Source organism: Trichosurus vulpecula, chromosome 5 (assembly GCF_011100635.1).
Source record: "Trichosurus vulpecula isolate mTriVul1 chromosome 5, mTriVul1.pri, whole genome shotgun sequence".
Lineage (NCBI taxonomy): Eukaryota > Metazoa > Chordata > Mammalia > Diprotodontia > Phalangeridae > Trichosurus > Trichosurus vulpecula.
The window spans coordinates 103,916,383-104,060,125 of NC_050577.1; the positions used below are offsets into that span (position 1 = coordinate 103,916,383).

Here is a 143,743-nt window from a genome sequence, read left to right on the forward strand (position 1 = left end):
GAATCTGGACTCTTTAGGGAGTCAGCCCAAAGGATCCCGAATTCAGAAACATAAAGGTAACTAGGGCTTCTTTCTGAGGTGCTGAAATTTAGAGGGTGGAGAATGCCTTTAACAGTGCAAAAACAACGGAACTCAGCATCTAGTTACCAAGTGTAATTACTTAAAATAAGAAGTTACAGGATTCTTTCTTCTTTTAGGTTACACACATATATACATACAACTTCTTTTATTTGTAATAGTTGATTTGATGAAGTGGTTTATGATACTTGCCACAGGTGCTTTGTGTGCCTGGATCCAGGTGTTCAAATTCCTAAGAATAGCTCTACCAGGACTATACAAAGGAATGGAGAACTAGAGATATGTATTCTAATAAAGGAAGAAAAACGTCAGAGGCTATCTCTCAGGCAAGGGTTATTATCTACTTTATGGACCTGTGATTGCCTAATTTATACTCATAACATCATCACTGCCTCTAGGAATGAATTATCATTCCACTCTAGAAGAGGCCGGAGTATAATGTTGCTACTGTAATGACTCACCACAATGTAAGCAAAGTAAAGGAGATAAGGAGAGACCTAAGTTCCTAAGGCAGTTGCCACAAGAGAGAGTACTGCTAAGACCTCAGGGGGTGAAATCTCTGGGCTAGTGGAAGTAGCTAGGCTATAGTAGCAAGAGCCCTGAATCTAGAATTGGTACCCCTGAGTTTGAGCTCTAGTTCAGGCACTCACCAGCTTTGTGACATTAGAAAAGTCATTTAAACTCTCTTAGTCCAGTTTCTCCATCTGTAAGATAAAGATAATAGTACCTTCACAACCTCACAAGGTTAATGAGGATGAAATGATATCATAGAATCTTAGGTGTTGCAAGGGAGATTAAAAAAAAATCCAGTCTATCCCTGAACAAGAATTCCTTCTACAATGGACCCCCAAAGTGGTCATCCTCTCTTTGCTTGAAACTCCTGATGTAACCCATTCTATTTGTTGGTAGCACTCACTTTATGATTTTTTTTAACTTATATTGAGCCAAAGCCTATTTTCTGCCTCTTCCACCTGTTGTCCAAAATTGAAGACAATACTCCAGCTAAGGTCTTCTGAGAATTGAGTGCTATGAACTTTCACTTTCCTATTCCTGAAAGCTCTGTCCTGATTAAGCAGCACAAGATTGCATTAGGATAACATTACATTGATGATTCACATTGAGTTTCCAGTTCACTAAAATTCCCAAATCTTTTTTTTCCAAGACAACTCCTGTCTAACTATACTTCCCTCATCTTATATTTGTGAAATTTTTTTTTGTACTCAAGTGTAAAACTACATTTTTTCCTTATAGAATGTGTTATCTTACCAGATTCAGGACAGTTACTCTAATCTAGGGGTTATCAAAATACATGCTGGGAGTCAAATTCTACTACAGCCTGTTTTTGTACCACCCAAGAGTTAAGAATGGTTCTTACATTTTTAAACACATAAAACCTAAACTTAAAAATGCAAAAACCATTCTTAACTCTTGGATCATACAAAAAGAGGCAATGGGCCAGATCTGGCTCAATGACCATAGTTGAAACCTTTTTAGATCCTAACTCTGTCATCCAGTATGTCAGCTATTCCTCCCAGCTTTCTGTCATCTACAAATTGGACAAGAATATCACCTATGGATTTCTCCAAACAATTGGTAAAAAATATTAAACAGTGAGTTCCTGACAAGATGGCTACCTGAATGGAAGTCAGGATTCCTAATTCCCACATACTTGTATCAGCAAAATTCTGAAATTCTTATTAGATCAAAGATTCAGCAACCCAAAGGAGAAACTGAAATAAGTGACTTTTTCCAAACCAGAATTGCATAAAAAGTCAACTAGAAGCCCAAGGTCCCTTCAGGTGTGGCCAAAATAACAGAGGTAGTCAGAGACATGTATAGCCTGACTGTGTCCTAAGTCAGCAAGAGCAGAGGGCTTTCTTGAAAAAATCCCCAGTGTCAGAAACAACTAGGATAGGGACTCTGGAAGTCCCAGGGATTGGGCAGCTGCCAATGTGGTACTACAGTGATTAGTTAAGGACAAGCCAGGCCTAGGGGCTCTGAGGTCCTTCATGTTAGTTTTATCAGATTTGTTTTTGCAAACTCTAATTTTATGTAATCAAAACTATCCATTTTATCTCCTGCGATTTTCTCTATTCCTTATAGGGCCCCTTTCATTCCCATTTCTTTTCATGATTTCTCTTGAGATTCCTGACTTTTTTTTCTTCCATATAAATTTCATTATCATATTTCCTATTTCTCTAAAGTGATGCTTTTGAAGTTTGATTAGTATGGCATTGAATAAATAAAATACTTTGGGTAGTATTGTCATTTTTATTAAATTGGATCTCTGAAAAGTTAATATTTTCCCAATTAGGGTTATCTTTATTTCTATAAATAGTTGTTTATAGTTGTATTTAAATAGTTATTATGCCTATCTTGGAAAGCAGACTTCAAATATTATGTATGTTTTGTGGTTATATTAAATGTTACTTCTCTTTCTATATTTTCCTGCTGGGTTGTATTGGTATTAGATAGAAATGCTAATGATTTGTGTGGATTTATTTTATATCCTGCATATTTGTTAAAGTTATTATTTCAATTAATTAAAAATTAATAAATATTTTAGTTAAACTCTTCAGGGTTTTTTAAAGTACACTATCATATGTAAAATTACTCATTTTGTTTCTTCTTTCCTTATGTCTATTCCTTCAATTTCTTTTTCTTGTCTTATTGCCATAGCCAGTAGTTCAGTGCTATGTTAAATGGAAGTGGTGATGTTGGACATCCTTGTTTCACCCCCAAATTTATTAGAAATCTCTGTTAGAAATAATGGTAGCTCTTGGTTTTAGACATATACTGTTTATTGTTATAAGGAAAGGTACATTTATTTCTGTTTTCAAGTATTTTTAAAGAGAAGTGGGTATTATGTTTTCTCAAAAGCCTTTTCCTACATCTGTTGATTTTTGTTGATTCTGTTATATAGTTAATTAAGTTTATAGTTTTCCTAATATTAAATTAACTCAAAAACTCAACCTGGTCATAATGTATAATCTTTGTGATATGTTGTTTTAGCCTCTTTTTGCTGATATTTTATTGAAAATTTTTGCATTTTTGTTCATTAGGGATGTTGGTCTATAGTTCAGTTTTTCTGTTTTGATTCCCCATGAATAAATAAATTGAGTAAATAGACCATATTTGTGTCTAAGAAAAAATCTGGTGAAACTGTTTCTTTTGCTATTTTTGCAAACAATTTATGTAAATTTGAAATTAATTATTCTGTAAATATTTTTTAGAATTCACTCATGAATCCATCTTCTCCTGAAGTTTTTTTTCCCCCATTTGGAAGTTAATTCATGACTTATTCAGTTTCTTCTTCTGAAATTAGGTTGTTTAAATTATCTATTTCTTGTTCTGTTAATTTGAGTACTTTATATTTTGAAAATATTAATTTATTTCATTTAAGTTGTTGGTTTTGTTGGCATAAAGTTTGTTATAATATCCTTTATGTCTTTATTTGTCATGAATTCTTTTTCGTTTTTGATACTGATAATTTTTTATGCTGGTAACTTGATTTTTCTCTTTTTTCTTCTTTTTAATAAAATTAACTAATAGATTATTTCCTTTATTATTTTAAAGCCCTAATTTTATTTATTATTTCATTGGGGGTTGGTTTTTAATTTTATTAATTTTTTCTTTTATTTTTCATAATTTCTATATTGGTGTGTAAATGAAGCTTTTAACTGGTTGTTTTTCTACTATTTTTAGTTGCATTCTCAATTAGTGATCTGTTCTTCATCTTTTTTTGTTAATAAAAAAATTTTAAGATATAAATTTCCTCCTAAGAACTACTTTGATTGAATCTCCAAACTTAATGTAATGTGGTCTCATTGTTGTCATTGTATCTAATGAAGTTGTTGATTATTTTTATCATTTGTCCTTTGACCCAGCAATTTTTTGGATTAAGTTATTTAGTCTCTAGTAGATTTTAAAAACTTTTACACATACCTTTTAATGTGATTTTAATTGCCTTATGATCAGTAATATGTAATCAGTATATGATCAGTAATATGTAATAATAAAGGTATACTATTTCTGCTTTTCAGCATTTGTTTGTGAGGTTTTTAAGCCCTAAGCTATGATTGATTTTTGTAGATGCCATACACAGCTGAAAAATATGTATGTGCCTTTCTGTTTCCATTCGGTCATCACCAGAGAGCTATCATATCCAATTTTTCTAAAATTCAATTTAAGTCCTTAACTTCTTTCATATATATTTTTAGTTAAATCTATGTAGGACTAATGGGGGTAAATTGAGCCCCACCATTATTATAATTTTATTGTCTATTTTGCCTTGTAATTTAGTTTTTACTTTAAGTATTTAGAAGCTAAGTCACTGGTTGCATAAGTGTTGAGCATTGAAAGCAATTCATTTTCTGTTACCTTTCAGCAAAATGTAATTCCTTATCTCTTTTAATTAAGTCTATTTTTTGCTGTTGCTTTATCTGAAATCATAATTGCTACCTCTGCTTTGTTCATGTTCAGCTGAGGCATAATAGACTGCACCAACCTGCTCCCACCTTTTTTTTTTTAAAAAAACTATGTGAGTCTTTATGTTTCAAGTATATTTCTGGTAAATAATGTGTTGTTGGATTTTGCTTTCTAATCCATTCTGCTAACCTCTTCTGTCTCATAGATGAGTTCATCCCATTCGTACTAATAGGTATGATATTCAACTTTTTTATTTCTCTCCATTCTATTCTTTTATACTTTTCCTTCTCCATAATTCTCCATTCCTATTGATTCTAAATTATTACTTTTTTGCCTCTTTTAACCTTCTTTTCACTATCCCCTCTATAAGCCTAACTTTTATTTTACTTATGATTATTCTCTCCCTGAATCTCCTCTTATTTTTATTTATTTTTTTATTCCATTTCCTATGACCTATTTGTAAATATATATGTATACACACATATTCATAGCAGCTCTTTTTGTGTTGGCAAAGAATTGAAAATTAAATGGATGCCCATCAATTGTGCAATGGCTGAACAAGTTGTACTATAATGATTGTGAGGGGATCATTGTGATTTAAGAAATGGATTTAAGAGCAGGATGCTGTCAGAAAAGCCTGGGAAGTCATATATGAGCTGATGTGAAGTGAAGTGAGCAGAAACAGGAGAACATGGTACACTGTAATAGTCGTATTACAGTGATGATCAACTGTGAAAGACTTAGCTACTCTGATCAAGACAATGATCCGGAACAATTTCAAAGGGCCCAGGATAAAAAAATGCCATCCACTTCCAGAGAGAGAACTGATGAACATTGAACATAGATTGAAGCATACTTTTAAAACTTTATTTTTCTTTTATTTCTGGGCCTGTTTTGCAACATGGCTAACATAGAAATAAGTTTTTCATGACTTCATATATATAATTTATATTATTTTTCTTGCCTTCTCAAAGGATAGGAAAGGAGCTGAAGGAAAGGAGAAAATTTAAAACTCAAAAATTTTTTTATTAATTTTTTGGAAATGTGACTTGGAAATATTTAATGAAATAAATAAAAATACATTTAAAAATAAAAATACATTCAATTTTCCTCTCTACCTATTTCTGCCTATTGAAATCTATAAATTTCTATACCACATTCTGAGTACATTCTGTACTTTTTTGACCAGTTTAAATGAAAACAAAGGTGAAGAGATCCCCAGGCCTCCCAACACAGGATGGCAGTATGTGGAAGTGACGAGAGGCAGCACAACGCCACCGACTGTGAGATACTAACTCTTGAGGTTTGCAGCCCAAACGTATGAAACTCTGATTCTTGAACTTCCAGGAGACATAATGGCCAGGTAAATGGTTTTAATCCCTCCCCTCCCCACCCAGAGAAGTCCTCGGGGAAAAAAAAAACAAAAAACAAAAAATGCTGGAAGAGAGGAGACAGAAGTGGGGCTTCAGTGGCTGAGTAGTGGGAGTACCTGAGTCCCAGAGGCGGAGCCAGCAGGGGTCAACACCAGGAACCCAGAAGTACTCTTGCTCCCCCAGGGAAAGTGCCAGACACCCAGCTCAAACAACAAAGAGCTAAGACCATTGCTGAAGAGCAACAGTGCTGGAGAGCAATCCCAGGGGAAGAGGAGATTTCAGGCAGCCAGACCCCCTCCCCCACACCTCAGGAAACTGAAGGCTATAATTCACAAAGCCAACAACTAGACTCACAATCCCCAGAATAAGAAAGCTGGGACAGAGAGCCCCGTGCCCCAAAAGCAGAAATTTATTGCAAAGCCAGGAAAAGGCTAACCAACATGAAGAACACAAAATAACCGAGGACCATTGATTCTTTTTATGGAGACAGGCAAGATCGAAATACCAATTTGGAAGAGGATAACAATGACACTATACCCACAGCTGGCACGTCAAAATGTAGTGTGAACTGGTCTCTAGTCCAAAAAGCATTACTGGAAGAGCTAAAGGAGGATTTTAAAAACCAAATTAGGGAGGTAAAAGAAAAAATGGAAAAAATGGGAAAAAAATGGAAAAAATGGAAAAAAAAATCCACTGATGAAATCAATTCCCTAAAGAATAAGATTGGCAAAATGGCTACAGAGATTCATAATCTAAATAGAGAAAATGATACCCTGAGAGGTAAAATCAACCAATTGGAAAAGGAGACTCAAAAGCAAAATGAAGACAGTAACTCATTAAAAATTAGAGTTGAGCAAGTGGAAGCTAATGACTATGAAGCAACAAGAAGTAGTAAAACAAAATGTAAAGAATGAAAAAATAGAAAAAAATGTGAAATATCTGATTGGGAAAACAACTGACCTGGAAAACAGATCCAGGAGAGACAATTTAAGAGTTATTGGTCTACCGGAAATCCGCGATGAAAAAAAAGAGCCTTGACAGTATCTTCAAAGAAATTATCAAAGACCACTGCCCAGAGGTCCTAGAACCAGAGGGCAAAATAGTCATTGAAAGAATTCACCAATCACCCCCTGAAAGAGATCCCAAACTGGAAACTTCAAGAAATATTATAGCCAAATTTCAGAATTACAAAATCAAGGAGAAAATACTGCAAGCAGCCAAAAAGAAACAATTCAAATATCATGGAACAACAGTCAGGATCACGCAGGATCTTTCAGCTTCCACTTTAAAAGACAGGAGAAATATGATATTCCAAAGGGCAAAGGAGCTGGGACTACAACCAAGGATCAACTATCCAGTAAAATTAAGCATACTTTTTCAGGGAAGGAGATGGACATTCAACAAAATAAGGGAATTCCAGACCTTCCTGATGAAAAGGCCAGAACTCAATGGAAAATTTGATCTCCAAATACAAAACTCAAGGGAGACATAAAAAGGTAAACATGGGGAAAACCCCCACAAACTTTATTAATCAATAAGGGCAAATTATTTGCATCTTTATGTAGAATTATATCGTCTTATGCATGTTTTATATGTATACATATATATGTCAATCTTGAGAATAGTACAGCTATTATGACAATTGAAAGGGATACACAAGACTGTGAATGTCTGTATAAAATAACTAATATAAGGATAAAAAACGTAATTAAGAGATGTAAAGGGAGGGCTTTGAGAGAAGAGGTAAGGAGGTAGTAGAAAAGGGTAAATTACACCAAATGAAAAGGCGCAAAACCACATTTTACTAGAGGGAAAGAAGGGAGGGAGAAGAGCAGTATTTGATCTTTACTGTCATCTGATCTGGTTCAAGAAGGGAATAACATATCCTGATAAGTATAGACATCTAACTTGTCCTATAGGAAGTAGGAGGGGAAAGGGGGAAAAAGGGAGGGGGGTGGTCAGAAGGGAGGGGAGAAGTAGGAAGTGGGAAATGGTAAGACAAGGGAGGGTAATAAAGAGGGAGGGTAAACTGAGGAACTTGGCAGTCAAAAGCAAAACTTTATTGAGGAGTGGAAGGGGAAAGGGAGAAATAAAAGCATAAACAGGGGGAAATAGGATGGGGAAAAAGACACAGCTAGAAATCATAATTGTGAATGTGAATGGGATGAACTCTCCCATAAAATGGAAACAGATAGCAGAATGGATTAAAAACCATAATCCTACAATATGCTGTTTACAAGAAACACATGTGAAACAGGGGGATACACACAGGGTAAAGGTAAAAGGCTGGAGGAAAATATATTGCACCTCAGCTAAAGTAAACAAAAAGCAGGTGTAGCTATCCTAATCTCAGACAAAGCAAAAGTAAAGATAGATTTAATTAAAAGAGATAAGGAAGGACACTACATCCTGCTAAAAGACACCATAAACAATGAAGCAATATCATTGTTTAACATTTATGCACCAAGTGGTATGGCATGCAAATTCTTAGAGGATAGGTTAAGGGAGTTACAGGAAGAAACAGAGAGCAAAACTATAATATTGGGAGACCTCAACCTTCCCCTTTCTGAACTTGATAAATCTAACCTCAAAATAAATAAGAAAGAAGTTAAGGAAGTGAACAGAATTTTAGAAAAGGCAGATATGATAGACCTCTGGAGAAAATTAAATGGGGATAAAAAGAAATATACTTTCTTCTCAGTGGTACATGGCACATACTCAAAAATTGACCATGTACTAGGGCATAAAAACTTCACAATCCGGTTCAGAAAGGCAGAAGTAGTCAAAGCATACTTTTCAGATCATGACGCCATAAAAATTATTTGTAGCAAAGAACCATGGAAAAATAAGCTAAAAATTAATTGGAAACTAAACAATCTAATTCTAAAGAATGAGTGGGCCAAAGAACAAATCAAAGAAACAATTAATAACTTCATTCAAGAGAATGACAATAATGAGACAACATACCGGATGCAGCCAAAGCAGTTCTTAGGGGACGTTTTATATCTCTAAATGCCTACATGAATAAAATAGGGAAAAAGGAGATCAATGATTTGGGCACACAACTGAAAAAGCTAGAAAAAGAACAAATTGAAAATCCCCAATTAAATACCAAATTAGAAATACTGAAAATCAAAGGAGAGATTAATGAAACTGAAACCAAGAAAACTATTGAATTAATAAATAAAACAAAGAGCTGGTTTTATGAAAAAAACCAATAAAATTGATAAACCTTTGGTCAATTTGATTAAAAAAAAAGAAGAAAATCAAATTACCTGTATCAAAAATGAAAAGGGTGAGTTACCTCTAATGAAGAGGAAATCAAAACAATAATTAGGAATTATTTTGCCCAATTGTATGCCCATAAATTTGACAACCTTAGAGATATGGATGAATATCTACAAAAACATAAATTGCCCAGGTTAACAGAAAAGGAAGTAAAATTTCTAAATAACCCCATCTCAGAAAAAGAAATTGAGCAAGACATCAATGAATTCCCTAGGAAAAAGTTTCCAGGGCCAGATGGTTTTACATGTGAGTTCTATCAAACATTTAAAGAACAATTAATTCCTATACTTTGTAGACTATTTGGGAAAATAGGTGAAGAAGGAGTCCTACCAAATTCATTTTATGACACAAATATGGTACTAATACCCAAACCAGGTAGAGTCAAAACAGAGAAAGAAAATTATAGACCAATTTCCCTAATGAATATTGATGCAAAAATTTTAAATAAAATATTAGGAAAAAGATTGTAGCAACTTATCACCAGAATAATACACTATGACCAGGTAGGATTTATTCCAGGAGTGCAAGGCTTGTTCAATATTAGGAAAAAAATTAGCATAATTGACCATATCAACAACAAAACTAGAAGAAACCACATGATCATCTCAATAGATGCAGAAAAAGCCTTTGACAAAATACAACACCCATTCCTATTAAAAACACTAGAAAGCATAGGAATAAATGAAGCCTTCCTTAAAATTATAAATAGCATCTATTTAAAACCATCAACAAGCATTATTTGTAATGGGGATAAGCTAGATGCATTCCTAATAAGATCAGGGGTGAAACAAGGATGTCCATTATCACCCCTACTATTCAATTTGATACTAGAAACATTAGCTGTAGCAATAAGAGGAGAAAAAGAAATTGAAGGAAATAGAACAGGAAAAGAAGAAGCTAAATTATCACTTTTTGTGGATGCTATGATGATTTACTTAGAGAATCCTAGAGAATCAAGTAAAAAACTACTTGAAATAATAAACAACTTTAGCAAAGTTGCAGGATATAAAATAAACCCACATAAATCCTCAGCATTCCTCTACATTACTAACAAAGCCCAACAGCAAGAGGTAGAAAGAGAAATTCCATTCAAAGTTACTGTAGACACTATAAAATATTTGGGAGTTTATCTGCCAAGACAAACCCAGCACCTATATGAACATAATTATGAAACACTTTCCACGCGAATAAAGTCAGATCTAAATAAATGGAATAATATCAGTTGCTCATGGTTAGGCTGAGCTAATATAATAAAAATGACAATTTTACCTAAATTAATCTATCTATTCAGTGCCATACCAATTGAACTACCAAAAAGTTATTTTACAGAGCTGGATAAAATAATAACAAAATTCACCTGGAAGAACAAGAGGTCTAGAACATCTAGGGTATTAATGAAAAGAAATGCTAGAGAAGGTGGCCTAGCCATACCAGATATTAAACTGTACTATAGAGCAGCAGTCATCAAAACTACCTGGTACTGGATAAGAAACAGAGTTGTGGATCAGTGGAATAGGATAGATACACAAGATGGAGAAGTCAACGACTATAGCAATCTCCTCTTTGATAAACCCAAAGAGGCCAGCTTTTGGGCTAAGCAGTCACTCTTTCACAAAAACTACTGGGAAAATTGGAAAATGGTAGGGCAGAAACTGGACATAGAGAAATATCTTACACCATATACCAAAATAAAGTCAAAATGGGTTCATGATTTAGGAATAAAGGCTGAAACTATAAGCAATTTGGGAGAGCAAGGAATAGTTTACCTATCAGATTTATGGAAAAGAAAAGAATTCATGACCCAACAAGAGATAGAGAGCATTACAAAATGCAAAATGGATAATTTTGATTATGTTAAATTGAAATGTTTTTTGTGCAAAAAAAAGCCAATTCAACAAAGATTAGGAGGGAGGCAGAAAATTGGGAGAAAATCTTTACAACTAGTGTCACTGATAAAGGCCTCATTTCCAAAATATACAGGGTACTGAACCAAATATATAGGAATACAAGTCATTCCCCAATTGAGAAATGGTCAAAGGATATGAACAGACAGTTTTCAGAGGAAGAAATTAAAGATATCTATAGGCATATGAAAAAATGCTCGAAATCACTACTGATTAGAGAAATGCAAATTAAAACAACTCTTAGATACCATCTCTCTCCTGTCAGATTGGCTAAAATAACAAAACAGGAAAATGATAAATGTTGGAGAGGATGTGGGAAAATTGGAACATTGTTACATTGCTGGTGGAGTTGTGAACTGATCCAGCCATTTTGGAGAGCAGTTTGGAACTACGCCCAAAGGGCTATAAAAATGTTCATACCCTTTGACCCAGCAATACCACTTCTAGGGTTGTATCCCAAAGAGATCACACAAGTGGGAAAAGGATCCATATGCACAAAAATATTTATAGCAGCTCTTTTTGTGATAGCTAAGAATTGGAAATCAAAGGGATGCCCATCAATTGGGGGAATGGCTGAACAAGCTGTGGTATATGAAGGTAATGGAATACTATTGTGCTGTAAGAAATGGGGATTATATGGACTTCATGACAACCTGGAAAAACCTACACGACATAATGCTGAGTGAGTGGAGCAGAGCCAGGAGAACATTATACACAACCACAGATATATGGATTCTGTGAAGACTAACCCTAACAGACTTTGCTCTTCTCAGCAACACAATGTGCAGAGACAGCTCCAAAGGACTCATGATGGGGAGTGCTATCTACATCCAGAGAAAGAACTATGAAGTATGAATGCAGATCGAGACCCACTTTATGCTCACCTTTTTCTTCCCCCCCCCCCTTTTTTCTCTCTTTTGTATTTGTTTTTGGGTTTTTTTTTTTTCTGTTTCTTCTTTCTCATGATTCGCTCCATTGGTCATGGTTCTTCTCCACAACTTGACTAGTGTGTAAATTAATTCAATGCGAAGTTATACATGGAAGTTATATGGGATTCCATGCCATCTTGGGGAGGGAGGGGGCAAGGGAGGGAAGAAAATCTGGAACTCAAAATTATGCAGAACTGAGTGTTGCAAACTAAAAATAAAAAGAAAAAAATTAAAAAAAAAAAGAAAACAAAGGTGAAGTGATGCCTACTCCTCTGTTCCTTTCATGTTTGCTTATAATCCTACTTGCATAAGTCAATTATGTGTCTTAATAAGTTCCCTTGTGTTTTTTCCCATTTGTCCTTAATGTTCCTTCCCCCTTATCTTTCTTTTTCCTTAATACATCTTCAAAATAAAACTAGTTGACAAAATATAGGTGATTTGTCTCTAGTAGATATCCCTATGACTCTATGATCTATTGCACATAATTCCAACTTTGGAGAGGCTTGAGAAGTCATGTGGAACAGAGAAAATGTCTAGTCCTCCATTTTGTTGGTTGTGTGACCTGGAAGTACTGTCTACATTTCTTTTTCAAATCTAAAATCTAATTTATCCACATGAGTATCTTCAGATAAATACCATTCCCCCTCCCCCCTTACTGGAATTATGTCCATTTTGGTCATCAGAATTTCTTTCTTTTAGTATCTCCCATCCTTCCTGGATTGACTTCTGTTGAAGCATTTTACTCTATAGAATCTACCTAAACGTTTAACTTTCCTCTGACCTCTTTGAAATCTGCTTTGCTAAGATCTAGGCATAGTAGACTACTGTCAGATTTCCTCACCTTTATCAAGACCTTTAGGATAAAGTGATCACTTCCCTCTAAGGTTCTCATGATTGCCCCAGCAACCAGTTCCTCGCTGTTAGTGAGAATCTCCTTTAAAACAGAACCTCTCTTTATGGGTTCTTTCACACCTAAAGAATGAAATTATCACTAATGCAAGTCCAGAAGTTATTAGTTGTTCTGTTTTTGGTGGAGAGAGAGCTCCAGTGTATGTGTAGATAACTGAAGTCCCCTATCATGCTCTATGCCAGGCTTGCGATCTGCTTCCCAAACTCTTCATCTGTTTCTTCTTTCTGTTTAGGTCATCTGTAGCATACTCCAATCACAAATTATTTTTGTTTCTCCCTCCTTCAAATTTCACCTAATTTCTCTCCACTCTACTTTCCCTCTCTGGCTCCTGGGTTTCTTCATATGAATACAACTTCTTAACACACAGTGATATCCTCCCCTGCTTTACTTGTTTCTTTTGAATAAGGTATACCTAGTCACAGCTCAGTCATTGATTTCACACTACCAAGTCTTGGAGATATCTATGAGATTAAATTTGCCTCCTTATATTAATTCTAGTTCCTCTTATTTATTGCCTAAATTTTGAGAATTTTTGTACTGACATCTAAAGTCTTAGGTTTTACTACTGACTTTTCTTGAATTTTGTTCTCTGTGAATTTCTGGGTGTCCTACCCGCTATTCTTCATTTTTATTCTTTGTAGCTGTTCTTCATAGTATCTGACTTTGGGTATAGACAGAGACAATCTTTCCTCCATCATATTGTTTTTAAATTTAAGCCTTTTTTATTAGATTTGCAAGACACTTGGCAAATATATTCATTCCAGCCTTTGTTAGGCATACTCCATCTCTGGCCAGGAATCTGTCATCTATATATTGCAATCTGTGATCCTGAAATCCAAATCTCATTCTCAGACATCACACTCTTAGCCAGCTGTTCACATCCCAAATTAATTTTTTTCTCTTCTACATCTCATGCTTTCAATGGGCAATAGATATGAAAACACAGCCTGTTCCCCCATAGTATTGAATTTCTTGCTTAAGGCATTGTAATCATTGGCAATACTTTGCTAGTTACTTCTGAAAGTATCATTTATGCCCACACGAATCACCAGAAGTGGCCACCTGTCATGCATTTTGATAAGTATTGAGAAGTTCTCTGATATATTTTGCATACATGCCCTTTGGAGGCAACAGACCGTTCTCTTTTCATTACCAAGTCAACAAATAGCTTCCTAAGTAAACCTGAGCAAAGAATCACCAACAGCCATTACCCTTTACTTCTTCCTCAGCCTCTTATTGGATGATGTCTTTCCTATGATAGCTTCGGCAGCTCTACCATGTCATTCTTAGAAAACAATCAGCTCCTTCCTCCTTAGAACCTCCAGCTCTTCTCCAGGAGAAGCTGCAATTCTGTTTCTGATCTCTAACTGTACAGTGATCCTTTTTCTTTCCTTTATCTATTTTCAGTCATGCTGAAAAATATTGAGTCTCCTCTCCTCTCTTTCAGATTCCATGCTCTGCCTCCCCCTGCCACCAATGAAAGCCTTGTTTCTCTTTTCTTCATCACTCTTTCTTCTTCCTAACCTAGAATGTAGAGATGTATTCTTCAAATTCCTTAACCCCTTCCAAGAGGGAGATCACTCTGTGCATGGAATACAGATAAGTTACCCAGAAAGGGCAGAACTGCAGACATCATTCAACAGTGTAACTCATGGCACAATTTCCCTTACTATCCACCATTATTGTGATTTTAGGCCTTATTCCTTGACACTGATTGTGGGTATTTACATCTCCACCATAAGTACCTGGTTAAAATGCTTTGTTTTAACCAATTATCACTTTTAAAAATATCTTGACAACCACTGTTAAATTCTCTTCCTTTTTCTTAACATCTCCTTAGCCACAACTACATCCACCCCCTCTTCAAGCTTATACCAATCTCCTGTCTTTTTCATGATTTTGCACCACTGACCATTTAACTTGATTTCCTTATCCTTCCAATTGTCCACTTGTTCTTACCCAAACTGGCTTGTCTTGCTGATACCTTCTCCTATCCTTCTTAAGTCTGTTCAGGTTCTACTGCCTAGAACTTCTGGGTCCTCATCTCAATCTTTTTATATCCTCATTAATTGTACTTTATCTAGATTCCCTTAAAACCTGGAAGTAGTATCTGGATCAATATCTTGAAGATTCCTCTTCAAATATTTCTTAGTTTCTCCCAATTTTTTTCCTTCCCAATTTTAACCTCTAACCTAATTTACTAATTCAACCCCCTCCAAATCACCTTCATGATTTTTTTATCCCTATTTGGCTCAAGAATATCTTTTTTTCCCTCTTCCTTCTCCAGTCCCCTCCCATGGACATAGGAAATCTAACTGACCCTTATTGAAGTTATCTTACTGGATCTGGCTCCTCCTTCTAGCCTATGAAGATTTTTTTAAATTGTAACTGTCATTCAGTGTTTTAGCTTTCCCTCTTAGCTCCATGTATTCTTTTGTCTTCAATTTCACTTCTCTTTCCTCTGTACCATTCTGAGAACTCCTTCTAAGTTGTCATAGGCCCATTAATAACTACATTAGGGTGTGATCACTCAATCCTGAATCTACCCAATTTCATTGTCATCTAGTCATCATCCATCCAGGTTGTCCACATATTAGACTTCATCAAATGCTTTGCTAAAAATGGAGAGACTATATGGTATAACAGAGAGAGTAATGCCCTCAGACAATTATGAGCTTTGTGATCATGATTGTTCTGTCCTTTGTTCTCTAAGAGGAACATGACATCAGGGAGATGATGACATGGCTTGCAGCTGACTTTGATTTAAGTGAAGGAGGGCTGTGCAAGGTCACTAGCCTCACTTTCTCTTCTGGAGCCATCTGGGTCCAGTGGCCAGATATTCATCAGAATCAGGATCAACTTAACCTCTCAAATCTTTGATTTCCTCATTTATGAAAAGGAGATAATGATACTTGTACTCACTGAGTTGTGATTCCCTATGTGCTACACAGATGTGAATTATTATTAAATGTTAAATATTAATAAATATTATTATTTTAAAACATCTTAGCTATGTTCCCCAGCTTTGCATCATTTCATCTTTTTTAAATACTGGTTTTGGTAGGTAGAGTGCTTTCTAAATTGTAAATTCCTAATGAATGCCAGCTATTAGCTCTAAATAAACAGGAAATTGGCTGATGTGTCTTCATCTCTGTTCTCTTCCCAGAGTCCCCCTCCAGGGATTCAGCCTTAGAATCATAGGTTTATAGAGTTGAAAAAGGACTTTAGACATCATTAATCCAGCTTCCTATCCAATATGGAAATCCTTTCTAATGTCACTCTTTCTGCAAATTGAAATTCAACTTCTGCTTGGACATTTCCAGTGACAGGGAGCTCTTGCCTCACAAAGGAAGCCATTTCAACAATGGACAGGAAAACTCTTTCAGCTTAATTTAAAAAAAATGTTTAAACAACTATCATGTGCAAGTCCCTAGGGATGGGCACTGGGGATAAAACAGTGCAAAGCAACAAGTCCCATCAAGAAGCCTGCAATTAACTAGGAGTCAGAAGACCTCGGTTTGAGTATTATGACTTTGGATAAACCAATTAACCTCATTGGGCCTTGGTTTCCTCAGTTGTAAAATTAGGGGGTTAGATTTGATGACCTCTAACATCCCTTCCACACACACTCACAACCTAGGTGTTATCCTAGACTTACCACTTGCTCTCAGCCCCTATAATCAATCACTTATGAAGTCCTGTTGTTTCTACTGTTATAGAAACAATATCTCTGCTATATGCTCCCTTTTCTCCTCTGACACTGCCATCACCCTGGTGCAGTCCTTATTACTTCACACTGGACCCTTGTAATAGTATACTGGTTGGTCTCCCAGCCCACTCCAGTCCATCTTCCACCCAGCTGTCAACTTGATCTTCCTAAAACCCAGGTCTAGTCGTATCACTCCCCTACCCCACTGCCCCAATTCAGTAAGCTCCAATGTCCTCCTAATATCTCCTGGATCAAATGTAAAATCCACCTTTTGGTTTGTAAAGCCCTTCATAACCTAGACCTTCCTACCTTTCCAGCCTTCTTACATATGATTCCCTACATGTACTCTGAGATCCAGGGGCATTGGCCTCCTTACTGTTCCTTGATAGTCATACTAGACCATTCATCTCCTGACTTAAGTGTTTTAACTGACTTCTCATCTTCCCCTCCTACTTTCCCTGACTTCTTTCAATTCTCAGCTAAAGCCCTACCTTCCGCAAGAAACTTTCCTGGGCCTTCTTAAGCTTAGGGCCTTTGCTCAGAGATGACCTTCAGTTTATCATATATATATATATATATTTTTTTTTTTATATATAATTTTATATATAATTGTTTTCATATTGTCTACCTATCGGATTCTGAGCTCCTTGAAATCCGGAACTTTTTTCCTTTCTAACTTTCTTTGTATCCTCCATGTGTAACCCAATTCCTGGCACATAGTAGGTGCTTAATAAATACTGGTTGATTGATCTATATCAGGGGTGGGGAACCTGCGGCCTCAAGGCCACATATGGCTCTCTAGGTCCTCTAGTGCTACCCTTTGACTGAATCCAAGTTCTGCTATACAATTCATATGGACCAACTTTGAGTCCTAACATTTGCACTGCCTACCTCACTGTTGTTGTGATGACTAATAGATAATACGTTTAAAACACTTTCTCCAATTTCTGAGCTCTTTTTTGCTGTTTCTTTTTTTCCCACCAATCTGTCTTCTAGTGAAAATAAATTCTGTTTTTTAAAGACAATTTCTGTTATTTGTTTCTATTTCCCATGGATATTTTAGACTGTTGAGTTTTATTATAAGCTTGAGATTGCTTAGACTATTTTTAATCTCATTGCATTTTTTTGCTAATTTAATTCTTTATGTTTGTTATCTTATTTTTTGCCTCAGAAAAGTCTTATTTCTCTGCTGGTACTTTTGCTGGTTTTGTATGTAATAATTTCTTAAGGTATTTTGCTTTTTTTATTTCGGCACCTGATATTTTTGTGTCTGAATTCTTCTTTTTGTTTCTTAATTCTCATTCCAATCTTCTTGCTTCTGCACTGGCTGAACCCCATGCCTAGAGAATACCCTCCATCCTCACTTCTGCTTCTTACCTCCCTATTTTTCCTTCAGAGCTCAGCTTGTGCTATCTCCCTGTATGAGATGGTATTTTTTTCTAATTCTCCAAAATACTGGTGACTCTTTCTGGTAACTTTATACTTCACTTGTTTGGTAGGCAGCCAGATGGTGCAGGAACCTACATTCAAATCATGGTTCTGCACATGGTCCAAGCATGGCAATCCCTTAAGCTCACTAAATCTTAGTTTTCTCATCTATAAACAGGCATACCAACATATTTACTGCCTACCTTACAGAGTAGTTGAGAGGATGACACTTTAGGAACCTTAAAATACTGCATAAATCTGAAATCTCATCAGAGATGACATGCATATAGTGCTTTACAATGACAAAGGGCTTTAAATAGGCTACTAGGTGGTATGGTAGAAGGAGTCCCAGACCTAGATCCAGGAAGATCTGAGTTCAGATGTCACCACTTTATTTGTTGTTTGGTGACTATAGAAAGCATTTGACGCAGAGTTTTGTTCTTGCCGTTGTGTGCAGTTGTTTAGTTGTGTCTAATTCTTTGTGATCCCATGGACCATAGACCAGGCCCTTCCATCTTCCACCATCTCTTGGAGTCTGTTCATGTTCACGTTTGTTGTTTCCATGATACTCTCTACCCATCTCATCCCCTGCCATCCCCTTTTCCTTTTCCCTTCAATCTTTCCCAATATCAGTGTCTTTTCCAATGAGTCTTATCGTGTCATTAGGAGGCCAAAGTAGTTTAAGTTTCAGCCTCATTATTTGACCTTCCACTAAATAGCCTGAATTAATTTCTTTTAGTATTGATTGATTGATTTGACCCCGCGCCCCTTGCTATCCAAGGGACTCTCAAATAAACATTGACTGATATATACATGTTATGGGAGAACAGCCAATGAACTCAGTCCTTATGAGCATGTGCAGCATGCTTGACTGTATAATCCCCTAAGTGGACATTGGAGCATGCATATTCTTAACATATTCTGGCCTATTAACAGTATAGTAAAGACTAGTCTCTTTGACTGGCTGTAGAGTCCGAACCAAGGGGAATTCAAAAGGCACTGACTGACCAAGAGGAGTTTCTGACTCTGGTTCTTGCTTTCCTGGTTCTGTGTTCAAGTAAGGAAGCATTGGTGGAGAGAAATGCCTCCAACCTTTATCTTTTCTTACCATGGGATGACTTTCCAGAGTTTGGAGGACATCTCTGGAGAATCCAGGATTACCTCCATGCCGTGATGCAATTGGACTTTGGGTAGTATGGAATGGGTGTTCAGTGAGTATTTGATGATTTATTATTATGTGACTTACAGATAGCTACATCAGATCCATAAAACAAAACAAAACAAAATATCTAATTCAATTATCTTAATTTCAAGTTGAAAAAATTGAGGCCCAGAAAGGAGAAGTGACTTGTGCAAGGTGACACCAGCAGAAAACAGATAAGCTAGGCTTTGAGTTTGAGCCCTCTGAATCTAAATTCAATAGTCTTTCTAGTCACGGTCCTACTTCTCTCTCATCTTAAATAGGCTTTTTTTTTCAGACGGGGCAGGAGAGCAGGGGGCAGAGCCTGAAACTCAAGCAAACTTTTTGAAGAACTTCACAGGTTGAACGGAATGGAGAAAGGAGAAGGGCTGGTGGGAGGGAGGAAAGAAAGACAGTCTAAATGACAAGAGTTTCGGGGGGAACTTTTCTTCACTTCTCCCTGGGAACCTGAGATAAGGAAGGAGGAGGCCCACAGATAAACAGACCTCTAGGGAGCCTAGGAGTGGAGGTGGGGGAAGGGCAGGGGTGTCCCTTTCTTGAAACAAAACTTACAGGGGAAAGAGACAGTGCAAGGGGTTGTTTCCTCAATATCAGATCACAAACTCAGCAAAATGGAGAAAGAGAGACAAGAATAGGAGACAAAGACCCAGTCCGAGGGACTATGAAATGGAAAAAAAAAACATGTGGGGAAAGGGAAAAGGCCAGCCATTCAATTCAGGACTTCAGTATCATGGGACAGAGACACTTGGCCCAGAGGTGAAGGAATTTAAAGCATTGAAAAATGAAAGAAGGATCCTTGAACTAGGAGACTGGTGTGATCAGGAGATGGTTGGTCATGAGAGAGGGAAAAAGGACTTAATTATTCTAAGTGTAGGGAGAGTACACAAGAATGTTTAGTGAAAGAAACACTGGAACAGTGTGTGAAGGCACTGTCAGAGGGCTCAGAGTAGCTCAGGTGTGGTGAGGAGAAGAGGATTTGTGTCCTAAGGGAAGCCTTGTTTTTCTCCCCCATTTCCTAAGCCAGCTCCTCCCTCCTCCCACACCCAGTCAGGGAGGGTGGAGACCAGAAGAAGTAGAGGGTAACACTACTGGGACAAACTAGAAGCAGAATGGGGACTGTCTGGACCCAGCAGGTAAGGAACTGCCCCTCTACCTTCTCTTTAGTTTCCCATTCTGGGTTTTTCCCCTTTTGCATCTTCTCCTCTTCCCTTTTCCTTTCTTTCATCTTGCACTCTCCCTCAATCCAGAGGCCCTTCTGTTTCCATATTTCACAGTCCTCCAGTCCCTCCACAATTTCCCAAGACAAGAGAAACAAATTGGTCTCTTTGAACCGCCCTTTGAGTTCGTCTAGGCTTGGGCCTAAGATGACTCTGAATCCTAACCAAATCCTGTCTATCCCGTGGGGTTGTTGGGGAGAAGAAATAAAAAATAGCTTGGTTTAGTGAAGAGAATATTGGACCAGGAGTCAGGACATTCAGGCTAATAACCTCATCTCTCTTAACGTCAATTGCTTCACCTATAATGAAAGGACTGGATTAGATGATCTCATATTCACCACCTTCCTTTCTCTTCTCTTTGCATTCTGGGATTCTCTCTCCCAGAACAAGTGAATCTTCCATCCTCTTTAGCATTAAGTCACATTTCCCGACTTAAGTTTCAAGCAGTATAGATTTTGGTGAGGAGGAAGGTAGGGAAAGTTAGCCCACCCATGTGAAGTTGTCCTGACACTAATGCTTCCTGACCTTTTTTCTGTCTCCCTGATGAGTAATTCTATTCAAACAGCCATTTCCTGAGTGCCTACAACATACAAAGGCTTTCACTATAGCTTCTTCTCTGTCTCTTCCCTCCCTCCTGGCCCCATCCCTTTGTTTTTGGAAATTTCTCATCTGGTCTTAGTGTCTCTTAATTTTGGGTTTTTTCCACAGGGATCCAGAGAAGAATGGAGTTATCGCAGGACCTTGCTGAGACGGGGACTGATGAGTATCCTGCTACTCAGTCTGATACTGATCTTTTCTGTGATCCTGTTCTATGTCTTCCGTAGCTGTGGACCCCGTATGCAAGATACTGAACCCTTTAGCCTTCCACCCACCTCCCACTCCCAGCCCTCTAAAGTTTTCCTTCCTATCCTGAAGACTCTGCTCCCAGTTCCTCTGACTTCCATTGCAATGTCTTGATGCATCTCTCATCCATTCTCCTTACCAAGGATTCCTAACCCCTTTCACTCTATTAGTCCCCTAAGCTTCTCCTAGCCTTCAAACCCCAGCCATTAGTCATCTGCTTCTAGTCCATCCAGTGCCCTGTGTAATCTTACTCATAGCCTTGGATTTTGTACCTGCTCCTTCAGGTGATCCTGGGGAGGGTATCCCTTTCTCTCTATCTCTTCTCCATAGTTGTCCTGCACCCACAGGTCCCTGTGAGGAGCCTGTGTGTCTGGAGCTTGTGGGCGAGTTATCTGACACACTGGAAAATGCCAGTGCCCTGCCCTGCACGGACTTCTTCAGCTTTGCTTGTGGGAACTTGACATCTGGGTGGGCCAAGGAGTCCAGAAACATACTTCAAGTTCTAAAAGAGAAGAACCAGAACCGACTCCGGAGAATATTGGGTAAGTGGAGTGAGAGACAGGATATACTTGTGCCAGTTTTGTGATAGGTCTGTGTGATTGTGTGATCATAGGATAATTGCCTCAGACTATGCATGTGTAAGACCATAAACGTGAGAGACCATGTGAATGCCTGGTACACATCTTTATTGCTCTTGCCCTACTTTTCTACCATTCAAGTCTCAAATCTCCCAGTTACTCTCTTTCTCTTCTTGCCTTCTCTTGGTCCTCTCTACCAGATCTCTACCAGATCCCCAGCTCAACCAATTTCTACCTATCACCATTGGCCTGCATATTTCTAATCTCTTCATGTCTTTGATTTCCGGCTCCCTTCTATTACTTTGGTTCCCTCTCCACTCTTCCAACTATATTAGCTTTCCTAACTCATCCACTCTTTCCCAATTCCTCCTATCCCTACTTATTCCTTCCTAAAACTCCCTTTTATCTCTCAATATTCCCCTCTTCCAACTTTTTCTTTTCTGCCAAGTGAAGTAGCTGAACACATTTTTATGCTGGGCAGGGAGGGGTTTAGAGAATTGATTGATGGATTCAATTAGGAATGAGAATTGGTAACCAAAAACAATTCTTTTTCCATAAATGAGATAACACAGGCAAAGTGCTTTGCAAACAAATGCTACCTTCTATTACACCATGGTAACTAGAAGAATCCAGCTAAAGATAGTGGTAAGGAATGGTTTTGACTTTCTTCCTCTTCTGTCTTGTGTCTCATCACCTACCTCTTTTCAGTATTCTCCTCAATCCCTCTAATGTCTTCTTCATTCCATTTCCATCTTTTCTCACCTTTTCCATCCCCTCCTACTTCCCATCTTCTCTCCTCTTGAGCTTTCTCCTAATCTCACTACTTTTCTCCATGCCCCATTTTCCAGACTGCCAGTCCCCCTCATCTCCCTCTCCCATGGTACCTCTTTTCTAACCTTCTCCAGTCCTATTGCTCACACCAGTTGTACCAGTGCTTCATTTTCTCCCTTCTCTGCCCCTTTGTTTTTTTTTTCTTTATATTATCTCTGTTTCCATCCACATCCTCTGTACTCACTTGTCTCTTCCATTTTGTTTCATCTCTTTACTTCTTCATGTCTCCTTCTCCTTAGAAGCCTCAGTCCTCTGGCCTCCTGACTCTGCAGAAGAAAAGACTGTGAGGTTCTATAAAGCCTGCATGGATATAGAAGCCATTGATGCTTCAGGGGCAGAGCCCCTCACACAGGTCATTGAGGAGGTAAGACCTCAAGGCAGCAGGTGCTTGTACAAGATCCAGGACACAAAGGACATAAGGGCATAAATAGTTGTGTGTGTGTGTGTGTGTGTGTGTGTGTGTGTGTTTGGACACCTTGAGGCCCCAAGACGGAGATGAAGGTGGCAGGGGCTTATGAAGTAATCAGAACTTTAGAAGAGCAATGAGAAGAAAAGTCCAGGGGTTGAACATTGAAGGAGTTAGAGAGAGTTTGGACAATGGATGTGGATCACACTGAGTTCTGTCTCCCTTTGCCACAGCTGGGGGGCTGGCCTATCTCAGGTAACTGGACACTTCCTGATTTTAACCACACTTTGAAGCTGTTAATGAGTGAGTATGGCAGTTCCCCATTCTTCAAAGCTTACCTGAGGCCTCAGCCAAGTCCTCCACACATGCCTGTCATTCAGGTGAGTCTCACACAGGCAGATGATGTCTACACAGTCACCTTAGGTTTGCCTGTGTTCACTTCCTATCCATCATCTAGGAGGAAGGGGAAAGGGATACTCATGGAGGGGGAGCACAGAATAAATGAGCAATGGGAGGAGCCCCATCTGAAGGATTCTGGAATCCAGAGAATCCTAAGACTAGGAAGTGGGAAAGGCAATATAACGTAAAGGATTATTCTCATGGTATAAGACTCTCTGCCTTCCTCCCCAGAACCCAGAGTGACCTTAGTTTTTAATCAGTCAATGAGTATTTATGAACACTGTGTTTTAGCACTTTGATGAAACACAAAATATTCATGAAATATAAAAGAAAAATAATGCTTTGTCAGGAGCCTCAAGAATTTTCCAGAGCAATGAGCATTACAAGATGAATGTGAAAAAAAATCGTAAACAATATGAAATGTTGCATAGTTGGTAAATTGTGTTGAATAGGCAGGAGAGTACCAAGACATAGTAGATGGAACATCAGATTGGAAATTAGAAGACCTGAGTTTAAATCCCCCTTCTTCTATGCACTGTTTGTGTGACCTTGAACAAGTCTATAACCCTTGGTTTCCCCATTAATAAAATTCAGTTGTTAGGCTAAATCATAAATTTAGGGCTAGAAGGTGCTTTAGAGGCTATCTATTCCAATTCCCTCATTTTATAGTTGAGGAAACTGAGGCCTGGGAATGTTAAGTGACTAGCACAAGGTCACCAGTAGTAACTGATAAGAAAATGGAGGCAACAGAGGTTATCAAAAAGTTTGAAAGCAAAAGGAATAGGATGGTAGGTAGCAGGAGGGTGGGTTTTTCTTTGCATTTTTCTTCAAGATATGGGAAGACTTCTGTATGTTTCAAGCTAAGGAAGGAGCCAGTGGAGAAGGCTGAAGATGTTGGAGACAGAGCACAAATGTGGAAACAAGGTCCCTTAGAATGGAATCCAGGGCATGGGGGTGGGATAAATAGAAAGTGTTATAAAGAGTGTTGAACTTGGAGTCAGGAAGCTTGGGCTCAGGAATCTCAGCTCCAAGAGTAACTCCTTATACAACCTTGGGCTAGTCACAACCTCTGTGAGCCTCAGGGGGCTCATCCATAAAGTGAGGATAGCAATACTTGTGTCACCATACTTCATAGTGTTGTTCTGAGGAAGCACTCTGTGAATCTTATAGTTTTATATAAATGTGAGTTGCTATTACTATCTTTTGAGAGGGATTAGAACATATTTCCCATTATAGTTGCTTCTTCAAATTCCCCGGTGTTAGAGACTAGATCCCAAGCCTCATTGCCTCTATTACTGTCTTGCCGTTTTCTCTACTTCTGTATTCCCTTCTCTCTCACATATCTCCCACATACCTTTAATCCAAAATATAGGCTCTTCCCTGCACCTACTTTCTTTCCCTGGTACCCTACTGTCTCCTCCATATGTATCCCCTCTTTCCTTTCCTTGCTCCCCAAACACCCCATTTCTCTCTAGTGTTTCTTGTGTCCAGATTGACCAACCGGAGTTTCAGATACCTTTTCGACCTAATCAGAAGAACTACCCTGAGGTATGGAATTATCTTGGGGGCAGATGTGGGGGAAGAGGGGATACTGCCTTATGCACATGGGATTCCATGCCTAAAAAAGAGATAGAGGGATGACTGGAATCATATCTAAAGCTGTTTCTCATCCCCAGATATTAAGGGCATACCTGTCATACCTGCAGCAACTGGGAACCTTGCTGGGGGGAGACAAAAATGTTGTGTTGGAGCATGCCTCTGTATCCATAAGCATAACTTCAAATCTCCTTCTGGCTGCAAAGCCCCTGGATCAGAGGAAGACAGAGGGCAAACTCTTCCAAGAGACCACCATTACCCAGCTGCAGGTGCCTGGGTCCTGGGACAGGGATATGAGAAACAGAGTGCACCCCCATTTGGGCTCTCCCTTTCATCAAGATCTTCTGAACTTCATTTATAATTTCTTTAATAACCCTCTGTTTTCTTAGTCTTTTCCCCTAACCTAGCCCATCCCATAACAACCCATTCATTGCCCTTGTTTATTCTGTCTCTATTCCTTCCCTAGTTCCCCAAGAGTCTCTTATACTGCCCTGGATATAATACCTTTCCCCCATTATACCAGTTCTAAATAGAAACCTCCTCCATGACCAGTCCTTCTCTTCTTATACCTAATGCCTTCTGTGTGTCCCTCAAGGAAATGGCTCCTTCAATTGACTGGCTGTCTTGTTTGCGGGCAATCTTCCCCTCAATAACCCTCAGTCCCTCTCAGCCCATCATGGTTCATGATTTGGAATACATAAGAGGCATGTCCCAGGTGATAGGACAGACACCAAAGGATAAATACAGGTATGTACTAGGTGGGTTTGAGCAAAAATATCTGATGTAGGGAGAAAGGAGAACTTGAGGAGGCACAGGAGAGAATTTGGAATACAGGGAAGGATGGGAAGCACAGGGAAGGATGAATGAAGATGCTGGAGGCTGTGAAGAATCTCAGGGAGCAATGGGAGACACAGAAGCCCATGGGAGGTAGGAGTGAGTAGAGTCAGTGAGGCATAAGAGAACTTGGAGAATACAAGTGGTATGGGCATTCAGGTGTTAGGTATAAAAATAATGGCTAGCATCAGTAGAAGGCTTTGAGGCTTGAAAAGTACCTTACATAGATTATCTGATTTGATCTTCATGCAACCCTTTTAGATGGGGATGGGGTAGATTGTCTAGTGAAAAGGTTGGGTAGGAGGACCCAGGGGTAAATAGCTTCAGGAAGCCCAACTTTTTTCAGCCCAGAGCTAATGGAGAATTTATGGGCAGCTAGGTGGTAAAGTAGATTGAGCTCTGGGTCTGGAGTCAGGAAGATCTGAGTTCAAATCTGGTCTCAGACACTAGCTGTGTGACTCTGGGCAGGTTACTTAAATCTTTTTGCTTCAGTTTCCTCATCTGTAAAATGAGTTGGAGAAGGAAATGGTAAACCACTCCAGAATATTTGTCAAGAAAACCCCAAATGGAGTCACAAACCGTCCGTCATGACTGAAACAACTGAACAACAGGCGAATATGCTGGGGAGAGTGATGATGTGGGGGAAGATTGAAGAATTCGATTGGAATTCGAACTCAGGTCTTGTGATGAAATCCAGCACTATTTCTACTGTACTGTGTTCACCCTTGTCTTTGGCTACATCTGTTACCTGATTCTAGCATCAAATCACCAGTAACCTTGCTGATTCTATTTATATATTTTATATATATATTTTTTCCTTCATTACCCCCTACCCCCATCTCCCATTCTGGAATATGATGAAATAAATTCTGTCATTGTTCCTGTAAAGAATATACCAAACTATTCCCCAGTGGTCCCTCAACTTGGAACCAAAACATCCCTCCAGTCACCATTCTTCTAAGAGTGTTGTCTCCTTTATCAGAATGCAAGTCCCTTGAGGGAAGAGACTGGTTTTGCTTTCATCTTTGTATCTCCTGCCTTTAGTACAGTCCTTGGCACATGGTGCATTCTCAAAACATGCTTTCTCATTCCTTCCTTCCTTCCTTCCTTCCTTCCTTCCTTCCTTCCTTCATTCCAGCCCATTTCTTACCTGCCTAGACCCTTTTCTCCCTGGCTATCTAAGAATTTGTCTTCTCTATTCAACCCTAGTCCTGCTTTTTTTTTTCTTTACCACTTTCCCAGAATGAATTCCTTGCCCCCCCCCTCCCAACACCACTTCTCTGACCACCCAGGAAACAGCAGATTACCATAGTATTCCTTATGCTGATGATGGTTCTAGCTGAGTTGCAGACATAGTTAGACCTAATTTTGCTGAGTGTCGGAGGGACAGTCCAACCTGATTCTCACCATGATATAGTGGGAAAAATATGGACTTATCTGACAGACTTTGTTTCAAGTCTTATCCCTGATATTTACTACCCGTGGGCCCTAAGGCAAGCCTCTTAACTCCACTGAGTCTCACCTGCCTCACCTGTAAAATGAAGGAGTCTGACTAGATGACCTCTGAAGTCCCTTGGGTTCCAACATTCTATAAATCTTTTGAAGGCATCCCTCTTTTTCTTCTTTTCCTTTCTGGTCTTTCTTTCCTACCTGGATATCTGTGTTTCTCCTTGTTTCTGATTTGTTTTTGCACCCGCTATCTGCTGCAGTCCATCATTCTAATGTTTGCCCCGCTCTTGTTTTCCATATTTAAACAGTCATTTATACAGAATCATCCTGGCCACAGAGCTTCATAAGAAAACATATAACTAGTTTGCTCCTACCCACCCACCTGTGTTTTTCCTTCCTTGTACTGGATTTGAATTCAAAATCCTGACTCTAAGTTCAGTTTCAGGGTCAACGCTGACACTCATTCTTATCTATGTCACCTTGGTCTAGTCTTCTTTCTATGGACCTCGGTTTCCTCATCTGAAATTGAGGGGTGTGATTATCCTTTATGCCACCTTCATTCTGTATTTTTCTTGTATATTGTGTTGTTTGCTCAGTTGTTTCAGTCGTATCTGACTCTTCATGACCCCTAATATGGTTTTCTTGGCAAAGACATTGAAGCAGTTTGCCATTTTCTTCTCCAGCTCATTCCACAGATGAGGAATTGAGACACACAAGGTTAAGTGACTTACCCAGGGTCACACAGCTAGTAAGTTTCTGATGTCAGATTTGAACTCAGGAAGATGAGTCTCCTTGACCCCAGGCCTGGTACTCTGTGCACTATGGCACCACCTAGCTGCTTCATATATTCCTCGTGTACATTTTTTCTTTTTCCAGAGACTACCTTCAAAGCCATATGATCCTACGGCTGGTATCAATGCTCATCCCTGCTTTAGACAGTGACTTCCAGAATGCACAGAGGAATCTGAGCCAGAAGCTTCAGGAACTGGCAGGACGGTCTCCCATTGTGAGGAAACATTAGATATAACCTCCTCTGTCTGGGTTGATGAGGGTGGGATTTGCAAATTACTTTACCAGGAGTAATTTGGTAAATTTGAAGGGAAGACTAATGCCTTGTGGAAAAAAGCAAATGTCATCTGTGGGGGGGCGGTCCTCCAATCATGGCATGTGATCCTATCAATAATCCTACAGTGATTATAAAAGTCTTCATTTTCTTGCTACTAAATGTTAGAGATTGAACCCCTAACAGAGCTAGGTACCCCCTGAGTCCCTTGTTCCAGCACCAGGCTCACTGCTTCATAGCACATCAGTAGTGGAGGATCCTGGAAGAAAGCAGTCAGGACTGTATTCCTCATCACCACCACCATCTTCAATGGAAACAAACAAGTCAGGAAATAATAATAGCATGTACATTTCCATAGGACTTGCTACTTTAAAAAGTTCCTGACTTGCCACAACCTTGTGAGGTAGGGAGCGCAGGTATCATTATACGTATTTTGTGGATCAGGAAATTGATGTTCAAAAGGCACATGATTTCCCTATCCTTAAATAGCTGGCAAACAGAGGACCCTGAGACTCAAACCTAGTCCTGTGCTCTTCTCTTTATCTTGAACTGCCTTCAAACAGGTGTTTACAAGGCATGATGGCATTCCCCTGAGAGCTGAGGGCCACATGGAGGAGGAGACACCACCAGGTGTGGACTCCAATTAACAGTAACCAGACACTCTCTCCCCACCCTTGTGTTGAGTTGTGCTTCTCCCTTCCCCAGTTGATTATCTAGGTTTAAAATACTATAACCAATGAGATCAGGTAGCCCTTCTCTACGACAGAATTTTATGCTGAGTGCACAAGAGGGCTTACTTGGTTATTTGGAATGTGATCTGTGCTGTAAATTGGAAGGGGGTGGCTCTTCTCTGAGATCACTGAATTTCCAAGGTTTTATGGTCATCAAGGTCACCACCATGTCACTGTGGCCAACTTTAACTCAATGAAGACTCTACAATTTGTCTGAAAGCATTTCCTTTGGAATATCATGGATTAGTTCTCTTTTGTAGAAGCTCCGTACATCTGCTACTGAAGAACAGATTTTTGTGTGGGGTGAGGAGCAGTTGTAGAGTCTGTCTAACTATACTCTTACTCTGAAATTCCTGGCTCAGGGTGCAATTCATCTTAGAAACAAGTGCCTCATCATCATAAAACCCAAACGATTTTGATTATATGAAGTCTAAAAGCTTTTGCATGAAGAAAATCAGTACAACTAGGAAAAAGGGAGGCTTATCCAATGGGGGGGGGGGGAATCTTTGCATCAACAGTCTCAATAAAGGTCTAAAACATAAGCTAAATGAAACTAACATGGATATGGAAGACTAAGAACCATTCCAGCAATGGACAAGAAATCAAGGGAGATAAACAGATCTCAAAAGAAAGCAGTAGCCTAGATATGGCTCCACTGCCACAGAGAGGAACTAGATTCCTATGCAAGTCGAGTCATGAAATGCATTCATTGGAAATTACTCCTTCAAAAGGAGCACCACTTTGGAAAGCATTTTATTTTTTGTTCTTGTTTTTATTGAAATGAGAATCAGTATCAATGTTCACTGACTCTAAGGCCACATATGGCCTTGAGGACACAGGTTCCCCACCCCATGCAAGCACTTAATTAATATACCTACTGTTGCTATCACCTATTGAAAAGAATCATCTCATAGAGTTACTGTAGTATATGCTGGACCTAGAGTTCTGGGTTCAAATTCTAACTCTGACATTTGTTAGTTATATGAGTCTGGGCAAGCCTTTTGACTTCTCTGGGTCTTAGTCTGTTTATCTGTAAAACTTAAGTGATAATACTTGAATCAATTACCTCACAGGGTTATTATAAGGAAAGAAATTTATAGATCATAGAAGGCTATATAAATGTAAGTTTACCATGTTTTCTGGGATTTGGATGGGAAGGTAATATCCAAAAGGAGTCACTGATCTCACTCTTTCCTTCACAGACATTCAGTATCCCTAGATGGAAGAGATGCATTGAGGAGACAGGGACCTTCTTTGAGCCCACACTGGGAGCAATGTTTGTACAGGAAACCTTCAACCATGGCAGCCAAGATGCTGTATGACAGGATTCTTCCCCAGTCCTCTTGATTCAATCCTTTTGCTTCTTTCCCTAGCCCACACTCTCCCAGAATCTTTTTCATAGAATCCCTCAGCACATATTTGAATCAATAAGATGGTCATTAAAAGGAGCAGCAAAGGAAAAATAAAGAGTTCATTGTTGTTTTAAGATAGGGGAGACTTCAAAGTATCTGAAGGTAAAAAGGAAAGGGATAATACACTTGGAGAAATTGAAAATTGAAAATACTGCCTAAAGAGAGGATGAGTATGGCAGCAATGTCCATTGAGTGGTGAAGAAGTAGGGGGAAAAAAGAATTGGTCAAAGAATTCACATTAGAAAGGGGGAATGACTTCTTGGAAATGCCACAATTTTATTGGCATTTTCCCCTTGTTTCTTTGTGTTATGTCTATCTCCTTTTGTGTGCTCAGTCTTATTGGACTTCCTCATTAATAGCAAGGACCCTATCTCCTATATCAGATAACACAATCCCTGAAGGTAGTCATGATATCTATTGTATACTTCACTTTCTCCTTTTCACTGTCTTAGAAAGTAGAGAAGACACTCAAGGGGGACCTTGGGCTAAACACCATTAGGAGACTGATACATGTCCTTTTCTTCCTACCTTCTTCCCCAAGGCCCCTCTCCTTGCCTGATAACTCCAAGCATCACAGGCTCCATTACCATTCAACACCCCCCCAGGAGGTCTCTCCCCATTTAAAGACCCCAGAAATAGGAATTAGGGGTTGATACTTATCTCATCTCCTTCAATGCCTTTCCACCATTAACAGGCCACTCAACTTTTCTCTGAGATCAAAAATGCCTTGAGCAGTCACCTGAAGAAGCTTCACTGGATGGATGAAGGAAGCCGGGGAGAAGTCCAAGCCAAGGTATGTCATAGAGAAAGATAATGCAAGGTGTTGGAGAGAAGATTGAGGAATGTGGGACAGGATACCACTGAGTATGGGGATATTGCACTGGTGCAAAAAGGACAAAGTGACTAGAGGACAAGTTGTACAGATATGATTCCCAGACACACAAGTAGATACATATAGTCAACAAACATTAAGTGCTTACTATGTACCAAGCACTTGCTAAGTTCTGGGGATACAAAGAAAGGCAAAAGACTTTCCCTTACCTTAGAGAGCTCATAATTTAATGGGGGATCAATATACAATCATCAAAGAGACATACACACAAGACTTGGGAAATCCTTCTGCCTCATAGCATTGAATCCCCCAGGCACTTATTATCCAATACTTGACACCCTACCATGTTTTCCCAGTTATCTCAACTGAAGGTAGAAATGGGGGCCCCAGAGGAGGTATTGAAGCCTGATCCAGCCAAACAAGACTATCAGGATGTGAGTAATTCTGACCCCTACCCTTATTCCCAATTCTTCCTGGTTCCCTGTCTTTCCCCCATCCCCACTCCCAAACCCCTGGGAGCCTTCCCATTAACCCTCAGTCCCTTCCTGCCCCCTCCCTTCTGTTTTCTTCCTTTTCCTAGCTTTTTCTTCATCCTGAATCTCTCTGGTTTCCCTGAGAATGTCTTCCCTTCTCCTATCACCCACCCTCACACATCCCTTCTACCACTCCCTATTGTTGAAGCACTTTAAAGGAAGCCTAACCTAGGTATAGATATGTGTATATACATGCATACATATATATACACACAAATATACATATATATACCTATATATACATACACACATACATATACACATATTTGTAATATATTATTTCTATAAATATAGTATATATATTATATATTTATATAAATATATTATATGTATATACACATATGTATGTATGCATTTAAAGTATATGCATGTATGTATTTAAATATAAATGGCTTCAATTTCAATTCTATGTATTTTATGCATTTAAAAAACCATCTTCTGAAAAAAGGTCCATGGGTTTCTCCAGACTGTCAAAGGGGACCATGACATGGGGTGGGGGGCGGGGAAGATTAAGAACCCTGTTCTGTACCATGGAATACTATGGCAAAATGAGGTAACAAAGGAACTAGAAACCCCATTTGGATTTTATATCTAGTTGTGAGTGCACTTTTTTTTTTTGAACTGGACCTATTATGTGTTCGGTTTCTGTATCATTGCATCTATGTCTGTCTGAAACTTTGTCTCTAGGGAAGAGACTGCCATGTCTCTGGAAGGCCATCAGTTGTATATCTGTTACATTCTGGATGTTTCTGTGGGCTGCTGTGGTGCATCAGTGTGTGTATCTCTATTTTGTCCCACCCTCCCAGATCAATTTTGGCCACAATTTCCTTCAAACGTTCCTGAGTTGTTCCCGAGCACTCCAAGAGAGGACCATTAGAGGCTCTCTGGGGCCTCCCTTCAGTCACAGGTATAAGCAAGAGATAGTAAGCCAGAGAAACCTTCATTCTGGATCGTGGGGAGGGAAACTGGGGATTTATGGCAACAAGAACAAGATGGGATGGCCAGGAATGGTTTGAGGCTGGCTCCCTGAACCTTGGGTATTAAGGGTGGCATGTGACAAATGGTAGGGCTTGGGGTTTCATCTCTGCTCCTCTTCTTCTAGTTGGAAGGTGTCCCCTTGGGAGGTTCATGCCTATTACTCCATGTCTGATAATGTGGTTGTTTTCCCTGCCGGCCTCCTACAGCCTCCGTTCTTTTGTTCTGATTACCCAAGGTATGGAGACAGTTGGCTGGGACAGAGAGGTAAAGGGAAGGTTGTTGGGAAGGATAGAAGTCATTGAGGAAGAGAAGGGAATGGGGGAAGGAAGTTCTTGAGAGAAGAGGGAAGGAGGGTTGTAGAAAAGAGGCACAGGACTCATGGTGGGATACGGAGCCAATGGGAAGATAAAAATTAAAACATTTGGAGGGGGTCAGTAGGTGAGCTTTCTTTCTCTCTGACCACATCCCCTCTCTCTTAGTGCTGTGAACTTTGGAGCTGCAGGCAGTGTGATGGCCCATGAATTAATGCACATCTTCAACCAGTACTGTGGGTAACAGATGGGTACAAGAGGGAGGATGGAAGCTTTGGGTATGAGTTTGGAAGTTTGGTATGCATCTGAAGAAGCAGGGAACTTTGATAAGTCCAACATGTTGAATCAGAGACTTATGGCAGGAGGTTGGGGGTGGGTGGGAGAGTTTGTCACAGTTCCCCTCCCCCCCAATATCCTGAGTAGGGCAATATCTATTTTAACCAGAGGGGGAAAATGTGCATCGTTGTGGGGATGTCAGTCAAAAAACATATATTAAGTGCCTACTATATGCTAGGCACCATGCTAAAATACTGGGGATACAAAAAAAAGTAGAAGATTGTCCCTGCTCTCAGGGAACTTACAGTCTATTGAAGAGGGGCTGTGGTGTCATAGAAAACAATTTATCATTAGAGAAGCAGCACTGGAGGGCAGAAGAAGACACTTCAGCCTTGAATGGAAAAGAAAAGAATCTAGCCCTCTTATGCATGGAGTTTGGGGACAAGACAGGACAGGGGTACCACATGGTAGTTAGGGCTAGAGTAGGCCCATGAGCTGAGGCATAGTCACAAAGTCACAATGGAGAGAAAGCCTGGCAAATCTCAGGGCAAAAGTTAATCTCCCAAGGCAATCTGTCCCTTGGTTGTCAACACTTTCTGGCAAATCCCCATTCTCCCAATGCTTGTTAGATCTCTGGTCCCAAGTGTTGTCCAGATTGGGATATCCTCTACCTGCTCCCTTCCTTTTCAGACACACTTATCAAGATTTTCCTATACTTACCACAGTGGTCCCAGGGGGCTGCCCAGCCTGTGACATCCCCACCCTGCATGGGGAGCTGCTCTGCTTACAGCAATACTATGAATCCTTCTCACTGCCAGCAGGGAGTACATTCAATAGCTCCCACACCCTTTTGGAGAATGCTGCTGATATTGGTGCACTGGTTATTGCAATGCAGGTAATTGTGCTCTGGGCCTGGGAAGGGAGCTCCAGCAGAATTCCAGAGATGTTGATCTCTAGAGCTAGAAGGGATTTCGGAAGCTATCTAGTCTAAACCCACCCCCACCCCCCACCCCCATTTTGCAGAAGAGGAAACTGAGACCCAGGAAGTTTGAGTGACTTACTCAATGTTGCACAGCTTCAGAGATGGAGTTGAACCTAGGTGCTCTGACTATGCTTATTCTCTTTCCAGTACACTACATTGCCCTCAGATTTTTTAACCACCCCCCCAAAAAAGAAAATACCTTGGACCTCTCAAGGGATATTGCCCACTGTCTATAAAACCCTTCCTTTAGTACAACCTTCCCACCCCCATTGAGCTCAATGCCATCTTGGGCCATCTTATTTCCCACTAAACATCTAGGTTCACCCAAGCCTCCAGTGACACCACCCCACCCTCATCCTCCCTTTCCAAGCTAGCTGTAAGTCCTATCTTTATTGGCCACAATTTCTACTATCTCTAAGGTAGGGATAGGAGGGGAGGTAAGAGCAGAATCTAGAATGGAGAAACTATGAGTTGTACATGAATGTAGAGTGATCTAGAACAGAAAAACCATGAGTTTTACATGAATGTAGAGTAAAAGGGGAAGGGTCAATGTAGAAGCCAAGGACGGTTTTACAAGGTGTACACAGGGTGAAGTGTGGGGAAGTCAAAAACCACTGCAGAAAGTTTGTAGTCAAAAGCTCACTGGGTCTTGAGTCTGATAACCCTGAGTTTAATCTTGGCTCCTTACTACCTGTGTGACCTCTGGTCCTCAGTTTCCTAAATAAGGGTATTGGCTCTGGTCCATCTATATCTATATCTATATCTATATCTATATCTATATCTATATCTATATCTATATCTATATCTAATCTATCTATGTATGTATATATTTGTGTATATATATCTATATATAGATATTTTAAATCACTGTCTTGGCTAAAGGTCTAGATAGCATGTTTATCCAATATACAGATGACACAAAGCTGTGATAGCTAGCACTAGATGTAATTGGGACCCAAAAATCTCTTAACAAGGTAGAACAATGGGCTAAGATGAATAGGACAAAATTTAATAAGGGCAAATGTAAGTTCTTACATCTGGAGTCATAAAGACCTACTTCACAAATACAAGATGGAGGAAGTAACATGGTTAGATAGCAATGAAAATGATTTGAAAGCTTTAGTGAACTACAGTCTGACTAATATGATTCAACAGTGTGCTATGGTGGTCAAACAAGGGAATGTGATTTGGGAGTACATAACGCCTAGGACTCTATTCTGTTCTGATCAAACCAAATTAATAGTATTGTGTTAAGTGCTGGGTGACATTTTTTTCCTTTTCTTTTTCTTTTATTAGGAAAGACATTGATAATCTGGAAAGGATGGTTAAGAGTTGTCAGATCATGTCATATCATGATCAATTGAAAGAATTGGGGATAGTAAGCCTGGAGAAGAGAAAACTTGAGGATGGGGGTGGGGACATGACAGTTGTTTTCATGAATTTGAAGAGCTATCATGTGAAAGTGGGAATTGCACTTTTCTGTTTGTCCACATTGGGTAGAACTAATAAGAATGATCGGGGAAAGGCACAACTGGGCAAATCTTGGTTTTATGTAAGGAACAACTTCCTACTAAGAGTTTATCCAAAAGCAGAATAGGGTGCCTTGGGAGGTGGTGAATTCATCCTCCCTGGAATTCTTTTAAGCAAAGTGTAAGCTGACCATTAGTCTGGTATATTGTAGAGAGGGCACTTTTGTTTAGGTATGACCTAGATGGTTTCTGAGTTCCCTTCTATCTCTGAGACTCACCATCTCTAAATCTCATGATGCTATTTTTCTTCCCACTATCCCCAGGCATATAAGAAATGGCAACAGAAGCATAAAGGGGAGACCACTCTGCCTAGCTTGGGTCTCAGCCCCAATCAGCTCTTCTATCGAAGCTATGCCCAGGTGAGGGAGCTGTCTCCACACCCAACACAGACCTCTCCCTACTATGCCCAACTAGAATTCCCTAGTTCTCAAAACCCCTTTCCCAGATCCTCCCCTACCTGGAGTCTCTCTTCCTAGATGCTTCTCAGAACTCATAACATAGGTTCTTCCCAAGATTTCTGTCGTGACTCCGCCTACCATAACCCTTCTTCTGCAGACCAGGACCCTCACTATCTTGAATTGTTAATCTTCCTCACAGATCCCTATCATCACTTTCATTATAGACTCTACCGCCCCCCTCCACTTCTCCACTGCAATAGACATCTCCCATTTCTTCTTCCTCCTCCTCTTCTTTCAATATTACACATTCACACACACACCACACAACAACAACAAACAACAACAATGATGCCTTACTCACCCCAGATACTGTAGGGCATGATGCCAACACAGTCCACCTCTTTACAGACACTCCACACACTAGCACAGACTATTTTCTACAAAACTCATCCCACTAATCTCAGTTTATAAATTTACTTCCTTACAATATTCCTGTAACACTACCATAGATGGCCACACTCCTCGTACCAAATCCTATTCTACCTTTGAACTATAACCATCTTCTTCTATTTCATTATGGGTACTGGTCCACTCCAATCTCTCTGCCTTATTATGTCCTTTCTGCCCAGAAACATTATCTCACTAGTCCTCATTTTCAACCCAGTGAGCACCCTACCCATTTACTGTATCCATCTGACCCATTAACTTAGGCCTGCTGCCCACTCCATCTTGACCTGGCTGACATTTTCTTCCTCCCAGGTTATGTGTGGCAGTCCCAACATTCAGGATGCTCAAGACTTCTACAGCCCTCCTATTCTTCGAGTCCACGGGCCCCTAAGTAATACCCCAACCTTTGCCAGATACTTCAACTGCCCAAGGGGTACCCCTATGAACCCTGGTAGCCGCTGCCAACTCTGGTGATCTGCCTGAAGTTGCTGCCTGGTTGTGAATCAAGTACTTAATTATGAGGACCAAGGTATCCACCACCTTCCTACTTCCAGAAATAAAGAAGAGTTCTGTCGCCTCTGCTTGTTGTCTTTCTATGTCCAAAATCCAGGACAAGAAAAAAAGAGGGCACTATGTTGGTGGTTAATAAAAAAATCCCATTAGGGCCCAGATTTGTGTTCTCATACAAATAAGATAAGGAAAAGATAGAAGAATGGAGGGATGTTGATGTCTAATGGCCAGACATGAACTGGAGGGGTAAGTAGTTATGGATACAAATGGGAGGGTGACAATTGGGTAGTTAGGGCTTTGGTTCAGACAAAGAGCTACCTCCATTTGTTTTGGGGGTTTTATTATTGTTGCTGCTGCTTCCCTCCCCATCCCCAACCCTCTGAGCATCTCCATCACAAGGCAGAGGAGAAGAGACAGTGGGGAGAGGGATATGGTGTCCCTTCGCCCAGGGCAGTGATATTCAGGAAGCTTAGTGGCAGAAATCAGGCAGTGGTTTTCAAAACAGATACACTCCAGTTCCCAAGTGCTATATGAGGCTGAGATTTAGAACCAGAGGGTGGGAGCTAGCAAGAATCAGTGCAGACGTCCCCTTGGGGAGTGGTAACCCTGGGGTCAGGGGAAATCAATAGGCAATCATGAAGCGGAGGTAGATGTCCAATTCCTCATCCAGAAACCAGGCGATGATCTCTGCCTCCATGTTCCTCATAAAAAAACCAGGATACTGGCGAGGTTTAAGCAAAAGGCCAGGTCAAAGAGGTGGTCCTGAATAGCTGTGCTGTCGTCCATTTCTGCCTCTACTTCTGCCTCTTCCTCTTGTGGGTGCCCCATGGTCAGCCACTGTAGTGCCTCTCCAATTGATGAAGCCACAAAATGTTCCTCTAGCTCTTCTTCACCCTCACCTAGAACTAAGGAAAAGAGTGGGGATTGAAGGGTAGTTTCCTGGTCTCAGTCATCTCTGACCTGACTCCTTCCCAAATCTGGCCTGAAATCAGAATGGTGGAATCACAAGAGGCAACCCAGTGCTCCAGAGAACACTGGACTTAGGAGTCAAGAGAACAGTTTCCACATTGCCCCAGATACTGGTTAACTTTCTGACTATAAGTAAGTCACTGAGTCTCAGTTTCTCATCATTAAAATGGGATAACAATGCTTGCATTGCCTACCTCATTTATTCATGACAAAAATTGCTTCATAAACCTCAAAGTAGCATAAACACATGTTATTATCACCACGAGCCTAACCTTGACCAATCAGGGTTCTGAATCTTCTCTTTTATCTCCACCTGTAAATACATATGGCATTCAGTGTTTGGGGAGTAGCTCTCATCCTGGGGTAAGAGGAAATCAGTGGGTGATCTAGTGGTAAACACTCCCTCTGCTCCTGTTCCCCCCTCTGAATGCTGTAGGCACATCGCTAAGTCCCTAACTCTGATACTAACATAACTAAGACCCTGACATACAGTGCTTCCACACTACAATATCAGGGAGCCAAGCTACCTCTCTCCCAGTCCAGATAGTGACCCTTACCCCAAGCACATCTCTGACCTTTAGCTTATCCCAGTCTTGGGCTGAGGTGTAGGGAGCGTTGACACAGTCCCCTTTCTATTCTCCTATTCTCTCACCTGTTGGGGAGGCCTGCTCTTCTTTTTGGTTCCTCCCATTGCTATTTTGGTACCCACTCTGGGGCTTCACTCCTTGAACCAGCAGCAGCAACAGTAAGAGGCAAACCAGGAGCGATGCCCGGTGGCGCTTGGGGCCCAAAGAAGTCATCCGCCCATTTACTGGCCCTCTGCCTATGGGCCTGCCCCTGCCCCTTCCCCTACCCCTGCCCCTCCCCAGCACCCTTACTTTCCTGTCTGAAGAACCTGTGACCTCATGGGCTCTATGATATCATAGCCCTAGCTCTGACCCCGTGTTCCAACCCCATAGCAGATTCCCACTTGCAAGGACAGAAGAATCAATATCAAAGGACAGCATAAGTTTTCAGAGGGCTCATGGAATCCAAAAGCTAGAAGGGACTTCTTTCAGGCATCCCATTCATTTTTAGTGGGGGTTAGGGGTGGAGGGAAGATTAGAAAAACCAAGATTCCGCAGGAGAATAGAAGCACAGAATCCTTAACTCAGCAGTTCTCTCTTTACAAAACGTAATTTAGAGATGAGAGAAAGGCCTTGGACGGTGGAGATGGGGGAGGAGGTAGGAGGGACACACCTGGGCTGTGTATGTGGAGTGGACTCTGAGTCCACTTAAGGCTCATTACCCTCTCAGTTGCTTAAACCTTCATGACCTTATCCCTAATCTCTGGGTTTCCCATTAAATGCTGGGCTCTCTCCTGGCTGCTTTATCCTCAAAGGTTCAGACTAGGATCCCTCTCATGAAGACTCTCTCATTTCTCATTCTCATAACGAAGAAGGAAAAAAAAAACACTTGGCCCAGAGAACAAGTATTTAGAAGCCAATACTCCTAGATCTTTTCCAAAAAGTTCATGATTTGGAAAGTGGACAACAGGGAAAAGGAAAGGAGTGGAAAGGGGCAGTTATAGGCAGTAAGGAGGGGTCATCTAAGGGATTAGATCTTGTCCTGGTAGGACTGGAATGTGTATAGATGGTTGGCCCTTGCCTGAAATGGAGTGAATTGGTATTTATCCCAGACCTTTGCAATGAGACTTCCAATCCCAAAGCATTCCTACAGACAGTCTGCTACTAGTGATTAGCAGTGGCTAATTATCTGCTTCCAGATGTCCCACCCCACCTAGAAAATCAGCATGAGCAGAGATTTGGCAGGGAAGAGGATTAGGGTCTGGGCTGGAAAAGACTAGATAGATGGTCAGCAGATACAGTTGTCTGAGAGGAAGGGAAACCTTAGGCAAAAATCATTACTGAGAACCGGTGTAGCACAACCAATTTGCACAGGGAAGGACTCGTGTAGAAAAATCATTTGCCCAACTCACGTGCAAGTACTTAGACCTGCATATGCAGTCATCTGTATATTGATGTTCACATAAATAAAGACACATACCTGAGCACACACATGAGACTCGCTCCTCGTGTGCAGCCAGATTAAGGAAGGAAGGAAAAGGAATCACAGCTTGGTGACTGGGTGAGAGTAGAAGCAGTAACTTCTGGTTGCTAGGAAAAGGTGGATAAAACTTGAGTGTCTATGCGGCCCTGATAACCCCAGCCCTGCACCCAGTGACCCTGCTGGTACAGGGAGCAGATGCCTGGGTGGAAAAATACTCGGGGCCCCTCCTAGCTGCAGTGGGGGGTGGGGCCTTCTAATTGCTTGGATGAAGGAGACTGCATTTTGTTTCCTTACAGTGTTTTGTGGGGCATCGGAATGGGGAAGGAAGGGGAAGAAAACAAGCATTTATATAACTCCTACTATGCGCCAGGTACTGTGTTAAGTACTTTTACAAATATCATCTCATTTGATCTTCACAACAACCCTGTGAAGTAGGTATGACTATCACCCCCATTTTACAGTTGAGGAAACTGAGTCAGGCAGAAGCTAAGTGACTGCCCAGAACCACAAAGCTAGTCAGTGTCTGAGACCAGATGTGTCCTCAAGTCTTCCTCACTTCAGGTCCAGCACTCTATCCACAGTGCCAACAGCTGAGTGGAATAGGGATCACACAAGAAACAGAAGGGATCTAACTTCTCCCCTCCTTTGATCTCCTCTCTTCCACTCCCTTGCCTCAAATTTGCTTAATTTCCCCCAAAGAGAAAGACACCCAGGATGGAAATGCTTGTTTTATTCCATAAATTAAAAAAAAAAAAACAGTCCCTGAGACAGAACTAAAAATTCTGCATGTCCTGTTTCTTTCCTTTACATAAGCAGACAAAAAAAAAAAAGTCTTGTTGCTTTGGGAAGTGGAGAATAATATCCAGTTGAGCAGATCTGGAAAGGGCAGAAAAAGAAATAATACCACTAAATACCACTTCCACCCCCCCACCTCATTTCCCATCCCATCTAGGACACAGGACAGTATGTCCCTGTTGTCAAGCAACCCTAGAGTAATGGGTTTGGAATCTGACCAGCCAAATTTGACTCTACTATTTTCCTACCGTTGACTTTGGGCACAGGTCACTCAGCTCTGGACTCCATCTGTAACAATAAAGGTGTTGACCTAAATGATAGCTAAAACTCTTTGTTCGTATGCTCAAGGTCAGCATTCAGTGAGAGAGAATATGTCTAACCAAGGACTGGGAGGTACTTGGGCAATGGCCATCAAGAAGAAAAATAAGATTGTGGAAGGAGTGAATAAGGAGAAAAAGGAGAAGAAAGGGAGAGAATTCCAAGGTGGAGAGAAGAGGGGGGAAGAATTGATTATAATCCTTTATCTTTATATAGCATTTTATGATTACAAGGGTCTTAATATACACATTTCATTTTCACAATATTCTTATGATGTAGGTTTTATTAAGTAGCATCATTCCTATTTTAAAGAGAAAGAAACTAAGATTTGGAAAGCTAAATTATTTATCCAAGCTCACACAATAAATGGCAAATCTGGAACCCCAATCCAAGCCTACTCACTCCAGTTCTGATGCTCTTTCCACTGAGAAGGACAAAGCAGGAAAAACAAAAGAGGGGCACTATTTGAATGGCCATCAAGCTGAAGTGTCTACGAGACTCCTGAGTGGCAGAGTTGTTTCCATGTCACACACCTCCCCCCTTGCCCCAGATGCATACCCTCCCCTAACAGAGGAGGAAGCAGAGAGAGGAAAATAAGAGTAGAGTCCCTCAGAAGGTCAGAGCAAGTCCTCCAGAAAGAAGAAGGAAGTGTCCTGATTTGCATGATGAGTATTCTCCTTTCCTGCCTCCCTGGATTATGGGGAAGCCTGACCATAATGCCCTCAGTGCCCCAAACCCCTGGTTCACCTGCCCTGTGCGGCTCCGACCGACCTGGCCAGCCTCCTTCTGAGCCTGCCCCTCCCACTTTCTCCCAACCCCTCAAGGATTAATTTTATGGGCCTCTTGTTGCCTTGGCAGGGGATCCTTACCTTTCCCTACTCCTGCTTATCAATCCATCTACCCACCCCCCAACCTTATCAGGCTCTCCATCTCCTCAGACAGTCCCTAAGGTTACAGAGCCATTCACCAATCCCTAACATTGCCTCAGCCCCTAGCAAGGTAGAAAAAAATCCCACAGAGCCTACCCCCTACTTTCTTATTCTCCACCCCCTCACCCTCCAAGAGAGATGATTAGTTCTGGGGAAGTGGTGGGAAAACCAATCATTGCTCTTACAACAATCTCCTCCCTAGAATCTTTTTCTTCTTCATAAGCTTCTTGGATGCATAGGTGGAAGGAACCATAAAGGCCAACCTTATTTTACAGATAACACAACAGGGGCCAAGAGAATTTTAGTAGCTTGCCCAAAGTTACGGGTTTTTCCAAATTCAGTCTCAGGTCCTGTGACTCTCAATTTGACTGCCTTGCCATGGTACCCTTCTTTTCTCCTCCTTCCTCTCTCAGATAGAAATGGATAAAAGAACACTCAAAGTGAGTGTAAGCAAGGAAGGAGTAACCAAAATACTCATACACAAAAGTCATCTCTCTCCTCCGGGTCTGACATTTCTCAACTGTCCAATGATGACATTGGATTAGATAATCATTAAGGTCCCCTCCCGCTTTCATGATCCATGATCCCTGAATCTCTTTTCACCTCCTCAGTAATCCCCTATAATTTTCAATGATAGAACTCTTCCTCAAAGGTCATTGGGTAATCCTAGGTGCTGCTGAAGCATGTTGGCCTCATCCAGGCTCTGGGTCCCTATTTGCTAAGGTGAGCCCAACTTCCCCTCCCCTTAAATGGAGGACCCCTTACCCATCTCCCCCCACCACACACACTGCGTTCCTTCTACTTAGAACCAAAAGGTTGAAGGGATGTCCTAGGGTGAATGGAACAGGAAGCTCCTTCTCAGAGCAGCAATAGAGATTCTCCTAGTCATAAAGTCTTCCTTGGGGCATGATTTAGCTTTCTGCAACTCCCAAATTAAGCCTCACAATTTTCAGTCCAAAAGTTCCATATTAGCACCACAATGAGAGGGACCCTGAAAGGGGAGTCAGAAGAACATGGGTCCTATCCCCAGTTCTGCCATCCATTTAATCCATTTAACCTCTGTGCCCTTGTTTTTACATCTGGAGAATTCAGTGAGCGATTACCACCCCCACCCCCACCCCCACCCCAACCTCACATACCATCCACAAGATTGTTGTTAGAATAAAATTATAGATCTAACCATGCTTTGAAAAGGTCAAAAAGTTACCCACGTGCAAGGTGTTATTATGCTAAAATGACATAGTAGGGTTTAACCTCAATCCCTCCTGCTGCTACCCTTAGTGATCAAGACTCCTGGTACAATGGAAAGGAGAACATGGAGTCAGAGGAGCTGGGTTCAAAATCCAGTTCTGCTCTGTGTGTGTGTGTGTGTGTGTGTGTGTGTGTGTGACTTTGGGCAAGTTATTTAATCTTCCTTGCTCTTAGTGTTATGTAATCTATAAAACAATTAATCTCTAACATCTCTTTAAGCTCTAAGCCCCATGCTTCTATTCCAAAAGAATGTAAGTTTCTTGAGGACAGGGGCTATCCCATTTCTGTCACTGAATTCACAGCACCTGGCATAGCCTTGCATCTAGTAGGTGCTTTATAAATGTTTGTTGAATTCCTTCTCTAACTCAGTCCCTACCCTTTGACCCTGCCCGAACTTTTTGTCAGGCAGGGTCTGGCTCTCTCCACTCCTTGGCAGAGAAAGGAGTAGGTACTGTCTCCCTCTGATTCTAAGAGTGTGAAAGCACCATCTAGCCCAGGTCTTGCTCTCAAAAGACTAAAATTTGAGAGGGGAAAGAAAAAAAGTATAGGATCAGAGACTTAGACCTGGAAAGGATTTTAATGATTATCTAATCTGACCACCTCATTTTCCAGGAAACTCAAGCAGAGCCTGTTGAAATAACTTGTCTCAGATTGCAGGTAACAAGTAACAAAACCAGAGCTGAATTCTGACTCAAGAGAAAATGAGCGGTATTAATAGAGGAAAAGCACTTGAGAGGAGTGGAGCTAAGTTGACAGTAGGAGGCAGGGACAAAGGGGATGAGGTGGGAACAAAGATGATGTGAGTTGAGAGGGAGTTGGATTAAATCCTTCTGATGGTCCACTGCTCCTTTTTTGTAATCTGGTCTGTCTTTCCCAATGCCTGCCACCCAGTCCTGGCTTAGGTCTGTCCCTCCCCATTGTTCCCACCCCCCTCCCCCATTGTCCCTCTCCTAGCATAGGTCCCACAGTCAGTACACTTGATCCCCTCCCTCTCCCTCCACAATTGCCTCAGGTGTAGGGCTGGGTTCTGGGCACTGGGGGCTCAGCTCTATAAAGAGCTCCAGCTCCTCCCTCCTCTCCCCTGCTGTACAGCTGCAGTCTCCTCACCCTGAACTCATCCCATACAGGCACACTGATCAGAGGTCTCTGACCCCATTCTTGGCACCCCAAAGAATTTCCTGGTCCATTCTCCCTAGGACATTCCCTCAAGCTTTTGGCTCTGAGAAGAAGGAACATGGGGGGTCCTCCATTCAAGATGAGGGGAGCTTGGACTCACCTTAGGGAGCTTCTTAGAACGTGGATGCTTAGAGAGCAGATATGGACCCAGAGCCTGGATGAGGCCAACATGCTTCAGCAGAAGAGGTAAGTTCCCCCCTGGGTTGGCACAGCTGAGCTTCCTGTCAACCCCAACATCCTTGCTAGTGTCTCAGCAGAGAAATTGGCTCTCTGCTAAGTCATTTCTCCTGCCCTGCCCTCTTACCTCTCGGGGTTTTGGCTGGAACAGTCCCCTCCTCCAGCCTCTGGAGTCAGATAGGGGCTGGGACAAGACATCCTCTGCTTCTTGAGACAGATTGGAGGTGTTTGCTCAGGTTTTAGGGGCTGCATTAAGGGAGGCCTTGGGCTTTGAGTTTCAGGACAGAGGATAGGGCAGTGATCAGTGCCCCATCGTGATTCCCTTCTTTGAGGGGGGTAGAAGTGGGGCCAGGGTGGGAAAAAGAAGGAAAAGGGTGTGTGTGTGTGTGTGTGTGTGTGTGTGTGTGTGTGTGTGTGTGTGTGTGTGTAAGGGAGAGAACACATTGTTTCAAGGTCCAGAGTTGACCCTGGCTTCTCAGTCTGTCTCCTGTGGAGTGGGAACTAGCACAGATTTCCTAGTCACTGAATGTCAATCTACAATACAAAAGATCAATCAAGAACCTTTGATTTGAGATCTCAGGATAGTTTTGAGCTAGGTTTTGGTTATCTGAGCATTTTTATTTGTTTCTAAAAGGGTATTGGCCCCTTGAAGTTTAGGCCTGACTTGTGATACTGGGATTTAGGCAAATCTGTCACCTGGGATATTCCACCCTGCTCCCAAGGATTGGATCTTTCAGTTCAGATTCTGTATTCTGAAATGAAGGGAGGAGCTTTAGGGAGGTGGTCTTGTCTCTATGTCTGTTCAGACCACACTGTGCTCTCAAACCGGGAGGGTAGAAACTGAGCCTCCAAGCTAGGACTAGCCACTAGCAGAATTGTTCCTCAGGACCAAAAGTTTCCTTATTTCTGAGCGAGGCTTTCGGGTACAGAAGGAAGAGCCTGAATTGCTGAATCACAAAGTTAGGAATGGGGGAAGGCATGGAGTGAGTGTTTTTTATGGAAGAAGCAATGTCCCATTATCCTCTCTTCTGGATATCTCATCTCTGAGTCTCAGTTTCCAGATAACTGGAGAAACGAAAGGGAGTCTCCCTGGGGCAGGTTCTGAGCCCTGAACTATTGACTTTGAAATGCCCTTTCCCTCTGGAAGCCGGCAGGCAGCAGCCACCTCATGCTGTCTGGTCACCCAAGCTCCCCTCCTGCTGCCAGAGCCAGTCTCCAGAACCCACCACTGTCTCACCTCGTCTGGTGGAGCAGGCTGTGGCCTTGCCTTGTTTGTCTCAAATCCAGGCTGAGAGAGAAACAAACAAAGATTAAGAAACACAGACACCTCCACTGGGAGAGAAAATCTCACTCCTAACCACAACCACAAATACAACCACCAACACTCTCTGTCTCTCCTACCACCACCACCACAACCACCCTCCTTCTCACTCCCAAAAACCCAGAGTCAGCCTCTAGAGTTCAGGAAGGGAGTGGGAGGAGGGAGAAGGGAGGAGGAGAGGATTCTTGCTCTCAAGCTGTAAAATTCTTGAAGCAATGAGAGAGACTGGAGTTGAGGAGCAACAAAGCTGGGTGAATAGTTAGTTATTCATTCTGAGCTATTTTTTTCTTTTTTTCCCTTAAAGACCAGACCTATGATTTCATTAGTACAGAAAACTTCCCAGTGACAACTGCTTGGAATGTAGCTCAGATTTTTAGAGAGTAGCCTGGGGGACACTGTGAGGTTAAATGATTTATTCTAGGTCACACTAACAGGATGTGGTTGAGGTGGAACAGATAGACCTAAGACTGCTTCACCATCCACTAGGCAACACTGCTTATGATTTAATAATGATAATAATAATAAAGAAAAATGATAGTTACAGCTCATTATATAGTGCTTTATAGTTTACATGGCGGTCAGTAGTACACTACAAGAATTATTCCTTTATGCGTGTCTGTATACTCTCTCTCCCATTAGAAAGTGAAGGTCCTAGAAAGCAGGGCCTATTTGGAGTTTGTCTTTGTATCTCCAGCCTGATGTTGATTTTTCAGCTGTTGTTCAGTCATTTCTCAGTCATGTCCAACACTTTGTGATACCATTTGGGCCTTTCTTGGCAAAGATACTGGAGTGGTTTGCCATTTCCTTCTCCAGATCATTTTATGGATAAGGAAACTGAGGCAAACAGAGTTAAGTGACTTACCCACAGTCACACAGCTAGTAAGTGTCTGAAATAAGATTTGAACTCAGGGAGATGAGTCTTCCTGACTCCATGCTCAGTATTCTATCTACTTTGCCACCTGGCTGCTCCTACCTCTAGGCCAGTGCCTGAAAACAGTAGGTGCTAAATAAATGATTGATTAATTAATGGATTTGCAAATGAATAGAATAGAATACTTGGGCATGCTCGCTGAACATGTTCATCAGGGCCAGTTTCTCACTGGTCATGTACCTGTCACAATCATGTGGTAGGTGGCAGATTCCAGAGTTATAGAGGCTACCAAGCCCAACTCCTCATTTCACAGATAAGAAAACCAAGACCTAGTGAGGTTAAGTCACTTGTCCATCATGAGGGTAATAGAGTCCAAAGCAGGATTTGAACCCAGGTACTCTTCGTGACCCCTTTGGGGTTTTTCTTGGCAAAGATCCTGGTCTCTGACTCCACCCAAAGCTGGCCTTATCAGGTTTTATAAGGGCCCAACAGAAAAAAGATGTCTGACAGAGAGTTCCCTAGTCAGTCTTCCTAACTTCAGTGGTCTTTTAGGCTTGTAGATGCTCAGATTGAGGAGGCACCTCAGAGGTTATCTAGTGCAACCTGGACCTCTACCTTTGGAGCCTTCAGGCTGACTTGGATACCTCCAGGCCTAGCGATTAGAATTACTCTGCCGATAGCATAGTGTTCTCTTACATAATCTTACAAAACACACTGCAGGATAGACAAAGGCTTCTCTAGCCTAAGATGTGAACCTAGCATAGAGACCTTTACTCCCTAACCCTCAACTCCTCCCCACCCCCAGCATCCACTTCCTATAATAAAAATAATTAACCAACATTGATTGAAATTTTGCTTTGAGAGCTGGGAACACAACTCCGCCCCCTCCTCCCCCCCACTCTCCCACACCCACCTACCACCTTTTTCTGAAAGCACTGTTTCAACATTTCTCAGGCACCAAATTTCCTTTTCTTCTGTATTGTCTCAGTCTCAATACAAATCCCAACTTCATTCTTAAAGAAAAAGCACCACAGGCTTTTCCTGCCTACTCTGGAGCTGGGTCTGCTTTAGGGGTCTGCTCTAGAGATCTGCTCCAGAGCATGAGCTCCTATTAATTTAGTTAGCTCAGTAATAAATAATTTTTTAAAAAAAAGACAAAACCTAAAGAAAAAAAACAAAACAAAAAACATTCACTTAAACTGACCGTATGACCTCTCAGAGAAACAGGCTCTGGGTATACATGGGCATGTATGCGTGCATGCGTGTGTGTGTGTGTGTGTGTGTGTGTGTGTGTGTGTGTGTGTGCAAGTTTATGGAAAGGGTTTGTATCTCTCTGCTCAGCCATCTCTGTCTCTTTATCTCTCTCTCCTTCCCTCTCTTTTGCTCTCTCCATGTCTGTCTGTCTGTCTCTCCATCTGTCTATCTTGCTCTCCCTGTCTCTCCGATTCTCTTTTTCTTGATTGTTCAACTTCCCCTCCCTCTCTGCCTATCTCTTTCCTGCTCTCTCCCCCCTTTTCCATCTCTCTCTCCTTAGGATCTTGGAGTCCCCACTACTTATGGCAGCCAAAGAGAATGACCTCTGCACCCTCAAGAAGCTGCTTCTGGATGGTCCCTGTGATATTCATCAAAGAGGTGGGGACTAGACATAGGATGGAAAAGGGGGCAGGAGAAACAGTTTTTTACCTTAAGCTGCATGTGTACTCCTTGTGTACTCTTCCTAGTGGGTCCACCTAGAGGTTGTCTCTGACAGCATGGGACCCTTCCTGGATATCTTTGACCTTCCTGTCTCTCCCCCCACCTAACCCCAGGGGCCCTGGGGGAGACAGCACTACATATAGCTGCCTTCTATGACAACCTGGAGGCAGCCAAGTTCCTGATGGAGGTTGCTCCTGAACTGGTGAATGAACCAATGACCTCTGAGCTGTATGCAGGTAAGGAGTGGCAGAGCAAAGGAGAACTATGGGGAGGGGCTAGAAAGCTATGGGGAGAGAATGGGGGATTTATAAGGCAAGGTGTTAGCAAAGTTTTTAGCCTTGTCCTTGAAAAAGACCCCTCTCTGATGACTGGAATTGTTAGGAGTGGTGAAATAAAGAAGTAAGAAGCTACCCTGAGGCTTGGAAGCAGCCTCGGGATTGTTGGGATTTCACTCTTTGCCTCTCATCCCCAAGTTATCTTCCATTTCCTCCAGCCATTGTGCCTCCACGTTGAAGAGTCAAGGGACTGGGAGAAGCCATGACTGTATCTACTGTATCTGGCTATATCCTCTTGGGACTTTCCCAAAGCTAATCTTCTTTGTATCATCAGATGAAGAGATCTCATAGATCAGAGAGGACATCCTTCTTCAGGATAAGATAGTGGATCTTTTAAAGGGCTCCAGAGTGACCCTAGGGACAGATTGTCTTCATGACTAACAGTGTCTCATATTGCATCTGGAAGTGTCTCAGAGTGGAAATGGCCATTCATGGGAGTATCCCACTGGGAGGGGGGCAGGCCCCATATTGGAGAGGACTCCGTGAAAGAGTCTTTTTTCATGCCTGATCAAGTCTTCCTGTTGCTCAGGCCAGACAGCACTTCATATGGCTACTGTGAACCAGAATGTGAACTTGGTGAGGGCCCTGCTGGCCTGTGGGGCCAGTGTTTCTGCCCGAGCCACTGGAAGGGCCTTTCGTCAAAACAAACTCTTCTACTTTGGTAAGAGCCACAGTTTGTGAAAGGAAGACATCAAGGAAGTAAGTTGGGTGGGAATGTGGAATACATATTGGAGAAGGGGAGAATATGCTCATAACCCCTTTCTCTGGAATGTCATTTTCTCTACAATCTATGCTGCATGACTGAAGACTTCCTTTCCATCATACTGAATATGACCTCTGCCCTCTCATTCTTCCCTTCCCTTCCATACTATACTTCTGATTTCCATCAAATTCATTCTTCCACTGGCAGCTACATACAGAGCCACAAACAGAAACACAGAGAAGAGTGTCAAACTATTCCAAAACAGTGAGATACCTCTGTTCCCATCCTTTCCCCATCTCCTACCACTCTATCATCTTTCTTTCCTTCCACCCTAGGGGAGCACCCTTTGTCCTTTGCTGCTTGCATTGGCAATGAGGAGATTGTTCGACTACTCATCGAATTTGGAGCTGACATCAGGGCCCAGGACTACTTGGGTAAGAGGTACAGGTAGAAAGTGAAGGCTGGGGTGGGGAGGGTGGGAAGCTTAGAATGAGGGAAACTTGAACAGAAGTTAGGAAAAGTATCTATAGAGAACCATGGGGCCCACTCAATAGTATTTAATACTGTGTCTGGCAAATTGTAGGTACTTAATAAATGGGATGAATTTGGAAGGAAGGCTGGATAGGTAAAAAACTTTAGGAATGTCATGTCATAAAGGGCACTTAGGGAAAGCTCAGGCCAACTCTCTGGTTCCTAATATCATAAAATCGAGGATGAGAAAAATTAAGTGACTTTCCCAGGGCCACATGGATGATGAAAGAGCTGGACTAATGACATAGATTTCCTAACAATCCTGATTTTGAATCCACTTTTCTCGTACAGCAGTGGAAGGTTCAGTGATTTTCCTAATGCCCCATATCTTCCCCACCAGGAAACACAGTGCTGCACCTCCTAATCCTGCAACCTGCCAAAAACTTTGCCTGCCAGATGTACAATGTATTGCTCTCCTATGATGGGCATGGGAGTCACCTGCAGCCACTTGAGCACATCTCCAACCACCAGGGTCTCACCCCCTTCAAGTTAGCTGGTGTAGAAGGCAACACTGTGGTGAGGAATACTCACCCCTAAATCCTGACCCTCACAAATGACCCTTCTCCCCAAACTGCTGTCTCCAAAATACCTTATTCCTAGCCTTTTACTTCAAACCCCTAAACCTTAGTAACCTGAGGGTCACATGCTAGGAGTTAGTCATAGACAAACCACTTTCTTCCCATCCTTTCCTCTCCTCTCCTCTTTCAGAGATCTAGAGGGAATCTCTGGAGGGAGAAAGGAAAGGAATCCAAGATTTCTGTGTGAGTAGGGGTCCTTCTACTCCCAGATGTCAAAGGTGGGGGCAACCATTATCCTCCAAATGGCCACTCCTCCAAATGGCTCTCAATGTACTGTTCCTTCAGCTCTTTCTCCAAATCTAACCTTCATGCTATACCTCCCCTTATAAGATGTTTAAGCATCTGATGCAAAAGCGCAAATATATCCAATGGACATATGGCCCATTGACCTCCACGCTGTATGATCTCACGGACATTGATTCTTGGGGAGAAGAATTGTCCTTCCTGGAGCTTGTTGTCTCCACCAAGAAGCGTGAGGTAAGGGTTCAAACGTATGGGTCAGGAATTGAGGAATGATTGGCTGTTGGGATTGAGGGAGAAAGAAGAAGCGAAGACCACTGAAATTTAGAACCTAGGTGACTAGTGACACTGTTAACACAGATAGGAAAGGCAGAAGGAGAGTGGGCTTTGGGGGTGGTAGGGAGGAAGAAATGATGAGTTCAATTTGGGACATGCTAAATCTGAGACATCCAGGTGGAAATGTTAAATAGGCAGCTGGAAGCATAAATCTGAAGTTCAGCAAAGAGGATGAAGATTTGGGAATCTTCCAAAAAGAGATGATAGTTGAAGCCGGGAGAGTAAATGATACTAGTAAGTGCTAAGGAAGACAGTACCCAAGGACCAAATGCCTGCACTGAAAGTGAAGAAAGAGAAATAAGAGCCCCTGAAGGAACTAGAGATAAATCTGTCAAAGACGTAAGAGGAAATAATGCCACATTGAAGAAGCTGTGGAAGAAAAGTACATGGGGCAGGGAGAAGAGAAGAGGTGGCTAATGGCATCAAGTACTTCATGGAGGAGAGGAGACAGAACTACAAAAAGGAAGATGGAATTTGCCAATGAAGTGAGTTCATTGACAATTTACAATTGTCACTGAGTGAGTAGCTTCAACTGAATGGTAGGGTGAGAAGCCAGATTGCAAAGATTTGAAGAGTGAGCGAGAGAAGAACATACTTTTATAACATTTGGCTACAAAAATACTTTTACAAAAGTAAAGAAAAAGACGGGAAAAAAGGAGTTTGAGGGAATGAATGAATGATGTTGTTGATGATAACATATTAGGACAGAGAAATCCTAATTATGAATGATTCTAGTGCAGGTAAAAGTGAAGGAGGAATTGGAGGTGATGGAACTGAAGGTCCTCGAGAGAGGGAATAATTGATAGAACCAGTCTAGAGAGAAAACTAAAAAGGCCAGGATTGGATAAGATCAGATGGGATTTGTGGTTCTTAGAAAGGAGGGGAACTCTTAAAGGATGCCTGAGGGACCTTGGCCTCCCTTAAGTAGAAAGATAACTATCTTGATGACTAGAATGAAGGTACACTGGACCAGACGTTGAAGGAGAGTGAAAAATGTTTGATGTTAGATGATATGGGAAATTTAATAGTTAACCAACTAGACATATATAGAAATATTGTTGAACTGGCCTGGATGTCTGTTAAGGTCTAGCTGAAGTTAAATTTGTGGTGGACTTCATGTACTTGTAACATCTATAACAAGTGGTAGCTGCGGATGGGAAGTAGGAAAAAAACGGGTCTTGTAATCTACCCAGAATGGGGGCAAGCATGACATAAGTTCAAAGGAGAGAAGGGCTTCTAAGGTGCTGGTTAGAATATTTCTGAAAGAGTGTGTTCCATCCAGGGTCAGAAGGCAAGTTAAATTGGGAAGAGACTGAGGGATTGGGAAAATAGGAGAAGTTGAGGCAGTGAGACTTGGGACAAGAGAACAATGTTGAGATAACCTCTGAAAGGGTGCAGGAACATGAAAATTAGAAGGAGAGGAGGCTATGATGAGAGAAGAAAATCTCAAGAGTTCCAGTTCTCTTAAATGTGAATGAAAAGGTCCAAGGTGGTTATGGGTGTCTGAAGTGGAATGGTGATGAAGACCATGAGAGCTGAGGAAATAAAAAAACAAGCCCAGCTGCTAGAGAAATTATCACCAAAATAAGAGTGGTGGGAAAGTGACAGGAAGTCCAGCGGATGATGGGTATGAAGATGTTGGGAGCATGGCATAAATTGAGGACATGGTTGTTTGTATGAAGTCTGCCATCTGCTTATGCCACCCTCCTCACATCCCTTGCATCTACTGACTGTGGTGGCACTTTCTCACCTTCCTTGATTCAGTAGCCTATGAGTCAAACACTGTGCTCTATCTACCAGGTGGTGAGTGGATAGAGTGCTAGACCTGGAGTCAGGGAGAGCTGAGTTCAGATCCTCCTTCAGACACTTAGTAGTTGAGGGACCTTGGCCTACTCTCTTAAGCCTTAGTTTCCTCACCTATAAAATAGGGTTGTTGTGAGAACCAAATGAAATAAAAATATAAAACACTTTGGAAACCTAAAATTGCCATATATATTCTATTGTTGTTAGTATTATTATCTTTTGTACCATGTTGCTATCTTTTTTTAATTGAATTGACATAAGAATGTTTACAAAGCAATACATCCATGAGTATAAATGAATACGGTATAAACTGAGTACATATTTATGTATGGAAGAAATGAAAGAAAGGAGAAGAAAGAGTTGGAGAAAGCTTCCTGGAAAAAAGAAATCTTGAGTAAGGTTTTCCAGAAATGAGCCTTATTCATAACGGTGTGTTGTTATCCTCCCCCAGGACTCTGTGGGGCAATACTATAAGAGTTGATGTGAATTGAGTCAGTGGCCACATGTTCCCTGAGGGCCTACCTCCTCCTTCTTACCAGGTCCGCCAGATCCTGGAGCAGACCCCTGTGAAGGAACTGGTGAGCCTCAAGTGGAACAGGTTTGGGAGACCATACTTCTATGCTCTGGCTGCCATCTACGTTCTCTACATGATTTGCTTCACAATGTGCTGTATCTACCGTCCTCTCAAGCCTCGGAACAGCAACCATACTAACTCACGAGACATTGATATCTTTGAGGAAAAATGTCTTCAGGTGCTTGCCTTGGGAGAGGGATGGAAAGATGAGGAAAGGGGGTCAGGGTGCTGAAGATAAAAAAATGGAATTCCCTAAACAGTTAGGTCCAATATTCCTTCCTCTCCTCTGTCTTCCCCCCCTCCCTTTGGGCTCTAGGTGTTCTATGCTACCAAGAGTTTGGGAAAGGTGACTCCCAAAGGGAAAGATGATTTGGAGGTGATGGTAATGAGGGGACTAGCAAGAGGGGATAATTAATGAAACGAGGCCAGAGAAAACTGAAGGGCCAGGACTGGATAAGATCAGATGGGATTCGTGGTTCTTAGAAAGAAGTGAGGCTCTTAAAGGATGGCCTCGGTTAAATAGAAAGATAACTAGCCTGATAAGTTTGATGGAAAAAACTTCCTGAAAGAAAGAAATTTTGAGTATGTGTCTGATAGGTCCAGATGTATTATTCTGATGTCTCAGAGTCTTTACACTCACATCCTCACCCTCTTCTCAATCAAGAACTACTGATTTTGAGACATATTTCTAGATAATCATGGAAGTAGAAGGGACTTCTGGTCCATCCCACACATCATCTTATAGATGACAAAACACATAGACATATTTCTTCAGTGGATAGAGCACTAGGCCTGGAAGCAGTCACATTTAAGTTCAAATCCAGTCTCAGACATCTGCTGGCTGTGTGACCCTATGACCCTGGTCACTTCACTTCTGTTTGCTTCAGGTTCTTCACCTGTAACATGGGGAGCTATCATGATAGCACCTACCTCCCTTGTTGGAAGGATCAAATGAAATAATATTTGTAAAGAGCTTAGATGGTGCCTGGCATGTAAGAGGCAATTAATAAAAGACTTGTTCCCTTCCTCTTGTTCTCTCCTGTAGAGTGTGTGATAGTGGTTTTGAAGCCACAATACTCAGGTCTGGGTCTAATTATTGTCTAGCCACGGGACCTGGAACAAATCTCCAAAACTTGATTTTCTCATCTTTGAGACAGGAATAATAGTAATGGAACCTCATGGGACTTTTGGGGAGATCCCATGAGATAATAGATATGAACACATTTATGGTTTCAAGTTGCTATGCAAAATGCATTACACTCATGTTTTCTCGTTGTTGGGTTGTTTTAGTCATGTCCAATTCTTTGCCACTCCATTTGGAGTTTTCTTGACGAAGACACTGGAGTGGTTTGCCATTTTACAGCTCATTTCATAGATGAAGAAACTTAGGTAAACGGGGTTATGTGACTTGCCCAGGGTCACACAGCTAGTAAGTGTCTGAGGCCAGATTTGAACTCAGGAAGATAAAGTGTTCAGCATCCCAAGCCCACCGTGCCATCCACAGCACCACATAACTGCCCCAAGTGCATGTTCACACACACTTTAAAGAGGATGAGTCTTTGTGATGTCAGAAGGGAACTCTGTTGTTTTAAGGAAGGGAGATTCTGCTCAGACATGCTTGAGTACACTTCTGATATGTCTAGCCAACACAAACATACCTATTGTCCATTCATTCCTGTGTATACTGTCAATATGAGTTCAATGGCAATAACTTTTCACCTGTCAGACCACCTGTCATAGACATTGTGGAGGACTCCTATGGCTAAAAGTTTGGATCTAATGACCTTTAAAGCCCCTTGTAACTCTAAGATTCTATGGTTCTGTGATTTTATGTTCTCCCTACATAGGAATCTCCAAGAAAAAGAGTGGGGTGAGATAGGAGAGAGGAGGAGGAAGAGGAGGAGGAGGAGGAGAAGGGGAGAGTGAGAGAGAGAGGAGAGAGAGAGAGAGAGAGAGAGAGAGAGAGAGAGAGCAAGGGAATGCAAGTGTTAGCTAGGTTGAGGCTACTGGTAATATGTTTGTATGGGTACATGTGGTATAGCCCTCCCCAACCATCACATGCATGATATCTTATGCTGGTGTTTGAGTGTATGCTAAATGATTATAGCTAATTTTTAAAGGTGTGTCAGTGATCAAATAAGAGAGATTCCTTCTAGAAAGGGAACATAGATTCTTTGTAGTTACCTTAAGCACTGGAAGAAGGACTGTGAATCAAAAATAGTTAGGTACGAGTTGATAGGAAAATCACAGGGAAACTTGTCTTCAGCTATTCAAAACTGAGCTCCTTATCAGCTCCGTGTCTTTATAATTGTACATCTAGATAACTAAATATACTTGCTCTTCTTTCTCATTTATCCATAGAGCTGCACTCAAGTAGCTTTGGTTATTTTCAGGAAGCCTGGTCTGAGAGAAGATGGTTTATTATATGAGAGGACAGAGGCTGAGGGGAGGTCTCTGTTCTTTGCTGCAGCCACAAGACAACTCCCCAAGTAGAGAGAGACTAGCGAAGAGATAGTTAAGGAGAGGAGGTTGGGAGATGAAGTTGGTGGGGTGATATAGGAATAAGGAAAATGAAGGCATTTAGGAAGAAAACCATCAGCTACATCTCCAGGGTCTCCAAGTTTTTCATAGAATCCTAGAATGTCAGTGTTGGGAGGAATCTCTGATGCCATCTACTGCAACTCCAACCCAAAATATGAATAAAATGCTTTCTGCTGTGTCTCTGACAAGTAGTCATCCAAACCATCTGGTCTTTGGCAGGAGGAGAGAAGGCAAAGCCATTTCTTATCAAAATGGCAAAAGTATTCTGAAACCCCATTTAAAATTCCAAGTCTCTTCTTTATAAGAAAAACCATACTGATTTAATTATCACCCTAAATTATGAATGACTAACCCTCTCCAGGGTTATTTAGAGAGGCCTAAGAGGAATTTTCTTTCTGATTTAATAATCATTGATTTTCTAAATGACCCACCACCACCAACACACTACCACTACCAAATGCACTCCCAATCCCAGGTCCTAGAGCTCTTCTGCTACTTTCTCTGGCCTGGCCCCTGTTAACTCTCTTCACTATACAAGGAGTCAGACTGGGACTCACTGTATGACTTGGATCCTCTTCCTTAGGCTTCCACCCAGGATTAGCATTTTCACTTGGTACTCAGAGAGAAAACTGAGATCCTCACCTTATTCAAGCCCTAAGAAGCTTTGTTTGTATATGATCGGTCTTTATAGTTGTTCATAATTGACATGTGATTAGAAAGGTTTCTGCTCTTGACATGATCATCTATACTCAAAGTTACTTGAATTTCAAAAAAAAATTTTTAATGAGAAAGAAACTTGATTAGCACTTGCTCAGTCATTATCTTTAAACACTTGCTTACATAGAATATATAGGATATAAAGTCCCTACTACAGAAGATAACCAAATGGGCACAATTAAGGTGATTGGGAGAGGTTCTGGGTCAGTTTGCTATGATTCCTCATTGAAGACAGAGATCATTTTCCACTTTGCATCTAACTTTTGACCCTGATTTCCCCTGCAGGAATCCTACGTGACCTATGAGGATCGTGTTCGGCTGGTTGGGGAGCTGGTGTCTGTCATTGGGGCTGTGGCCATTTTACTCTCAGAGGTAGGGGATGACTTAGCCCCTTAGTTTAAATAATAAAGATATTCTGGTCTCCTAGAATGGGCCCCATGTGTCCCATAGGTGCTCCTTTGGGCTATCCCAATTTCTGATTCATGATTGGCATTTTCCCCTCAGGAAAGAATAAGTGGGGAATGAAGACAAAGCAGTCCCATATATTAAGTGAAGGCAAGGAGTTAGATAGGACTTGTCGATTTGTTTACTGAAATGAGGAGCCCTTTCCATAGAGATAAGTTAGCTGGCAGGGGGCACTTATGGCATCACCATGGTAACATGTCTGAAGCACCAAAAGGCCATCCTAACCACTTGATCTGGACAAGAGATGGCACTAATGTCAGGAAAGCCAAGGGAAGGTGAGTCCTAAGAAAAGTCAGGAGAGCCAGGTTTGAGCCCACAGTAGCAGAGGAAATGTTATAGGACTGAATGTGCAGGCAGAAGTTTCCAAGGGAAGGTGAATCCCAGGAAAATTGCCTACCACCACCAACCTCCTTCTAAGGCTCACATCCACTATTTTGACCCTTGAGAATCAAGGTTCATCCTCTTACTATTTCTTCATCACTCCTAAACAAAGCTTTCTCATTTCTGCCTTTAGGTAGGGTCCCTGTTACCTTCCTCAGTCTTTTCCCCTGACCATTGAGCAGCACTGTTGGGAAGCAAAGTTTGATTCTAAGCAGATAGACATGAGGGCCCCCTCCAGGACACTGAGGCTGATTCAGAAGATAAACTAAAGGTAGTGGGAGGGAGGAAGGGAAAATTGGCAGAACCCCTCTCCTCACTCTCCAATAGAATTTTGGAGATCTTAAAGCAACTGTCCCTTTTGCTATTATACCCATGTTTTCCTCAGATTCCAGATGTCTTCAGAATTGGGTTCACTCAATACTTTGGACACACCATCCTTGGAGGACCTTTCCATGTCATCATGTGAGTACCTTCTCTCTCATTCCCTCCCTACCTTGGAATTCATCCAGAGTATTGGTGCTGCACTCTGCATCTTAGCTAGCCTTCAACCCCAGGAGCCCTGTCTCCAGAGAGTCTATGTGTCTGTATTGAGGCAATATAGGTGCTGGATTTTGAATGTGTGTGTTGTGTATGTGATTATGTGTGTATAAGTATATGTCAATGGTGGAAGTCACACACAAATTGCAGCCAAGGCCTGGGACAGCCTACCAGTCATTCCTTCATATGTACCCTATGTTTTGCTCCTTCCTCTTATCCAAGCATCGTCTATGCCTGCATGGTGCTAGTGACCATGGTGATGCGGCTCACCAGCACATCTGGGGAGGTGGTGCCAATGTCTTTTGCCCTGGTGCTTGGCTGGTGCAATGTTATGTACTTTGCCCGAGGATTCCAGATGTTGGGCCCCTTCACCATCATGATCCAGAAGGTCAGTGTTCCTTCTTTCAGCTTCTGGGCTGGACAGCATCTTTTTGCTTGAATTATTCCAAAGAAGCAAAGTAAGCAGGCTGAAGAGATTTAGAGACAAGGATTATGAATTAAACTAAACTATCCTGGAGGCTATGGATCTTTAGGGATAGACTCATTGTGTTGTGGGGAGGAAGGAGCAACTATTTGAGAACTGATTGTCTCAGTCCTTCATTCTCTTCTCTGGCCCTTACAGATGTTTTTTGGGGATCTATTACGATTTTGCTGGCTGATGGCTGTGGTTATCCTGGGCTTTGCCTCTGGTAATGTCACTTTTTACTAACCCACTGGTAATTTTTGGTTTATCTTATCCCAGTCTTGGTGTCCATAAACTCACACTTGCCCACAAATGCACAAATACAAATATGAGATAAACAGAGGAAAGAAATAATACCCAAAGGTTGGACACATAATAATTTAGTCATTTATTCATCCATGTCATTTTCACTTGGTCAGTTCCTTAATATGTGAACCCCAGTGCCAAGTCATTTTTTTATTATAGATTGTATCATATCAAGAGACTGGACTACGCTAATCCTAATATTAGCAGAGTCATTAGTATCAAATGTGGGTTGTCTCATTAGAGTCATGGAAAGTCTCAACATTAGCTGTATCAGAAGGAGAAAAGGACAGGGAATATGCTAACCCCCAACCTCTGATTATTATGGTAACCACTCTTTCCTGCACTCTTTTCCCTTGGGTGGAGCAGCGTTTTATATCATCTTTCAGACAGAGGACCCAAGCAAGCTGGGCCAATTCTTCAGCTATCCTATGTCATTATTCACCACCTTTGAGCTCTTTCTTACAATCATTGATGGCCCTGCCAACTATGATGTGGATCTGCCCTTCATGTACAGTGTGGTCTACTTTGCCTTTGCCATCATTGCCGTACTCCTGATGCTCAACCTCTTCATTGCTATGATGGGCGATACTCACTGGCGGGTGGCCCATGAACGGGATGAGCTCTGGAGAGCCCAGGTGAGTTCCCCCAGGGTAAACCACAATTGCAAGAAGTATTTGGTTGATAGGAAACATTGAGAGGAGAGTGAGAAGAAATATCTTAGTTATGATGGTGATATGCTGAAGGAGAGAATTCAAAAGCTGATAACCTCTGTCTAATTTACACTGTCTACATCTTGTACATAGCTTTTTTTTTTTTTACATATTCTACTCTGTTGCCTCCCCTGTCCCCACAATTAGAATATTGAGCTTGTTGAGGGTAAGGTCTGAATTTTTATTTCTCTTTGCTTTCCCAGTGTTTAGTATAGTTCCTGGCACACAGTGAACACTTAATAAATGTTGACTGAATAAGGCATAGTATTTGAGGAGATAGGAGGGCACAGATCATGATAGTGGCACTCTAAATCAATGAATAAATTCATTAAGTGCCTAGTACATGTCAGAGACTAATTTAGGTACTAAGGAAATAAGAAGAAAAATAGAACAGTCTGTACTCTGAATAATAGCAAACATTTATATAGTACTTACTATATGCCAGGCACTGTGGTAAGCATTCTACAGTTAAGGAGCTTATATCTTACTGGCGGTGATAACATATGTAAGTATAAGCACACATACATACAGAGAGAGAGGGAGAGAGAAAAAGAGAGAGAAGAGGAGGAGGAGAAGGGATGGAGGAGGGGGAGGAGGAGGAAGAGAAGAAGAAGAAGGAGAAGAAGAAGAAGAAGAAGAAGAAGAAGAAGAAGAAGAAGAAGAGGAGGAGGAGGAGGAGAAACAGAGGGCAGGAGGGGAGAGATCAGAGAGAGGAGGAGGGAGGGAGAGAGTGAGAGAAGAAATAGGGGGAGGAAGGGAAAGAAAAGAGAAAGAATACAAGAATAAATATATATACTAGGTCATTTTGGGGAGAGAGCACATTAGCAGGTGGGGAATCTAGAAAAGGGGGAGTTTTGCTACTGTTTTTCATGGTTTTCTCGCATCATTCTCACTTCTCGTCCCAATTTTTCCTCTACTTCTCTAACTTGCTTTTCCAAATCCTTTTTGAGCTCTTCCATGGCCTGAGACCAGTTCATGCTTTTCTTGGAGGCTTTTGATGTAGGCTCTTTGACTTTGTTGACTTCTCCTGGCTGTATGTTTTGGTCTTCTTTGTCACCAAAGAAAGATTCCAAAGTCTGAGACTGAATCTGAGTGTGTTTTTGCTGCCTGGCCATGTTCCCAGCCAACTTACTTGACCCTTGAGTTTTTCAGCAGGGTGTGACTGCTTGTAGAGTAAAGAGTACTTTGTTCCAAGCTTGAGGGGGTTCGCCATTGATTTCAGAGCTGTTTCTATACAGCCAGCTCTGCCACACCAGCACTCCTCCCTCCCCAAGAACCACCAACCTGGACAGGACTCAGATCTTAAGCAGGCTCTGCACTCCTGCTCTGATCTGCCACTTAATTCCTCCCACCAGGTGGGCCTGGGGCCAGAAGCAACTGCAGCTGTAGTTCTGTAGCTGCACCTCCCCCCGCTGCCCTCAGGGTGGTGGCCGAACTGTGAACTCTTTTCACTCTGTCCCCCGCAGCTTTTCCCACTAACCTTCTCTGTTGTCTTTGTTGTTTGTGGGTTGAGAAGCCTGGTAACTGCCACAGCTCACTGATTCAGGGCACTAGGGCCTGTTCTGCCCAGCTTCTGGTCTGGTTGGTCCTGCCACTGCCCACCCTGGGCTCCACTCCCGGCTCCGTGCGAAATAGACCTCATCCAGTGACCATCCAGGCTGTCTTGGGCTGGATTCCTGCTTCCCTCTGCTATTTTGTGGGTTCTAGAGTTCTAGAATTTGTTTAGAGCCATTTTTATAGGTTTTTGGAGGGACCTGGTGGGGAGCTCACGCAAGTCACTGCTTTCCAGCCGCCATCTTGGCTCCGTACCCCCTGAGCTAAATCTACTTATTTCACTGGGTCATTTTGGGAGAGAGCATATTAGCTATCTCTCTCTCTCTCTCTCTCTCTCTCTCTTTCTCTCTCTCTCTCTCTCTCACACACACACACACACACACACACACACACACACACACATACACACACACACATGAACTAAAAAGGACCCATGGTGCTGGATTTAGAGTTAAAGGATTGATGTCATATCTGCTACTTGTGCGACCCCATTGCCACTGGACCCAGATGGCTCTGGAGGAGAAAGTAAGGCTGGTGACTTTGCACATCCCTCTCTCACTTAAATCCAATTCACTTGCAAATCATGTCATCATCTTCCCCCATGTCATGGTCAAACAAACAAAGGACAAACAACAAAAGCCTTTCAATTACAAGGTTTGACCAGATGACCTCTAAGGTCCTTCTAATTCTAAATGTGTGACTTTATTAACCCAGAGATCCTGACCAACCCCTACCCCATATGACAGCCAAGAAAATAAAGGTTCAGTTTGGTTGTGATTTTCTTTCTCTTATGTTAGGTATATTTCCCAGCTTTTGTGATATTTGTAGTTTTTTTTTAAATCTAATTCATTGGTGCTGTTGAATAGGACAAGGACATCTGTAGACTAACAGAGACATTAATCAAGACTTTGTCAATTTAGGATTTGTTTGGTCCTAATTTCTCAATTAGGATTAGTTCAACCTTAAATCCAGTAGACAGCATTTCTATCTAGTTCACATTTAATTATTTTATCCATGAGAATTAATTTAAGTTCTTTGCTGAAATTAAGATATACTGTATCTACACAAGTCTGTCATCTGAGCATATCTAAAACCATATGAAAAATGGAATAGGTTTAATAGAGTATTATTTGTTATTAGTCAACATTTATTGATGTCTAATGATGCCCAAATTCTCTTCTAAATAGGCATCATCTATCTTCTCTGTTTCTCCTATTTCTTGACATCCATCTGTATTTTATTTGTTCCCATTTCACCTTTCCCTTAGTGTTGTTTCTCTCAGTATATCTAGCCCATTTCTGATCATTTTCTTCCCTCCCCAACTTCCCCACAAAGGTTGTGGCCACCACAGTAATGTTGGAGAGGAAGCTACCACGATGCCTGTGGCCTCGCTCAGGGATCTGTGGAAGAGAGTTTGGACTTGGAGATCGCTGGTTTTTGCGGTGAGCAGGAGTGTGTGTCTCATATCCATGTATTGATATGTGAGCATCTGTAAGTGGAGAGAGCTGTTTATTCCATAACCCTTTCCCAACAGTCTGACCTTCTGACAATCCCACTTCCTTTCATGAGATTTCCTCCTGGATCCACTAGGGGGAGAAATCATTCTATAAAGTTGGGTTTCTGAAGTCTGAGGAGGGGGGTGGTTTAGGGACAACATATAGCCGGTATGTGAATGAGGACCATGTGAATATGAGTATGAGTAAATCTGTGTGTTTACATGTCTGTGCAGGTGTGTGTACCATTTGTTTTCTGTCAATATTCCTCTTTGGTCTCTACTTTATGGTCCCTAACAAAAACTGGGCAAGCAATCCTACTCTGCTGTCTAGACTGTACATCTGGACCCTTCAGCTGGTTCTTCCCTCAATTCCCTAATCCTCCTGTCTTCCACCCTTCTCTCCAGGTCTTTTTGATCTCATTCTCCCACAATTCCTTTCTTCATTACTCTTTCCAGTCCATTTCCCTTCCATTTTACATGGTCTTTTTATGATGCTGCTTTCTCCCTAATCCTAGTATTCTCTCTTATTCTTGTACTCCCTATCCTTTCCTACCTCCTACACACTATGACCTCCTCCTTTCCTTCACCCCACCACCAACCTGCCATGGTTTGCCCCTTCACCCTATTCTTCCCATTCCCTTGCAGAGTGGAAGACCTCCAAGATCTCAACCCTCTTCGTGTGCTCCGATATGTGGAAGCCCTCAAATCCTCTGACCAAGATGAATCAGAACAGGAACATCTATCTGAGAAGCTACCACCCAAGCAGATGGGTAAAATACTGGGGAAGGCCTCATTGGTAGCCCCAACACCCTCCTTATCCCGAACTACATCTCAAAGTAGCTCCAGTCACTGGGGCTGGGAGGTCCTTCGAAGAAACACCTTGGGCCACGTGAACCATGGTCTAGATTTGAGAGACGAGGATGAGGAGGAGAAAGTCTACCATGTATGACTAACAAATACTTGACTCTTGGACTTTTGACAGAGAACACTTGGGAGTGGAGGAAGAATAACATTTATCTTAATGTGACTTATCCTGATTCCCAAGTAACCGGTGGAATATAGGTCATTCCAGCCCTTTCAATAATTTATCCCTCTCTGACAATGGAGAGTGCTGGTCATTCTGTCCACAAATCCTTATGCCCTAGGCAAAGGAGTAAGGGTTGGGCCAAATGCCCTTTAACTCCAAGTTCACCATGTCGGGAGGAAGAGGGTGTCGGTACTAAAGTTTGGGTTAGCCATGATGAAAGGAGCTCCAACAATGTCTTGGACAGGAGTTTCAGCTCTTCCACCTCTTCCTTATATTTTTCCATAGCCCCATCAGGCATATATACACCATTTCCTTCTCTCCTTTAATAAGGCTTCTAATTTATGCAGAATTGGTGTATATTTGTAATGGGAAGTCCCTTTTCTACAGTCATTAGCATTTCAGAAGGGTGAAAGAGTACTTTAATCTTTGCATATTATGAGTACACAATAAAATACAAAATTAATGTCTCCTTTTGGACTCTATCACTTCCTCCTGGCTAGCTCCTCCTACATACGTCTTATGCTAATACTCTCTGTGGACTATACCTTTTTGGGAAGATGGTTTCTACACCTGTAATGTGGCAATACTATTAATATACTCAATATCTCCCTGTCTTCACTTTCTATTTTGCTTTCTTCTGAAGGCAAACTGGCACTGGCATCATGGGAATATCCTCTAATGACTTCTAGAACAACAGCCCCTCACTTCCCTTTTGGTCCACACCAGGTATTTAGTTCTGAGAACAGAAAAAGTGGGAGAGTCACATAAGGAAATGGGAGTAGAGAGGGAGTTGGTTTTGATGCAGGGAGTGGAGGCCTCCTTTGTTAAGGAACTCATGATCCAAGACATGGAGAGACATCTATTCATTTAGACGCATACACAAAGTTGAATACCAGAGAGTCCTTACATATGCATATACAATAAAGTGGATGGAACACGGAATAGGATTAGGAGAATGAGTTCTGAACCCAGCTTACCACTTGGCCTACATAAAAAAAAAGCACAAGTGTGACCTGGGCAAATCCCTTAGGATTTCTCAGCTGAAGACTTGCCTGTTCAATTTAGATGATGCCTACTATTTCTACTTAATAGTATAGGTGTGAGAATCAAATCAAATAATGAGTAGTATTTATATACAGCTTTAAAGTTTGCAAAACGTGGGCTATCTCATCTGATCCTCACGACAATCCTGGAAGGTAGGTGCTATCATCCGATTTTACAGAGAAGCAAACTGAGATAGAGAGATATTGACCAACTTTTTCTGGGTCACAATATCTGAGGGAAAATTTGAACTCGGTTCAAATTGAGTAGGACTGACTTCTAGGCCCCTGTTCTCTCAACTATAGCATTTAGCTGGTCTAGCTGTCTAAAGTTTTCTGACCTCTCTTCTCCCCCTACTTCTGTCCCTAATAAGGAATACTAGTCTCAGACCAATCTTTATGCATACTTATAGTCATATCATTTCTTTGCTCTAAAACCTTCACTGGCTTCCTATTAATTACCTGCCCCTAAAGTACAACCTCTTGTACCTGGGATTCAATGCCCTGCAGTATGTGGAGATATCCTGCTTTCCAGTCTTCTTTCATATTACTTCATTTAATGTACTCTACCTTCCAGCTAAATTCTCTTCTCCCTCAACATGTCCAGTAGTTTGTTATCTCCATTCCCAGCTCATGCTGTTCCAAAGACCTGAATTATTGTCCCTTCCCTTCCTCTCCCCCTCTTCTATGGTTTATTTCTTCCCTATCACATAGAGACCAACCGATAAGCCACTTACATCCATAAAGCTGCCTGATCCCCTGCTTTTCCATAACAACCTCCCCCATGGACTTCAAATAGCACTTTATTTTGTACTTAAGCCTTTTAAATGTGACATAGTTGTGGATGTGGTTTTTCTCCGTTCGTAGTAGATCACAGGCTCCATGAGGGTAGGCTTTATGTCTCATCGATTAAACTGTTCATCTCTCCAACACCTAATTCAGTGTTCTACACAAGTAGCTGCTTAATAAATTTGTGCTGAATTTAATCCCTTTGGTCTCTAAAAGTCTAATTGGTATTACATGAGAATAAGCATTCCCCTCTCCATCATGCATATGAATGAAAAATCATGTATTAAGCACTTACTATGTGTCAGGTCATTTCAGTCCTATCCAACTTTTTGTGACCTCTTTTGGGGAGTTTGTCGGCAGAGATACTGGAATGATTGGCCATTTTCTCCCCCAGTGGCAAACAGAGGAGACCTGAGTTCAAATCTGACCTCAGACACCTGGGCAAGTCATTTAAACTGGTTTGCCTCAGTTTCTTCATCTGTAAAATGAGCTGGAGTAGGAAATGGCAAACCACTCCAGTATCTTTGCCAAGAAAACCTCAAATGGGGTCAAAAAGAATTGAACAAGACTGAAATGACTAACCAACAATGTACCAAGTACTTTGCTAAACTCCAGGAACACAAATACCAAGGTGAAGGCTGTCTCTGTCTTACTGAACTTGTTTCCTAATAAGGAGAAACAACATAGACCAGGGAGTGGTGGCCAGGGAGGGATGTTTTGGTTTGGAAAGTTACCCAGGGATTATGGGTGGAGATTGAGCAGAGTGGATTGACATGTCTTTTCCAAGATGGACTTGATTTGACTAGGGTTCTAGAACTGGAAGAAGGGTTGGAGTATGAGGGCAGCGGCTTGGTGGCTGGTAAGGTGATAGATGACCCTGGAAATGGAATGGAATTGAGTCACTGAAGCTCAGCCTCAATGTCACTGTGATCACTAAGACTTGCCTCCCTTCCCCCAGGACTGCACTGAGAGAGTAGGCTAGATCAGCAGTGCTTTGGAGCACTGGATATGTGTATGGCTGAGGGGAATGGTTAGGGCTGGAGGTGAGTCTGGTTCAGGAGTGGTCAAGGACATACTATGAGTAAGGAAAGTGCCCTCTAGGGGACCCACAAAGATCATAGAACACATTTCTTTCTGCTACCTGCCCCCACCCTGCTTAGAGGGACCAGCAAAGGTCAGAAGTTATCTCAGTTTGCATCAAGCCTTTGACCTAAACCAATGCCCGAGGCCACTACAGGTCAGGTTTCTTGCCTCATTATTCCTGAGACAAGGGTAGGAGAGGAATATCCAGAGCTGGATCTGGTATGAAGTCTTAAAAGGGCCAGATGGTCTAAAGAAAATCTCAAGAGTAGCTAACAAGAGTATGATTTTGTAATGTTATTGGGCAGGTAGGTGGCACGGCAAATAGAGCACCTACCTTGGAGTCAGGAGGACCTGAATTCAAATCCAGCTTCAAACTCTTACTGATCCTGGACAAATCACTTAACCCTGTTTGCTTCAGTTCCCCCTCTGTAAAATGAACTGGAGAAGGACATGGCAAATCACTCCAGTATCCTTGTCAAGGAAATCCAAATGGGGTCATGGAGAATCGGACAAGATTGACACTCAACAACAACGTTATTTGGCGGTATGGTGTCCAGAACATTGGACTTTGGCATCTAGAAGACCTGAGTTTAAATCTTCTCTCAAAAGCTTAAGAGCTGTGTGATCCCAGCCAAGTCACTTACTCTCTCATTAGATTCAGTTTTCTCATCCCATCTATAAATTAGGGATAATAATAGCACCTATCTTACAGCTTGTCATAAGGATCAAATAATATAATATAAGTGAAGTACTTTGCATACCTGAAAAGACTGTGTCAGCTATTATTAAGTATTGTTTGGTTAATAGACTCAGTAAGGATCAATGTTAAGTGAAAAATGAAAACACAAAGCAAGAATTACTGTGCTTGTACTTGTGGAGAAGGCAAAAATGAAGAAGAGACAGCCCTTGACCTCAGGATTTTACAGTCTAGTAGGAGTGGGTTATATTACAATACTAAAAGCAATAACTAACATTTATTTAGTGCCTACTATGTGCTAGGCACTGTGCTAAGCACTTTTTGCAAATCTCATTTAATCCTCACAACAACCCTGGGAGAGGGGTATTATTATCCCCAATATATAGATGAGGAAATTGAGGCAAATAGGGATTAAGTGACTTGCCCAGGGTCGCATCACTAGTAAGTATCTGAGGCTGGATTTGAACTCAGGCTTTCCTGACTCTAGATTTAGTGGTCAATCCAGTGCCCTACCTAGCTGCCTGTTGTATAAATAAATATAATACAGGGAAGAACATTATAATTGACCTAAGAGATGTGTTAATTGCTAAGGGCATTCAGAGAAAAGAAAAAAAGTTGACTGGTCCAGATTCTTTTATCCGATGGTATTCACCTTCACTCCTTTTTCAAGTTTAGGCCTTGAAACACAATCATTCTCTTCAACTCAACCTCTCCACTTGGGGACTACAATATATTGATGCTGTCCCTTCAAACACCCTGATCTCCTCATTTATCAACAAGCTCCTCTACTTCCCTGTCTTACAGCTTCACCCTATTCCAGTCACCCCCAAGGATGGAGTCAGCCATGGTGCAATCCCCAAGGTGGGTGCTTCCCAGGACATCTCTCTCTCTGGATAAATGACTATATTATGGGGATGGCAAGGCCTAGGAAATCAAAATCATTCTTCTACAAAGGACATTGGGGTTCAAGAACATTGTCCAGGAACTCTCCTACTTTGTCAATTGTTTTCTTCAGAAATGTGCTTCTGAATGAAATCTATTGCTTCACTTGCTGTCATCTTGTAACCTGGAAAAATTCAAATTCATACACTCTTCTAATAGATCATGTGTAAGCATACAATTTCTATGTATGCCAAAATCAGCTGCTCCTGGGGAGCAGAGAATGAAAACTCCCTTCCCCTCCCCAACTAGGCACTCCACATAAACAGCACAATTAAAGCAAAAGGAGGATCCAAAAGGGTCAGGTTGTTCTGTTGCTCAATATTTACAGACCACACAAGAGCAGCTCCTCCAAGAGTCCATGCCCACTCTCTAGATGCTACTGTCTTCACCCCTAAAGTTATCTGCCATCTATTCTGTATCTTGAATGTACCAATCTGTGTCTATGTTATACTTCCCAGTAGAATGTAAACTTTTGAGGGTAGAGACTCTTTCTGCTTTTTCTTTGTGTAACAGGGAACTTTGAGCTCAGTACTTATCAGTATGGGTATTGATACCAATAATGCAATTCCCTAAATGGAAGAGGCTGGGGGACCTGCTTCCAGAAAATTGTTCATGATAGGTATTGTAAATTATCTTGCAGAGACTTCGGAGCATCTGTAAATATTCTATAGTTGTTTCTGGTCTATTAACTTCATGGTGAATAGCAACCTTTCTGAGTAGCTGCAACTTCAGTGGAATTGGGGATACATTCAAAAGGCACCATTCAAACTATTCCTCCTCTCTTGGTTGACTTTTTCTGTTTGGCTGATTTCTTTTTTTTTTAATTAAATTTTACTTTGTTTTCAGATCTATATTCTCACCATCCTACCTCCCTTCTCTTTGTGCCCCACTCCCCCCCCAAATGAGAAACCAAGAAGACAAAACCCCCGTTACAAATACATATAATCAAAAAAGTTCCCATACTGGCCATATGGACAAAAAATTATCCCCCATCACCACTCTTAGGAGTTTGCTAGAATGTTTCTATTGAGTCCTCTAGAATTGTGGTTGGTAATTGTATTAATCAGCATTCCTAAGTGTTTCAGAGTGTTTTTGTGTTTATAAGATTGCTCAATTTTCAATTCCTTGCTGCCTCAAGAACAGATATTATAGGTATTTTTGGACATGTGGGACCTTTCCCTCTTTCTTTTGTCTCTTTTGGGGTATAGACAGAGTTGTGGTATCAGTGGGTCAAAGAGTTCTACATAATTTAATAGCTTTTTGGATATAGTTCTAAATTGCTTTCCAGAAAGTCAGGACCACATCATGGTTCTACTAATTTTTGTTTTCCGATGGCCCTTCCAGCATCGTCATTTTCCATTTTTGTCAACTTTGCCAATCTGATGGGTACAAGGTGGAACTTCAGAATTGTCTTAATTTGCATTTCTCTCATGAATAATGATTTATAGCATTTTTTCACATGGTTATTGATAGCTAGGATTTCTTCCTCTGAAAACTTCACATTTATATCCTTTGACCATCAGTGAGGAAATGGTTCTTATTCTTATAAATTTGAGTCATTTCCTTATGTATCTTAGAAGTGAGATTTTTATCAGAGAAACCTGTTATAAAGATGATCCCCCTATTTATTTGCTTCTCTTCTAATTTTAACTGCATTGGTTTTGTTTGCGCAAAAATGTTATAATTATATATTATCAGAATTTTCCATTTTACCTGCCGTGATCCTTTCAATGTCTTGTTTGGTCATGAACTCTTCCCTTGTTCATAAATCTGATGGGTAATCTCTTCCTTGTTCTTTGTTCATGATGTCATACTTTATGACTAAGTCATGTATCCATTTGGAGCTTTTCTTGGTATATCATTTTTTTTACACTATGAACACATGGGATTTATTTTTTTAAAATGAGATTTTTATTTTTAGTTTACAACACTCAGTTATGCATGATTTTGAGTTCCAGATTTTCTTCCTCCCCTTCCCCCCCTCTTCAAGATGGCATGGCATCCGATATATCTTCTACATATAACTTCGCATTAAACTTATTTACACAATAGCCAAGTTGTAAAGAAGAATTATGACCAATGGAATGCATCATTAGAAAGAAGAAACAAAATCTTGGTATATTATTTGAGATGTTGGTCTATACCTAGATTCTGCCATACTGTTTTCCAGTTTTTCTAAAGATTTCTTTTGAATAGTGAGTTCTTGCCCCAGTTCCTGGGATCTTTGGGTTTATGAAACATTTAAGTCTATTGTGCTGCTGCTAGGTGGCATACTGGAAAGAGCGCTGGGCCTGGAGGCAGGAAGACCTGAGTTCAAATTGGCTCTCTCACACCTACCCGAGTAAGTCACTTAACCTCTGTCGGCCTCAGTTTCCTCAACTATCAAATAGGGATCATAATAGCACCTACCTTCCAGGATTGTTGTGAGGATCAGATGAGATAGTATTTATAACAACTTAGCACAGTGCCCAGCAAGTGGCACGGTGGATAGAGCACAGGGCCTGGAGTCAGGAAGACCCGAGTCCAAATCTGGCCTCACATACTTACTAGCTGTGTCACTTCACCCCATTTGCCTCAGTTTCCTCATCTGTAAAATGAGCTGGAGAAGGAAATGGCAAACCCTTCTGGTGTCTTTGCCAAGAAAATCCCAAATGGGGTCATGAAGAGTCGGACATGACTGAACAAAGGCAACAAATACAAAAGCTTATTCTCTTCCTTCCCTCATTTACTTTTGTATATTGTGTACTTAATCTGTTCCACTGATCAACCTCTCTATTTCTGAACCAGAATCAAATTGTTTTGATGACTCCTGCTTTGAAATTTAGCTTATCTGGTACTGTTAGGCCTGCTTCCTTCCCATTTTTTTTAAATTACCTTAGCATTCTTGATATTTTGTTCCTCCAGATGAATTTGGTTATTATTTTGCCTAGTTCTCTAAAGTAATACTTCAGTAGTTTGAATGGTATGACACTAAGTAAATTATTAGGTAGTATTATTAATTTTGCTATGTTCACTCATCTTAGCCATGAACAATTAATTTTGCTGACATCTTTCCAGCTGTCAAAGTTCTAGTGAGAGGAGACAATGCTGTATGGGGAGAAGCTTTGGGCCCTGTCCCTCTGTCTGAGGCTGACATGTGTTCCCATAAATATAGGTCTTGGTTTTATGCCCAACATTTGTTCTTTTTTTTTCTTTTTTTTTTAGGTGAAGGAAATTGTAGACTCTGACCTTATGAGTTTTGAAAGGTCAGGAGAGCTAATTACCCCAGGCTTAGGAGTCCAGAACTGAACTAGTTACTGATGGTTCAAACGGGCCATCCCTTGACTCACTTCTTAAAGAGGCCTATTCACTGAATGGGCGTTACCTCACTTGCAGTGAGCAGCTGAAAAGATCTTAGCCTAAAAGGACCAGGGTTTCCCAATGCCTCCTGGGCCATCTCCAGTCCTCCTGGTGAATACCAGGCCACTGGACCCAGATGGCTCTGGAGGAGAAAGTGAGGCTGGTGACTTTGCACAGCCCTCCTTCACTCAAATTAAAGTCAACTGCAAATCATGTCATCATTTCCCTGATGTCAAGGTCCTCTTCAAGAGCAAAGGACAAATACAAGTTATTAATGGTTAGTAGTGGAGGAAACATACTCAGAAAGGTACTGAAGCCACAACATTAGAAACAGATATCACTGAGGGATTTACCTAGGACGTGGGGAGAGTGAGGCCAGAGAGAGGACTTCCTACATTTCTATCTCTAGATCCACACAATGCCTGGCACACAGTAAGTACTTAATAAATACTTGCTAGTGATAATAATAACTAACATTCTCGACATTGTGTTGTGTGCTCTACAAATATCATATCATTTGCTCTTCACAACAACTTTGGGAAGTAGCTGCTGGTATTATCACCACAGTTTCTCAAATGAGGAAACTGAGACAAACAGAGGTTAAGTGACTTGCCCATGGTCACACAGCTACTAAGTGTCTGGGGCTGGATGTGAACCCAAGTCCTCTTGACTCTAGGCAGCTGGGTGATGCAATGGTTAGAGTGCCAGCCCTGGAGTCAGGATGACCTGAGTTCAAATTAAGCTTCAGACACTAACTGTGTGACCCAGGACAAGTCACTTGGCCCTGTTTGCCTCAGTTTCCTCATCTGTAAAATGAACTAGAGAAGAAATGGCAAACTGCTCTAGTATCTTTGTCAAGAAAACCCCAAACCAGGCCACAAAGAGTCGGAGAAGACCAAACAACAACTCTTGACTCCAGGCCCAGTCCTCTAGAAAGGGAATCACCTGGTTGCCCCTGTTGATTGTTGACTGGTTAATTACCAGCCAGTCAATCAACTGAAAGAAGTCTTAGTCACCAAAATAAAAAAAAAAAGATAAGGAGTTGTTTCTTCCTTTTAAACAAAGTGTATTTTCATATTGTGTGGGGGAGGGGGATGCTCAAACTGAGGGCAGATCACTCTCCTTTATATATTCTTCTCTGATTGCCTATTTCCCTCATCTCAGTTAGTGTTCCGAACCTTCTCTCCTTTTCTCAGGACCCCAAATATTCTCCTACCCACTTCTCTCAGCTCATGATCTCATCTCCAGTGTAAGTCCACCAATGAAAACACCTTTCCTGGGCTTGTTTGTTTTCCCTAGGACCCACTTTAAAAGTCCCCTTCACCTACCTCCTCTTTTACTTTGTTCTCTGAGGAAATGATATTTCTCCTTCATATGACCAGCTCCACTCTTTTTGCCCTTTCTTCCCCACCCCCCACCTCCACCACATTCCCCACGTCTCATCTTTAATCTCGGTCCTCTGGCAGCTCCTCTTCTATCTACTAACAATCTTTAACAATCCTTCACCAGCCTTGACGTGGCCTCAGGCTATTGTCCTGTCACTTCTCCTTTATGCTGCCAAACTCCTAGACTTAACCAATACTGGTTGCCTCCAATTCCTAATCGCACAATCGCTCCCCTTGCAGGCTCTTATCTACCCCACCAGTGATCTCTTAATTGCTGAATCAGATGCCTTTTTTCTCAGTTCTCATCCTTCTTCCCATTTCTCTAGCTTTTGACACAGTTGAGTATATCCTCCTTTTCTCTCTCATGGCTTTTGTGAAACTCCTTTCTCCTGGTTCTCTTCCTACCTTTTAAGACCACTCTGTCTCATTCTCTTCTTTGGGAATCCCATCTATTCCCATACATTCTAATGTCATCTCCATACAAATCTATATATCCAACACTAATTTCTTTCCTCTACACCAGTTCTAAATCACCAGCTAGATTTCTCCTGGTTGTGCCATCAGTGTCTCAAACTCAGTATGTCCAAAATAGACTTCATCTGTTCCCTGTTCTTCCTCCATTACCCACCATCATCTTTCTAGTCACCCCATCCTGCAATCTTGAAGTCATTCACGGACTTTTGCTTCTCAGTTCCCCTCGCTCACATTCTATCAATTGTTAAGTTGTGCCAATTTTATTTTCACATCTCTCACATCTATCCATTTCTTTCTACTTACATAGTAACTACGTTGATTCAAACCCTTATCACCTTATCCTTAAGCTACTATAACAGCCTTCTAATTAATGTCTCACCACCCCAACTATTACGGAAATTAATGTGGACCTAATGTGGTCACTAAAATGTTTCTAACCCTTTGACCAAGAGACCTATTAGACATATGTAGCCCAAGGGTGTCAAAGATGTAATGAAAGGTCCTATTTATATATGTTAAAATATCAATAGCAGCACTTTTGAGATAGCAAAAAAGAAAAAGAAAAAAACTGGATATAAAGTGGGTGCTTGTCCACTGGATATGGCTGAATAAAAAACATGACAAACATGAGGAATTCAGAGAAATATGGGAAGACTTGTATGAACTGATATAGAACAAAGTAAGGAGAACCAAGAGAATATTATACATGACTAATAACTTATTGAGGTTCTTCAGTGAGACTTGAGTAAATGTTGAAGTTCTATGGAAGTTAAAAGACAAGAAACATCAGAAGGCAAAGGGGCAAGCCATTAGATGCGAAATAAACATTCCCCATCCCCCCAAAAAGGATAAGAGGCTTGACTATCTTAATTGCAAGTGAAGAACCACCAAGACCATGAATATTCCTTCAAAGCATAGATTACATTCACTCATTCACTCATTCCCAAAGGAATATAAGAGAGGAATCAAGAAAGCAATAAGCATTGCTTTAAACAAATAAACAAAAAAAGATAAATAAATAAACAAATAGAAAAACAAAAAATATCTACTATGTGCCTGGCACTGAGTTAACTCTCTGGATACAAAAACAGCCCAAAGACAGTCCCTGCCTTCAAGGAGTTTACAGTTTAATGGGGGAAATAACATGCAAACAAATATATACAAAGCAAGCTACATACATAGGATAACTAGGAAATAATGAAAAGAGGGAAAACACTGTATTTTTTTTTTAAATCGGGAAATATTTTCCCATAGAACGAGGGATTTTAGTTGGAATAAAAGGAGGTTAATAGTCAGAGCAGAGGAGGGAGAATATCCCAGGCAGGGAGGACAGCCAGAGAAAATACCCCGAGCCAAGAGATGGAATGTTTTGTTTAAAGAACAGCCAAGAGGCTAGTGTCACTGGATTGAAGTGTACATGTTGGGGAGTAAGTTGTAAAAAGACTGGAAAGACAGGAGGTTATGAAGGGCTTCGAATGCCAAACAGAACATTTTGTATTTGCTCCTGGAGGTAACAAGAAGCCCTTGGACTTCTAGCGGGGATGATGTGATTGGATCTGTGCTTTAGGAAAAATACTTTAGTGGCTGAATGGAAAATGGATTGGATTGGGGAGAGACCAGAGGCAGGCAGACCCATCAGCAGACTTACAATAGTCAGGGCATGAGGTGATGAGGGCCTGCACTAGAGTGGGGGCAGTGTCCAAGGAGACAAGAGGGCATGCTTGAGAGATGTCACAAAGGTGAAATCAACAGGCCTTGGCAAAAGCTTGGACATGAAAGGTGAGAGATAGTGACAGGGCCGGAGCTTCATCTAAGGTAAATCTTCCTTCATTCAATCTGGGGGCATCTTCCAGAGCTGGGAGAGGAATGGGAGAGGAAACCCTGGCCATTGGAGAATGTTATTTGCCATACCTACATATGTATTTAGTGATTCATCTGAAGAGGGGATTGTGATCCCTGTGGACAAGGAATACCAGTCTGTGCTATAATTCCCTGGGTTCTAAGAGAACAGAATTGGGGGTAAGGTACATGTTGGCGGCAGGTGAAGGGAGAGGGGCAGCAGGGAGAGTGATGATAACGAACCTTCTTCAGTGCAATTTCTGCCAGCCTGAGGTTTGGATCCTTCTCTGTTTGTTCCCAGGGCACTGAGGTTTGGAAGTGGTCCATAGTAGAAGGTGGGGAGAATAAGTTCATAAATAGGCACAGAGAGAAGAAACAAGAGAAATCCCAAGGTGGGCCATCCCAGCCTAATTTATGGAGTGTATTACAAACCTCAGGGATATATAATTCATGGAGATATATTTAGACAAGCAATAACTTCTACTTGTATATTATAGTATAGCACATTTTAAAAGTGCTTTCCCATATTTTATTTTATTGATCCTCCCAACAACTATAAGAGATATACAAGCATTATTATCTGACCAGTTTTATTGGTGAGAAAACAGTCTCAGAGAGTTCGAGTGACTTGCCCAAGACCATATAGTTAATAAGGTGCTGAGTAATAGGTACAAAACCTCCAAATCTACTACTTAATCCCTGGTGATGTTGGGTAAATTATTTCACTTCTATGGGCTTCTGTTTCTTCCTCTAAAATAAGAGTGTTGGAATAAATGATCTCTGAGGTCTCTTCCGAACTGATCATCCTATAATTTTCTGGTTCCTAATTCATTGCTCTTTCCACTAGACTACCCCTTGTTTCATGCATACATGTACAGACACTGGAGTATGCCCCAGGCACGCAGAACCACTGATGCCCAGGTACCTACATTACCATTTGAACAACGAAGGACACATATACTGAGTTCAACTGCAAAGTGACAGAGCACTCAGAAGGCATGGACTTCTGGTGTCTCAGAAAGTTTTTTAAAGGTAGCTATAGGCTGCGAATAGAATGGACAACTAAGGACAAACTCTTAGGGTTACACAGGGTCAAGTACAACACAGCTCAGTCTGGGGGGTGGGGAGTAGAGGGAGATCCATGTATATAGATGGGATCGGCTCTTTAGATTTGCTTCTGCCCCACCCCAAAGAAGAAACAATTTCTTGGCCTCTCAGGCTTCTCCAAAGGCTACAAGGTTAACTTTCCCAGACACACTAAAGACAACTCTTAGAGCCAAAGATCAGAAAAAGCAAAGGCATGGGAGGAAGGGGGTAGGAGAAAGGTTCTTAGGGAGTTAGGAACAAAAGTAAGGACCTTCCTTGGGACCCAAATTCAAGCCCTATGATGGTATCAATCCCCTATAACAGGAGATCAGTTTCAGGAAAAAGCTGATACACCCCTGCCAAAATGCCCCCCCCCCATCTCCCTTGTTCAGTCTTTCTTTCCTGTCCTCTCTCCCTCCACAGAATCAAAGAATCTGTTTGTTCCACACAAACTCACATACACAACCTAAATGACATTCATACTCATTTGCCAGTGCATTTGGGGTCAGAAAGGGGGGAGGGGAGTGGGAGGCTGGCAGCAAAAGGAGCTGAGGTCTCCTTATTTCCTAGTTCCTGTTCCTGGAGTGGTTGCCCAGAGGCCTCATGCCCCGAGTTGCCCAACAGTGTCTGGGAAACACAATTTGGCCTCATTCCCTTCCTGCAAACTCGGCTGGGACAACACCATGCCCCTTTCCCGCTTCTTCCCCATCCCCACCCCCCAACCCACTACCCCACCCTGCTCAGGTATCTGCTGCTGAACTTGTCCCAGCCCCCTTGGCCTCAGCCTGACTGTTTCCAGTCTTGGGAAGCATCCACCATGCCAGACTGAGAGCCCTGGTGATAAAACCAGTAGCTCTAAGAAGGGCAAGAACACCTCTCGTACTACCTGAGAGGTGAAACTGCAACAAGAGAGATGGGGGGAGGAAAGCATTTTTGCAAGGATGTATAAGATTTTTCCTGATACCAATCTTCTAAAATTAGGGATATGAAATCTTCCTAGAGCTTGAATTCAGGTCAAGTTAGAACTTAGAAACAACCCTGCTAAATCTTTTCATAGGTAAACTATGAAGAAATTGATACCCAGAAAGAGAATTGATTTGCTTTAACACCCAGTACAAGAGATAATCCTTCTCTTCGGATGGGCTCTTTAACTCTGTTCTGGTTCTTGGGACCACTATTTAGCCAAGTACTTATCATGTATTCTTTCGATGTCCTGGATCTGGACCCAAAAGCCCCATCCTTCAGCCTTCGTGCCTTCACTCTGGACCTCTTTGACCCAAGTTGGAGAGTAGGGAGCTGCAAGGAGGAGACCAGAGCCCCTCCAGTGAAGGTGGGGTTTAGGACTAATCTCAGGGGTCTTCAAATGAGGATTATGGAGACTAGCATCCATCACTTTGGGGTACACTGGAAAGAACACCAGACTAATAGTCACCAGGCAGGGCTCTGTGAAGAGGCCTATCAAGTCCTTTGACTTTGGAGAGGTCAATCAATTCTCTTCTCAGGTTTCTCATGTGCTTAAAATGAGGGGATCAGACTAGATGGACTCTAAAAACCAGTCCTAAGGCCCCCTTATCTTTTAGGATTTTATAAATTTTACTCCATCTTCTCTCTACCTCCATCCTTATAGCTTCAAGGCCCTCTCAGACATGCCTTCCAAAGTCATAACATTTGGATGCCCCACCTGCTCACATCCCTATGGCTGGAGGTCAGGGTAGAGGGAATATTCAATTTCATTTCCTTCCCCAACACGTCTTGGGTAACTTATCCAGCAGTTCCTCTCCTTCCCTATTCCCTCCCCCCCCTCAATAGTCAAGTACATTGCAGGGCTGGGTGGGGCCAAGGTATTCATTTACTGTGCCCTGTGCTTGGGGAAGTTCTCCTAAACAAGGGGGCACATATTTCATTCTCCATCCTTGCCTCCCAGGTACTTACCTTCAACCCTGTCTCCTCTTCATTCCTACTGCTAAGTAACTCTCTCTCTCACCTGGGAGTACAACTTCAAGCCTAACTGCCATCCCTGGCTCTTAAGGGCTTAGTTCCAAAAAGGTTATCTTGAGAAGGGGCAGTATCACTCCCACTCCAGTCAGTCAGTCAATCAATAAAGATTTATTGAGCATCTTCTATGTGGCAGGCAAGCATCAGGGATTCAAAAAAAAAGCAAACCCAGCTCCTTCCCTCAAGGATTTGACAATCTAATGGGGAGACAACATGCATAATACTGTGTACAAACAAGCAATATAAAAAATAACTGGGAAATAATCAACAGAGAGAAGGGACTAGGTCAAATTCTGTGACTCTCTGGATGATGAGGGACTTTTTGAAAAGTTAGAAACTTTTCCCACTGCAAGCACCCATCTTTCTCCTGCTTGCTCTTGGAGCCAATAGACCAAAAAGACTCAGAGTGACCTCAGAGAGTAGGGCTTTTCCTTGACTGCTTGGGTAGTTGGCTTGCGGGAGCATTCTGGAAATGTTGTGATGTTTGAGGAGAGGTAGAAGATACAACTGGGATATAGTACAATGGGGTGTGTATGTGTATGTGTGTGTGTGTGTGTGTGTGTGTGTGTGTGTGTGTGTGTAGAAGATAAAACAATGACCAAATCCACAAAGCTTGAGGTGGGGAGAAAGAGGTTGGGGTGAGGATGATGGTGGCCTAGAATCTATAGGAGAACAGGCTTCTAGAATATTTTACAGACTTTGATATATTATAATGAGCCTCCAATATCTTTAGACCAGAGTCCTGAGACTCATGAAAGCTCAAGTGGATGATAGAGGTCATGAGTCAAACTTGGGGTGGGGCAGGCTGTGGAGACCAAAGGAAATAACAAGATTGGATCAGGGTCCAGTCTCATGAAAATGGTGGGGCCACTAAACTTAGTGCCTTGTTAGGAAAAAATCTTGGATTGGCTTCTCTCCTGTCACCTGCCACCCTGGGAAACTGGGCACTAAGAATCACACAGAGGGTTAGAGGTATACTCTGTAAATGAGGCAGGATATTGGGGGGAGTGGTTGAGTTCAATTCAAATATAAGGGACTAGAGAACACTGGATTTAGACTCTGTGGCATGTGAGTGAATGCTCAAGGGTTGGGACATTGGGAAGAAAGTATATTGAATATGGATCAACCTTTTTATTGGTCATATAATTACTACAAAATACTGATGTATTTTAATATTTAGTGAATTCTAAGTAAATCCATACCTGCTTTTCAGAAGTTAATGGCCTAGGTGCTAATATTACCTTCCTTTACCTAATTCCATGGTTCCTTTTTCATGGCTCTCATTCGATTGTTGTTGTGTTTTTTTTCCAAGGAAAGTCACATTTATCTCAAACTTGAAATGTTTCCCTCTTCCCTACCCCTGCCCCATCCTGAACTCCAGGGCCAAGTTTTCAGTTTTGAAAAGTTAGAAACTTTTCCAACTACAAGCTCCCATCTTTCTCCTGCCTGCTGTTGGAGCCAATAGACCAAAAAGACTCAGAGTGACCTCAGAGAGTAGGGCTTTTCCTTGACTGCTTGGGTAGTTGGCTTGTGGGAGCATCCTGAAAATGTTGTGATGTTTGAGGAGAGGTAGAAGTTGCAACTGGGATATAGTACAATGGTGTGTTTGTTTGTGTGTGTGTGTGTGTGTGTGTGTGTGTGTGTGTGTGTGTGTAGAAGATAAAACAATGACCAAACCCACAAAGCTTGAGATGGGGAGAAAGAGGGTTTAGAAGGGGAGCAAGAGATGGAGGTGGGGGGAGGAATTGAGAATTGGAATGTAGGAGGTAGGACATGAAAATGGTCCTCCATTCAACTGGAGAAAAGGTACAGGGTAGGAGGAAAGGATCAGCTGTCTGGGGGTCCAAAATGATGAGTGATGATGTCTAGAAGCAATTAGAAGGTATTCCTTCTGGATGAAAGTCATGTGTGTATATGACTGTGTGTTTGTGACTATGTATATATGTACACCTGCTGACCTGTCACTCCTACTCCTTGAAGGCTTTATGAGTTTGTACTGGGGCCAGTGAACCCACTGACTGGAACAAACTCCAAGCTGAGTGAGCTCTGGCTTAGTCTGTCTTCACTCTCCCTGGTGCCTGCTCCATCCTCACAGGCATCTGGGCAGCCCAGTCTTGGGCTGACCATGATTGCCCATGTCAACTGGCCTGGGGGTTATTGATGTCTTCCAACACAGAAGCAGTGGTAGTTTTGTGTATGGGGAGCAGCTGGGTGGTAGGGGGAAGGCTGAGTGGAGAAAGATGGAGATGGAGGGTGCTGACTCAGAGACTGAAACAGAAAGAGATAAGATCGAGAGAGAAACCCAGAGACAAAAGAGGTAAATCACATATACAGCTACAGAGACTGAGTCAGAGGAAGACAGAGACACAGATGAGAAAACAGAAAAACAGAAAGACAGAGCACAGAGATGGGAATGTTAACAAAGAGCTAGACACAAGTATACCTATGCCAGACATCTCAAAAGCACACAAATCAAGGCTAAATTTTGGTTCTATTTAACACTTACATCAAGATAATAGATTATTTAAAAACACACATGGAGATATATTTAGATAGGCACTCAAACCTACCATATCTTTCTGTTTTTAGCTCCCTGCTGGGCAATCTTCAGAGGTAGGGTGCTTCTTCCGCTCTTCCCCCTGGGGGGGGCCCCCTCAACTTTAGTCCTTGCAGGCCTGAGGTCAGATGGGCAAGCCAGGGGCAGGAAGAACTGGTTTGAACAAACACTAGCTGGACATTCCCTGAGGCTATGGAGCCCTCTGTCCTGCCCTGGACCTCCTAGTTCTTTTCCAACAGACCCCAATTTTCATCTACAGGCAAGCCTAGGCCCTAAACTACACAGTCTCTTTTCAAGTGGTGTCTGCACTAGAGGGGGTAATGAGAGACCCCCTCCCCCAAAGTGACTTGCATGAGGGCAATTGTCACCAATAATAGCAACTGATGATGAGAAGAAAGTGAAATGTTAACATTTGTCTTTTGTCCTCACACAGAAGGCGGCAGTGTCTAGAGAGGAATTAAGCTCAGAACAAGAAGCAAGGAAGGAGCGGGGCTATTTCTCCATTCCCAAATCAAACATCTCATCAAACATGTTTTACCTCTACCCTTGTCTGAGGTCTTATTTGGGAATCTCTTACTAGGGAAGACAGGAAGTATCATGTGGGTCAACTGGTAGGCCAAGCACCACAGTAATGGGCACAAAGGTCCTGAGTTCAAGGTCTGACTTTAAGCTCCACCCCCTCTTCCCGAACTCCCTGACTTTAGGGGGTGGGGGTGAGGCTGATGGCCTCTCCTCTCTTAATCAGGCTACATTGTTTGCTCAGGGTATCTGCCCCTGGCCTTGAGTCCATCAGCAGGAAGGTAAGTGGCTTTTAATCTTGGGTTGGTCCCATTAGTGCTGAAGGCTGTCCTGTCTGATCTACATCAAACATGGCACCCAGGCCTCTGCCATGGACTCTATGCCTCTTTTTCTGTTTAGCCAAAACTGTCCACACCCCCTGATCTCTGATAGCGAAACTGACCAGGAAGGACATTTCAGTTCCGTTCAAGGATTCAATAAATGCCTTTTTATTCATTAAGGACGTACTGAACAATCAAAGACAAAGACAGCTTATGAGAGAAGAGGCCTAGAATAACTCTTTCTTAATAACATTTTTTGTGTATTTACATACAAAAGCAACTATCACTATCTAGCTGTGTGATCTTGAGCAAGCACCTTTATGTCTCCAGGCCTCAGTGTCCTCACTTGTAAAATAGATCAGATGACCTTTAAGATCATAGATTTAGAGCTGCAAGGTATATCAGAGTTCTTCTAACCTAACTCAGATACTTACCAGCTGTGTGACCCTGGTCAAGTCTCTTAACTTGGTTTGCCTCAGCTTCCTCATCTGTAAAATAAACTGGAGAAGGGTCACAAAGAGTTGGACATGACTTGAAAAAACAACCGAATGACAACAAAACCCCAACTCTTTCATTTATAGATGAGGAAACTAGCTTAGAAAAAAAAAGTTATGCATGACTAATGTCTCATAGGTAGTAAGTAGCAGGATCAAAATTCAAACACAGCTCCTCTCATTCCAAATCCACATCTGCTTCCACCAGCAAACACCCATATCCTAGCTAGATCCCAGGTAGAGCTAGACACAAGTACACCTATGCCAGACATCTCAAATGCACACAAGTCAAGGCTAGATTTTGGTACTATTTACACTTACTTAAAGATAATACATTTAAGATCATTAATTTTGAACTGGAAAGGACCTCCAAAGATATCTAGTCCAAAGATGTCATTTTTATAGACGAGGAAACTGAGGCCCAGGTTGGTTAAGTGTCACATAGGTAGTAAGAATCAGAGGTGGAATTTGGCCCCAAGTCCTGTGACTCTAGTCTGGGTGTTCTTTTCACTTTATCACATGTATGTATATTAAAGAAACACTTTAATAGACAGGAGAGAATGAGAAGAAAGGCTTGAGAAATAGTGTACCGCAGTGGTAAAAATACTGCCTTCGGAATCAGAGGACCTGGTTCTAATTCTCCCTCTGTTACTTACTACCTATGAGATCTTGACCAAAATTTCTTACCCTCCCTGGGCCCGTTTCCTCATCTATAAAATGAGGGGATTGGATCAGATGATGCCGCACCCCTTTGGGCTCAACATTCAGGATTCTATGAGGGCTAGGAGAGAAAAAAATAAAGTACTGGATTTGGTGTTAGAGGACCTGAATTTGAATATTACATATGCTATTTGCTACCTGTGTGACCTTGGAGAAACATTTTCTTTCCTTCCTTTGGACTTGTGTTTCCTCATCTGTAAAACGAGGTGGAAGGAGGGGGCAGACAAGTTGGTCTCTAATGCCCCCTTCCCGCTCTAAAATCTTCGGCCCCTATGATCTGCAGAGTGCCTGCTCCCCTTGATTAGAGGCTAGGAAGCCAAGCAGTAGTCATTGGGGAAGAAAGTGAGAAAAGAGATCAACACTGGCATGTGCAGAGAGAGGAAGGTGCACAGACAAGAAAGGCAGCCGATTCCTGACATGATCGCCCTTGGGGGCCTCTGGATCACTGGGTCCTCATACTATCCGCACTTCCCTGTGGCATCACCTCTGACCCCACTTGCCCCCTTCAGTGCCAGGAGCTTCTGAAAGCTTCCTGACTTATCCAGATCTTCTGGTGGCCCCCAGTCCTAGGGAGAGTTGCCCTAGCTTCACAGAATCTCAGTCCTTTAAGGGCGGGCCTGGGGGCAGGGAGAAAGACCCAGGTGGGGAGGGAGCTTGCGCAAGCCCCAGGGACCCGCGGCGGGCGGGCGGGCCTCCAGCAGTCTGTCTCTTTAAATCTCAGGTAATTTGGGAGGAGGGAGGGTGTGTCCGCCCTGCTTCCCGCTGGCTCGGAGCTTCTGACAAAGCCGAGCCCGAGCCCGAGCCTCAGCTCCTGCCAAGTGTAACAATCCCAAAGCCCTCTCGTGGCCCGGCCCTAACAGTTGGTGAGAGCTCCTGGTAGGGAGAGGGGGGTGAAATCCTGCAGCAGAGCGGGGGAAGGGGTGTCGTGGATCGGGGGAGGCGGAACCCCGGACCAGAGACGGGACCTCTGCAGGGCGAGGGCGGGGGCGGGCTCGCCCTCGGTCGCGGCGATGTGGCCCCGAGATTGATTCCCGCCCCGATCTGGCCCCGGTCCGGGTCCCAGGCCCAGGCCCCCGGGGAGCCAGCCCTGCACCCCATGGGGGTGCCCCTGCCCAAGGAGCTAGGGCTGCTCCCCAGCCTGTGGGGCAAGATCTGCCAATACCTCCAGGGACGGGAATCGTGGGACAGGCGCCTGGATGAGCTGAACCTGCTGCAGCAGAAGAGGTAGGTGTCGCTCGGAGCCCGTGGGTCCCCCGCCACCACGACGCTATCTCTGGCTCACCCGGCCTCTCTCCGCCATCCTCTAGATGCCCCTTTCAGAAAGGAAATTCCAAAACTCTGATGTTCTTTTTATGCGATCCGCCCTGAACGTCTACATTCGATTCGATTCATTTCAGGGAGCATTTATTTTTGAGGGGGCGGGAAGGAAGCTCTAAAGTTTACCTAAAAGTTAGTCTCAGTGCACTTGCAGTTGCGAGCTGGGTAGAAACCACTCGGCGGAGTGGATAGGCTTGGACTGCATCCTGGAGGCATCTCCTCCGACAGCTGGTTAGGAACATTTTGCTCTGGGGGAACAGGATCCTCTCGTCAGAGGGAGGGGGTGTTGGGATGGATACCGCAGCCCCAGCCTCAGGTCATATTAGATGGCCAAGGTTCCCAGGTGTCCTTGACGGCGAGAGTAGCGGGCTGTCCCCCATTCCTGGAACTATCTCCCTCCTCCGCTTCGACTACCGACCTCCTGGGCTTCCTTTAAGTCCTAACTAAAACCCCACCTTCTACAGCCTTCTCTGACCCCTCTTAATTCAAACGCTTTCCTTCCTTTATTTATTTCCTGTTTATCCTGTATATAGTTTGCTTTGTACATATTTGTTTGCATGTTGTCTCCCTCGTTAGATTGTAAACTCCTCGAGGGCAGGGACGATTTTTTCCCTCGTTTTGTATCTCCACTGCTTGGCACAGTGACTGGCGCACAGTAGGCGCTAAATCGATGTTTATTGAATTGAACCGAATAGTGGAAAGCACCTTGAATTATCATCCTGGTCATCTTCTTGAGGGCAGAAACCAGGCTGCTTTGGGCGCTTGTATCTTTGCACATATTAGGTGCTTCTTTTTTTTTTTTTTTAATAAAAAAAAGGTTGTTGAACTGGAAATTAAATTGACTTGTGTTCAGAAGACCTACGTCCAAGTCCGTTGTATTTACTGGTTGTGTGACCAAGGGTGATTCACTTTATGTCCCCGAGTCTTTGTTTCCTTATTTATAAAATGGGAAAAATATTTTCAATACCCTAACTCTAGGGATTGTTGAGAACAAATGAAAAAAATTAATATGAAATCACTTCCTAGTTGTAAACTATTATTATTCTCAGCTTTCTTTATATTCTTTATACTCCCAGATAGAATTTCTGGCAGTCAAGAGTCGGCCTTCAGTTAGCTTTGATCCTTATGCTGATCTCTGAGGCTTTCCCACTATTGTTTCCACCCCCTACCCTCCTCTGGGGACATCTAGGACTCCCTGCTCTGGAAGGAAAGGAGAGGAGTGGTTCTCTGTGTGTTTGTGTTTGTGTGTGTATCTATGTGTGTGTGTATCTGTGTGTGCGTGTGTGTCTGTGTGGAGGGTGTATCAGACCCCTAAAGAAGTGGCCTTTCAAATGACGTACTACCTCCTTCCTACTCCCACACCACACTCCTTCCGAACCAGGCAATAGGAGTTAGTCAGGTTCCCTACTTGGTAGGGACTTCCCCAGGCCCCTAAGAAGGCATATAATGTTTCTATTCATAATAGAAATACTTGGCACCCCTTCCCCCCACCCTCCAGACTCAGGGTGCTTCTTCAGCTCCAAACTTGTCCTGGTCAGGAAGGAGGCTGGGGAACTGGGGTAGAATCACCCTCTCCCCTAGCTGATCTCCAGATGCTAGGTTTCAGTGGGCTTACCTTCCTCTTTTAGCTGTAGTTCTCTTGTCTCACTCCACCCAGATCTCTCCCCATGGGCTTAGGAGGGTGGGTGGGGGAAAACATGTTTTGGTGATGAGATCTTGAGTTGACACAGGGGTGTTTTTGTTGGAGAACAGGCGATCACTAGTTGCATGGCCTATTCCATGGACTGGTGTGGCCCCTCCCCCCAAGAATGGGAGCGGAAAGGCCCATTGGCTTAGAATGAGGGAGCCTTGGTTTCCTGAGTCTCTGCATGGGTATGAAAGCAGGGTATAGGACCAGGGCTGGAGGCCATAGCCTGGTACTCTTGACTTCCCTCTGCAGTTCCATTCTGGCTTAGCCAGGAGCCTTTGGGGAAAGTACACTTGCTGGATCTTTCTCTGCCTCCATTTCTCTCTAAAATCACATTACCTGCAGAGGAGAACCTGGGGAAGAGCGTAGTAGGTACACCTTCTGAGACCACAGCTTTATCCTGTCTGGGACAGTCTTTTCCTCAACCTGAACAACTACCCTGGCCATCCCTCTCCTTTTCTATTTCCCCTTTTGTTGGCTTTCCACCTGGGCACCCAAAACCTTACCCCCTCTGTTTGAGGAAGTATACCATAGGACACTGATGCTGCCTGGAAAGGTGGGCTTCCTCATCTATGAAAATAAAGGAAGACTACTTAATATTTCAATATAGTTAACTACAATACATTTCTATAGTGTTTTGTGGTTGTTACTAAGTTTTTTCCGCATATGCTATTGTAGCCTTCATATATATTATCTCAATTTGTTCCTGCAGAGGTGGGGAGCCTGTGGCCTCTAGGCCACAAGTGACCCTCTAGGCTACAGGCAGCCCTCTAGGTCCTCAAGTTCAGCCCTTTGACTGAATCCAAACTTCACTGACAAAATCCCCTTAATGAAAAGATTTGTTCTGTAAAACTTGGATTCAGTCAAAAGGCCGCACCCAAGGACCTAGAAGGCCACATGTGGCCTTGAGGCTGCAGGTTCCCCACCCCTGCTCTAGGAAGAGCCTATGAAACAGGATCCCAGGATCTAGAACTGGAAACTAGGAGCTAGGGTCTCAGACACAGGTTCCAAAGTGTGGAAAACCTCTAGCAGAGTAGGAAAAGCTTCATCTTATTTCATTTAAGTTCCTCTTCTTAATCTCCCAAATAGTCCCTTTCTTATCATTATGCCCTATGTTCATAGGATCATAAATTCAGAGCCAGAAGGGACCCCCAAGGTCATTTAATCCAATCACTTAATTTTACAGATGAGGAAACTGAGGCCCAGGGGAGTCATGATTTGTGCAAGGTCTCATGGGGAATAATCAGTCACAAAGGTGGGATATGACCCCAGGACCTCTGCATCAATATTCTTTGTGATGTATACCTCTTGGCTCCTGAATGAATAGAGGATCTCTAAAGTAAAGGGCTTTCCAGGACTGGCTCTCTGGCCCTACCTTTGGTCTGGTGGAATTCAATCTGAGCTCTGCCTTTTTTCCTGGTTCTGCCCTCCTCCTGGTTCTTTTATTAAGGACAGACTGAAACAAATAGAAACAAAGACAAGATGGATGTGGGACCTCTACTGAGCAGGGGAATGACATGTACACTTAATAGTATATTTGTATACACTCAGATTTAGCTGGCTGGGTCACCTTGAACAGATCTCTTGACTTCTCTGAGCCTCACTGTCCCATCTGATGATCCATAAGAGCATTGATTTAGAGCAAGGGACATGAAAGATTATCTGAAGCTACCCCCCTCCCCCCTCCCCACCTGAAAGTACTGTCTCCTCTTGGATTAGATACTTCCTTTTCCTAATGGATTAATTTCACTTCAATCCATTATTTTAACTGCTCTCTACTGGTGGCCTAGTAATGGGGATGGAGGAGGGCCAGGGCTTATCCATGTTTTTGCGTGTGTGTGTTAACCAAGGGTAGGGAACCTGTGGCCTTGAAGCCACATGTGGCCTCAAGGCCACAGGTTCCCCACCTCTGGTTTAAACCCTTAGGGAGTGCTCTGTGATTCTCAGTGTGGTGTTCTTACCCAACCCAGAGGAAGCTGCATTTGGTTTATACAGTGTCTCAGTGCCCTGGGAGAATGAGCTGAGGTTCAGAATGTGGTCCCAGATGCTACCGTCTTGGGAAAGCTGTTTACCTATGGCTCTTAGTTTTTCCTTCTTAATTTCTGGGGACAGTCTGGAAGGAAGCTGAAGTTGATGGTACAATGCCCCCATCACCTCTCCCTGCCTCATATTCAAGAAAACAACAACAAAAAAGCTCTCAGTCAGGTGAACCTAAAAGCTGCAAGAGTAGCATGGGATGCTAGAAGTAGCCTGACGCTAGGCCCTAATTCAAGCCCTTCCTTGAAGTCTGCCACCTAGGACCTTGGGCAAATCACTGAACCTCTCTGGATCTGTTTTCTTATCTGTAAAATGATGATGTTGGACTGGACTATCTATAAAATTCCTTTCCAGTTCTAATTGCATGATCTAATGAACTCACCCTGGACCTTAGGCTTATCTATCTAGGCCTCAGTTTCCTTATCTTTAAAATGAGGTCAATAACATTTCCCTTACCAACCTCAGAGAGCTATGAGTATCAAATGAGATAATGAATATGAAATTACTTGGTAAACTGCTAAATTATTTTTAGTAAATTATATTTTATTTTTTCCAATTACATGTAAAGATAGTTTTCAGCATTCATTTTTAAAATTTTTCTCCCTCCCTCCCCAAGATGGCAAACAATGTGAGATAGGTTATACATGTATGATCATGTTAAATGTATTTCCACATTAGTTGTATTATGAAAGAAGAAACAGAACAAAAGGGAAAAACCATGAAAAACAAAAAATGTGAAAATAGTATGCTTCAATCAGCGTTCAAACTCCGTAGTTCTTTCTCTGGATGTGGATAGCATTTTCTGTCATGAGTCTTTTGGAGTTGTCTTGGATCATTGTATTGCTGGGAAGAGCTAAGTCAATCATAGTTGATCATCATACAATTAAACTGCCAAATTTTATATAATTATGAAGTGACTTATTAATAATGTTATTAGTAATTTTAATTCTATCATATGTATAATATAATGCATAATATTTATTAATAATGATCTCAGTCCCTATGTGGAGGCCCCTATGGTCCTCCTTCTTATGGTGTAATGCTCTCTACCTATACCTTGAACTTAAAGACTGTATATACCCTTCCCCCCCACACACATATACACACATACACAGAAGTCCTTTTTACCTGGGCTCACTTGATGGAGTCTGTATTCTGCCCTGTCTCCAAGCAACAGACTAAACACAAGTTGCTGGGGACAATGGCACTCAACGTCACACTTTCCAAAGAACTGAGATGGAAAAGGGCAAAGTGGAGCAAAGGAAAGAGGGCACAGATATTCATGTGCCAGGTCACACCTAGCTACATGGGGCGAGGGGACAGGGCCACTGCGCTTGACTAAAAGACTTGACATATTGTAGTAAGATTACTCAATTATGAAACCCTCATTTCTTGGAAGGAGGAAAGAGTAGAAACAAAGGTGTTTAATTAGGGCCAGGAATGGGCTGAAGAACACATTCTATATCTTACCCTTCATAGTGTAGTGGAAAGTGTGCTGCTATTAAAAGCCAGAATACCTGGGTTCGCGTTCTGGCTTGGGTTACTTGCTTGTTGTATGACCCGGGCAAGTCACTCAATCTGTCTAAGGCTCTGTTTCCTTGTCGTAAAATGATGCTAATAACATTTGCACCACAGATTATGCAGGGTCATTTAAAGGAAGGCATTGAAGGCATTATAGAAAGGTGATTTACTTATAATTATTGTGGAGACGATAGTAAGTTTCACCCCTTATTAGTTTCTAAGAAGTTCCCTGAGGGGCAGTAAACATGGTTAGGCTTTATGCATCCCCAGCACCTAGGCATAGTGAATTTGTACATAGGTATTTAATAAATATTAGGTGTTTGTTGGCTCAAATTCAACTGGGCTTTGGGGAAGGTGGATGAAGTCCAATGAGGCAGGAGTGATTTCTAAAAAAGGTGCCCCAATGTTATGATTTTACAAGCTCCAGAGAGAGCAGGGTGGGGGCTTGGTACCGAGGATCTTAGATGTCTATCTGTAAAGGCTACCAGAGGTCATCTAGTCAACACCCTCATTTTAGGGATGAGGAAGTTGAGGAACAACAGGTTAAGTGACTTGCCTATGGTCACACAGGCAATAAGTGTCAGAGTTGGAACTGGAATCTAGGACCTCTGATTATGAAGCCAACACTCCTTCTACTATACTACACCATGTCTTAAAATGAGCTCATCCCAAGGGCCAGGTCTATTTTTTCGACCTCTATGTTTCTTTCATCCATGAGACTTTTGTGAAATGTGAGAGGTTCCCGAATCTGAGTAGCCTTGTCCATTCCACAGCCCCTCTGAGGCTGTTTACTGGGTCACTGAAAGGAACTTAGTTGCCATCCTAAATTCCCTTCTTTTTGGGATTTTCAGATTTACCAATCAGAATCTAAATGGATGAGCTATTGGTTGGTTTGGAATCTTGCTGGTTCTGCCTCCCAGGGGAGAAATTTTACTTAGCTTCACTGTTAATAATAACCACAGTAATTATAACAAACATAATAATAGCTAGCATTTATACAAGTGTTTAAGAGCTGTAATCACTTTACACATTTTATCTCCTGTGGTACTACCCTTTCCCCTCAGTCCTTCAAGGCAACCAGAAGATGTGTTAGGCAGTGGAAGAGGGAGGTAGGCAATACTTAGTCATTCAGAGACAGTCAGGGCAAAGTGGAGAATAAAATTTAGGAACATTTAATACCATTTTTGAACCTACCCCTGGGTTCTTCTTAAAAAAAAAAACCCAGCAACCACTTTATGCTTTTTTTCATTTGATACCACCCCTTCCCTTCTATCCTACAAGGCAACTGGAAGATGAGCCATGGAGGGGTAGAGAGATACTCTCTCTTGAGAGTCTCTTATCTCCTAAAACAAGATGTAGCCATTCAAGCAGGAGCAGGGGTGAAGTGGAGGATAAAATTTAGGAACCTCTACTCTAATACTATTATCGTTATACCCACCCCTATGTTTTCTTACCTTTCGTTCAATGAACTCTTTTCATCCATAACCTTAGAGAGGCCACATCCAAGGAAGTTGTTGTTCCTATGACACTGCCCCATCCCCACCCCCAGCCTCCTCTAGTTCCAACCTTTTAAAGCTCCCAAATTCCATATTTTCAATCTTACTTCCTTTCACTCCTTATCCCACTCCCCACCGAAACTATGGTCTTACACAAGAACGCTGTCAACTTTTAACCAGTTCTATGTGAGTCAACCATGTTATATGGCTGCCAAAAACAGGGACTGCAATTGTAGGCTCTGTTAATAGAACTATAGTGCCCAGAACAAGGGCACTTCATTGTACTCTGCCCAGGTCAGACTGCATCTGGAATATTATGTACTTTAAAAGGCATATGGGACACATTATTAAGGGAAAGATGACCAGGAAAGTGATGGTACTTGAAAATACATGGAACGATTAACCAATCTACAAGCGTTGATTCAGTACCCAATAGGTACTAGGTGCTGGGGATACAAATACAGATGATGAAACACTCCTCTCTCTCTCTCTCAAGCATCATGAAGACAATTGTAAGCTACATTACTCTGACACAGTTCAAGGAATTGGGGATTATGGATGTTTACCTTGGGGAAAGGAAAGAAGGTGGTTTTACAATGGGGGGATATGATCACAGTCTTCAGATATTTTAAAAAGCATCATTCAGAAAAAGGATTAGACTTATTCTGCATAGCTTCAGAGGGAAGTGTATGAAAGAGAGGCAAATTGCATGCCACGCTAAGGCAGCTCTAACAAGTTAGATCTGTCTAATAATGGAATGGGCTGCCTTGGGAGGTAGTGACTTCACTGTCACCAGCTTTGTTTGGACAGAGACTAGACCACCTCTCAGGGATGGGGTAAGGGGCTGGCCTAGCCAACATTGATCCCTTTCCAATACTAAAAGTTTAGTGATTCTCTCATGCCAACCTCCAGGTCCCCTTAGCTAGGTGCTCTTTCCCAATTCTTCCTTCCTTCCCCACAAGTAATATGGGAAAATGGTTGAGAACTGGGAAGGGCCTCATATGCCCTAGAGCAGAGAAACTGGAGAGGACCTGGGGAGAGATGACAGAACTGACTACAGACTTTTGGTATCAGGGCACAGCACATGCCCTTGTGGTGTCTGGCTAGCAGGACAGAGTAGAATAGCATTAGGCTATGAGACAGGAGACCTGCATTTTTAGTCCAACATCTGCTACCAACCGGGCAGCGAGCCAGTTCACTTTGCCTCATCTCAGATGAGTTTCCTCGACTGTAAAATAAGGGGATTAGGCTAAATGATTCCTAAGATCTTTCTTGGCTCTTTCTGTCTGATGCTGCTTTCTTTACACTATCCTCCCCTGGGAGGAAGTAGAGAGGAGGAGAAATAAGGGAGAGAAATATAGGGAAGAGAACTTGGCTGAGTAAACTCAGGGAAGAGCTTGAGTGGCAGCTACATCCAGACGGGAGCGGATCATGCCGTGGAAGATGGCAGTCTGCTGATGTCCAGCTCCAGAAGCAGAAGGAGGGAGATGTGATAGATTTAATTAGATTAATTTAGATGCGATGCCATGACTAGACGAAGAAAACATAAATCTTGTAGTTGTTTCTTCTCTTCCCTCTCTTTTTTGTTCTCTTCCCTTGCCTTCAGTGGAATTTGAAGGTATTTGGTATAAGTAAGTGAATGTTGTTACCTTAGTATTTTGAAAGTTGTTACCCACTGTTTTCTCAGAACCCTACCTCTCTTATATATTATCTTCATTGAGTGGCCATGCAGGGAAAAAAAGAAAAAGATTCACCTGGTGGTCAGTTTCCAGATGAAGAGTCTCCTTCCATGTCTTTAGGGTGCTTGGTCCTTGAATGGCAGACAAATCGGGAGGCATTTATATAGACTATAGCTGAAGCTTTTCTGTTTTTTATAGGCCCATTGTTCTACTAACAGCAGTTTTAAGAACTCAGAGCCACTCCTCTTTCCCCATACCACAGTGAGACTCTGATTTAAGACAAGGGTCAGAGACCTCGAGCTGGAAGGAACCTCAAAGGCCAATAGTCCAAGCTTCTTTTACAGTTGGGGAAACTGAGACCCAGGGAGATTAATTGACTAACCCAAGATCATACAAGTAGTGAACATCAAAGGTAAAATTTGAACCCAGGCCCTCTGACTCCATAGTCAGTAAATCGGAGTAGGCATATACCACTTTATATGCCACTAAATCAGGAGGACCCACGTCTACTCATGTGAGTAACTGTCTGTGAATAAGCTGTCAATATATTTTTGGACGCCTATAGAAAAGACCAAATTGCTCAGGAGAGAGAAAAATAAGTTTAAGAAGACAACTAGAAGGAAAATAATCAGTAGAAAAGAGAAAGTTTTGGTTTATAAGAAAAACAGGCTTCAAGGACAGATTTTAATATTACCTAGGAGAGGGCAGTTTAGCCTGAACCGAGAGACACAGATTAGAGCTCAGCAGAGTCCACAGTCTTTTCTGGGAATAGAAAAGTGAGTCTTGGACACAAAATAGGTATAACATAATAGGTATAAGGACACATGATAGGTATAAGGACAAGGAAGAGAGGGCTAGACAGAGGCATCTAGATTTTGGGAGCACAGTAGGAAGTACCCACTAATGGATGCAAAGCTGGATATGAATCTTCTCTGTATATCTGCAACTGATGACCTGAATATAGTTATTGAATGAATAATTAATGAATAAAGCACATTTATTAAGAAATTTGAATGTGGAAAGGACTATGGTAATCACTGGGGATACAAAAAATAAATTAAGACAGTCTTTGCTCTCATGGAACTCGTATTCTTATGGGGGAGACAATATATATGGAAGGTTTCAGCTGTAAGTCAGATGGAATCATCCCATAATTCTCAGGGTTCTGCAGCAAAACAAAGTAAATATTAATGTCTTCTCTTTACTGCCATTTCCAATGATAAAATCCTAGCTGATGTTGAGCTGTCTGACAGGTCCAAGGACCTTGGTGACAAGAGCTGTCTTTTCTGAGCATTCAGTAGGGGTGCCTGTGTCAAGAATTCTCTTGTGGAGAATTCATTCATTTTTCAAGAATGATGTCTGAGGGCACCGGGCTGAAAGCACTGCTATTCCCAAAGCTCCTGGCCATCCTCATTAGGATCCAAGGAGAGATGGTGGCCAAGTTGGTTGTAGTCATGGTGGTCTAACTGGCCTGTCAATGTCCCTCCCAGTTACCCCCTCAGCGAACCCCACAGCCAGGCTGGCTAGCCTGTCTTGCGTATGTAGTAGCAACGGGTCAGAGGGTGGTGGGGAAGGCTGGCCTCTTTTTGCACAGATATGGCCTCCCTGGATAAAGGCCACAAGGGCAGGGCTAGATGCAGGAATGGTGGTCTGGGTGGTGCTGCCACTTACATAGCTTGCATGCCCATATGCTTTTTGGTGGCAGTTGGTCAAGATCTGTTGCTGGCAAAGGAGGAAGCTGCCTCCCCTAATGACTAACCCCCTTGATGGCCACAAGGGCTGGTTTGGAAGCATCTTTAGTGGCCCAGGAGGCACCAGTGTCTCTTTCACAGTCAGAGGGGTTATGGCAACTAAGGTGGTGCTGGTGACATGACCAGCCTGACAAACCCTGCCCTCTCCACCATCCTGTCCTGCCCTTTAGGGTGACCTGCTGCTTCAGCCAGGCTGGCCATGTTATTGCCCATATACATCTTCATTTCTGCAGTGAGGTAATGTTGTGTTGAAGATGGCTTTTCTAAGTGTGTTTTGCTGATGATGTGGCAGGAAGGGAAAGGAGGGGGAAGGCCATGTTTCTGAGGCTATCAGCTCCCGAAGGTCACTGTGTTTGCCATGCTCTTCTTCCTTCTCTGATCAGAGGAAAGAAAGAAAGAGCAGATAATGATGTCAAAATTTGAGGAATGCTGCTGAAGAACTTTGAGATTCATAAGGGAATAAGCATTTTTTAAAAGCCTAATATGTGCTAGTGCTTTACGAATATTATCTCATTTGATTCTCGTAGCAACCTTTGAATGAAGTAGGTACTATTATGACACCATTTTACAGATGATGAAACTGAGGTAAACAGGGTGAAGTCACTTGCCCAGGGTCACACAGCTAGTAAATGTCTGAGTCTGGATTAAATTCAATTCTTCCTAATGTCAGTCTCATTGCTCTAACCATTATACCACCCAGCTACCTCTAAAATAGTTTAACTATGGAAGGGAATAAGCGTTTATATAGCATCTACTGTATGTCAGATACTACTAAGCTCTTTTTATTGAAAAAAAAAAGATTCTTACAACATACCTGTGAGGTAGGTGCTATTATCATCACCTTTTTACATTTGAGGAAACTGAGTCAACGACTGTGGAATGACTTGCCAGAGGGTCACACAGCTAGTAAATGTCTGGGCCTGGATTCAAATTCGGTTCTTCCTAATGTCAGTCCCATTGTTCTGTCCACTATGCCACCCAGCTACCTCTAAAATAGCCTAAATATGGAAGGGAATAAGCATTTATACAGCACCTATTGTATGCCAGGCACTACTAAGCTCTTTTTATTGAAAAAAAAAAAGATTCTTACAACAAACCTGTGGGGCAGGTGCTATTATTATCATCACCCTTTTATATTTGAGGAAACTGAGTCAAACAGCTATGGAGTGACTTGCCCAGGGTTACTCCAGGCCCAGTACTCAATTCACTGTGTCACCTATGTGGCCTATGAGCTGCCCAGCCCCCAGGAGCTTATCTGCTCTAAGTCTGGGGAGATGCAAAGACAATTGGGAAAGGCTGAGAGAAGAAAAGCTTAGGATCCATTGCTGTGGTGGGTAAGGCTAGAATCAAGTGCTTTCTGAAGAGCGAGGGGGCCACTGAGGTGGCACAGCATGAATTTCTAAAGGTTGAAACCAGTTTGTGTTCATGACTTTCTCTTAACTGCTTTCTGTAGCCCTGAAGCAGAAACAGAAATTGTGTGGTGGAGGTTACCTAGAGATAAAGATTTACAAGGCATTCTAAGGTGGTAATTAGTGAAAGATTAAAATAGCAGACCAGGAGGTCAAGGCTGGGTATGAAAATAAGCAATACCAGAGGAGGGAAGATGGGGAAAGAACACTAAGTGTGGTTTGGGGGAGTAGGGCTCCATCCCCAGCTCTACCATTTTCCATCTGTTGTGATGCGAGGCAGAAGGTCTCAGTTTTCACATCCGTAAAATGAGGCAGTTGCATTATATCAGTGGTGTCAGACTCAAATAGATACAGGGTCACTAAACTGGGTGCCCAGGGCATGTAAGGATCCCTGCGGACACAGATTGACTCAGAAACTACATACTTACATTATCTCTGTCCTATTGCATTTTGATTTACTTTGTTAAACATTTCCCAGAGACATTTTCATCTGATTCTGGCAACCCTGGGAGTGTTGTGAGCAGCATAATTGACACATCTGGATTAGTTGACCTCTGACACCCCTTCCCGCTCTAAATTTGTGACCATACATTCCTCTTCCCTCTCCTCCTCCTTCCTTATTACTTCTCTTTCCTTCCCACTTCTACTCCATCCTACCCTGGCCTCCAGGAAGAGCACTTGAAGAAGCAGGGGTTGAAGAGGAGGACAAACAAGACGGCCTAGTGGGGTGGAGCTAGGAAATCACGCCCTTAGGAATTTTACCCAACTTAAATATATGGCTAACTAGTGCCTACGAACAAACCTACAATACTATCTACCCCGTGTGGTTGTGGTTGTTTGGTTGCTTCGGTCATGTCTGACTCTTTGTGACTCCATTAGGAGTTTTCTTGGCAAAGTGGTTTGCCATTTCCTTCTCCAGCTCATTTTATAGATAAGGAAACTGAGGCAAATAGGGTTAAGTGACTTCCCCAGGGTCACACAGTAAGTGCCTGAGGCCAGATTTGAACTCAGGAAAATGAGTCTTCTTGACTTCAGGCCTGGCACTCTATCTACTGTGCCACCTCTGTGCCCCTCGTTGTGTAACCCCAATCATCCCCAAATCACCATCATCACCATCATTATCGCTAGCATTTATATAGCTCTTTAAGGTTTGCAAAGTACTTTACAAATATCTCATTTGATCCTGACTACAACCCAGGAGGTAGATGCTATTATTATCCCTGTTTCAGCTGGGGAAATGAAGATTAAGTGAATTGCCTAGGGATACACAGTTGGTAAATGACCGAGATCAAATCTGAACTCAGGTCCAGTGCTCTTTCTACCACTCCACCTAGTTGCTTCTATTTAGTAAAGAAATAGAGGAAAAAATGTTGGTCTTGAGACACAGCCCATGGCTAGCTAATGAGGCAGAAGGAACATTTGATTTATAAGCGAACATTTTTTTTTTGCCATACTAGTTTTAGGCTGTTGAAGGCATAGGGCCTAATGACTATTTTTCCCCCAGATAAGTGGGTAAGAAGAGCTGAATGTATTGACTCATTGACAGTGAAATGGGATAAGGATTCATTGAAGCTTGCCCTATTCTCTTACTGAATGATCTTGGGCATCCCTGGACAGCTGGGATGCACATATGTGAAGGGGCGTAGAGCTGACATATGTATCTCCCCACAAACTTCCTCATTCCCTTTCCCTGTACCTGGAGTCTTGCTTCTATCTACCTAAATGTCCCCTCCTATAGGATCTGGGAGTCTCCGCTGCTCTTAGCTGCCAAGGAGAATGATATTAGAGCGCTGACCAAGCTTCTCAAGTATGAAGTCTGTGATGCACACCAGAGAGGTGAGGAACTTGCTGCCCTTCACCAAGGCCTTCTGACACAAACCTGCCTCTACCCTCCTAGGACAACCTTTCCTCCCTGACTTCCTTGGGCCTGTTGATTGGTCCTGACATAGGACCAATCCTATGTGCTACTATAAAGGCCTATATGCTACAATCCTATACGCTACTATAAAGACCTTGAGAGGTATTTATGGCACTGCTTTCCTTTTCCAACCTCAGGGGCCCTTGGGGAGACAGCACTACATGTTGCCGCCCTCTATGACAATTTTGAGGCAGCCAAGTTGCTGATAGAAGTTGCACCCGACCTGGTGACTGAACATATGACTTCTGAGCTATATGAAGGTGAGAGGGCATGATGTAAATGGGGAGTGGCGGAAGGAAGGAGGAAAGATGCCTTCCTGGACATGGGATGGCCCAAGGGTCCAGAGCTATGGCTGTCAGACTTCTTGTTGACCATTATCATGCCTCTACTTTCCCTTAGAACCCAATGATCTCCCCTCAAAGTGCCTAAACTTTGTTTTTCCTTCCACTGCCCTTACCCAGTAGTGAAGGTGCTATCTCTTCTAGTTGTGTTTCTCTGGCCTGCCAAGGGCCAGGGAGAAGGCTAGGGAGAGACAAAGAAAAGGGACTAGGGAGAGGACTAGGTTAGGCTGCTTAGAGACCTTAGAGTCTCTTAGAGGGAGAGGGGATGTTAGTTAATTTTCTTTCCCTAATACATTAAGGCCTGAGGCTCCCTGACTTTCCTTTGCTTCCCCCGCTTCCCTAAGCCTTCCTTGCTGAGATTCAGTGACCCAGGTCAGAGGTTCAGAAGGAGGGGGATGCTTCGGGAAAAGATGTTTTCTTTCTGAGTCCCTTGGGACAATGTTCCTTATCTGGGAGGGTAACATGGAGGTCAGTTCCCACATCTGAAGTGATCTCTTTGGGGGGATCCAGGACAGACAGCGCTCCACATAGCTATAGTGAACCAGAATGTGAACTTGGTGAGAATTCTGCTCACTCACGGTGCCAGCGTCTCTGCCCGAGCCACTGGGATGGCCTTTCGCCAGAGCCCCCGTAACCTCATCTACTTTGGTAAGAACAAGAACCAGGGTGGTGAGGGAGGCAAATAGGGAGGGGGGTGGGCAGGGAGGGTAATAGAGGGGATGTAAACAAGGATGAAGGAGAAGGGTACAGAGAAGATTGGGAAGGAAAAAAGCTGTGAGGGAGGTCAATTACATTAGCTTGGGGGAAGTCAAGCTTTGAGTCAGCCTCTGCAGACCCCATGGATTCCTTGGAGGAGCCCCTTCTTTTCTCTGTACTCTCTCTGCCCACATACTGATCTTTCCCTTGTTCCTTTATGTGATTCCATTTCCCTTACTCCTTTCCACCAATTCCACTCTCCCACTGTGAGCCTTAATTCCTTGTACAAAGAGCCCTGAACTTCATGTGCACAAAGGAAGGAGACAGTTTCTCCTTCTGGGAGCTTCTCATCTGATGGGAGAGAGAGGGTGCCTACTTTTCAAGTCTTAATAAGGGAAACAAAGCAGCTAGATGCCTCTGGCCACTGCTGTCCCCCATCTTTATTGTGATGACCCCCTTCTTCCCTCCAGGAGAGCACCCTTTGTCCTTTGCTGCCTGTGTAGGCAATGAAGATATTGTTCAGCTGCTTATAGAGTTTGGGGCTGATGTCCGGGCCCAGGACTCCTTGGGTAAGAGCTAGCATAAACACAGGGGTGGAGGGATTTAGAAGGCTGTGTTAGAGCTAGGACGCAACTGAAGTACAGCTGGTATTAACAAGTGGTCAGTGGCCTTCAAGCCACCCGCCCATACCATATGCTCTCTCCAGGAAACACAGTGCTTCACATCCTAGTATTCCAGCCGAACAAAACGTTTGCCTGCCAGATGTATAATGCATTGCTGGCTTATGATGAGCGGAGTGGTCACATGAGTCGCTAGACCTCATCCCTAATCACCAAGGCCTCACTCCCTTCAAGCTGGCTGGTGTCGAAGGGAACACTGTGGTAAGAGATGCTTGCCCTCAAAATCAGGGCCCCTATCCTTTTCCCATATGGGCAACAACAACCCCGTGCCACATATCAAGAGAAAAGTAGTTACGTAATACAGATTTCAGCTGTCAGCCTAAATTTATATTTAAATTTCTTCCTCAGGTCATTCCTTTTCTGTTTCCTATTCCTCACCCTGTTCCTTTTCTGTCCATCTTGAAGTTTCAGAAGTTGTGGCCAATCTGGTGAGGACAATCAAGGATGGACAGGCTGTTCTTCAAGAGTCCTTGGACTCTAATATCGCTTATCTCCTGCCCTTTAGATGTTCCAGCACCTGCTACAGAAGAGGAAGCATGTCCAGTGGACATATGGACCATTGACTTCCACTCTCTATGACCTCACAGAGATTGACTCCTGGGGAGATGAACAATCATTGCTTGAACTCATTGTCACAACCAAGAAGAGAGAGGTATAAGGGATAGGTCAGAGGGGAGGAGGGGAAGGGAGAGGGGATGAACAGAGAGAAAGAGTACGTGTATCAGTGCACACACTCTCTTCTCCATTCTCCATCTTCTAGGCTCGTCGGATCCTAGACCTGACCCCTATGAAGGAGCTGGTGAGCCTCAAGTGGCGAAGGTTTGGGAGGCCATACTTTTGTGTACTGGGTGCCATCTATGTTTTCTACATTATCTGCTTCACCATGTGCTGTGCCTACCGTCCTCTCAAGCCTCGGAGCAGCAATCACACCAGCATTCGGGACATTACTCTTCTCCAGCAGAAGCTGCTACAGGTGATTGCCTCTGAGAGCAGAAAATCATAGGATGATGCTTCACCTGCCTTTCCTTCCCCCGGATAAGGCATTCATGGGTTATATGTGCTTATATTTTCACATGCATGGACAAATTGTATAACAAATGGATAATTTGTATAACAACTGTATACACAACTTCTAAGGTACATATATACATACTCCTTGGAGTACCATTAAATAAATAAGATGAAAAAGGTGAGCCAAACCTAGCCTGGGAAAGTGGATCCCCTAGGGTAGACACTAAGAAACTCCTCAAGTTCTGGGAAATGTCCCAAGTATGTATCAACATGGACTAGTGCTGCTTGGACCAAGAGGACAGAATTAGGAACAATGGGACAGAGTTGGAGAGAGGCATATTTGGGGGCTTCCTAGAAATTAGAGCTATTTCAAAGTAGAATGGGTAGATGGGTCCCCACTTCTAAAGGTTTTCGGTCACACTGAACAACCATTTGTTGAGGATTGTTGTAGAGAGGATTCTTATGCAGACATAAATTGGACTATATTTTAGATGGACCACAAAGATCCTTCTGATTCTGATATTCTATATGTGTATACATATGTGCAATATACACATGCATATACACTCCACGTTCCATACCTTGAACTTCTATTTTTCCTGGCAGGAGTCTTACGTGACCCGGGAGGACAATATCCGAATGGTGGGGGAGCTGGTTTCTGTCATTGGTGCTGTGGCCATCTTACTTCTTGAGGTGAGAGGTGGGCAAGAGATAGCTCAGTCCCAGAGACTGGATGGGTAGGGTGCTTGGAGCTGCTCTCCTATTAAGAATCCTAAATCATTTGTACATCCCTTATTCCTGTTTTCTGTTTCTTCTCTTAATTGATTCACACAATCAGATCCCAGACATCTTCAGGGTTGGCGTTGCTCGGTACTTTGGACAAACAATTCTTGGAGGACCTTTTCATGCCATCATGTAAGTCACTTCTCACTCACATCCTAGCTCCATTGGAATATCTCCAGCACCCTAATCTCAACTTCCCCTTCTTCACTCATCCTTCCCTCCCAACAATGGGCTTTAACTCCCAATTCCAGGAGCCCCATCTCCAGAGAATCTATGTGTCTGTATTGATGCAATATAGGTGCCAGAATTTGAATGAATGTGTGTTGTGTATGTGATTATGTGTGTATGAGTATATGTAAACAGTGGAAGTCACACACAAATTGCAGCCAACACCCAGGAGAGCCTACCAGCTATCCCTTCACATGTTCCCTATGTTTTGCTTCCTCCTCTTACCCAAGCATCACCTATGCCTGCATGGTGCTAGTGACCATGGTGATGCGGCTCACCAGCACATCTGGGGAGGTGGTGCCCATGTCTTTTGCCCTGGTGCTTGGCTGGTGCAATGTTATGTACTTCGCCCGAGGATTCCAGATGCTGGGCCCCTTCACCATCATGATCCAGAAGGTCAGTGTTCCTCCCTCCAACTTCTGCTATGGCCAGCATCTCCTTGTTCCCAAATCACATTTGGCCATCTCAGAGAAGGGGACTGAGCAATTTGGGAGGTTGGTATTTCCTATATGTGTTATAAACTAGAGATTCATTGGATGATAAATTGGGGGATGACCCATTGTGTTATTGGAGGGAAAGCTAGCTACTCAGGGACAATTAGGGGAGGAGAAATTGCCTCATCCTTCCCTTCTGTCTGCCCCCTGCAGATGATTTTCGGTGATCTGTTGCGTTTCTGCTGGCTGATGGCTGTGGTCATCCTGGGATTTGCTTCTGGTAATATCTCTACCTAAGATAGTGGCTGGGAAAGACAGAGAGAGAAAGAGAGGAGGGGGAGGGAGGGAGAGAGAGAGACAGAGACAGAGAGACAGAAACTTCAGGGATCAAAGATAATGGGCAATAGTAGAATGAGGGTAATTTTGAGTAGGAATGGGGTAATAGGAAAGATGGATGAAATAGGAATTTGTAGAATTCAAGATTGACTCAATGAGGAGAGCAGTGTTTTTGATCCCAAGATCATGAGTTAGGGAGGGAGTGTAACACAAGATGAGATCAGTTAGATACCAGGATGTTAGAAAGATTGGAGTAAGAATGAGGTTCACAGGGAGATGAGGAAGGGTCTTCAAGATGAGCCATTTTATGGATAGTGAATATTATCAGAGATAAAGAATTAAAGGCCTAAAGTTTGGAAATATGACTGGCAAGGGTCACTTAGGAAGTTGGCTGATGGTTGCTTGAATATCGTTGTCTCCTCCTCCTGGGCGGAGCAGCGTTCTATATTATCTTTCAGACAGAAGACCCGGATGAACTGGGCCATTTCTTTGACTACCCTATGGCGCTGTTCAGCACCTTCGAGCTATTCCTCACAATCATCGATGGTCCTGCCAACTATGATGTAGACCTGCCCTTCATGTACAGTATCACGTATGCTGCCTTTGCTATTATTGCCACGCTGCTCATGCTCAACCTGCTCATTGCTATGATGGGTGACACCCACTGGCGAGTGGCCCATGAGAGAGATGAGCTCTGGAGGGCTCAGGTGAGCTCCTTGGTAGAAGATGTATGTCTGTCCCCTCCTATCTGGACTCTCTTGATCAGTCCTTAGCTGCCCCTTTCTTCCTCTAAACCTGCAAGATATCCCAACTTAATCCTAACTGCCAGGATATTGGGTATAGGATTAGACCATAGTCACTCCTTATCCCTTGGGAAAGGGACAAAGAAAGCAGATCACTCTCAGTAATAAGTGACGTGACTTCCTAGGAAAGCCCTTTCTATCTCCTTCTTACTAACCCCATTTTAGAGGGCTTTCCTGTAAAAGAAGACTGGAAGGGACCCTGGAAGTCATTTGGTCATAGGCTCATAGATTTAGAGCCAATTTAGGGCTTTAAAGGCTATCTAGTCTGATCCCTTCATTTGAGAGATGACAAAGCAGAGGTCTAGAGACCTTGCCCAAAGCCATACAGCTAGTAAATAGCAGAGCTAGACTTTAAACTTCAGGTCTTGTGAACCCCAAGAATAGCATTCTCTCTTCTGCACTGATTTGCAAGAGCAGAGGATTCCTAATGAAAGACCTGGGTTAGAGTTCTGTCTCTGTGACCTTAGTTAGGAAAGCCCTTCACTATCTTTCAGCCTCATGTCCTCATTGATAGAATAGGGGTTAAAAAACAAACACGTGCCTTAACAGAAAGAGTTGTTGCGGAGATGTATTAGATAATGTATATAAAGTGTCCTTGAAATAGCACTATGTTGTTCAGGGATTAGAAATAATATCTGGGTGATATTATCCTATCTGTATCTCGGATTGGGATGAAATGGTATTAGGTGATGGTGAGTACTTACGGACATGAATGACGCCCAATTTCTCCTTACTGCACTTAAAAGATTGCTTATTTCCACCCATTGTCCTCTCTCTACTCCTTATCTTCCACTCTTTTCTTTAGACTGGCATTCCTATCCACACTTTTGACAGTAATCTTCTCCTCCCCTACCCTCACCCCAGGTTGTTGCCACCACAGTGATGTTGGAGCGAAAGTTGCCCAGATGCCTCTGGCCTCGATCTGGCATCTGCGGTCGAGAGTATGGGCTGGGGGACCGCTGGTTTCTTCGGTGAGTTGGAGCGTGTGAGCATGGGCCTGTAGGAGTGGGAATAATTTTGTGTGTCTCCTCTCTACCCAGCTCCTTGGGTCTATAGAGGGTTAAGTTCTTAGATAACAGAATTTCCTAAAAAAGCCCATTTCCCTAACTTCCACAAAAACGCTGTGGACACTGTTAAGAGCAGGGTTTTTTTCCCCACTCTTGGTTTTTGTCTGAGAAATAGGGCTTATCTTTTTCCCCCCTTTTTTTGATGGCCTAAATCCTAGAGTCCACTCCTTTTTCATAGCCAATAAGCCATGTGTTTAACTCTGGCACACTCTTAAGGGAAGGCTACTGGCCAATAAGTATACGATTTAAACCATGCACGTCTCTTCCACCCTCTCCACAGAGTGGAAGACCGACAAGACCCAAGTCGACAACGAATACAGCGGTATGCCCATGCCTTCAATCCTTCGGGGACTGATGATTTAGACAAAGACCCACTGAACAAAATGGACTTGATCCCCCCTCGTGGTCATCACCGACTAGCAACACCTACCCCCTCCATTTCCCGAAGTACCACTCGAAGCAGTGCCAACTGGCAGAGGCTTCGACGGGGGACTCTGGGGGTAAACCTAAGGGGGGAGATCAATAGGGGCCTGGAAGAGGATGAGGGGAGAGTATATCAAGTCTGAAGCTCTTCCACAGGAGCCCAAAGACTCTACCCCTTTTGCTCAGTGTGAATGAAAGGAGACCGTGTTCTTTGTCCCTTTGAGGGAGATTGGATTGAACCAGAGAGAATGCTCTTTAGAAGGAGCTAGATTGCAACTTTTCCAGGCCCCACTGGGCTTCTGGTGAGTTAAACATTATGTGTCCATTCCTTCGCTTCACTACCCCAACCCCCCAAATGTCTTTGTCACTGTGGCAAACTTTACCTCTCCTTAAGGTTGAGCAGCTGAATACACTGCCAGAACAAAGCACTTTAAGGATGTTCTACTGAGCATCCTCTCCCTACCCTTCTCAGGTACCCCTCATCCCTTACCAGGGATGGGCTTTCTCTTGCTGAGCTGGGTAATTGTAGGAGATGAGAATAGGGGCTCATGAGAAGTGGACGTCGTGCAATTGAGTGAATAAGGAAAATAAAAAAGACTTGGGTGTTATGGCTGGTACACAGACACCTACCCTGCTAAGGCATCACTCCTTCCAATAAGTCGGTGCCCTAATCTCTAAAAAGCCTTCCATGTTGGCCTTTCACCAAAAATATTTCTAGTCCCTTTAATCTTCCTCCTATGGTCTCCTAGTTTCCTACCTACATGAGACCTCATCACACCTCCATATTGACAAAATTCCATTTTTCCCCTTTAATATGGCAGTGGGAGAACCATTGTGGAGGGAAGAGTCCAAAGAATGAGTCATGGGTGGTAAGTGAGGAGAGGCAGGTCCTTCCATCTGAAACCAAGGTTCATGCCATTTGTGGTCCTTTTGTGGCTGTGAGGCCACAGCTGTTTCCTGTCCAGGACTCAGACTTCCACTGGGCCTGGCTGGCTCAGATGCTGCTGAAGCAGATCGATGTTATGGAGAAGTTTCTTCTGGTGTCCAGCCAGAGTGATGCCCAAAGCAGGCATATCCCTGGAAAAAGGAGGAATGGGGGTGATGTGGGATGTATTCTCTCTACCTGCCTCCCTTGAGCTATGAGACACCTATTTCTGCTGCTTTTCCCTGGGAAAGTGGGGATTCTGGGGGAGGGAGTAGGCCAGATACTCTGTCAAATGACAGATGTGTGGCCTTGACACTTAACCCTTTCTTCCCCCAATCTGTTCTCAATGACTGCATTCCTCGCCCAACTCTGCTTACTCAAGACCAAGCTGAGCCACCTCACTGAAGCTACAGAGCCCAACTTTGGAGAAGCTGTCTTGATAGCACTCCATGCCGATGGCAGCCAACCAAGCCTGGGGTGTTTCCAATGAGGAGAAGTCCAAGGTCACAGGACTCAATAGGATCTGTGATGGTCTAATGGGAGAAGGGATTAGGCTGTTGAAGGGCTTCAGGCTCAAAGTCCATAAGCAACTTCCATACCATGTCTCACCCCGAGCTTTTGCCTCTCCCCTTGGTAACCCATTTCTACCTCATGATTTTCCCTAGCCCTCTCTAGTTTCTCCAGACCTTCCCCTATGGGCTCCGCCAGCTTGTAGCATTTCGGGCTTGCGGATCATCTTGTCCAAGGCAGCCACCAGCTGGTCAAAGGGAGGCCGCTGGGCAGAATCCTGTTGCCAGGTATCCAGCATCAGCAGGTGCAGTCCATTGGGGCAGCCTGGGGGCGGAGGAAGCCGGAATTCCTGCTCAATAGCATTCAGCACCTAGAGAAAAATTTAGAAGGTCAGAGAATCAAAGAATCTCAGAATCTTGTGGGGCAGAACTTCGGAATGTATGTAGTACAAGCTATATCTGAATAGGAATTCTTTCTTTAGCCTCATTAACATCCAACCTCTACCTGAAGACCTGCAGTGGCAGGGGGGGGGGAGGGGAACCCACTGCTTTCCAAGTCAGCCCATTTCACTTTTGGATAGCTCTGATTGGTAACAAGTTTTCCCTTCTATCAAACCCAAATTTGTCTCTGCAATTTCCCATTGCTCCCAGTTCTCCCATCTGGGGGCAAACAGAGCAGGTCAAAGGTCTTTTTTCTACTGGCCTGCTCTTCAAATCCTTAAAGACAGTCTCCCATACGTTCTCTTCTCCAGGCTAAGTATCTCCACTTCAGCCAATCCCCATGTACCAATCTAATGGTGATAGTGAGTGATAGTGAATTAAGAGAGGAACATGGCATTGGGCTTGCATAGGTATATGAAATCTATGGATTAGAGGGTGGAAGGTAGGTGGGATTGTGTGGCTACTAGATTAGAGGGAATGGGAGAGAGCTTTGACATTCAGAGATCACTCCCCATGCAGTAGCAGAGTAGGCTTTCTCACCTCTTGGTCACTCATGTCCCAGTATGGGCGTTCCCCATAACTCATCACTTCCCACATTAGGATCCCAAAGCTCCAGACATCACTGGCTGTCGTGAATTTTCCATGAGTTAGAACCTCAGGAGCTGCCCATCGGAGTGGAGGTTGTGAACCCTGGAAGGAAGCAGAAGGGGGACTTTGGAGCTTTGGAGACCTCCAATTAGTGCCCTTGGTCCTTAGGTCTTTATTCAGTCCTACCTTCCCAGGATTTCTTAATATCCCTCCCCAGATCTCCCAGGATCCTTCTTCAATGCCAGCTCCCATCTCCTTCTGCCTTTGGTAGTCATATGTGTCACTAAATCCTTATGAATTCCATTTTGAACTTTTCCGTATTTCTGTTCGGAGTCTACTGACCCATGTGTAGAATGGGTTTCCCGAGCATATGATCTCTTACCTGGCTGCTGTGACTCAGATAGCTGTGGCCATGGCTAAGATGGGCCACTTTGCACACCAGGTGGCCGTTGACCAGTACACTATGGGCAGTCAAAGCCCTGTGTACAAAGCCACAACTGGACAGGTACTGCATGGCTGCCGCCACACCCCGCTGCATAGCCACGAGCTGCAGGTTACTGAACTGGCCCTCTTGTTGCTGAAGAGTAGAGAGCAGAGGTCAGCTATAGGGTAGAGGGAAGAGATAAAAAGCTACTGACCTAGAAGTCTGGTGAGATTAGCCATGGATTGTAGTTGGGATTAGAAGGCTGTCTACAGGAGATGGGCAGATCAGAAACCAAGGGTAGGGAGAAGTAGAAGCAGCGTTGTAAGTGCCTCTCCTAGGACAGTTGGAGTCCTCCCCATCCTAGTCCCCACGGCCCTTCTTCCTTCCCTCTGGATTCTACTGACCCTGAGAAAGCTGTCCAGTGGGCCATTCTCCATAAGCTCCGTTAGCACCATGAGGGGCTGACTCTTGGTAACCACACCCTCAAGCCGAAGGACATTAGGATGGTGGAACTGGCCCAGTACTGCAGCCCGGCCCAGGAAGGCACCGCGCTGGCTTTCTACTCCACTGGCCCATAGAGTATGAATGGCTACAGCTTGTTCCCGCCGTCCTCGAGGCTGCAGCCAGCCTCTGCAAACCTCACCAAAGGAGCCTGGATGGTAAATGTACAAGGTCAGGTTGTACCAAAATGGCACGGGACAGAAAGTTAAGGAATGTCTCTTGAAAGGCAATCATTAGTGGTGTTTAATCATACCCCCAGAAGGGCTTGGTTTCACATGGACTGACTGAGGGAGGGGAGAGCCTTAGGAAGGTCAAGCCAGCTCTGCTATTCCCTTCAGTTCTTTTGATACCTGGTCCAATGACCTCCTCAATCTTGACATATGCTGGATCCACCTCCCTGGTGAACTCTCTGATGGCCTGGCTAGGGTCTTCATATGTGGATGGATCAATGTAGTACTTCACTCCAAGTCCTGTGATTTGGGGTTCATGGTTAAGGCCTACCCATCCTAAAAACACAATACTCCAGGAAGCTCTCGATGTTGGAGATATTTATAGGATGTTTTCACTTGCAACCCTCAATGCCTAGCACAGTGCCTGACACATAGTTGGTTCTTAATAAATGCATGTCGAGCAACTGATCATAGATTTAGAGCTGGAAGACACCTTAGAAGCCATCCAATCTAACCCCTTTATTTTACAGATAAGGAAACTGAGGCTGAGAGAAGTTAACTTGCTCAGGGTCATGTATGTAGTAAGACCCTATCGTGAGCCTCCCCACCACTAGCCTCTTCTTCATCATTTCCCAGGGCCTCAATTTTTCATCTTCTTCCCTTCTTCCCCAAGTCCCACCAGCCCCTTTCCCAACTCCATTTCATACCACTGGGGCTGGTGTACTGCTGTAGTGGTTCCGTGTAGCCTGTCCGTCGACGCTTCCTGTAGGCACAGACTAAGAAACTTGTAGTATTTCCTTACCTCCAATTTCCTACCCCTCCCTGTCTATTTTGCCAACTGTTAGCTATACAAGGGGCAGTTCTGTCAACAGGGATTCCTGCATTTCCCCCCGCCCCCATCTACCTTTATTACATCTTGATAGGGGCAGAGGGTAAGGGGAAAGAAGAGTTGTATCACTGTGCCCCTTGGGGTGGGGTAGGGGAGGACACAGGTTGCCCTGGATCAGGGGGTGTGCTGGAGTCAAAGGGTGGGGAGATCAGATGAGGGGGCAAGGGGAGAGTCATCACCTCTGGAAGATGAAGGCAAAGATGGTGATGGCTGCCAGCACGAGGAAGGCCAAAGCACCCAGGGCAGAACCAACCACCAATGGGAGCCTCTCCGGGATCAGGTGGGACAACTCACCTGAGAAAAACACACCCAAGGGTGACCCAGTAGTATCCACTACACACCCAAAGTCACTCAGTCACACCCAACAACCCTGGAAAACACACAAACTGGGGGGAGTCACACATGCCTAGATTCACAGACTTGGGGTGACATGTGTATCCATTCATACATGGATCCATAAAGACACAATCATGAGGATCCAAGAGTTGTCCAAATTCTGTTTCCCCAGTAGACCCTCACTATCCAGAGAATGATCCTCTCACTAAGGGGGACAGGACCATAATTCTCTAAAGCCTTTCCTTCCCTAGTCCTCCCCTCATATTTCAGGTTCCCCTCACCTTGGGGGAGAGTCTGGAAATAGACTTTGCCCCCATAGGGGCCATGACCTGCTGCACTTCGTGCCCGAACTTGAAAACTGTAGACATGGCCAGGGCTCAGCTGGGATACAGTGGCTGTGTTGGTCTCACTGGTCATTATGGAGAAATGGGCCTCATCTTCTGCCTGGAAACAACCATCACTCTAACTCTGTGCCCAGGCTGGCCTCATAGTTAGTCTCACCCTGAGCACCAAACCCAATTTAGGGACAATAAATGCTGTGATAGCCCAAGTACATCCCATCCAACAAAGGCTTAACTGTGTTCCCAACCTCTCTTTTCCCTTGAACAGCCTAACTCGCTCCCTGCCCTGTCCCCTTTACCTTCTCCCACCTCATCTTACTGTTCTCTCTGCCCTGTTTCTATCTGTCTCTCCCCTTCCTACCCACCTGGTCATAGTACCGGAGCTGATAGTCCAGGATGCGCCCATGCCGTTGGTCAGGCTGTGGCCAGGACACAGTGATGCTGTCAGATGCCCGGCTCACCTGGTGCAGCAGCGGAACTGCCGGGGGGACTAGGGGGAGGGTGGATCACTCAGGGGATGGCTGGGGGGACTGGGGAGAGTGGATTCCTTCAGGAGACTTGGGCTTACATAGACTAGCAGATGACTGGGAAAGCAAGAATGCTACTCAGTGGGTGATGTGGGTAAAGGAGCCTCAAGAATGTCAGACTCCCCTCCTTTTTCCTCCTCTTCCCTCCACGTGTTCTCCCTCATCCTCAGTCCAAGAAGAGCTAGTTCTGACCCAAAAGAATACTGCCTGTTGCTCCTTATGTGTATGTCTATGTGTTTTCCTTTGTATATAACCCAGGCATCTGTTTTATTAACAATGATAAACTACATTTCTATCATACTTGAAGGTTTACAAAATACTCTTACAACATTTCCATGAGATAGGTAGTCCAAATATTATTATGCCCAGTTTTTATAGGTGGGGAAAATGAAGGTCAGAAAAGTTTTGCCCCAGATCATAGAGTTAGTAAAGTGGTGAAGCCAAGACTTGAATTTAGGTACTTCTGACTTCAGATCCCTGCTTTTCCCACCTTGTAACCAGTACCTGTAATTTTCCAATTTCTCTTTGGAGAGGGGTGAGCTAAATCTGGAAAGTGTGAAGAGGTAGGAAGTGCTTTGACTCTGGACCAAGCTAACTCACACAAAGTCAAGTCCATGAGGGGCATGAAGGGATGAAGATAACCACCACGACCCAGAGGTAGACAACACTAACCACTACGATCCTCCAGAGTCTAAGGAGGAGGTCTGGAAATCTCACAAATGGGGAGAATAAGAGAAAGGAATCACTCCGAGGTTGGAGAAAGGATGGGGTGAAGAGAATTTTGAGAATGGTAAAATTTAGGGAGAAGGGAGGTTTAGAGGGTCAGAGAAAGGTCTCACCTTCATGGATGATGCTGACGTTGATGGACGTGGTCTTTGGAGGGTCAAAGCTGAGCTCAGATACTCCATTGAGAGACTGCACCTCCAGAATGTAGGGCACATGAGCCTGTAGCCCTCCTACCAGCACTCGACTTTCTGTTAGGCCTTGCTGGCGAGGGTCAAAGTACACCTCATCTCCGCAGTGGGGACAAGTCTCACTCTCAGGACCATGTTGGCCTCCACACTGCTTGCACATGACGTTGAACCGCACATCCCCTCGACCACCCAGGTCTTGGGGCAGTCGCCAGTACAACATCAGAGATGAGCCCTGTACTTCAAACCAAAGGTCTCTGGGTGCTGATGGAGGCCCTAGGGAGATACATAGAACAGGGCTTGTGGAAGCAGGACAGAGTTTGGAGGCTAGGGCTGGGAGGGATGTGGATTTGAAGGGATCCAAGTGGTATGGGCAGAATGAAGAGAAAGAATGAAATTGGATGTAATTCATAAGGAAATAGTGGATGTAGGGTTTGTGTAAAAGTATTAAAAGGGAAGAGTGTGAAGAAACCCAATGACATGCTGAGAGAAAGGCAGGGGTGGGTAGTTGGGAGGACAGAATGAATGGATAGTGAGGGACAATTCTGCTTTCTTTTCTTCCCTCCCTCCTTCCCTCCCTCCATCCTTCCTTCCTTCCTTTCCCTTCTCTCCTTGTTTCCTTTCCCTGGCACACTCTCCTCTTCCTTTCCCCTCCCCTCCCTACTATCACCCATTCCCATTTCCATTGACCTCCCCATCCCTCCCCTCAGTGATAAGTGACTTACGAGTGCAGGGAGCTTCAGGGGGGTCAGAGCTGGACCGGTAGAAGCCACTGAGACAGGGACACATCGGTGCACCAGGCATGGCAGTGTGACTTCGGGAAGGGCAGGGTGTACAGGAGGCATCCCCAGCCACAGCCTTAAAGGAGCCCATAGGGCAGGCTGGGGTGAGGCAGATAAGACAGTAAAGGCATTATACCTGCTTTTTCCACCCTCTCCACCTCTCCCCTCCCCTGACCCCAACCCTTTCACCTTTCCCCCACATGATCTCTTCTTTTATAGCAGTGAAAGCTCCTTCTCCTGGGGGCAGGATTTCCCTTCCCACTTAACCACATTCCCAACCCCTCAAGCTGGTAGTGTTTCACCTTCCCTGAAGTCCACAGTTAAGGGGCAGAGCCACAGAGGGAACCCAGGCATCTTACTACCCATCCCTGTGAGTTTCCCATTCCTCTTGATCCCTTACTCCTTCCCCATGTCCCCTCCCCCAGCCTGCCTCCCTCAAGCCCCAGTGCTCAGCTCCTTCCAACCTCCCTAGTTATTACCATTTGCTCATATTTACTGAATTCTTTAAGCCTTGAAAAAGTATTTTGCACATACTATCTCATTAACCCCTCAACAGTCCCATGAGTTAGGCAAAACAAGTATCATTAATTCCATCTTACAAAAGAGGAAATGGAGTCTCAGAGTAGTTAGGTGACATCCTCAAGGTCACCGAGATATTAGGTTGTAAGGTCCTCTGGCTCTAAATTCATTGTTCTTTGCACTACACTATCATCCCAGTCATGGCCCTTCCTTCTTTCTGGCCCTACACCCCAGGGACTTCTCTATTGCCAACATTACAGAGGGAAAAACTGGGGCACATGTACCTATACCAACACAGAAAGAGGGTACAAACTAGAGACAAAACCCAGAGAGTTTGGCCAGCTTGATCCCTATCTTCCTTATTCTCACATCTCTTTAAAAGGCAAAAGTAGCTCTCTTTGTCTCTCCACGGCCTTGAAGTCCAGGAAAGGGGCTGTGGAAAGCCTTAAAGGGCAGAATTTCAGGGGAAGGTAATGAAATGGAGTACAGGGTTAGTAGATCGAAAGGGCACCTTGTCCTATCTCTGGGTTTATAGGGGTATATAGACTTTGGTGGGGTTGATGGTAAATCTGAAGATCTCAGGTAGGCCAATCAATTCCAGGTGTTTGTCCCATCGTGGAGAAGGGGGTTACATCTCACCTTGGCAGGCTCTGTCTCCGTATGCAGGCTGGTACCCAGGGCGACAGTGGCAGCTTCCCACAGCTACCATCCACTCGCCTTCACCGTTACAGTGAAGCCTGGGAGGGTTGCTCCTCACCCCATCATCCTCTGGCTCAGCCTGTGCCACGCAGGTGCCCACTGCCTCCACCAGGGAAGCCCCCCCTGCCCCACTGGCTTGTGTCTCAGGAAAGGAAGCAAAGGCCTGAAGCACAGCAGGGCAAGAATAGGCAAATATCTTCACAACTACAAGGGCCAGGCAGGCCCCCGTGTCCTGGAAGGCCACATAGAAGCCTCTCTGGGTCAATGGCCCAAAGCTCCTCTCCTTGACATTGAGCTGAAGCCCAGCCCCACCTGCCCAAGAGGAGGAAGAGGCAGAGGCAGGGAAGCTCTCATCTGCAGCAATTGTGTCCACCTTGATCCAGGGCCCAAGATGCCAGGCTGATGCATGGCTGGGATCATCAGGTTCTTCAGCCTGGCGGTAGTAGAGGGTAAAGGTCTCACGGCAGGTGCCTCCACCCACTCCCAGGCTGGTACATGCCCTCACAGAGAAGTGGAGCCGGATATGTGCCCGATGGGCTCCTTGCCGATCCACAAAATGGGTCTGTAGCCAGTTGTCCTGTGCAACGCCTAGGCCCTCTGCTACATGGCATGCTTCAAATGTTCGAGTCAGGCGCTGCTGGTTATCCAGGACACTGACCTCATCCCACTGCAAGGAGGTTGGGAAAGAGGAGAAGAGGTCACTTTAGCCTTCCAGCATTTCTGGTGAGAAGGAAAATAGCTTGGAGTATGCCTAGGTCAGAACCTTTTTAATACTCAAATTCAGCAGTATTGGAAGCAGGACAAGAGGGGGCATAGCTAGGTCATTCTTTCATTAAATTTATATCATTCAAAGATGCATGCAGAAGGATGTACTTTTCTTCATCCTGCTCGCTGGAGTTACCACCTTAACCTCTTCTCAGAGGGCATGTTTCTAAATCCCTGAACCTCTTTAGACCCAAGAGATGTGCAGGGAAAAGATCCTAGAAAAAACTGGAGATGTTTTGGAATTGGAAAGATGAGACCAGCTGGATAAGAGTAGTAAGGCTGAACTCCAGAGATACATCTCTACTTCTGGGGAAAGGGCTGAGGGGGAAGCACTTACCCCTCCTGGTGGGTAGGTGAGCCAGCCAATCTCAGATGTCTCTCCTGTAGTGTCCAGCAACACCTCTGCCCAAAGATAAGCAGTAACAAGCCTCCTAGTCCTCTCTTCTACCCCAACATGGCATCCCTACCAAAACCCATGCCAGCTTTGCTCCTTGAGAAGCCCCAACCACAGACCATCCTTCCTGCTCATAACATATAAATCAAATTTTCTCTCTCCTCCCTGCATTTCTTTAATGCCTTAATTTTCCTTTAAAATATCCCCTTAGCCCTCTGTTCTATTTCCTCTATAAGCACCAATACTTCTTCCTTTTATCTTTGGGGAGGGGAGAGGGATTGTCTGTCTATCATCCCTTGCCCATCCCTCTTACCTTCAAGGGCTAAAGCTGGAGTTATAAGGAAGAGGACCCAGATCCACACCATATCCCCCACTTTGTCCCCAGGCTGAATGGCCCCTTTAATTGACATGGGGCATCTTCAGGGTTTTCACCATTGTCCTAGCCAACATTTCTGCTTCCAGGTGGGACCGTTGCTCTCTCAGACCTGAGTGGTCTCTTATCCAAGCTCACTCCCTAAAAGGAGACACAAGGCAGGGGAAAAGAAGAGAAAGCTACAGTTCTCTGATCTAGATCACAGACTTAATGAACCATTGTACCCACCAAGGCTCAAGATGTTTCCAAGCCTACTTAGGGTCTTAGTAGGGAGTGAGTTCACTTTCCAGAGCCAATGTGAACTCACTCAAACTGGAAGAAATTTTGGACTTGCTTCCTTTTTCCTTGATCTGTGTCTTGGTTTGGACCCAAGGTTCACTATGCCCTATTTCTGTGCCTTCATTTCTCTCTTCTCAGTGACATGGAATAAACCTGACCCCATCCCTACTTTCTAAGGGCATAAGGGTGGGATCTCAGTTGATTTTATGCTCATCTGGAAGGAGATTTTTTTACGACTCTGCCTCTTTGTTGACTTTCACTCTCTTCTTCCCCCACCCCCAACCACCTTTTGAAACCTAGAAGCTCCTTAGTAAGTAAGGGCAGCTGGGTATGGAACTGCCCCCAGTCATTCCTTACTAGGGACACAAAGGGCCCTCTTTCTTTGCTGTCAGACCTGGCAGCCTAAAATGTTTCAGAGAAGCAGTGAAGCAGGAGGGAGGGAGGAATGAAAGGCTCTGGGGCATGATGGAAGAGGGAAACACATGAACAGAAGTAAGGAGGGGGAGGGAGGAGAGACCATGTCGTGCCAAAGTCTACAGTGCAAGGGGAAAGGAACAGAGATGTGAAATCCCCAAAGGGTGAGGGTAGACGAAAAAAAAGATTTCAGGGAAAAGCAGCTTTTTCTGGGTTATCTTTTTCACTGAAAAATATTGAATTTTTTAAAAGTAATAAATAAAAATTTTACGAAAAGGTGTTCCTATATTGCTACCTAGTTCTTCCTCTCCTCAATTATTTCTCAAACCTATGCAACAGAATAATAACTAGCATTTATATACTGCTTTAAGCTTGTAAAATGCTTTGCCATTATTATCTCATTTAGTTCTCGTAACAATCCTGCAAGAAAGGTGCTATTATTATTCCTACTTTAGAGATGAGGAAACTGAGACTGAGTAAGGTTAAATGACTTGTCTAGGTCACAAAGCAAGTAAGCATGTGAGAAGATTTGAACTCAGATCTTCCTGTCTCCATGTCTAACATGGTCCACTGCATCATGTAGCTGCTTCTAAGATAAGTATGTAAAACAATCTTCAGCATCATGCTTTTAAAGATGCTTACTTTGAAGACAAGCAATTACAGTTTGACTTTCCTTTGGAAGAGCAGGTTTATTTTTGCTTCTGGAAACTTTTACCATTCAACAAAGAAGGATTTACTAGCTTTTTTGCTTGCAGGCATCCTCTAGTGGACTTTTGTTCAGAAAATTGGTAGACAACTGCTAGGTCTCTGTCCCAAAGACATCCCCCAAAAGGCAAAAGGACCCGTTTGTACAAAAATATTTATGGCAGCTCTTTTCATTGTGGCTAAGTATCGGAAATCAAAGGGATGCCCATCAATTGAAGAATGGCTAAACAAGCTGTGGCATATAATTGTAATGAAATGTTATTGTACTATAAGAAATGACAAGCAGGATGATTTCAGAAAAATCTGGAAAGACTTACATGAACTGATGCAAAGTGAAGTGAACAGAACCAGGAGAACATCGTACCCAGTAACAGCAATATTGTTTGCTGAAGAACTGTGAATGACTTAGCTATTCTCAGCAATACAATGATCCAAGACAATCCCAAAGAACTAATGACAAAGCAGACTATCTGCCTCCAGAGAAAGAACTGATATTGCTTGAACACAGACTGAAGCATGCTATTTTTCACTTTTTTTCTTTCATTTTTTTTCTTTTATCTGAGTCTTCTTGTACAAAATGACTAATATGGAACTGTTTTACATAATTGCACATGTATAACCTATAGCTGATTTCTTACAGTCTCAAGGAGGTGGGAGGAGAGGGAGGGAGGGATAGAATTTGGAACTCAAAACTTTCAATAAAAATGTTTAAAAAATTAGAAAAAAAAGAAAATTGGTAGATACAGTATTGTCTTCTGATCAGGTCACAAAGAGATGAGTATGGAGTGAATGCTGGAAGGAACATCCATTTATTCCTGTAGAATTTAGAAATCTGGAGTTTACTGTCCTGATTATTTGAAAGGCTCAGTGCAGGGAGAAATGAGAAAAAAAAAGTTAGGTTTGGGATTGTAAAAGGAAATGAAACACTGGCTGACTTCACCTGCCCCTATTTTCTTGAGGCCTATAAGGAAGCTCAAAAAAGTATGCCTCTTAATCAAAATGGTAAGATTTTGTACTTATCTGAGTAAAGAATATTAAATTATATTTAACTATGTTATCATATTTTCACAACATATGTCAATGATAGCCAAGTATCTGTTCATTTGAGATTTATATGGTGACATCACTTAGCCTTAGCAATGAGGTGAATTCGGCTCCATAAGGATGGCAGCTAGGTGGCACAGTGGACACAGCATCAGGCCTGGAGTCAGGAAGACTCATCTTCCTGAGTTCAAATCTGGCCTCAGACACTTACTAGCTGAGTGACCCTGGGAAAGTCACTTAACCTGGTTCGCCTCAGTTTCCTCATCTATAAAACTAGCTGGAGAAGGAAATGACAAAAAACTAGTGTCTTTGTCAAGAAAACCTCAAATGGGGTCATGGAGAGTTGAACACAACTGAAAAATGACCAAACAATAACAAGGAGGACAAGTTGTTTATAGTTGACTGTGAGGAAGGAAATACCACAAACATATCTCTACATGCTTAGCAGTTAGATTGTTGTCTTCACCTCCAAGCAAATTGTGAGGCCAACTTCGCCTGTGAGGATAAGTGTTTCTATTCTACAAGTTATTCTGAAGGGGAAGGGAGAAAGAGATTTGCAAATACTGTCAGATTAAAGATGTATTTCCAAAGGCTACTAAGATCATTAAACACCTTTGCATTGGACCATTAAAAAAATCCTTTAGGTTGAAGGAGGGGAACTATTAGGAAGAAAATGTAAGTCAAACTTTCCCATGTTCTTGGCCCAGAGGTGCTACTATAGCTTCTTAACACCAGCAGCTTCACAAATGGCTTCTCAATCAACACTCTTAAAAAGAAAATTGCAATCAATTCAGTAAGTGGTTTCATTCATAGAGAAGATGGCATCTGAAAACCAGAGAGAAAATGAATTAATCTTTCCCAAGAGCAACCTTTTATTCTGGAACAGATAATGTGGGTCATGTAAAATACAGTCAAGCCAGGAGTTTGTGAGTGACTAAGACCACCATTCCATTTGCCTGGGAGCCCTTCCAGAGTCTGAATGTGAACAGGCATTTGCAGAGGAAAGAATCAATGAGATGCCATGCCTCTGGTTACTTACAGAAGGATGGGCACAAGTGTAGGAAAAGGAATTATAAATTTCATGATCACACCTCAATGCAGAAAGAGAGAACAGATAACACTGCTGAGTACATCAAGTGCAAAATAAGCAATGCTAGGCAGAAGACTGGGAGTGGTGGTGTATTTTCTTTGCTGACTGGCTATGCAAATAAATGTGAAAGCATCATGGGAGATCAAAATGGATAAATACCGATGTTACTGCAATAGGATGAACATCCCATGGCCTAAACTTGCTTCGTACTGACGTCATGAAGTTGGACAGTCTCCAGAAGAGCTACAGAAGTGCAAATGAATTTAGTTACAAAGCAAATCAAAGCTGCTCCTGTCACAGCTGCTGTCTTCAAGAAGGAGCAAGACGAAAAGAATGCAAAGAATAAAATAAGGACACAGAAGCCTGAAAAGAGAGGGGTGCCCTTTGTGAGTGTTGGCGGTGATGTGTGTCGGGACTGAATTATTCTGAATTTGAAGTGATGGAAGCTGTTCTATTTAGGATTCACAACCATTGGAATTATCTGCTCTAGTGCGGTCTAATAGAAAGAGCAAGGGCAGGGGGTGGGAGTGGAATGGGCTAGGTATTCTTCACCTTTTTTGTGTCTTGGACCCTTTTGGCAGTCTGATGCAGCCTGTGGATAGACCCCCTTCTCAGAATGTTTTATTGCCTATGTTTATAATTGAAGGAAATGCTAGATTTTACTTAGAGGTTAGTAAAAATAAAGATGTATTTTTCCCCATTCACTTTTGGATCCGGAAGATTTATCCACAGACCCCCATTAGGTCAATGGACCCTAAGATAAGAAGTCCTGACTATACTTCTGGGGGTCCCTTCCATTTCTAAATTCTATGGCCCTGCCTCTTTCTAGTTATGCCCTTTTTTGGCAGGAGGCATCCCTATGGGAAAGAAGGGAAAAGATAAAGTTAGATATCTATTTAGCCAAAGGGCTGCATAGCCTGTGTGTGGAGAATCACAAATCACAAGGAGATTTCCTAATTGGATGAGATTGAATCCGGGATTAAGAGAATGGGCCAATGACCTGGAACCAGAGGATCCAGGTGATCAATTCCAAATTTAGATGAGGTATGTTCCTAGGGATGGACTGTTCCTCCAAAGGGGTTTGAGGTGGGCAGAGGTCATGGCTGCAAGTCTGGGATGTCCCTTCTAAGAGAATTACCAATTTGGCAGGGCAAAAAGGCAATCTTGAACACATACAGGTGGAGTCAAGGGCAGATAGAGAAGAGCAAGAATGAGGAGCTAAGCATAGATGTTACCCTGACGAAAGTAATAAAAAATTCGAAGAGGAAGGAGGAAGATTGCACCTGACAGTCATTTGGCTGACACTTCTAGGCGTGAGCCTCCTGATTTCCATTCAGACTTCTCTGCTTTAAACCTCTGCTATGATGCTGGGCTTCCTGCTTCCATTGTCTCTTGGACTTGGGGGATCCCTGGAAATTCTGGTTACTGATTCAGTCTGGTCTCTAGTTTATGATCTTGCCTGGCTGCTAGTTTGGGCCCCGTCCCCTTTTGAAGTGGTTTTCAGTCAAACCTGGTGATTGACCTCATCACTGACATTTGTCAACCCCAATGTGGGAAACTCAATAGTATCTATCATCTGGTGCCTGTTTCAGACTCCTTCCCCCCAATTCTGGCTACTTATACAATGGCTAAACACCTACCACTCTTTAAAATCCCTAGCAAAGGACTGCACCAAACCTGGGAGCAGACTGCTGAGGAGGTGGCCATAAGCCAGGGGGCATCTGTTACCCTTTGGGAAGCAAGCAGCTGACTCCAGCAGCAGATGGGGTTAGTTGCCTTGCTTTCCAGCAGGCCTGTAAATACCCTAGATTCTTTTCTTGGGTGGGCACAGAGTCTCCCACAGTTCCTGCATCTGAGTAAGCTGTGTTGACCTTCACCTGATGATTATTTATAGTCCTGACCAATATGACTTTTATTGTAGATTCCTTCTCCTCCATGCTACCAAATGGCGTAGGTTTCTTTTCCTACTGAACCATTTTCTATCTCATGGGAAAAAATCTCTCCTTGAAAAATGTGGTGAGGTTCTTCTGAAGCTCAAGGAGACAGCTAACATTCTCCTTAGATCCCATATTGCCAGCCAGTGTATTTTCTAGCTCTTTCAGGGCAAAGGACAAGGATGGAGCATGCCAGCTCCCTCTGGACATTGTCAGAACTTGATATATACCAAGGGCTGTTAACTTATCTCGTGCTATGGACCCACTTGGAAATCTGGTGAAGCCTACGGACCTGTCTCAGAATATTTTTAAATGCATAAAATAAAATATGTAGGATTACAAAGGAAATAAATTATATCACAATGTAGTTATCAAAAACATAATTTTAAGTTCGTAGACTTCTGTTGAAAAAAAAATGCAGCCGATTACTTCCAGCTCTGGGCAGCTAGGGGGTGTAGTGGACAGAATGCCAGGCCATGGAATCAGCAAGGCTCATCTTCTTGAATTCAAATCTGGCCTCAGATACTTACTAGCTGTGTGACCCTGGGCATGTTATTTAACCATGTTTTCCTCAGTTTCCTCATCTGTAAAAAGAGTTAGAGAACGAAACGGCAAACCACTTCAGTAGCTTTGCCAAGAAAACCCCAAATGGGGCCATGAAGAGTCAGAAATGACTGAAAATGACTGAACAACAACAATTCTAATCCTATTGAATCATTTTTTGGGGGCATTAGCTACACTTAATTTCAGCTCTTCTATTTATTACCTTTGTAACTCTGGGTATGTCAGTTCTCTCTGGGCCTTGTTGTCCTTAACTAGAAAATGAGGAATTGGTCCAGATAAGAACTAAAGTCACTTCCAGCACTAAATGCTATGGCATGTTGAATTATGGCAGGCGAATACGGTGCTGCTGCACTAAGCCCTATCTTTGGCTGCAACTGAAGTTAATAAGATGCCCCAGCATTCTCTAGGACTGCCCACCAGGAATTTGATAAATGGCAAAGATTAGGAGCAGCCAGTGAAATTTAGGTACTGGGATCTGGCCCACTCTCGTCATCCAGACTCAAGTCTCCACTAAGCCTGGAAACTGGCTTACTAGTCACCACAGGTAGAGGGGTTGTGTACCACCCCTTCCCCACACATGCTCAGGCCAACCAGGCTTCCTAGCCTACACCATGGTGCATCTGTTTCTGATACTCAAGATCCAATTGTCAGGCCCTTGGCTGTTGTGGGTCTGAGCTTTGATAAATTCAACAGCATCTATAAACTTAATGGGCTTAGTACAGGCACTGAAGTCATAGGATCATATATCTAGACCTAACACTTTGGTTTAACAGAGGAAGAAACTGAAGCCCAATGAGGTTTTATTCACTTGCCCAGGATCATTCATTCATTCATTCAACATTTAAGTGTGACCATGAAGGTAGCAGCATTCAGAGGAAGGATTTGAACCCATGTCCTCTGACCCTAGAGACAGTACTCCTTCCATTGTACTATATTATACAGAAAAAATCGTGGTCTACAGAGGTTAAGTGACTTATCTATGGCCCCAGAAATAGCAAGTGACTGTTGGGATTATCACCACAGTGATAACTGGCTTTTTCCACAAGACAAAGCAAGTATGCTAGAAATTCTCTGACACTCAAAGCCACAAAGTTGATGGGGTTTATTAGGGAAACAATCTGAAATATTCAATCTCCATATAACTTCCAACCCTCTTTTCTTAATAGTGGTTGATGCTGTATAATCCAGCTATTGTCCAGGATTTGGTCCTGTTCCAGCAACAGGAACCTGGCCTATAGAAGGTGTGGGCTGCCCCTAGCCAGACTTTGAGCCAAAGTTCCTTCCTTCACACAAGAATCATCTTGTGTCTAGTACAACTGAGGCAGAGAAATGGCTCTCATGTAAACTGTGCATTTGTGTGATTAATCTCAAGCTCCAGTCCTGACTGGTTGGATCTGTTCACTGGCTAGGTTAGAGATAGTAGCTTGGTGGGAGTTTTGAGCAAAGAGAAGAAAGCAATGGTATCCTGTGCTTTCCCTTTCAAAGACCCAATATCATTTGTGGAAAAAAGGACTAACAAATTATATAGAATGCTCAGTGCTATCACTTAAGTTGGCAGAGATGGTTATACCCATCAAGATGCATGTAATTTGGTTTAGATATAAAAAGCGAATGAATGGAAGATGGCCTTCTAAGGCTTGAATGGCTCTGCATAAATATTAGGCATTGCCTTTTGGTTTGTTATAAATTAGACATTTCAAAACCTCCTAAATCAAGGAATGGTAGCTTACCACAATGATAGCTTCATCTATTCCCAATACTTTTTCCCAACACAACAAAACTAGTTTAAGCCTTCTTCTGGGCCAATGCTAACACCAATTCTCTACCAAGATGGAGAAATGCTAACTTGAGATGAACACACATGGTTTTAAGGGCACACTATCCAGGATGGTATTTTAGTTGGAGCCCCTATATTGATGAAATACTTGCAAAAGTTTCTCAACTTTTAATGGTTCTTAACCTTTATTATGTCATAGACCACTTTGAGAGTCTGAAGTCTATGTAACATATCTCACAGTAATGTTTTTAAATGCATAAAAGAAAATAGAATTAGAAAAGGAAACAATTATTGAAATGCAGTTATCAAATATATATGCATACATATGCATATATGTATATATTTAAAAGTTCATGGACTCCTAGGTTAAGAACTTTTATATTAGAGGGAGGGTTGGTGTCTATTCCCATAGAACCACAGCAGGACAGGTAGGAGGCCTGGCATGCGTACAAATGTGGTCATGAGCGGGCACATCAGACCAAGGAGGTAGAGTAGACCACACGTTTTGCTGAGATAAAAAGGGAGAACTTTGAAAAGGAAGATTATATCATAGAGTCATTTTGCCAACAACTGTTATCAGGCTTCCTGTTTTCCATGCGGATACCCTCAACTCAATACTTCCATTCTAGTCCTCACTTTCCTACTTCCACTTTACCTCTTAGACCAGCTGTTCCTGAGAGACTTTGGTTCCTGATCAGTCAGTCAATAAGCATTTATTAAGTGCCTACTATGTGCCATACACTAAGGAAACAAAGGCAAAAAGTTAAGTCTCTGCCCTTGAGGACCTCACAGTCTATTGGGTTCAGCTTGGTCTCTGGTTTGCATTCTCACCTACGTCCTGATTTATATTCTTTTTAGGTGCAATAATTTTCTTGTTGGTCATTGTGTATCTATACCTCCCCCCTCCCATAAATGGTATATAACATGGAGAAATTTTAGTATAGGGTGGGCTATTTAGCCCTGGATTTTCTTTACACTCTCCTAATTCTCTTATTTGTGAAGACAGGAGTGAGAGGTGAAAGAGGCAAAGAGAATATAAAGAAAAGGTACTGAGAGAGTGGCAATGGAAGAAGACAAGAGATAGATAATGAATGATCAGTTAATTAGGCTTACCTAGGTGGCACACTGGATAGAGTGCTAGGCCTGGAGTCTGGAATACCTGAGTTCAAATTTGACTAGTTGTGTGATCCTAGGCAAGTCCTTCAACCTCTGCCTCAGTTTCCTCAATCATAAAATGGCAATAATGATTAGCACCTACCTCCCAGGGTTGTCATCAGGATCAAATGAGATAATATTTCTTAAAGCATTTATCACAGTGTCTGGAACATAGTAGGTGCTCAATAAATGATTGCTCCTTCTTTCCTTCCTCCTTTACTGGATCTGTGAATTTGGAGTTCTAAGGGGAGAGGAAATTCTGGTAGGCTCTGGATCTCAGGTTCAAGGGCGTTCCCTTAAGAGTACAAGATGATCCTTTTCTGAGGATGAAAGCAAAGGTTCCTAGACCATCTCTGAGAGTAGGAAGTTGAATGCAGGCCAGGGAGGCCCATGGGCCAGGTGCGGATCTTTTCATTCATGACACAGCTCTTCAGTAAAGCACAATGGGAGAAACCAGCAATGTCAGAGGATCATAGATTAAGAACCAGAAGAGACCTTACGAATGATCTTGCCCAAAGGTTCTTAACCTGGGGTCCATGAACTTATTTTTAAAAAAAAAAATTGATAACTGTATATTCAGTACAATAGGTTTCTGTTGAAACCCTATGTATTTTATTTTATATCTTTAAAACTATTATTTTGAAAAGGGTTCCATTGTCTTCACTGGGCAGCCAAAGGGGGTCCATGGCACAGACACAGAAAGTTAAGAACTAGTCTAGACCAGTCCCTTTATTTTACAAATGAAGGAACTTGGAAACTAGAAAGTTGGAGTGACTTGTCCACAGTCACATAGGTATTAAATAGGTGAGTCAGGAGTTGGAATCCAGGTCCTCTGATTCCACTTTTATTACTCCTTCCTTTCCATCACACTAACTTTTTGCCCTTGGAAAGTGTATATATTTTTTAAAACCTAGAGGATCTCTATAAGGAGTAAAAGTTTTACAATACCCAGAAATGGAAGAACATTTTGCTCAGTGAGAATGACAGCATTCAGCAGTAGAAATCCATGAAGGTTCTAAAGCAGGCACTGTATCTGAATCACAGCACTCTTTTGTCAGACATTCCTTGCCAATTCTTTATCAAACATCAACAGATTTTGATACCCGATGTGGAGCCCTACTTATTGGTACAGAAAAAAGTTAAGTAAAAGACTTCACTAAGAAAGGAGATTTTTGGTGCCAGCTAAGCAACACAACTACAAATCTCTTGGTCCAAGATTCAAAGGCAGAAATTTAAGTGATGACAAAGCTAGTCCTGCTTTTAACTAGGCTGCAAAACAAGCGATCCACCTATGACTCGATGTTGGAAAGATACTTTCCACTGGAGCATAATAGACAATGTCCTCAGGTGTTTGGTCAAGGAATGCAAGTTGGGATTCTGCCAAGCAAATCACTCCTACAACATGGTGCCAAATCTCTTACAGGACAAAAGCTCCTGATTCCTTTTGCTTCTTTCGTGTTTCAGAGTCTTCTCTGGTTCGTAAAAGAAACTAGCTTGTGTTTGGAAGTATCTACATCAATTCAAGAAATGTACTGATTTGTGAAGCAGAGGGGCTTGTCTCATTCCAGGCAAATGTTCAGTTTTTAGAAGGCCAGGAAGATACAAAAAATGGAGCATTGAAACAAACAGAAAAGACTGATAGTAACACCACAGAAAATAAGACTGATTAGATGGAGGTTTTTTTGTGGTAAAAGTAAGTCTAATGAGCTCATTTGGTTTTCCCCCCTTACTTATTAAGAAAAATGTTACTTTATAGTTCTATTTGAAATTGTAGAAAATGCAATATTAATAAAAGAAACCTTTTTTGGGCTTTACTATATCTATGGTCTTTTCAGTTCTCAGGTTTTTACTAACTTATAAAATGGTAAACAAAAATAAGAGATGATACATTCCTTAAAGTTCAGCAGATACATCCCTTAAAGTTCAGCAGCCTGTAGCCTCATTTATAACATATATTAAAATATGTAAAAGTAGATTCCAATATTTAGTGTGTAATTACTTGCCACATTAACTATATTTAAGTCTAACATAGCAAACCTGATAATTTTATGAACAACCCAATTAAAATTAATATGGTTTTAAAAGTTCCTAAAATTACGGTTATGTTAGATTTGTGGAAAGTGCTTTAAAAGCCACTGTTATCTATTTTAGTTTTTTTTTCCAAAATTTTTAATTAAAATGTTTTTTTCTCCATGGCTTTGAAATTTCTGAAATTCTGCACAAATAGGATGGGAGCTGAGACGGAGAAGCTGAAGGCACCAAGAACATGACTAAGAAAATAGTAATCACAGAAGTAATAAACAACACAGTAAATAACCTTCATCCTGGGATTTGCTAATGCTCTCTCCCAAGAAGGCGAGATTGTTATCTTGATAATACTTTGTTTTCTCTCACACTGTCTCCCTGGGTAGGGAGGATGCTGGAAACCACAAAGAGAAAAAAAGGAAGAGAGAAGTCAGGGTATGGTCCAGGACACATAACCAATGAAAGAGTTGTAAAGGGAACCCATGAGTCCTGCCTCCCAAATGGCATTTTCACCCTTAGATTAGAATATGGTGATCCAGAGGGGATCCCAGGGCAGGGACACATTAGGGAGAAGGAGCAGAGAAAGGAACAAATGGAACAATATGGGAACAGTAAATCTGTGACTGGTTCTCAAACTGGGCAGGGCTTCCCACCTGTTATCCCTGGCATCAGAGTGGGAGGGTCAGCACCATAAGGCCATTCCTGGGTCTTGCTTTGCAGCTGTTAAACTCTCAGGAAATTCCTATATAATCCCTGATAGTAGTGCATCCCTGGAAGCTTGTAGCTTTTAATCTCCACCTTGGAAAACCTCTCGGTAATTCTCATCATCACTCCATGTCCCTCCTCCTCAACAGCTCATTTTTAGTAGAGGCCCATGGGAAAGAGTTAATATCACCCATACGTAAGACTCATAACCTAACTGGGGAGCAGGAGGGAGGTGAAGAAATATGGATTTATTTTTCTTTTGTTTGTGTGTTTGGGAGGTGGAGAGAAGAGGCAGGGTAGGGCACAGCCCAGTTCTATGATGTTTATTGAGGTTCTGAGTCTGTCCTGTAGAGAGTGTCTCTAACACAGTATCTTCAGAGTAAGCAGCATCTGTAGGCATATGCAACTCCCACTCCCAGAATAGGGGGGTGGGTAGGGGCAGCTTTTGAGGTGTGGGGTGCCTGTATAGTCCCTTCCAGCTGAGATCACCATAAACTGACTAAGTGGGTGTGGATGTGGGTGTGACAACATAGGAAAGTGTTTTGGGTAAGTGTTTGGGGGCAGTAAATGTGTGTGTGAACGAAAGCTGGTGTAAGCTAGTCTATGAATGTCTATGATAGTGTATGAATGTGAGAAAAATGAGAGGTTGTATAAAAGCATACATGTGTAAGAGATTGTGTATGAGTTTGGGTGTATGCCACAGGGATTGTCTGTGAAAGCAAGGGAGCAAGGTGTGTGTGTGTGTGTGTGTGTGTGTGTGTGTGTGTGTGTGAGAGAGAGAGAGAGAGAGAGAGAGAGAGAGAGAGAGAGAGAGTATGTGTGTTTGAAAGCATGTGGTTCTGTTGGTAGATGAGGGGGCTCCCCACATCTTTGTGTCAGTATGTGTCTCTGGCCATGCATCTGAATTCATGTTTCAGAATAGCAGCTTTCACAAGTGGCCAATCCCCCACCTCCTTTTCCTTTTTCAATCTGTGTCTACCTGTGCTCTCAGAGGGCCTGAGCAGGGAAAGCAAGCTGAGACCAGAGGAGAATTGAATGGTTAAGGGGAGCCTGCAGCTTGGTTGCCCCCCTCCCATTTCTGCCCTGGTGCTCTTCACTGTTCCTCAGTTTACCTACTCATTGCTTTGAGGACACCTGGGCAGGAGAGGATACCAAAGGGCCTTCTTTTTTGCTTTGCCTTCCTCCCCCTCACCATCTCACCTTAATCCTTAGGCATTGGTACTTGCCATGCTTCTCCCTGGGCATAGAACTGGAGTCCCACTGCCAGAATTCCTTCTAGGTATTGAGGGAGTCTCCTCCTTAACCTTGACTTGTCCACAACAGAAGGCCATGCTTATAAATGATCCCCTCAAAAGGTATCAATACCCATCTCAGCCCCTCCCCCCACATCTCAGCCTTGGAAATAGGCCCTGGGCATTCTGACCTTTTCCTACAACACCCCAGTCTCAGAAGCAGCCCTCCACTCCTACATTCCCTCCTGAGTCAAATTTCCCCTGAAGGGTGGAACCAATTGGGTGGGAAAAGACTTAGCCCTGACTTTCTCAGCCTAATGCCAGGGCCATTACAACACGAACTGTGCTGCTGGGCTCCTGCCACCTCCCCCAGGGGAAGGCGGGCACAGGGTGCCAGGGTGTTGGGCTGCCAAGGCAGGGTGGGATGAGCCAAGCCAGGAAGAGAGGGGAGTGGAGCTGGGGTGTGGACATGGCAGAAGATTGAAGCTTAGGTTTTCAGGTTGTGTAGGGGATGCAAAAGCTAAGTGTCGAGTCTCCCCTACTCAATCTCCAGGGCTTCAATTGAGGGTGGGGCAGGCACACCATATAGAGTAGGGGCAAGATAGAATTTAAGTACTACTCTGTTCCTCTTCCCGCCGCCCAAGACACACATCCCTCTCCACTTAGGATTTCAAAAGATGTCCCGAATCAGCGAAATGGGGAGGATGGAGGGGGATATAGTTACAAGTTATCAGTTTCACCCTGTCTGAGGTCGCGCAAATTAAAGGCAGGTTTGTTTTCTTGGCTGCAGATGCAGGAAGAAGGGTCTGCACTCTTGGCAAGTTGAAAGGGGAGGGGACAGGGTTGGCAGGTCCTGGCCCCTTTGGCTAGCCCGGAACAGGCAGACAGAGGAGTCCCTGGGAGACCCAGCACAGGTCTCTCCGGACCTTTTCCTCCTGTCCCAGGGACTTCCTCGGATCTTGCAGAGGCCCTGCCGGGCAGTCCACCATCATGCAAAGCCCATTTCGGCAGCCAGCCCATCCTCAAGCAAAGCCTTTTCGACCCTTCCACTCCCCGGACCAACTCTCTTCCCCCCAATGTCCCCTCCACTCCCCCTCCCCCGCTTCTAGGGCTCACCTTCCCGCCCAGGGGGAGGTAGCCCGAGTCTCCAAGCTCTCCCGGGTACCTGCAGCTCTCCCGGGAGGGCAGGGCGCGGGGCTTCCCTCGGCGCTGCCCAAGCCCTCCCCCTTGGCTCTGGGGCCGAAGGCCCCTCTCCCCCAAGTTCTCAGCCACCGCGACACGCCGCGATCAGCTCGGTGACGGCTTGCGTGCTTGCAGCGAGGAGTTGGGAGCTTGTAGTCGGGCGCAGAGGCAAGGGTGGCGCAGTCTGCTCTCCAAGGCGTGGGTCCAGGGTAGGAGTGGGGAGCAGAAGGATCGGGAGGGGATAGCTCCTTCTCACCTTCGGCTGAGCTTGGTCCGGACCCCAGTCCAGGTCCCGCCGCTACCGCCGCCGCCGCCGCCCGCTCCTCCCCAGCGTCTCCCGGCCCCCGCCCCCTCTTCGACCCCTCCTACTGTGCCCGCCCTTTCTCTGGCTTCTTCTCCACCCCCTTCCCCTGGCTTCTACTCTCTCTGGGGCTGTAGGAGGAGGTCTTCCCAGTCTCGGAAGCCTCTCCCGCCGGCTGGGGGGACCCTTCCCCACTACCAGGAGACGTGGTCTATGACGGGGAAAACGCTGCTGCTCTGCCCCCCACCCCAACCTGCACCACCCCGCGGACTCCAAGAGAAGGTGGCACGCAGGGGGGCGTGGAGTGGCTTCGGGGATTGTGCCAAGTGAGAAGGTGGGAGGGACGTTGGCAGCCTCTGCCTAGACAATCCTGCCGGCTCCTGTTCCAGACCTGCGGGAATGCATGGGTGGAGCAGTCTGCTGGAGGGGCCTGGAGAAATAGGGAAGGGAAAGGGGTAGAGATCATAATTTGGACCCCTCTCTATCCCCCTATCCGGACACCCCGGCTTGTGGGCGGGCATACTAGGGCAAAGCTGACAAGGAAGAGTTTGTCCAGGGTAGGTCAGGTCCATAAAGGGTGTTTCTAAACCCCAACTCTTGCTACCACCCTCTTCCCTTCTATATACTCACACTTTCCCTTTTTGAGTTCTCTTCATTTATATTTAGCTAGCCTAGATCTTGAATGAACATGCAGATTGGGGGACTGGAAAATGAGCTGAAGACTCGGCTATGAATTGGAGTCAAAGTGAAGTGAAAAAGTTGAGGGCGACTTTGAAAGAATGTTGGGGCGGGGGTGGAGGTTGGGAGAGTGTCCGAAAGATGAGTCTGGGAGCTGGGTGAGGGAAGGTCACACTGTTGATCTAAGCTGAATCTGCCCATTTTCTCTTTTTCCCGTGGCTGTGCTCTAAATTGAAGTCCTGGAGACCACATACCTTTACCGCCCTCCATCCTTGAGGTGGGGCAAGGAAGCCTGGGAATGAAGCTCTATCTATTCTGAGGACTGAGTGAGTCCTAGGCTCGGATGAGGTTTAAGCAAATTCTTGTAACTATCTGCTTCAGTCCCACGGCAAAAGATCAGGATGGTGGAAGGTACTTCTAGCTAGTATCAAGAAGAGGTAAAGAAGAGAATAGGAGTGAATAGTGAGTGGGGAGCCGTCCTTCTCTGAGGTCCAGAGATTGTAGATTTTCTTTTTTTAATAGTAATTTCATCTTCATTCTCCTGCCAGCAAGGGACCTTCCGCTGACATCCTGCTACCACCTGCTGGATGCTCCAAGGAACAAGCCATTACCTGACTGGGTTTCCTCTAGTTTTTCCCTTAAAAAAAATCTCCGAACTTTCAAATCCTTCTTCCCCTATCCTCATCTACTTCTTTTCATTCATTTATTAATTCAACAATTAAATTTCCTCACTTCAATGGATTTGTCATCTTGATGTGGGTGCTACTTTGCAGAGTGGAGATCACAAGTCTTTCTCATCTATTGTGAATCACATTCAAGTTCTCCCACAAATTTTTCACAGAAAGCAATGGCCCTCTAGGTCTTTACAGGGGTTCCAATGCAACATATAGACTGTTAATTTGTTATTCTTTAACCTCACTATGTGACCCAGCTCAACATGTATCATCATCCATCCCTAAACATTGCTAGTAATATGGTACATTCCTCTCTATTAGTAACCAATGGGGAGCCAGGTTACTGTGTAATAACTGGGAGGCATAAATTCTAACCCTGTCTCTGCCACTTACTACCTATTTGACCTTAGGCTAATTGATAGCTCTGGGTCTCAGTTTCCTCATCTGTAAATTAGGGGGTTGGGATAGGTGACCTCAGAATACAGCCGTTTCAGCTCTAAGTCTTGATCCTGCAATCCTGACCATTATTGGCTATTCAAAACTGATGAAAATATCAATATTCTTCAAAGAAAATGAGGCTGCAAGAGCTTAAGTGACTTGCCCAAGGTCATATAGCCAGTAAGTATCTGAGGCAGGATTCAAACTCAGGTTGTTCTGACTCCAAAGCTAGCACTCCACAGAGTTCCAGTGCTCTCAGAAGGCCATGCAGTCTAAGCCATCCTGGAAAGAGAATGCCCACCATGACATACTTGAAACATGATCATTCATCCTTTTCAAGAAAAATTCACTACCACCCAAGATGTCCATTCCATTTTAGAATGCTCTAGTTGTTGAGAAGCTTTATTTTACATCAAGTCTAAATTTATCTCCTTACAGTTCCACCCCATTACTGCTACCTTTGCCTTCCAGAGGTCCAGCAAGTTTGGCCTAATCACTCTTTTGGGTAATAGCTTTTTAGAAGTAGCTATCATGTCTGGTATTCTCTAGGCTAAACAATCCCAGTTCCTTCAACCAAGCCTGAAAAATTAGTAGGATGGCCTGATGTTGATTGCTCCCTTCTGGGAACTCTTCAGATTTTCAGTGTTTTCTCTAAACTGTGGTACCCCAAACAGAAGACATGACTTGAGATGTTGTCTGCTTAGAGCAGAGTACAGCAAGACTATTATCTCCCTAGTCCTGGATCCTATGCTTCTCCTAATTGGGCCTCAGCCAACATTAGCTTTTTTGTTGCCATATCACAGTGATGATTCATATTGAACTTTACATGAAAATTCCCAACTATTTCCCTGATGAACACTGCTTTCTAGCCCCATTCCCCCCCACCTTTCATGTGTGTGTGTATGTATGTGTGTGTGTGTATCTGTGTGAAGTTGGTTTCTTGAACACAAGTTTATAAGATATTACATTTCTTCAGAAGACCTGAGTTTGAATTGCAACTCTGAGTGCCAAGCTCTTCTTGACCTTGGGCAACTCAACCTCTCTAGGCCTCAGTTTTTTCATCTGTGTGTAGGGGGTTTATCAAGGGAGTTCCCAGATCAGCTTGTTGAGCTTACAGGGTGGCGAACTTTGTTTTGAACTTTTGAAAGCTTCTCTTTATAGCAGGTATGGACATGCCCATCAGCACCTTTTTGAGAAGACTTAAGATATGTGATTAAGTTTCACAGATTGGGGATGCCCCCAAGATGACTAATTTGGTTACTAATTTGGTTTGGAGATGCCCTTTGGTACCACTTGAAGGATGGGTTTTGCTAGCTGGGACTGCCTGCTAATTGGTTTGTACTCTTGGAAAGACATACTCCTACGGGAGGAGCTACATTTTTTTGTGCTGGTCTATAAAAGGAAGCTGCTGAACTTTCAGGCTTTTTCTTTTTGTCACTTTTCTTCTAGACAGATCTTGAGTATGCAGCAGATGGTATTGCCCCAGCCCCTACAAGAATTATTAATGATTGGCTTTTGTTAAGAGCTCATGGTAAGGTGGTTTTTACCCGCAACTATGAAGCCCAAGAGGAGGGTTCCTGAGTTCCTAGCCACCTTTTGCTTTTCTTTTTCCGTTTTCTGAACACAGGTCCAAGAACAGAGACCTGAAAGTAGACTTTCTCCATTCAAGAGATAGCACCAGCTAGGACAATGGTGGAGCATCAAGACTTCCTGGAGAGGCGCTTGGTGCCTAGACCAGAAGGTTCCCAAACAATGTTTTGTTTTGTTTTCCTTCCTGGCCCCTAGTTTCCTAGTTATGGGGGTGGGAGTCTTTTGCAGCACTAACCTTGGAGTTGTTTCACAGATTACTCCAAGTTCAAGAGTTCAAGGAGTCTGAAAGTTCAACCTTCTATTGAAAGAAGAGGGTTTCCAAGGCAGCACCAGCTTTAAGAGTAACTGAAAGTTTGAGTGTTTGGTGATTCTTTGTTGAGAGAAGGAGAATTTCTTGAGCAGCACACCCTCCTGGAGAGAGGAAAAACATTGTACAGATACTTCAATTGTAAGGAGCCCAGTAGTAAGGAACTAAAACCATGGTATGGCGGGGGGGGGGGGGGGGGAACGGGACACAAGGGACCTGGATTTTGTGCTTCACTATCTTAGTAAGTTATTTGGATAAGATGGGTCTGATGGTGAAGGAAGTTGCCCACCTAGCATCTCCTAGTTACCTAGTACATTTCCTTTCTGGGGGAATCCAAACCAGGAGCATATTTCCAAGTCTTAAGTGTTTTAGAAACCTGTTAAAAGTGAAATGAGAGTGATTGAAATGGGAAGATAATACAGATTATTGCTGAGTTGTTTTGAGTCTTTTATGGTTTATGCATTTGTTTATGAACTTTTTACATTTTCTGTATCTTCTATGAGATAAAATGAATTGTTTGGTAGTCACTTTCTGCATTAACTTGAATATTTCTACAGAACTGGGGGAATCTTCATACTGTTAGCTGTATTCTGAAATTTCTTAGAGAAAACTCTTTGTGGGCCAATATGAGAGAAAGAGATAGTGATTTAGGATGGGAGTAGCCCCCAAGATCAGACCTTGTCTATGTTAACCCAGAGTTCTGGGCCATAGATTACATGGATAATGAGGAGATTTATTTATGAGTTCTAAGGTCTCTTCCAGCTCTAAGTCTGTGAGCATAATTCACCTAATTTGATTGACCACAACATTTTAGGCCACAAAGATCATAGTGAATCCTCACTGTCATTGAACAGTTTAACTTTTCCTCCTGGCTTTGTCTCATATTAAAATTTGATAAGTATGCCATTTTGGCCTTAATCTAAATCATTGATTACAATGTCAAATAGAACAGGGCTAAGCAGATCCTTGGGGATACTCCTTCCCATTCCACATCATGCCATTTTAATTACTCATTGGATTTAGCCATTTAACTAGTTCTGAACTAATCTATCTATTATCTAGTGCTTTCTAGACCATATCTCTTCATCTTCCCCATGAGGATGGCACAAGAACTTTTGTCAAATAAATACCTAAAAGTTAAGTAAAACATATTTATAGCATTCTCCTCACCTACCAGTCTAATCACTCAATCAAAAAAAGGAAAAGGAGTTATTTCGGCTTGATCTACGCTTGATGAATCCATGCTAGCGTTTCATGATCATGACTTCCAGAGACATTTGCTAGCCATTCCTTTATTAACATGTTCTAGAATTTTGCCAGGAATTGAACCCAAGCTCAATATCACCTAGAATTTGCGAATTCTCTCTTCATTTTTTTGAAAATTGTGACACCATTTGCCCATTTCCAGACTTGAGACAGTTCTACCCTTCTCCATGACCTTTCAGAGAAAATTTTCAATGTGTGAGCAGTAACATTTACCGTGTTTCAGTACCCTGGGATAGAGTTCATCTGAATCTAATGATTTGAACTCATCAAAGGAAATTAGGTGCTCTCTTCTGTTGCTCCATTTATCTCGAATTTCAACTCCATCCCAACTATTTTCTTTTGTCCTTTTGAGTCCAAAGTTCATACTACTTGGTGAGAAAAAGAGGAATAAAATTTCAATAGTTCTGCTTTCTTTCCTTTCATCTGTCAATACTGAATCACATACTCAGAGCTGTAATTGTGTCATTTCTTTGTACTTCCTCCTTTACTCAATACGGTTTTTAAAAAAAAACCCAAACACTTGTGTTGTCTTTATTATTCTTTGACAACCTCAGCACATTCTAGGCTTAGTGCTTTTGACAATAGTCTTCTGAAAGTATACCACACTTTTGCTTTTGTATTCAACTTCCATTGCTTGTCTTCTATTTTCTTTAGGCATCTTTTAAAAACACACACAAATTGTTCAATTAATTCCCTTTGTATCCCTATTGGTTTCCTTAAACAACCCACCTTATTCCATTTTAATTTCCGTTTATATCTTCAAAATTTCATTCATGAATATTTTCTATCCTTTCTCAACTGGCCCTTCCTTGTAGAATTTTAGTCTATGGGATCTGACCTACCCTTTCCTTGATCGAGTTGAAATTTCCTCTCCTGAAATCTATAATCCATGTGACACTCTGCTTGTATTCTATTTCTCTATCACAAATTCTAAGATGGAATGATCACTTCTCACCAAGGTTTCTCTCTGGTCCACCCTAGCAATGAATTTCTACTTGATGAGAATTGGATCTAGAATGGTAATGTCCTTCATCCTTCTTTCAACCTTTTGAAGGATAAAATTATCATAAAAGTAGGCGAAGGAATTACTAATTTCTCTGCTTTGGTGACAGAGCAAGAGAGAGATAAGATAGGCAGAGAGAGAGTGAGAGGAGAGAAAGGGAGGGGAGGAGAGAGAGAAAAAGAGAGGGAGAGAGAGAGAGGGAGAGGGAGAGGGAGAGGGGGAGAGAGGGAGAGGGAGAGGGGGAGAGAGGGAGGGGAAGAGGGGGAGAGGGAGAGAGGGAGAGACAACTTGTAGTTATGAGGATCAGGAAAATGTATGTAAAGCACTTTGTAATTTTTAAAGCTCTGTGAATGTGTAATCTCCTGCGGATCTGTGATTTAATTGGTGGAGGGAGCACTCAGATGAGGACATTTCCTCAACTAGTGCAGGTAGGCATCTTCTCTGCAATACATAGCCTCAGAGGAGCAGCTAGGTGGCCCAGTGGATGGAGGATTGGCTCTGGAGTCAGAAGGACCTGAGTTCAAATCACGCATCAGATACTGTCTGTATGACCCTGGGCAAGTCACTTAACCCCAAATGCCTCACACACAGAGAGGGGGAAAGACAGAGAGAGAGAGAGAGAGAGAGAGAGAGAGAGAGAGAGAGAGTGTTAGTGAGTTCCTGTAGTAACAATCTGCTAGCAGTTGCTGTAGGAGTGAAAGACCCACCAACAACTAGCACAAAGAAAGCTGCCAACACAGGTTCTTTGATCTGCTTTTTTAAGGAAAGCAACTTTAAGGGGTTAACAATTTCAGTTTAATTAAACATGCAAATATTATTCACAGTTCAGGGGGAAAAGATCAGTTCCCTGAACTTCAAATACAAACAGAAATTACAAACATCAACAGACAGACCTTGTCTTATTCAAATCACAATACATAGTTACCAGAGAAGAAGCAACATCTGGGCTGCAAAACTGGGGGGCAGTTACGGCTTGCCCAGAGTCTCAGTGATGAGGTTTAGACTGTGGTAACCCCCTTGAACCCTACCCTGAATCTTTCCACTTGATCTGGCTTCTCATGCCCAAATAGCCTAGCCTAGCCTAGGCTAGCCTTCCATTGTCTGGCTACCTCTGAATTGCCTTCTGGCTGTTTCCCACCCTTGATCCTGATCAAATATCTGTACCCTAGCTCTGTTACCCTAACTCTCTTATTGTATGTCATCTCCAGGTAGCCTTCAGCTATTTCCCACCCTACAGTCTGACCCAGTCTGTCCCAGTCACCCCAGTCTGCTCTAAACCCATCCTGTAGTCATCCCAGACACTCCAGACCACCCCTCAATTCCTCCCACAATCTTTCTGTATGTAAGTCTCATCTTGCCTCCATGACGGCACTCAGATTCAATCTAGCTCAGTAGGTTAAATCTGGCCTGCTTGTGAAAAGAAGCATTATAAATCGTGAGATTTCTTAAGACAACCCAATATGGCAAATCCTGAATAAACTTTGTTTTTCCTTGGATGAGAAGGCTTGAGTCGAATTCATTTGCCAGGACCTGGTGTGTCAGTACTTTGGGGTCAGAAGCACCCCTCAACCCCAAACCTCATCATCAACACTCCTTCCATGAGTGTGCCCCAAAAGTCAAATGCCAAGCTCCCCTCAATTGTATCCTGTTCAGAGCCCTGAGGGCTCTGACCTCACCCCAGCTGGGGGTGTGAAAGTTCCCCATCCCTAGTATCACATCGCATACAATTCAATGACTCTTTGATTGTCTTAATGCAAAATCCCACTTTATCTGCCCCATTCAAACAAAGACCAGAATCCTTAAAGGCACTTAAGAGAAGAACAGCAAAAAGTCCCACCTTAATTACTATTACAATTCCATGAAGTACTGAGACTTGCCTAGAATCTATAGAGAGTGTCAGGCAGCACTAGGAGTCAACCCCTCCTGACTGCCAAGTGTTGTTGTTGTAGATCAGTCATTCTTCAGTTGCATATGACACTTTGTGTCTCCATTTGGGTTTTTTTTGACAGAGATACTGGAGTGGCTTTCCATTTCCCTCTGACTGCAAGTGCCAGCTCTTTATCCACAAGTTACAATGCTGTGATTTTTATGTCTGAAAAATTGGAAATCTCCATCAACACTATGCCAAGCTAGGAATCTATTTTCAAGATTCATCATGAATGAACAAATGAAATATTTACAAAGTGCTTACTGTATGGGATGGAATTTTCAAATAATAGGAGAGACATCTTTGGGAGAAACAAAGTAAATTTATTTTACAAACCTTGGAAGATTTGGGCACACCTCCATAATGGAGGAGGCAAGGTAAAAGGGAAGCTGCCTTAATTTATACTCTTAATGAAAAGATTCCCACCCACCCCTATCCCTTCTCACCGTTGGCTGGAAGGTGGGATTACAGTCTAGGCATGAAAACTAGACAGGGGACCAAGGTTGATCCGGTCCATTCAGGTTTTCCCTATTGGAACTCAGCTGCCGGGGTGGCATATGAAAGTCTAGAGAGGAAATGGGGTTGGGGGGGAAGAGAGACCTTCCTGGAGCAGAGAACAAATAACTCACAGGTAGTCCATTATTTTCTAATGTCTGAGAGAGGGGGAAGGGCATGCCCACAGCTCCAGGCCCTGACCTTCTAGAATCACAAGGCCAAATCCCAAACCTCTCCCACTCCCCCAGACATTCCCTATTTCAGAAATATGAGAAGAGTTCAACCCCTGTATTTCACCCTGTGAAGTCTTCACAATTATCTATCCCATTCATTACTATGTGCAAAAGGACTGGGGATACACACAGAACTGTAAGGCAGTTCCTGCTCTCAAAGAACTTACATTTTAATGGAAGGTGAATATCAAAATTTTTCGTCCCATCTAGTTGGTCTGTCATATACTCTGATAACAATACTTCTTCTATTTCTGCTTATGTTGAATTTCACTGAATGCTATCAATCAAATCCCTTACAATTCTTGTATTTCCTCATGAAATTTTATCCTATAAAATGCTCTTCTCCACTATCCCACTTCCACTCCTCTTTTATCAGTCCTGTTTCTTTTGAATGTTCTACCCTTCCAGAGCCATATTTCAATCTTACCTGACATTTCATCAAATCTCGGTGATAGCCCAAGCTCCACTTAATGGCTGTATTTTGGGCCCTCCTGGCTTAAAGAGTGAATGTCAATGGTAACTGTTTCTCTTTGGAACAGCAACCTTAAGAGTCTTCCCCTACCAGCTTGATTTTTTTTCTTTTTTTTTCTAATTAAAGGGGCCATCCCTTGACTCACTTCTTAAAGAGGCCTATTCACTGAATGGGTGTTACCTCACTCTAAGTGAGTACATGAAAAAGCCTTAGTCTAAAAGGGCCAGGGTCTCCCATTGCATCCTGGGTCATCTCCAGTCATCTTGATGAATATATGGTCACTGGATCCAGATGGCTCTGGAGGAGAAAGTGAGGCTGGTGACCTTGTACAACCCTCCCTCACTCAAATCAAAGTCAACAGCAAGTCATGACATCATTTCCCTGATGTCATGGTCCTCTTCGAAAACAAAGGACAATCATGAACTCTAGTTCACATTGCTTGATACTGTGTGGGATGAAAGACCCTCACCAATAAAAAGTTAATAAGGAGCTATCTCAGGATGGGAACAAAAATAAATTTTATTCAATTCTCGAGAATTAGGCATCCCCCACTAGAACAAATCCAGCAAGGGAGGCGCTTTACAAGGAGCAAAGAACTTATAATTATGCCTAACACAAGAGAATTCCCACCCATCTCTGACCCTTCTCACCATTGGCTGGGAGGTGGGCTTACAATCTGAGTGCAAAAACTAGACAAAGAACCGGGAAATTGAGGCACAGAAACTCCAATTCCCATTCCCTTAGTTAATGATTACAACTAAGGTGACATCTATAAATCTAAAGAAGGAGAATAGGCTAAGGGGAGGGGGAGACTCTCTCCATTCTCTTACAGTACTTTTACAGTAAAGGAAAGCAGGTCACAGTGACCCTATTCTTACTGAGCAAATCTTTAAACCAGAACCAGAAGAAAGAACAAAAAGTTTCAGGGTAAACTTTCCCAGAGTCTGAGCCATCAGACACTCATGGCCTCAGAATTTTCCACTTCCCTATTTCTTGATTTTTAAACATTTCTTAGTATAGATATAGATATATTTATACATATCTTCCCTGTGAAGTCTTCACATTTTATTTACCTCACACAATACCTATACAACGTTCATTTGTATATGGATATGTCAGAAGCAAAAGAACAAATTCATTTTTTTTTCTATTTGATCTTTAATTTCCGGGCTTCTTTATTGATATTTTTCTTACAGTGTATTCTACTATTTATAGCATATAACTTAGAATCTCTAGACTCCAGAAAATAAAGACAGCTCTTTCTCTCTGTTCTTTTCAGTTTTAAGCACTTATTAGATTTGAAGGACTTCAGGAAAACCCATTTTTCTTTTTTATTAATGTCTTTTTTAAAACTCGATTTCTAAATAGATTCCTTGTCTCTACCCTACACAGCAAATCAACCTTTATAACAACATTTCTAGAAAAAAAGAAAAAAACCATTCCAACAAAAGCAATCAATATAAAGATCACGTCTGATAGTATTAACAGTACTGCATACCTACAGTCTACTTTTGAAAGAAAAAAGGGAAGTACCTTTTTCAGCTCTTTTCTGGGGCCAAGCTTAGTCTTTATATTTTCTCACATTTTATTTTTTTTATTCTTTCTATTTACAGTGTTGTAATTGCATATGTTCATTTTTCTCACTCCGCTTACTCTGTTGTGCATCAGTTCATATAAATCTTCCCATGCTTTCCTGAATCTTTCATGTTTTTCATTTCTTATTTTATAGTAATATTATATTATATTCATGTACCACAGTTTGTTTAGCCATACTTTATTCAGTGGTCACCTATTTTATTTCCAGTTCTTTGTTTTACTACAAAAGTGCTAGTATGTGTTTTTTGTTTGGTTCATTTTTTTTTCATATATGGTACCTTTATTCCTGTCTCTGTTGTTCTTGGAGCATCTACTTTACAGTAGGAAGTATGGGTAAAAGGAAATGAAAATTTTAGTCGCTTTTTAAGAATATGGCCAAAGTGCTTTCCAAGATAACTGGACAAATCCATAGCTTCACCATCAGAGTATCAGTGGGTCTGTGTTCCTGGGACCTCTCCAACAATGACAATTTCCATATTTGGTCATCTTTGCCAATTTGGAAGATGTGGGGTGAAACTGAGAATTATTTTTATTTACATTCTTATTATTAGCATTTTGGAGTAGTCTTTCATATGTTTGTTAATAGCTTGAAATTCTTCATTTGAGAATTGTTTATATCCTTTGACCACTTAAAAATGTAGCTTATTTTAATAGCTCTTATTGAGTATACTCCATCTCTTGCCAACCTGCCTGTCATTCCATTATTTTAAGCTGTGGTCCAGAAATTCAAAACCCATTCTCAGACTCCATCTTCTTAACAAGCTACTTGCTTCTTTAATTCGTTTTAAAGAGTCTATGATAAAGAAAACAGTGAAATTCATTATATCATTTTCTTCATCTATGAAACAAAGTGGTTGGACTAGATCTCTAAAGATCTTTCTTTTCAACTTTAAGTTTCCATGATTCATTAGAAAGTACATTAGCAACATTCAAGCTTTGATAATTTGTCTTTAGTGAGTAAGAAATGGAGATAAAGATGGCTTATCTAGTTCCCATTTGGCTATCCTGATGATCTGAAATTCATTTTCAGGTCCTGTAGCTTCCCCCTTGAGTTTCTCAGTTCAGCAAATATTTACTGATGCTTCTTTACAAACAGGTTTGACCTTTGTGTCAGAAGGCCTGAATTTGATTTCCATCCCTGATACTTATTAATTGTGTAATCAAGGACAGAACATTTCACTTCTCTAGGCCTCAGCTTCCTCAACTATTAAAAATGGGGATAGTAAGGTATGTAAATCACTCCCTAGGTCACAGAATCATTGGAATGAAAGTGCTTTGTAAACCATCATATGCCATATCAATGTCCATTGTTGTAAGGAGGGGAATAAGAGAACAAGCATTTATTAAGTGCCCACTAGGTGCCAGACACTGTGATAAGTAAGCACTTTACAAATATTATCTCATTTGATCCTCACAACAAGCCTGGGAGGTAGATACTATTATTGTCCCCTTTTTACAGTTGAGGCAGCCTCCTGGCATCCGCCTGGCTCTGGGGAGGCAGCTCAAAGTAGTCTTCTTCCCTTGCTCACAGCCACAAAGGAAAGGATCAACAAAAGGGCAGGTTACTCTTTTTCCATGTCTGCTCAGTTTGGGCTCAGCAATCCCTGAGTCAGAAGTTCTTCTCATACCACAGCCTATTAGAAGATTTTCCATCAACACATAGTATAGCTGTTTAATTATATATAACCAGAAACAGCTTACCCTAAGTTTCAACGTGGTCACTCAGATTGAAACCAGTCTGAGAATATCTAGAAGTGGTTTAAGGACTAGTCCTCACAGGCCAGTGCATTCATATTATATCCATAAAGTCGTTTTCAAGCTTTGAAGTGCTATATAAATATTAGATATTTTTATCATCAAAGTTGTTATTAATACTATTCTATGTCTTATGTCCACAGAGATAAACTGAAACTGTCCTAATCAATGTTTCCAACGACCTCTGGAAAGTCCTCAGTGTGTCTTGTATATAGGATTGAAAACCCTTCTTCTCTGCAGCCGAAAAAGCCATCAAATGTAAACCCTAGATTTAATTTTATAATCATCAGGCAGTTTTAGGAGTGAACTGATAACAGTAAAAACAACTTTATTTAAAAATTTCCTATATTCATGGAATTCAAGCATAGAATCAAGTAGCAAAACCCAAATATGCAGTAAGGCACTTCCCTGCTCTATTAGCAGCATGGATACTGAAATTGAAGGTAAAACTATCTCTATACTTTCTTACTGTTTATCATAGTGTACCAATTATGATGCCCATTAGATTCTTTACCATATAGATGATCTTTAGAATTCAAATCTTATATAATTAATTTAAGAAAGGCATCTAAGGTTTTAAGAAAGAACTTAGTGCTTCGAATGAAATCAGGTTTTTTTGTTGTTTGTTTTTACCTCTGGGAACTCTTTTTGCTCATATGATGTGACTGCAAACATTACTGGTCCTAGATCATTAAAGATCTGGAAAGGGGAAAGGACAAATTGTATGCACATTTCTATAATACAAAGTAGGACCAGTGAATACCTAATGAAGGTGTAAGCAAAGTGTTGTGACAACTCCAAAGGAAATTCCATTTCAAAGATGAGATGTAAGAAAAGTCAGTGATATTTGGGCATATGATAAAATGGCTAATTTTCATTTCATTTCATTTTCCTGCTGTTGTCAAGGGCTCAACAATCTCGTTTGTATCTTTGGTGTTGTCTTTGACTTCTCAGGCTTGCTTATTACATATAAATTCACTTATCAAATCCTGTTATTTCTAGCTTCCTCTCTACGCACACAGCTACCCCTGCATCCTGGGCCATCACAAGGCTTCTTGACCTTTGTCTTGCCACTGGACTTTGATGACTCCAGAAGAGAGACTGTGGCTGATGATTGTGCAGCTCTGCCTTGCTGAAGTCAAATTCATGCACAAGTCAAGACATCAACCTTGTGATGTCATTGATCCTGTCTGAGAATGAAGGACAAGCAAAAACAATTAAGCCCTCATCACCTCTCCAATGGACTACAGCAAGAACTGCCTTTAGGGTTTCCTTTCCTCAACCTTCACCCCATGCTTATAAACCCTCCATAGAGCTGTCAAAGTATTTGCCCTAAAGTATAGATCTGATCATATCATCTTCCTGCTCAATCATTATCAGAGGATCAAGTATAAACTTCTGTTTGACATTAAAAGTTCATCACAACCTGACACCTGCCTAATCTTCTTATTCTTTACTTCACTCCTCACATTCTTAGTTCTACTTCCAGAAGGTAGTCTTTCCTTTAAAGTCTATTCAATAGGTGGCTATCCTTGGTTCAGTGGCCAATTCTCTTTGATGTAGTCTATTCCCCCTCCCCCCCACCATCATAGGACAAGGAATTGCAGGGTCATCTCAAAGGAGCAAGTCTTTTGGCATTGCACCAGTATACATCACCCATAA

The 143,743-nt window shown here is 42.8% G+C and overlaps 5 protein-coding genes across 5 annotated transcripts; 3 read left to right on the forward strand and 2 right to left on the reverse strand.

The window, feature by feature from the left end:
• The first annotated feature begins 20,357 nt into the window (after positions 1-20,357).
• KEL (Kell metallo-endopeptidase (Kell blood group)) lies at positions 20,358-37,367 on the forward strand. The gene is made up of 18 exons (XM_036761284.1): positions 20,358-20,381; positions 21,174-21,300; positions 21,656-21,850; positions 22,957-23,081; positions 23,357-23,503; positions 25,014-25,070; positions 25,199-25,387; positions 25,714-25,865; positions 28,278-28,407; positions 30,398-30,511; positions 31,302-31,400; positions 31,796-31,873; positions 32,779-32,879; positions 33,075-33,185; positions 33,430-33,497; positions 34,263-34,432; positions 36,312-36,407; positions 37,206-37,367. The coding sequence occupies exons 1-18, from the start codon at positions 20,358-20,360 to the stop codon at positions 37,365-37,367; spliced, it is 2,145 nt and encodes a 714-aa protein (XP_036617179.1).
• Positions 37,368-37,723: 356 nt separating this feature from the next.
• On the reverse strand, positions 37,724-39,254 carry LLCFC1 (LLLL and CFNLAS motif containing 1). The gene is made up of 2 exons (XM_036758755.1): positions 39,025-39,254; positions 37,724-38,308 (listed from the first exon to the last, which is right to left on the reverse strand). Exons 1-2 carry the CDS (start codon positions 39,170-39,172, stop codon positions 38,106-38,108), a joined length of 351 nt encoding a protein of 116 aa, XP_036614650.1. The 5' UTR covers positions 39,173-39,254; the 3' UTR covers positions 37,724-38,105.
• Positions 39,255-44,948: 5,694 nt separating this feature from the next.
• On the forward strand, positions 44,949-64,172 carry TRPV5 (transient receptor potential cation channel subfamily V member 5). The gene is made up of 15 exons (XM_036761224.1): positions 44,949-45,076; positions 48,794-48,891; positions 49,068-49,190; positions 49,819-49,950; positions 50,328-50,426; positions 50,864-51,039; positions 51,432-51,578; positions 54,020-54,232; positions 57,598-57,684; positions 58,544-58,620; positions 58,918-59,083; positions 59,318-59,384; positions 59,831-60,099; positions 63,064-63,170; positions 63,869-64,172. The coding sequence occupies exons 1-15, from the start codon at positions 44,949-44,951 to the stop codon at positions 64,170-64,172; spliced, it is 2,193 nt and encodes a 730-aa protein (XP_036617119.1).
• A 20,438-nt stretch (positions 64,173-84,610) lies between these two features.
• Positions 84,611-105,289, forward strand: LOC118851598 (transient receptor potential cation channel subfamily V member 6-like). The gene is given in 16 exon segments (XM_036761100.1): positions 84,611-84,753; positions 98,165-98,262; positions 98,482-98,604; positions 99,196-99,333; positions 99,852-99,950; positions 100,088-100,189; positions 100,192-100,262; positions 100,567-100,713; positions 100,822-101,034; positions 101,679-101,765; positions 101,911-101,987; positions 102,314-102,479; positions 102,731-102,797; positions 103,292-103,560; positions 104,521-104,627; positions 105,004-105,289. Coding segments are annotated over 16 exon segments (2,178 nt in total). The 5' UTR covers positions 84,611-84,625.
• A 651-nt stretch (positions 105,290-105,940) lies between these two features.
• EPHB6 (EPH receptor B6) lies at positions 105,941-115,277 on the reverse strand. Its single transcript, XM_036761123.1, has 16 exons — positions 115,181-115,277; positions 114,811-114,875; positions 113,649-114,375; positions 112,434-112,589; positions 111,637-111,984; positions 110,636-110,760; positions 110,211-110,373; positions 109,773-109,887; positions 109,415-109,467; positions 108,885-109,004; positions 108,438-108,685; positions 107,992-108,186; positions 107,562-107,711; positions 106,758-106,951; positions 106,449-106,604; positions 105,941-106,223 (listed from the first exon to the last, which is right to left on the reverse strand). Exons 1-16 carry the CDS (start codon positions 115,275-115,277, stop codon positions 106,115-106,117), a joined length of 3,021 nt encoding a protein of 1,006 aa, XP_036617018.1. The 3' UTR covers positions 105,941-106,114.
• Positions 115,278-143,743: the final 28,466 nt, after the last annotated feature.

Excerpts from the sequence above, each read along its gene's own strand:
- EPHB6 (XM_036761123.1), bottom strand. The coding sequence starts at position 115,277 with ATGTCAATTAAAGGGGCCATTCAGCCTGGGGACAAAGTGGGGGATATG. Across the intron at positions 114,876-115,180 it reads TCCAGCTTTAGCCCTTGAAG|AGGTGTTGCTGGACACTACA; the intron begins GTAAGAGGGATG and ends ATCTTTGGGCAG. Across the intron at positions 114,376-114,810 it reads TCACCTACCCACCAGGAGGG|TGGGATGAGGTCAGTGTCCT; the intron begins GTAAGTGCTTCC and ends ACCTCCTTGCAG.
- TRPV5 (XM_036761224.1), top strand. The coding sequence starts at position 44,949 with ATGGGGGGTCCTCCATTCAAGATGAGGGGAGCTTGGACTCACCTTAGG. Across the intron at positions 45,077-48,793 it reads AACATGCTTCAGCAGAAGAG|GATCTTGGAGTCCCCACTAC; the intron begins GTAAGTTCCCCC and ends CTCTCTCCTTAG. Across the intron at positions 51,579-54,019 it reads TCTCCACCAAGAAGCGTGAG|GTCCGCCAGATCCTGGAGCA; the intron begins GTAAGGGTTCAA and ends CCTTCTTACCAG.
- KEL (XM_036761284.1), top strand. The coding sequence starts at position 20,358 with ATGGGGACTGTCTGGACCCAGCAG. Across the intron at positions 23,504-25,013 it reads CACACATGCCTGTCATTCAG|ATTGACCAACCGGAGTTTCA; the intron begins GTGAGTCTCACA and ends TCTTGTGTCCAG. Across the intron at positions 31,874-32,778 it reads CCAAACAAGACTATCAGGAT|ATCAATTTTGGCCACAATTT; the intron begins GTGAGTAATTCT and ends CCACCCTCCCAG.
- LLCFC1 (XM_036758755.1), bottom strand. The coding sequence starts at position 39,172 with ATGACTTCTTTGGGCCCCAAGCGCCACCGGGCATCGCTCCTGGTTTGC. Across the intron at positions 38,309-39,024 it reads AGAGCAGGCCTCCCCAACAG|TTCTAGGTGAGGGTGAAGAA; the intron begins GTGAGAGAATAG and ends TCTTTTCCTTAG.